The 140700-nt window shown below is 52.0% G+C and overlaps 1 protein-coding gene across 4 annotated transcripts; it reads right to left on the bottom strand.

The window, feature by feature from the left end:
* Nucleotides 1-77778: 77778 nt before the first annotated feature.
* mki67 (marker of proliferation Ki-67) lies at nt 77779-135741 on the bottom strand. 4 transcript variants are annotated; one of them, XM_070876762.1, is made up of 17 exons: nt 135353-135741; nt 133012-133132; nt 127577-127688; nt 127404-127485; nt 127197-127312; nt 124252-124336; nt 111477-111558; nt 107840-109960; nt 106300-106550; nt 104179-104806; nt 101815-101939; nt 101418-101592; nt 99389-99541; nt 97004-97791; nt 90282-90411; nt 84760-88713; nt 77779-78387 (listed from the first exon to the last, which is right to left on the bottom strand). In XM_070876762.1, the coding sequence occupies exons 3-17, from the start codon at nt 127666-127668 to the stop codon at nt 78251-78253; spliced, it is 8919 nt and encodes a 2972-aa protein (XP_070732863.1). In that variant the 5' UTR covers nt 127669-127688; nt 133012-133132; nt 135353-135741; the 3' UTR covers nt 77779-78250. The 4 variants fall into 4 exon arrangements, with proteins under 4 accessions (XP_070732863.1, XP_070732862.1, XP_070732865.1 ...); XM_070876761.1 differs by lacking the exon at nt 133012-133132; XM_070876764.1 differs by lacking the exon at nt 133012-133132 and having other exon boundaries at nt 111477-111540.
* Nucleotides 135742-140700: the final 4959 nt, after the last annotated feature.

The following is a 140700-nucleotide window of genomic DNA, read 5'->3' as shown; positions in this document are numbered from 1 at the left end:
TCGGGGTCTCTCGGGTCGGGGTCTCTCGGGTCGGGGTCTCTCGGGTCGGTGTCGGGGTCTCTCGGGTCTGGATCTCTCGGGTCGGGGTCTCTCGGCTCGGCGTCTCTCTGGTCGGGGTCTCTCGGGTCGGGGTCTCTCGGGTCGGGGTCTCTCGGGTCGGGGTCTCTCGAGTCCGGATCTCTCGGGTCCTCTCGGGTCGGGGTCTCTCGGGTCGGGATCTCAGGTCGGGGTCTCTCGTGTCGGGGTCTCTCGTGTCGGGTTCTCTCGGGTCGGGGTCTCTCGGGTCGGGATCTCTGGGGTCGGGGTCTCTCGGGTCAACGTCTCTCGGGTCAAGTCTCAGGTCGGGGTCTCACTGGTCACGGTCTCTCAGGTCGGGTCTCGGGTCGTGGTCTCTCGGGTCGAGATCTCTCGGGTCTGGGTCTCTCCGGTCGGGGTCTCAGGTCGGGGTCTCTCGGGTTGGGGTCTCAGGTCGGTGTCTCTCGGGTCGGGGTCTCTCGGGTCGGGGTCTCTCGGGTCGGGGTCTTGGGTCAGCTCTCTCGGGTCGGGGTCTCTCGGGTCGGGGCCTCTCGGGTCGGGGTCTCGGGTCGGGGCCTCTCGGGTCGGGGTCTCTCGGGTCGGAGTCTCGGGTCGGGGTCTCTCGGGTCGGTGTCTCTCGGGTCGGGGTCTCTCGGGTCGGTGTCTCTCGGGTCGGGGTCTCGGGTCGGGGTCTCTCGGGTTGGGGCTGCCCGGGTCGGGGTCTCTCGGGTCAGGGCTGCCCGGGTCGGGGTCTCTCGGGTCGGGGTCTGTCGGGTCGGTGTCTCTCGGGTCGGGGCTGCCCGTCTCGGGGCCTCTCGGGTCGGGGTCTCTCGGGTCGGGGTCTCTTGGGTCGGGGCCGCTCGGGTCGGGGTCTCTCGGGTCGGGGTCTCTCGGGTCCGGGTTCTCTCAGGATTGGGGTCTCTCGGGTCGGGGTCTCTCGGATCGGGGCCGCTCGGGTCGGGATCTCTCGGGTCGGGGTCTCTCGGGTCGGGGTCTCACGGGTCGGGGTCTCTCGGGTCGGGGTCTCTCGGGTCGGGGTCTCTCGGGTCGAGACCTCTCGGGTCCGGATCTCTCGGGTCTCTCGGGTCGGGGTCTCAGGTCGGGGTCTCTCGGGTCGGGGTCTCTCGGGTCGGGGTATCTCGGGTCGGGATCTCTCGGGTCGGGGTCACGGGTCGGGGTCTCTCGGGTCGGGTTCTCAGATCGGGTCTCTCGGGTCGGGGCCTCTCAGGTCGGGTTCTCCCGGGTCGGGGTCTCTCGGGTCGGGGCCGCTCGGGTCGGCGTCTCAGGTCGGGGTCTCTCGGGTCGGGGTCTCTCGGGTCGGGGTCTCTCGGGTTGGTGTCAGGGTCTCTCGGGTCTGGATCTCTCGGGTCGGGGTCTCTCGGCTCGGTGTCTCTCTGGTCGGGGTCTCTCGGGTCGGGGTCTCTCGGGTCGGGGTCTCTCGGGTCCTCTCGGGTCGGGGTCTCTTGGGTCGGGATCTCAGGTCGGGGTCTCTCGTGTCGGGGTCTCTCGTGTCGGGTTCTCTCGGGTCGGGGTCTCTCGGGTCGGGATCTCTGGGTTCAGGGTCTCTCGGGTCGGGATCGGGGTCTCTCGGATCTGGATCTCTCGGGTCAGCGTATCTCGGGTCGGCGTCTCTCGGGTCGGGGTCTCTTGGGTCGGGGTCTCTCAGGTCGGGGTCTCAGGTCGTGATCTCTCGGGTCGGGGTCTCTCGAGTCGGGATCACTCGAGTCGGGATCTCTCGGGTCGGGGTCTCTCGGGTCAGGGTCCCTCGGGTCGGGGTATCTCGGGTCGGGGTCTCTCGGGTCGGGGTCTCAGGTCGGGGTCTCTCGGGTCGGGGTCTCTCGGGTCGGGGTCGATCGGGTCGGGGTCGGGGTCTCTCGGGTCGGGATCTCTCGGGCCGGGGTCTCTCGGGTCGGCGTCTCATCCGGTCGGGGTCTGAGGTCGGGGTCTCTCGGGTCGGGGTCTCTCGGGTCGGGATCTCTCGGGTCGGGGTCTCAGTTCGGGGTCTCTCGGGTCGGGGTCGATCGGGTCGGCGTCGGGGTCTCTCGGGTCGGGATCTCTCGGGCCGGGGTCTCTCGGGTCGGCGTCTCATCCGGTCGGGGTCTCTCGGGTCGGGGTCTCTCGGGTCGGGATCTCTCGGGTCGGGGTCTCAGGTCGGGGTCTCTCGGGTCGGGGTCTCTCGGGTCGGGATCTCTCGGGTCGGGATCTCTCGGGTCGGAGCCTCTCGGGTCGGGGTTTATTGGGTCGGGGTCTCTCGGGTCGGGGTCTCTCGGGTCGGCGTCTCAGGTCGGGGTCCCTCAGGTCGGGGTCTCTCGGGTCGGGGTCTCTCGGGTCGGGGCCGGGGCCTCTCGGGTCGGGATCTCTCGGGTCGGGGTCTCTCGGGTCAACATCTCTCGGGTCAAGTCTCATGTCGGGGTCTCACTGGTCGCGGTCTCTTGGGTCGGGTCTCGGGTCGGCGTCTCTCGGGTCGGGATCTCTCGGGTCGGGATCTCTCGGGTCGGAGCCTCTCGGGTCGGGGTCTCTCGGGTCGGGGTCTCTCGGATCGAAGCCTCTCGGGTCGGGGTCTCCTGGGGCGGGATCTCTCGGGTCGGGGTCTCTCGGGTCAGGGTCTCAGTTCGGGGTCTCGGGTCGGGGTCTCTTGGGTCGGGGTCTCTCGGGTCGGGGTCTCAGGGCGGGGTCCCTCAGGTCGGAGCCTCTCGGGTCGGGGTCTCTCGGGTCGGGGTCTCTCGGATCGAAGCCTCTCGGGTCGGGGTCTCCTGGGGCGGGATCTCTCGGGTCGGGGTCTCTCGGGTCAGGGTCTCAGGTCGGGGTCTCGGGTCGGGGTCTCACGGGTCGGGGTCTCTCGGGTCGGGGTCTCAGGTCGGGGTCCCTCAGGTCGGGGTCTCTCGGGTCGGGGTCTCTCGGGTCGGGGCCGGGTCCTCTCGGGTCGGGATCTCTCGGGTCAGGGTCTCTCGGGTCAACGTCTCTCGGGTCAAGTCTCAGGTCGGGGTCTCACTGGTCGCGGTCTCTTGGGTCGGGTCTCGGGTCGGCGTCTCTCGGGTCGGGATCTCTCGGGTCGGGATCTCTCGGGTCGGAGCCTCTCGGGTCGGGGTCTCTCGGGTCGGGGTCTCTCGGATCGAAGCCTCTCGGGTCGGGGTCTCCTGGGGCGGGATCTCTCGGGTCGGGGTCTCTCGGGTCAGGGTCTCAGGTCGGGGTCTCGGGTCGGGGTCTCTTGGGTCGGGGTCTCTCGGGTCGGGGTCTCTCGGGTCGGGGTCTCAGGTCAGGGTCCCTCAGGTCGGGGTCTCTCGGGTCGGGGTCTCTCGGGTCGGGGCCGGGGCCTCTCGGGTCGGGATCTCTCGGGTCAGGGTCTCTCGGGTCAACGTCTCTCGGGTCAAGTCTCAGGTCGGGGTCTCACTGGTCGCGGTCTCTCGGGTCGGGTCTCGGGTCGTGGTCTCTCGGGTCGGGATCTCTCGGGTCTGGGTCTCTCCGGTCGGGGTCTCAGGTCGGGGTCTCTCGGGTTGGGGTCTCAGGTCGTGGTCTCTCGGGTCGGGGTCTCTCGGGTCGGGGTCTCTCGGGTCGGGATCTCTCGGGTCGGGGTCTCTCGGGTCGGGGTCTCTCGGGTCGGGGTCTTGGGTCAGCTCTCTCGGGTCGGGGTCTCTCGGGTCGGGTCTCTCGGGTCGGGGCCTCTCGGGTCGGGGTCTCGGGTCGGGGCCTCTCGGATCGGGGTCTCTCGGGTCGGGATCTCGGGTCGGGGTCTCTTGGGTCGGGGTCTCTCGGGTCGGTGTCTCTCGGGTCGGGGTCTCGGGTCGGGGTCTCTCGGGTTGGGGCTGCCCGGGTCGGGGTCTCTCGGGTCGGGGTCTCTCGGGTCAGGGCTGCACGGGTCGGGGTCTCTCGGGTCGGGGTCTGTCGGGTCGGTGTCTCTCGGGTCGGGGCTGCCCGTCTCGGGGTCTCTCGGGTCGGGGTCTGTCGGGTCGGTGTCTCTCGGGTCAGGGCTGCCCGGGTCGGGGTCTCTCGGGTCGGGGTCTCTCGGGTCCGGGTCTCTCGGGTCGGGTTCTCTCGGGATTGGGGTCTCACGGGTCGGGGTCTCTCGGGTTGGGGTCTCTCGGGTCGGGGTCTCTCAGTGCTCGGGTCGAGACCTCTCGGGTCCGGGTCTCTCGGGTCTCTCGGGTCGGGGTCTCAGGTCGGGGTCTCTCGGGTCGGGGTCTCTCGGGTCGGGGTATCTCGGGTCGGGATCTCTCGGGTCGGGTTCTCAGGTCGGGGTCTCTCAGGTCGGGTTCTCCCGGGTCGGGGTCTCTCGGGTCGGGGCCGCTCGGGTCGGCGTCTCAGGTCGGGGTCTCTCGGGTTGGGGTCTCTCGGGTCGGGGTCTCTCGGGTCGGTGTCGGGGTCTCTCGGGTCTGGATCTCTCGGGTCGGGGTCTCTCGGCTCGGGGTCTCTCGGGTCGGGGTCTCTCGGGTCGGTGTCGGGGTCTCTCGGGTCGGGGTCTCTCGGGTCGGAATCTCAGGTCGGGGTCTCTCGTGTCGGGGTCTCTCGTGTCGGGTTCTCTCGGGTCGGGGTCTCTCGGGTCGGGATCTCTGGGGTCAGGGTCTCTCGGGTCGGGATCGTGGTCTCTCGGATCTGGATCTCTCGGGTCAGCGTATCTCGGGTCGGCGTCTCTCGGGTCGGGGTCTCTTGGGTCGGGGTCTCTCGGGTCGGGGTCTCAGGTCGCGATCTCTCGGGTCGGGGTCTCTCGAGTCGGGATCTCTCGGGTCGGGGTCTCTCGGGTCAGGGTCCCTCGGGTCGGGGTATCTCGGGTCGGGGTCGATCGGGTCGGGGTCGGGGTCTCTCGGGTCGGGATCTCTCGGGCCGGGGTCTCTCGGGTCGGCGTCTCATCCGGTCGGGGTCTGAGGTCGGGGTCTCTCGGGTCGGGATCTCTCGGGTCGGGGTCTCATGTCGGGGTCTCTCGGGTTGGGGTCTCAGGTCGTGGTCTCTCGGGTCGGGGTCTCTCGGGTCGGGGTCTCTCGGGTCGGGATCTCTCGGGTCGGGGTCTCTGGGGTCGGGGTCTCTCGGGTCGGGGTCTTGGGTCAGCTCTCTCGGGTCGGTGTCTCTCGGGTCGGGTCTCTCGGGTCGGGGCCTCTCGGGTCGGGGTCTCGGGTCAGGGCCTCTCGGATCGGGGTCTCTCGGGTCGGGGTCTCTCGGGTCTGGGTCTCTCGGGTCGGGATCTCTCGGGTCGGGGTCTCTCGGGTCGGGATCTCTCGGGTCGGCGTCTCTCGGGTCGGGATCTCTCGGGTCGGGATCTCTCGGGTCGGAGCCTCTCGGGTCGGGGTTTATTAGGTCGGGGTCCCTCAGGTCGGGGTCTCTCGGGTCGGGGTCTCTCGGGTCGGGGCCGGGGCCTCTCGGGTCGGGATCTCTCGGGTCGGGGTCTCTCGGGTCAACGTCTCTCGGGTCAAGTCTCATGTCGGGGTCTCACTGGTCGCGGTCTCTTGGGTCGGGTCTCAGGTCGGCGTCTCTCGGGTCGGGATCTCTCGGGTCGGGATCTCTCGGGTCGGAGCCTCTCGGGTCGGGGTCTCTCGGGTCGGGGTCTCTCGGATCGAAGCCTCTCGGGTCGGGGTCTCCTGGGGCGGGATCTCTCGGGTCGGGGTCTCTCGGGTCAGGGTCTCAGTTCGGGGTCTCGGGTCGGGGTCTCTTGGGTCGGGGTCTCTCGGGTCGGGGTCTCAGGTCGGGGTCCCTCAGGTCGGAGCCTCTCGGGTCGGGGTCTCTCGGGTCGGGGTCTCTCGGATCGAAGCCTCTCGGGTCGGGGTCTCCTGGGGCGGGATCTCTCGGGTCGGGGTCTCTCGGGTCGGGGTCTCAGGTCGGGGTCCCTCAGGTCGGGGTCTCTCGGGTCGGGGTCTCTCGGGTCGGGGCCGGGTCCTCTCGGGTCGGGATCTCTCGGGTCAGGGTCTCTCGGGTCAACGTCTCTCGGGTCAAGTCTCAGGTCGGGGTCTCACTGGTCGCGGTCTCTTGCGTCGGGTCTCGGGTCGGCGTCTCTCGGGTCGGGATCTCTCGGGTCGGGATCTCTCGGGTCGGGGTCTCTCGGGTCGGGGTCTCTCGGGTCGGGGTCTCTCGGATCGAAGCCTCTCGGGTCGGGGTCTCTCGGGTCGGAGCCTCTCGGGTCGGGGTCTCTCGGGTCGGGGTCTCTCGGATCGAAGCCTCTCGGGTCGGGGTCTCCTGGGGCGGGATCTCTCGGGTCGGGGTCTCTCGGGTCAGGGTCTCAGGTCGGGGTCTCGGGTCGGGGTCTCTTGGGTCGGGGTCTCTCGGGTCGGGGTCTCTCGGGTCGGGGTCTCAGGTCAGGGTCCCTCAGGTCGTGGTCTCTCGGGTCGGGGTCTCTCGGGTCGGGGCCGGGTCCTCTCGGGTCGGGATCTCTCGGGTCAGGGTCTCTCGGGTCAACGTCTCTCGGGTCAAGTCTCAGGTCGGGGTCTCACTGGTCGCGGTCTCTCGGGTCGGGTCTCGGGTCGTGGTCTCTCGGGTCGGGATCTCTCGGGTCTGGGTCTCTCCGGTCGGGGTCTCAGGTCGGGGTCTCTCGGGTTGGGGTCTCAGGTCGTGGTCTCTCGGGTCGGGGTCTCTCGGGTCGGGGTCTCTCGGGTCGGGATCTCTCGGGTCGGGGTCTCTCGGGTCGGGGTCTCTCGGGTCGGGGTCTTGGGTCAGCTCTCTCGGGTCGGGGTCTCTCGGGTCGGGTCTCTCGGGTCGGGGCCTCTCGGGTCGGGGTCTCGGGTCGGGGCCTCTCGGATCGGGGTCTCTCGGGTCGGGATCTCGGGTCGGGGTCTCTTGGGTCGGGGTCTCTCGGGTCGGTGTCTCTCGGGTCGGGGTCTCGGGTCGGGGTCTCTCGGGTTGGGGCTGCCCGGGTCGGGGTCTCTCGAGTCGGGGTCTCTCGGGTCAGGGCTGCCCGGGTCGGGGTCTCTCGGGTCGGGGTCTGTCGGGTCGGTGTCTCTCGGGTCGGGGCTGCCCGTCTCGGGGTCTCTCGGGTCGGGGTCTGTCGGGTCGGTGTCTCTCGGGTCAGGGCTGCCCGGGTCGGGGTCTCTCGGGTCGGGGTCACTCGGGTCCGGGTCTCTCGGGTCGTGGTCTCTCGGATCGGGGCCGCTCGGGTCGGGATCTCTCGGGTCGGGGTCTCTCGGGTCGGGGTCTCACGGGTCGGGGTCTCTCGGGTCGGGGTCTCTCGGGTCGGTGTCTCTCAGTGCTCTGGTCGAGACCTCTCGGGTCCGGGTCTCTCGGGTCTCTCGGGTCGGGGTCTCAGGTCGGGGTCTCTCGGGTCGGGGTCTCTCGGGTCGGGGTATCTCGGGTCGGGATCTCTCGGGTCGGGTTCTCAGGTCGGGGTCTCTCAGGTCGGGTTCTCCCGGGTCGGGGTCTCTCGGGTCGGGGCCGCTCGGGTCGGCGTCTCAGGTCGGGGTCTCTCGGGTCGGGGTCTCTCGGGTCGGGGTCTCTCGGGTCGGTGTCGGGGTCTCTCGGGTCTGGATCTCTCGGGTCGGGGTCTCTCGGCTCGGGGTCTCTCGGGTCGTGGTCTCTCGGGTCGGTGTCGGGGTCTCTCGGGTCGGGGTCTCTCGGGTCGGAATCTCAGGTCGGGGTCTCTCGTGTCGGGGTCTCTCGTGTCGGGTTCTCTCGGGTCGGGGTCTCTCGGGTCGGGATCTCTGGGGTCAGGGTCTCTCGGGTCGGGATCGGGGTCTCTCGGATCTGGATCTCTCGGGTCAGCGTATCTCGGGTCGGCGTCTCTCGGGTCGGGGTCTCTTGGGTCGGGGTCTCTCGGGTCGGGGTCTCAGGTCGCGATCTCTCGGGTCGGGGTCTCTCGAGTCGGGATCTCTCGGGTCGGGGTCTCTCGGGTCAGGGACCCTCGGGTCGGGGTATCTCGGGTCGGGGTCGATCGGGTCGGGGTCGGGGTCTCTCGGGTCGGGATCTCTCGGGCCGGGGTCTCTCGGGTCGGCGTCTCATCCGGTCGGGGTCTGAGGTCGGGGTCTCTCGGGTCGGGATCTCTCGGGTCGGGGTCTCATGTCGGGGTCTCTCGGGTTGGGGTCTCAGGTCGTGGTCTCTCGGGTCGGGGTCTCTCGGGTCGGGGTCTCTCGGGTCGGGGTCTCTCGGGTCGGGATCTCTCGGGTCGGGGTCTCTCGGGTCGGGGTCTCTCGGGTCGGGGTCTTGGGTCAGCTCTCTCGGGTCGGGGTCTCTCGGGTCGGGTCTCTCGGGTCGGGGCCTCTCGGGTCGGGGTCTCGGGTCGGGGCCTCTCGGATCGGGGTCTCTCGGGTCGGGATCTCGGGTCGGGGTCTCTTGGGTCGGGGTCTCTCGGGTCGGTGTCTCTCGGGTCGGGGTCTCGGGTCGGGGTCTCTCGGGTTGGGGCTGCCCGGGTCGGGGTCTCTCGGGTCGGGGTCTCTCGGGTCAGGGCTGCCCGGGTCGGGGTCTCTCGGGTCGGGGTCTGTCGGGTCGGTATCTCTCGGGTCGGGGCTGCCCGTCTCGGGGTCTCTCAGGTCGGGGTCTGTCGGGTCGGTGTCTCTCGGGTCAGGGCTGCCCGGGTCGGGGTCTCTCGGGTCGGGTTCTCTCGGGTCCGGGTCTCTCGGGTCGGGTTCTCTCGGGATTGGGGTCTCTCGGGTCGTGGTCTCTCGGATCGGGGCCGCTCGGGTCGGGATCTCTCGGGTCGGGGTCTCTCGGGTCGGGGTCTCACGGGTCGGGGTCTCTCGGGTCGGGGTCTCTCGGGTCGGGGTCTCTCGGGTCGGGGTCTCATGGGTCGGGGTCTCTCGGGTCAGGGTCTCTCGGGTCGGGGCCTCTTGGGTAGGGGTCTCTCGGGTCGGTGTCTCCAGGTTCTGGATCTCTCGGGTCGGGGTCTCTCAGGTCGGGGTCTCACGGGTCGGGGTCACTCAGGTCGGGGTCTCTCGGTGCTCGGGTCGGAACCTCTCGGGTCGGGGTCTCTCAGGTCTCTCGGGTCGGGGTCTCTCGGGTCGGGATCTCTCAGATCGGGGTCTCTCGGGTTGGGGTCTCAGGTCGGGGTCTCTCGGGTCGGGTTCTCTCGGGTCGGAGTCTCTCTGGTCGGGGTCTCAGGTCGGGGTCTCTCGGGTCGGGATCTCTAAGGTCGTGGTCTCTCAGATCGGGGTCTGTCAGACCGGGGTCTCTCGGGTCGGGATCTCTCCGGTCGGGGTCTCAGGTCGGGGTCTCTCGGGTTGGGGTCTCAGGTCGTGGTCTCTCTGGTTGGTGTCTCTCGGGTCGGGGTCTCTCGGGTCGGGGTCTCTCGGGTCGGGATCTCTCGGGTCGGGGTCTCTCGGGTCGGGGTCTCTCGGGTCGGGGTCTCTCGGGTCGGGGTCTTGGGTCAGCTCTCTCGGGTCGGGGTCTCTCGGGTCGGGTCTCTCGGGTCGGGGCCTCTCGGGTCGGGGTCTCGGGTCGGGGCCTCTCGGGTCGGGGTCTCTCGGGTCGGGGTCTCTCGGGTCGGCCTCTCGGGTCGGGGTCTCGGGTCGGGGTCTCTCGGGTTGGGGCTGCCCGGATCGGGGTCTCTCGGGTCGGGGTCTCTCGGGTCAGGGCTGCCCGGGTCGGGGTTTCTCGGGTCGGGGTCTGTCGGGTCGGTGTCTCTCGGGTCGGGGCTGCCCGTCTCGGGGCCTCTCGGGTCGGGGTCTCTCGGGTCGGGGCCGCTCGGGTCGGGGTCTCTCGGGTCCGGGTCTCTCGGGTCCGGGTCTCTCGGGTCGGGTTCTCTCGGGATTGGGGTCTCTCGGGTCGGGGTCTCTCGGATCGGGGCCGCTCGGGGCGTGGTCTCTCGGGTCGGGGTCTCTCGGGTCGGGGTCTCACGGGTCGGGGTCTCTCAGTGCTCGGGTCAAGACCTCTCGGGTCCGGGTCTCTCGGGTCTCTCGGGTCGGGGTCTCAGGTCGGGGTCTCTCGGGTCGGGGTCTCTCGGGTCGGGGTATCTCGGGTCGGGATCTCTCGGGTCGGGGTCACGGTCGGGGTCTCTCGGGTCGGGTTCTCAGGTCGGGTCTCTCGGGTCGGGGCCTCTCAGGTCGGGTTCTCTCGGGTCGGGGTCTCTCGGGTCGGGGCCGCTCGGGTCGCCGTCTCAGGTCGGGGTCTCTCGGGTCGGGGTCTCTCGGGTCGGGGTCTCTCGGGTCGGTGTCGGGGTCTCTCGGGTCTGGATCTCTCGGGTCGGGGTCTCTCGGCTCGGCGTCTCTCTGGTCGGGGTCTCTCGGGTCGGGGTCTCTCGGGTCGGGGTCTCTCGGGTCGGGGTCTCTCGAGTCCGGATCTCTCGGGTCCTCTCGGCTCGGGGTCTCTCGGGTCGGGATCTCAGGTCGGGGTCTCTCGTGTCGGGGTCTCTCGTGTCGGGTTCTCTCGGGTCGGGGTCTCTCGGGTCGGGATCTCTGGGGTCGGGGTCTCTCGGGTCAACGTCTCTCGGGTCAAGTCTCAGGTCGGGGTCTCACTGGTCGCGGTCTCTCAGGTCGGGTCTCGGGTCGTGGTCTCTCGGGTCGAGATCTCTCGGGTCTGGGTCTCTCCGGTCGGGGTCTCAGGTCGGGGTCTCTCGGGTTGGGGTCTCAGGTCGCGGTCTCTCGGGTCGGGGTCTCTCGGGTCGGGGTCTCTCGGGTCGGGGTCTTGGGTCAGCTCTCTCGGGTCGGGGTCTCTCGGGTCGGGGTCTCACGGGTCGGGGTCTCTCAGTGCTCGGGTCAAGACCTCTCGGGTCCGGGTCTCTCGGGTCTCTCGGGTCGGGGTCTCAGGTCGGGGTCTCTCGGGTCGGGGTCTCTCGGGTCGGGGTATCTCGGGTCGGGATCTCTCGGGTCGGGGTCACGGTCGGGGTCTCTCGGGTCGGGTTCTCAGGTCGGGTCTCTCGGGTCGGGGCCTCTCAGGTCGGGTTCTCTCGGGTCGGGGTCTCTCGGGTCGGGGCCGCTCGGGTCGCCGTCTCAGGTCGGGGTCTCTCGGGTCGGGGTCTCTCGGGTCGGGGTCTCTCGGGTCGGTGTCGGGGTCTCTCGGGTCTGGATCTCTCGGGTCGGGGTCTCTCGGCTCGGCGTCTCTCTGGTCGGGGTCTCTCGGGTCGGGGTCTCTCGGGTCGGGGTCTCTCGGGTCGGGGTCTCTCGAGTCCGGATCTCTCGGGTCCTCTCGGCTCGGGGTCTCTCGGGTCGGGATCTCAGGTCGGGGTCTCTCGTGTCGGGGTCTCTCGTGTCGGGTTCTCTCGGGTCGGGGTCTCTCGGGTCGGGATCTCTGGGGTCGGGGTCTCTCGGGTCAACGTCTCTCGGGTCAAGTCTCAGGTCGGGGTCTCACTGGTCGCGGTCTCTCAGGTCGGGTCTCGGGTCGTGGTCTCTCGGGTCGAGATCTCTCGGGTCTGGGTCTCTCCGGTCGGGGTCTCAGGTCGGGGTCTCTCGGGTTGGGGTCTCAGGTCGCGGTCTCTCGGGTCGGGGTCTCTCGGGTCGGGGTCTCTCGGGTCGGGGTCTTGGGTCAGCTCTCTCGGGTCGGGGTCTCTCGGGTCGGGTCTCTCGGGTCGGGGCCTCTCGGGTCGGGGTCTCGGGTCGGGGCCTCTCGGGTCGGGGTCTCTCGGGTCGGAGTCTCGGGTCGGGGTCTCTCGGGTCGGGGTCTCTCGGGTCGGGGTCTCTCGGGTCGGTGTCTCTCGGGTCGGGGTCTCGGGTCGGGGTCTCTCGGGTTGGGGCTGCCCGGGTCGGGGTCACTCGGGTCAGGGCTGCCCGGGTCGGGGTCTCTCGGGTCGGGGTCTGTCGGGTCGGTGTCTCTCGGGTCGGGGCTGCCCGTCTCGGGGCCTCTCGGGTCGGGGTCTCTCGGGTCGGGGTCTCTTGGGTCGGGGCCGCTCGGGTCGGGGTCTCTCGGGTCGGGATCTCTCGGGTCCGGGTTCTCTCAGGATTGGGGTCTCTCGGGTCGGGGTCTCTCGGATCGGGGCCGCTCGGGTCGGGGTCTCTCGGGTCGGGGTCTCTCGGGTCGGGGTCTCTCAGTGCTCGGGTCGAGACCTCTCGGGTCCGGGTCTCTCGGGTCTCTCGGGTCGGGGTCTCAGGTCGGGGTCTCTCGGGTCGGGGTCTCTCGGGTCGGGGTCTCTCGGGTCGGGGTCTCTCGAGTCCGGATCTCTCGGGTCGGGGTCTCTCGGGTCCTCTCGGGTCGGGGTCTCTCGGGTCGGGATCTCAGGTCGGGGTCTCTCGTGTCGGGGTCTCTCGTGTCGGGTTCTCTCGGGTCGGGGTCTCTCGGGTCGGGATCTCTGGGGTCAGGGTCTCTCGGGTCGGGATCGGGGTCTCTCGGATCTGGATCTCTCGGGTCAGCGTATCTCGGGTCGGCGTCTCTCGGGTCGGGGTCTCTTGGGTCGGGGTCTCTCGGGTCGGGGTCTCAGGTCGCGATCTCTCGGTTCGGGGTCTCTCGAGTCGGGATCTCTCGGGTCGGGGTCTCTCGGGTCAGGGTCCCTCGGGTCGGGGTATCTCGGGTCGGGGTCGATCGGGTCGGGGTCGGGGTCTCTCGGGTCGGGATCTCTCGGGCCGGGGTCTCTCGGGTCGGCGTCTCATCCGGTCGGGGTCTGAGGTCGGGGTCTCTCGGGTCGGGATCTCTCGGGTCGGGGTCTCATGTCGGGGTCTCTCGGGTTGGGGTCTCAGGTCGGGGTCTCTCGGGTCGGGGTCTCTCGGGTCGGGGTCTCTCGGGTCGGGATCTCTCGGGTCGGGATCTCGGGTCGGGGTCTCTTGGGTCGGGGTCTCTCGGGTCGGTGTCTCTCGGGTCGGGGTCTCGGGTCGGGGTCTCTCGGGTTGGGGCTGCCCGGGTCGGGGTCTCTCGGGTCGGGGTCTCTCGGGTCAGGGCTGCCCGGGTCGGGGTCTCTCGGGTCGGGGTCTGTCGGGTCGGTATCTCTCGGGTCGGGGCTGCCCGTCTCGGGGTCTCTCGGGTCGGGGTCTGTCGGGTCGGTGTCTCTCGGGTCAGGGCTGCCCGGGTCGGGGTCTCTCGGGTCGGGTTCTCTCGGGTCCGGGTCTCTCGGGTCGGGTTCTCTCGGGATTGGGGTCTCTCGGGTCGTGGTCTCTCGGATCGGGGCCGCTCGGGTCGGGATCTCTCGGGTCGGGGTCTCTCGGGTCGGGGTCTCTCGGGTCGGGGTCTCTCGGGTCGGGGTCTCTCGGGTCGGGGTCTCTCGGGTCGGGGTCTCTCGGGTCGGGGCCTCTTGGGTAGGGGTCTCTCGGGTCGGTGTCTCCAGGTTCTGGATCTCTCGGGTCGGGGTCTCTCAGGTCGGGGTCTCACGGGTCGGGGTCACTCAGGTCGGGGTGTCTCGGTGCTCGGGTCGGAACCTCTCGGGTCGGGGTCTCTCAGGTCTCTCGGGTCGGGGTCTCTCGGGTCGGGATCTCTCAGATCGGGGTCTCTCGGGTTGGGGTCTCAGGTCGGGGTCTCTCGGGTCGGGTTCTCTCGGGTCGGAGTCTCTCTGGTCGGGGTCTCAGGTCGGGGTCTCTCGGGTCGGGATCTCTAAGGTCGTGGTCTCTCAGGTCGGGGTCTGTCAGACCGGGGTCTCTCGGGTCGGGATCTCTCCGGTCGGGGTCTCAGGTCGGGGTCTCTCGGGTTGGGGTCTCAGGTCGTGGTCTCTCTGGTTGGGGTCTCTCGGGTCGGGGTCTCTCGGGTCGGGGTCTCTCGGGTCGGGATCTCTCGGGTCGGGGTCTCTCGGGTCGGGGTCTCTCGGGTCGGGGTCTCTCGGGTCGGGGTCTTGGGTCAGCTCTCTCGGGTCGGGGTCTCTCGGGTCGGGTCTCTCGGGTCGGGGCCTCTCGGGTCGGGGTCTCGGGTCGGGGCCTCTCGGGTCGGGGTCTCTCGGGTCGGGGTCTCGGGTCGGGGTCTCTCGGGTCGGGGTCTCTCGGGTCGGCCTCTCGGGTCGGGGTCTCGGGTCGGGGTCTCTCGGGTTGGGGCTGCCCGGATCGGGGTCTCTCGGGTCGGGGTCTCTCGGGTCAGGGCTGCCCGGGTCGGGGTTTCTCGGGTCGGGGTCTGTCGGGTCGGTGTCTCTCGGGTCGGGGCTGCCCGTCTCGGGGCCTCTCGGGTCGGGGTCTCTCGGGTCGGGGCCGCTCGGGTCGGGGTCTCTCGGGTCCGGGTCTCTCGGGTCCGGGTCTCTCGGGTCGGGTTCTCTCGGGATTGGGGTCTCTCGGGTCGGGGTCTCTCGGATCGGGGCCGCTCGGGGCGTGGTCTCTCGGGTCGGGGTCTCTCGGGTCGGGGTCTCACGGGTCGGGGTCTCTCAGTGCTCGGGTCAAGACCTCTCGGGTCCGGGTCTCTCGGGTCTCTCGGGTCGGGGTCTCAGGTCGGGGTCTCTCGGGTCGGGGTCTCTCGGGTCGGGGTATCTCGGGTCGGGATCTCTCGGGTCGGGGTCACGGTCGGGGTCTCTCGGGTCGGGTTCTCAGGTCGGGTCTCTCGGGTCGGGGCCTCTCAGGTCGGGTTCTCTCGGGTCGGGGTCTCTCGGGTCGGGGCCGCTCGGGTCGCCGTCTCAGGTCGGGGTCTCTCGGGTCGGGGTCTCTCGGGTCGCGGTCTCTCGGGTCGGGGTCTCTCGGGTCGGTGTCGGGGTCTCTCGGGTCTGGATCTCTCGGGTCGGGGTCTCTCGGCTCGGCGTCTCTCTGGTCGGGGTCTCTCGGGTCGGGGTCTCGGGTCGGGGTCTCTCGGGTCGGGGTCTCTCGAGTCCGGATCTCTCGGGTCCTCTCGGGTCGGGGTCTCTCGGGTCGGGATCTCAGGTCGGGGTCTCTCGTGTCGGGGTCTCTCGTGTCGGGTTCTCTCGGGTCGGGGTCTCTCGGGTCGGGATCTCTGGGGTCGGGGTCTCTCGGGTCAACGTCTCTCGGGTCAAGTCTCAGGTCGGGGTCTCACTGGTCGCGGTCTCTCAGGTCGGGTCTCGGGTCGTGGTCTCTCGGGTCGAGATCTCTCGGGTCTGGGTCTCTCCGGTCGGGGTCTCAGGTCGGGGTCTCTCGGGTTGGGGTCTCAGGTCGCGGTCTCTCGGGTCGGGGTCTCTCGGGTCGGGGTCTCTCGGGTCGGGGTCTTGGGTCAGCTCTCTCGGGTCGGGGTCTCTCGGGTCGGGTCTCTCGGGTCGGGGCCACTCGGGTCGGGGTCTCGGGTCGGGGCCTCTCGGGTCGGGGTCTCTCGGGTCGGAGTCTCGGGTCGGGGTCTCTCGGGTCGGGGTCTCTCGGGTCGGGGTCTCTCGGGTCGGTGTCTCTCGGGTCGGGGTCTCGGGTCGGGGTCTCTCGGGTTGGGGCTGCCCGGGTCGGGGTCACTCGGGTCAGGGCTGCCCGGGTCGGGGTCTCTCGGGTCGGGGTCTGTCGGGTCGGTGTCTCTCGGGTCGGGGCTGCCCGTTCCGGGGCCTCTCGGGTCGGGGTCTCTCGGGTCGGGGTCTCTTGGGTCGGGGCCGCTCGGGTCGGGGTCTCTCGGGTCGGGGTCTCTCGGGTCCGGGTTCTCTCAGGATTGGGGTCTCTCGGGTCGGGGTCTCTCGGATCGGGGCCGCTTGGGTCGGGGTCTCTCGGGTCGGGGTCTCTCGGGTCGGGGTCTCTCAGTGCTCGGGTCGAGACCTCTCGGGTCCGGGTCTCTCGGGTTTCTCGGGTCGGGGTCTCAGGTCGGGGTCTCTCGGGTCGGGGTCTCTCGGGTCGGGGTATCTCGGGTCGGGATCTCTCGGGTCGGGGTCACGGGTCGGGGTCTCTCGGGTCGGGTTCTCAGGTCGGGTCTCTCGGGTCGGGGCCTCTCAGGTCGGGTTCTCCCGGGTCGGGGTCTCTCGGGTCGGGGCCGCTCGGGTCGGCGTCTCAGGTCGGGGTCTCTCGGGTCGGGGTCTCTCGGGTCGGGGTCTCTCGGGTTGGTGTCGGGGTCTCTCGGGTCTGGATCTCTCGGGTCGGGGTCTCTCGGCTCGGTGTCTCTCTGGTCGGGGTCTCTCGGGTCGGGGTCTCTCGGGTCGGGGTCTCTTGAGTCCGGATCTCTCGGGTCGGGGTCTCTCGGGTCCTCTCGGGTCGGGGTCTCTTGGGTCGGGATCTCAGGTCGGGGTCTCTCGTGTCGGGGTCTCTCGTGTCGGGTTCTCTCGGGTCGGGGTCTCTCGGGTCGGGATCTCTGGGTTCAGGGTCTCTCGGGTCGGGATCGGGGTCTCTCGGATCTGGATCTCTCGGGTCAGCGTATCTCGGGTCGGCGTCTCTCGGGTCGGGGTCTCTTGGGTCGGGGTCTCTCGGGTCGGGGTCTCAGGTCGTGATCTCTCGGGTCGGGGTCTCTCGAGTCGGGATCTCTCGAGTCGGGATCTCTCGGGTCGGGGTCTCTCGGGTCAGGGTACCTCGGGTCGGGGTATCTCGGGTCGGGGTCTCTCGGGTCGGGGTCTCAGGTCGGGGTCTCTCGGGTCGGGGTCTCTCGGGTCGGGGTCGATCGGGTCGGGGTCGGGGTCTCTCGGGTCGGGATCTCTCGGGCCGGGGTCTCTCGGGTCGGAGTCTCGGGTCGGGGTCTCTCGGGTCGGGGTCTCTCGGGTCGGGGTCTCTCGGGTCGGTGTCTCTCGGGTCGGGGTCTCGGGTCGGGGTCTCTCGGGTTGGGGCTGCCCGGGTCGGGGTCACTCGGGTCAGGGCTGCCCGGGTCGGGGTCTCTCGGGTCGGGGTCTGTCGGGTCGGTGTCTCTCGGGTCGGGGCTGCCCGTCTCGGGGCCTCTCGGGTCGGGGTCTCTCGGGTCGGGGTCTCTTGGGTCGGGGCCGCTCGGGTCGGGGTCTCTCGGGTCGGGGTCTCTCGGGTCCGGGTTCTCTCAGGATTGGGGTCTCTCGGGTCGGGGTCTCTCGGATCTGGGGCCGCTCGGGTCGGGGTCTCTCGGGTCGGGGTCTCTCGGGTCGGGCTCTCTCAGTGCTCGGGTCGAGACCTCTCGGGTCCGGGTCTCTCGGGTCTCTCGGGTCGGGGTCTCAGGTCGGGGTCTCTCGGGTCGGGGTCTCTCGGGTCGGGGTCTCTCGGGTCGGGGTCTCTCGAGTCCGGATCTCTCGGGTCGGGGTCTCTCGGGTCCTCTCGGGTCGGGGTCTCTCGGGTCGGGATCTCAGGTCGGGGTCTCTCGTGTCGGGGTCTCTCGTGTCGGGTTCTCTCGGGTCGGGGTCTCTCGGGTCGGGATCTCTGGGGTCAGGGTCTCTCGGGTCGGGATCGGGGTCTCTCGGATCTGGATCTCTCGGGTCAGCGTATCTCGGGTCGGCGTCTCTCGGGTCGGGGTCTCTTGGGTCGGGGTCTCTCGGGTCGGGGTCTCAGGTCGCGATCTCTCGGTTCGGGGTCTCTCGAGTCGGGATCTCTCGGGTCGGGGTCTCTCGGGTCAGGGTCCCTCGGGTCGGGGTATCTCGGGTCGGGGTCGATCGGGTCGGGGTCGGGGTCTCTCGGGTCGGGATCTCTCGGGCCGGGGTCTCTCGGGTCGGCGTCTCATCCGGTCGGGGTCTGAGGTCGGGGTCTCTCGGGTCGGGATCTCTCGGGTCGGGGTCTCATGTCGGGGTCTCTCGGGTTGGGGTCTCAGGTCGGGGTCTCTCGGGTCGGGGTCTCTCGGGTCGGGGTCTCTCGGGTCGGGATCTCTCGGGTCGGGATCTCGGGTCGGGGTCTCTTGGGTCGGGGTCTCTCGGGTCGGTGTCTCTCGGGTCGGGGTCTCGGGTCGGGGTCTCTCGGGTTGGGGCTGCCCGGGTCGGGGTCTCTCGGGTCGGGGTCTCTCGGGTCAGGGCTGCCCGGGTCGGGGTCTCTCGGGTCGGGGTCTGTCGGGTCGGTATCTCTCGGGTCGGGGCTGCCCGTCTCGGGGTCTCTCGGGTCGGGGTCTGTCGGGTCGGTGTCTCTCGGGTCAGGGCTGCCCGGGTCGGGGTCTCTCGGGTCGGGTTCTCTCGGGTCCGGGTCTCTCGGGTCGGGTTCTCTCGGGATTGGGGTCTCTCGGGTCGTGGTCTCTCGGATCGGGGCCGCTCGGGTCGGGATCTCTCGGGTCGGGGTCTCTCGGGTCGGGGTCTCTCGGGTCGGGGTCTCTCGGGTCGGGGTCTCTCGGGTCGGGGTCTCATGGGTCGGGGTCTCTCGGGTCGGGGTCTCTCGGGTCGGGGCCTCTTGGGTAGGGGTCTCTCGGGTCGGTGTCTCCAGGTTCTGGATCTCTCGGGTCGGGGTCTCTCAGGTCGGGGTCTCACGGGTCGGGGTCACTCAGGTCGGGGTCTCTCGGTGCTCGGGTCGGAACCTCTCGGGTCGGGGTCTCTCAGGTCTCTCGGGTCGGGGTCTCTCGGGTCGGGATCTCTCAGATCGGGGTCTCTCGGGTTGGGGTCTCAGGTCGGGGTCTCTCGGGTCGGGTTCTCTCGGGTCGGAGTCTCTCTGGTCGGGGTCTCAGGTCGGGGTCTCTCGGGTCGGGATCTCTAAGGTCGTGGTCTCTCAGGTCGGGGTCTGTCAGACCGGGGTCTCTCGGGTCGGGATCTCTCCGGTCGGGGTCTCAGGTCGGGGTCTCTCGGGTTGGGGTCTCAGGTCGTGGTCTCTCTGGTTGGGGTCTCTCGGGTCGGGGTCTCTCGGGTCGGGGTCTCTCGGGTCGGGATCTCTCGGGTCGGGGTCTCTCGGGTCGGGGTCTCTCGGGTCGGGGTCTCTCGGGTCGGGGTCTTGGGTCAGCTCTCTCGGGTCGGGGTCTCTCGGGTCGGGTCTCTCGGGTCGGGGCCTCTCGGGTCGGGGTCTCGGGTCGGGGCCTCTCGGGTCGGGGTCTCTCGGGTCGGGGTCTCGGGTCGGGGTCTCTCGGGTCGGGGTCTCTCGGGTCGGCCTCTCGGGTCGGGGTCTCGGGTCGGGGTCTCTCGGGTTGGGGCTGCCCGGATCGGGGTCTCTCGGGTCGGGGTCTCTCGGGTCAGGGCTGCCCGGGTCGGGGTTTCTCGGGTCGGGGTCTGTCGGGTCGGTGTCTCTCGGGTCGGGGCTGCCCGTCTCGGGGCCTCTCGGGTCGGGGTCTCTCGGGTCGGGGCCGCTCGGGTCGGGGTCTCTCGGGTCCGGGTCTCTCGGGTCCGGGTCTCTCGGGTCGGGTTCTCTCGGGATTGGGGTCTCTCGGGTCGGGGTCTCTCGGATCGGGGCCGCTCGGGGCGTGGTCTCTCGGGTCGGGGTCTCTCGGGTCGGGGTCTCACGGGTCGGGGTCTCTCAGTGCTCGGGTCAAGACCTCTCGGGTCCGGGTCTCTCGGGTCTCTCGGGTCGGGGTCTCAGGTCGGGGTCTCTCGGGTCGGGGTCTCTCGGGTCGGGGTATCTCGGGTCGGGATCTCTCGGGTCGGGGTCACGGTCGGGGTCTCTCGGGTCGGGTTCTCAGGTCGGGTCTCTCGGGTCGGGGCCTCTCAGGTCGGGTTCTCTCGGGTCGCGGTCTCTCAGGTCGGGTCTCGGGTCGTGGTCTCTCGGGTCGAGATCTCTCGGGTCTGGGTCTCTCCGGTCGGGGTCTCAGGTCGGGGTCTCTCGGGTTGGGGTCTCAGGTCGCGGTCTCTCGGGTCGGGGTCTCTCGGGTCGGGGTCTCTCGGGTCGGGGTCTTGGGTCAGCTCTCTCGGGTCGGGGTCTCTCGGGTCGGGTCTCTCGGGTCGGGGCCTCTCGGGTCGGGGTCTCGGGTCGGGGCCTCTCGGGTCGGGGTCTCTCGGGTCGGAGTCTCGGGTCGGGGTCTCTCGGGTCGGGGTCTCTCGGGTCGGGGTCTCTCGGGTCGGTGTCTCTCGGGTCGGGGTCTCGGGTCGGGGTCTCTCGGGTTGGGGCTGCCCGGGTCGGGGTCACTCGGGTCAGGGCTGCCCGGGTCGGGGTCTCTCGGGTCGGGGTCTGTCGGGTCGGTGTCTCTCGGGTCGGGGCTGCCCGTCTCGGGGCCTCTCGGGTCGGGGTCTCTCGGGTCGGGGTCTCTTGGGTCGGGGCCGCTCGGGTCGGGGTCTCTCGGGTCGGGGTCTCTCGGGTCCGGGTTCTCTCAGGATTGGGGTCTCTCGGGTCGGGGTCTCTCGGATCGGGGCCGCTCGGGTCGGGGTCTCTCGGGTCGGGGTCTCTCGGGTCGGGGTCTCTCAGTGCTCGGGTCGAGACCTCTCGGGTCCGGGTCTCTCGGGTCTCTCGGGTCGGGGTCTCAGGTCGGGGTCTCTCGGGTCGGGGTCTCTCGGGTCGGGGTCTCTCGGGTCGGGGTCTCTCGAGTCCGGATCTCTCGGGTCGGGGTCTCTCGGGTCCTCTCGGGTCGGGGTCTCTCGGGTCGGGATCTCAGGTCGGGGTCTCTCGTGTCGGGGTCTCTCGTGTCGGGTTCTCTCGGGTCGGGGTCTCTCGGGTCGGGATCTCTGGGGTCAGGGTCTCTCGGGTCGGGATCGGGGTCTCTCGGATCTGGATCTCTCGGGTCAGCGTATCTCGGGTCGGCGTCTCTCGGGTCGGGGTCTCTTGGGTCGGGGTCTCTCGGGTCGGGGTCTCAGGTCGCGATCTCTCGGTTCGGGGTCTCTCGAGTCGGGATCTCTCGGGTCGGGGTCTCTCGGGTCAGGGTCCCTCGGGTCGGGGTATCTCGGGTCGGGGTCGATCGGGTCGGGGTCGGGGTCTCTCGGGTCGGGATCTCTCGGGCCGGGGTCTCTCGGGTCGGCGTCTCATCCGGTCGGGGTCTGAGGTCGGGGTCTCTCGGGTCGGGATCTCTCGGGTCGGGGTCTCATGTCGGGGTCTCTCGGGTTGGGGTCTCAGGTCGGGGTCTCTCGGGTCGGGGTCTCTCGGGTCGGGGTCTCTCGGGTCGGGATCTCTCGGGTCGGGATCTCGGGTCGGGGTCTCTTGGGTCGGGGTCTCTCGGGTCGGTGTCTCTCGGGTCGGGGTCTCGGGTCGGGGTCTCTCGGGTTGGGGCTGCCCGGGTCGGGGTCTCTCGGGTCGGGGTCTCTCGGGTCAGGGCTGCCCGGGTCGGGGTCTCTCGGGTCGGGGTCTGTCGGGTCGGTATCTCTCGGGTCGGGGCTGCCCGTCTCGGGGTCTCTCGGGTCGGGGTCTGTCGGGTCGGTGTCTCTCGGGTCAGGGCTGCCCGGGTCGGGGTCTCTCGGGTCGGGTTCTCTCGGGTCCGGGTCTCTCGGGTCGGGTTCTCTCGGGATTGGGGTCTCTCGGGTCGTGGTCTCTCGGATCGGGGCCGCTCGGGTCGGGATCTCTCGGGTCGGGGTCTCTCGGGTCGGGGTCTCTCGGGTCGGGGTCTCTCGGGTCGGGGTCTCTCGGGTCGGGGTCTCTCGGGTCGGGGTCTCTCGGGTCGGGGTCTCTCGGGTCGGGGCCTCTTGGGTAGGGGTCTCTCGGGTCGGTGTCTCCAGGTTCTGGATCTCTCGGGTCGGGGTCTCTCAGGTCGGGGTCTCACGGGTCGGGGTCACTCAGGTCGGGGTCTCTCGGTGCTCGGGTCGGAACCTCTCGGGTCGGGGTCTCTCAGGTCTCTCGGGTCGGGGTCTCTCGGGTCGGGATCTCTCAGATCGGGGTCTCTCGGGTTGGGGTCTCAGGTCGGGGTCTCTCGGGTCGGGTTCTCTCGGGTCGGAGTCTCTCTGGTCGGGGTCTCAGGTCGGGGTCTCTCGGGTCGGGATCTCTAAGGTCGTGGTCTCTCAGGTCGGGGTCTGTCAGACCGGGGTCTCTCGGGTCGGGATCTCTCCGGTCGGGGTCTCAGGTCGGGGTCTCTCGGGTTGGGGTCTCAGGTCGTGGTCTCTCTGGTTGGGGTCTCTCGGGTCGGGGTCTCTCGGGTCGGGGTCTCTCGGGTCGGGATCTCTCGGGTCGGGGTCTCTCGGGTCGGGGTCTCTCGGGTCGGGGTCTCTCGGGTCGGGGTCTTGGGTCAGCTCTCTCGGGTCGGGGTCTCTCGGGTCGGGTCTCTCGGGTCGGGGCCTCTCGGGTCGGGGTCTCGGGTCGGGGCCTCTCGGGTCGGGGTCTCTCGGGTCGGGGTCTCGGGTCGGGGTCTCTCGGGTCGGGGTCTCTCGGGTCGGCCTCTCGGGTCGGGGTCTCGGGTCGGGGTCTCTCGGGTTGGGGCTGCCCGGATCGGGGTCTCTCGGGTCGGGGTCTCTCGGGTCAGGGCTGCCCGGGTCGGGGTTTCTCGGGTCGGGGTCTGTCGGGTCGGTGTCTCTCGGGTCGGGGCTGCCCGTCTCGGGGCCTCTCGGGTCGGGGTCTCTCGGGTCGGGGCCGCTCGGGTCGGGGTCTCTCGGGTCCGGGTCTCTCGGGTCCGGGTCTCTCGGGTCGGGTTCTCTCGGGATTGGGGTCTCTCGGGTCGGGGTCTCTCGGATCGGGGCCGCTCGGGGCGTGGTCTCTCGGGTCGGGGTCTCTCGGGTCGGGGTCTCACGGGTCGGGGTCTCTCAGTGCTCGGGTCAAGACCTCTCGGGTCCGGGTCTCTCGGGTCTCTCGGGTCGGGGTCTCAGGTCGGGGTCTCTCGGGTCGGGGTCTCTCGGGTCGGGGTATCTCGGGTCGGGATCTCTCGGGTCGGGGTCACGGTCGGGGTCTCTCGGGTCGGGTTCTCAGGTCGGGTCTCTCGGGTCGGGGCCTCTCAGGTCGGGTTCTCTCGGGTCGGGGTCTCTCGGGTCGGGGCCGCTCGGGTCGCCGTCTCAGGTCGGGGTCTCTCGGGTCGGGGTCTCTCGGGTCGCGGTCTCTCGGGTCGGGGTCTCTCGGGTCGGTGTCGGGGTCTCTCGGGTCTGGATCTCTCGGGTCGGGGTCTCTCGGCTCGGCGTCTCTCTGGTCGGGGTCTCTCGGGTCGGGGTCTCGGGTCGGGGTCTCTCGGGTCGGGGTCTCTCGAGTCCGGATCTCTCGGGTCCTCTCGGGTCGGGGTCTCTCGGGTCGGGATCTCAGGTCGGGGTCTCTCGTGTCGGGGTCTCTCGTGTCGGGTTCTCTCGGGTCGGGGTCTCTCGGGTCGGGATCTCTGGGGTCGGGGTCTCTCGGGTCAACGTCTCTCGGGTCAAGTCTCAGGTCGGGGTCTCACTGGTCGCGGTCTCTCAGGTCGGGTCTCGGGTCGTGGTCTCTCGGGTCGAGATCTCTCGGGTCTGGGTCTCTCCGGTCGGGGTCTCAGGTCGGGGTCTCTCGGGTTGGGGTCTCAGGTCGCGGTCTCTCGGGTCGGGGTCTCTCGGGTCGGGGTCTCTCGGGTCGGGGTCTTGGGTCAGCTCTCTCGGGTCGGGGTCTCTCGGGTCGGGTCTCTCGGGTCGGGGCCACTCGGGTCGGGGTCTCGGGTCGGGGCCTCTCGGGTCGGGGTCTCTCGGGTCGGAGTCTCGGGTCGGGGTCTCTCGGGTCGGGGTCTCTCGGGTCGGGGTCTCTCGGGTCGGTGTCTCTCGGGTCGGGGTCTCGGGTCGGGGTCTCTCGGGTTGGGGCTGCCCGGGTCGGGGTCACTCGGGTCAGGGCTGCCCGGGTCGGGGTCTCTCGGGTCGGGGTCTGTCGGGTCGGTGTCTCTCGGGTCGGGGCTGCCCGTTCCGGGGCCTCTCGGGTCGGGGTCTCTCGGGTCGGGGTCTCTTGGGTCGGGGCCGCTCGGGTCGGGGTCTCTCGGGTCGGGGTCTCTCGGGTCCGGGTTCTCTCAGGATTGGGGTCTCTCGGGTCGGGGTCTCTCGGATCGGGGCCGCTTGGGTCGGGGTCTCTCGGGTCGGGGTCTCTCGGGTCGGGGTCTCTCAGTGCTCGGGTCGAGACCTCTCGGGTCCGGGTCTCTCGGGTTTCTCGGGTCGGGGTCTCAGGTCGGGGTCTCTCGGGTCGGGGTCTCTCGGGTCGGGGTATCTCGGGTCGGGATCTCTCGGGTCGGGGTCACGGGTCGGGGTCTCTCGGGTCGGGTTCTCAGGTCGGGTCTCTCGGGTCGGGGCCTCTCAGGTCGGGTTCTCCCGGGTCGGGGTCTCTCGGGTCGGGGCCGCTCGGGTCGGCGTCTCAGGTCGGGGTCTCTCGGGTCGGGGTCTCTCGGGTCGGGGTCTCTCGGGTTGGTGTCGGGGTCTCTCGGGTCTGGATCTCTCGGGTCGGGGTCTCTCGGCTCGGTGTCTCTCTGGTCGGGGTCTCTCGGGTCGGGGTCTCTCGGGTCGGGGTCTCTTGAGTCCGGATCTCTCGGGTCGGGGTCTCTCGGGTCCTCTCGGGTCGGGGTCTCTTGGGTCGGGATCTCAGGTCGGGGTCTCTCGTGTCGGGGTCTCTCGTGTCGGGTTCTCTCGGGTCGGGGTCTCTCGGGTCGGGATCTCTGGGTTCAGGGTCTCTCGGGTCGGGATCGGGGTCTCTCGGATCTGGATCTCTCGGGTCAGCGTATCTCGGGTCGGCGTCTCTCGGGTCGGGGTCTCTTGGGTCGGGGTCTCTCGGGTCGGGGTCTCAGGTCGTGATCTCTCGGGTCGGGGTCTCTCGAGTCGGGATCTCTCGAGTCGGGATCTCTCGGGTCGGGGTCTCTCGGGTCAGGGTCCCTCGGGTCGGGGTATCTCGGGTCGGGGTCTCTCGGGTCGGGGTCTCAGGTCGGGGTCTCTCGGGTCGGGGTCTCTCGGGTCGGGGTCGATCGGGTCGGGGTCGGGGTCTCTCGGGTCGGGATCTCTCGGGCCGGGGTCTCTCGGGTCGGAGTCTCGGGTCGGGGTCTCTCGGGTCGGGGTCTCTCGGGTCGGGGTCTCTCGGGTCGGTGTCTCTCGGGTCGGGGTCTCGGGTCGGGGTCTCTCGGGTTGGGGCTGCCCGGGTCGGGGTCACTCGGGTCAGGGCTGCCCGGGTCGGGGTCTCTCGGGTCGGGGTCTGTCGGGTCGGTGTCTCTCGGGTCGGGGCTGCCCGTCTCGGGGCCTCTCGGGTCGGGGTCTCTCGGGTCGGGGTCTCTTGGGTCGGGGCCGCTCGGGTCGGGGTCTCTCGGGTCGGGGTCTCTCGGGTCCGGGTTCTCTCAGGATTGGGGTCTCTCGGGTCGGGGTCTCTCGGATCGGGGCCGCTCGGGTCGGGGTCTCTCGGGTCGGGGTCTCTCGGGTCGGGGTCTCTCAGTGCTCGGGTCGAGACCTCTCGGGTCCGGGTCTCTCGGGTCTCTCGGGTCGGGGTCTCAGGTCGGGGTCTCTCGGGTCGGGGTCTCTCGGGTCGGGGTCTCTCGGGTCGGGGTCTCTCGAGTCCGGATCTCTCGGGTCGGGGTCTCTCGGGTCCTCTCGGGTCGGGGTCTCTCGGGTCGGGATCTCAGGTCGGGGTCTCTCGTGTCGGGGTCTCTCGTGTCGGGTTCTCTCGGGTCGGGGTCTCTCGGGTCGGGATCTCTGGGGTCAGGGTCTCTCGGGTCGGGATCGGGGTCTCTCGGATCTGGATCTCTCGGGTCAGCGTATCTCGGGTCGGCGTCTCTCGGGTCGGGGTCTCTTGGGTCGGGGTCTCTCGGGTCGGGGTCTCAGGTCGCGATCTCTCGGTTCGGGGTCTCTCGAGTCGGGATCTCTCGGGTCGGGGTCTCTCGGGTCAGGGTCCCTCGGGTCGGGGTATCTCGGGTCGGGGTCGATCGGGTCGGGGTCGGGGTCTCTCGGGTCGGGATCTCTCGGGCCGGGGTCTCTCGGGTCGGCGTCTCATCCGGTCGGGGTCTGAGGTCGGGGTCTCTCGGGTCGGGATCTCTCGGGTCGGGGTCTCATGTCGGGGTCTCTCGGGTTGGGGTCTCAGGTCGGGGTCTCTCGGGTCGGGGTCTCTCGGGTCGGGGTCTCTCGGGTCGGGATCTCTCGGGTCGGGATCTCGGGTCGGGGTCTCTTGGGTCGGGGTCTCTCGGGTCGGTGTCTCTCGGGTCGGGGTCTCGGGTCGGGGTCTCTCGGGTTGGGGCTGCCCGGGTCGGGGTCTCTCGGGTCGGGGTCTCTCGGGTCAGGGCTGCCCGGGTCGGGGTCTCTCGGGTCGGGGTCTGTCGGGTCGGTATCTCTCGGGTCGGGGCTGCCCGTCTCGGGGTCTCTCGGGTCGGGGTCTGTCGGGTCGGTGTCTCTCGGGTCAGGGCTGCCCGGGTCGGGGTCTCTCGGGTCGGGTTCTCTCGGGTCCGGGTCTCTCGGGTCGGGTTCTCTCGGGATTGGGGTCTCTCGGGTCGTGGTCTCTCGGATCGGGGCCGCTCGGGTCGGGATCTCTCGGGTCGGGGTCTCTCGGGTCGGGGTCTCTCGGGTCGGGGTCTCTCGGGTCGGGGTCTCTCGGGTCGGGGTCTCATGGGTCGGGGTCTCTCGGGTCGGGGTCTCTCGGGTCGGGGCCTCTTGGGTAGGGGTCTCTCGGGTCGGTGTCTCCAGGTTCTGGATCTCTCGGGTCGGGGTCTCTCAGGTCGGGGTCTCACGGGTCGGGGTCACTCAGGTCGGGGTCTCTCGGTGCTCGGGTCGGAACCTCTCGGGTCGGGGTCTCTCAGGTCTCTCGGGTCGGGGTCTCTCGGGTCGGGATCTCTCAGATCGGGGTCTCTCGGGTTGGGGTCTCAGGTCGGGGTCTCTCGGGTCGGGTTCTCTCGGGTCGGAGTCTCTCTGGTCGGGGTCTCAGGTCGGGGTCTCTCGGGTCGGGATCTCTAAGGTCGTGGTCTCTCAGGTCGGGGTCTGTCAGACCGGGGTCTCTCGGGTCGGGATCTCTCCGGTCGGGGTCTCAGGTCGGGGTCTCTCGGGTTGGGGTCTCAGGTCGTGGTCTCTCTGGTTGGGGTCTCTCGGGTCGGGGTCTCTCGGGTCGGGGTCTCTCGGGTCGGGATCTCTCGGGTCGGGGTCTCTCGGGTCGGGGTCTCTCGGGTCGGGGTCTCTCGGGTCGGGGTCTTGGGTCAGCTCTCTCGGGTCGGGGTCTCTCGGGTCGGGTCTCTCGGGTCGGGGCCTCTCGGGTCGGGGTCTCGGGTCGGGGCCTCTCGGGTCGGGGTCTCTCGGGTCGGGGTCTCGGGTCGGGGTCTCTCGGGTCGGGGTCTCTCGGGTCGGCCTCTCGGGTCGGGGTCTCGGGTCGGGGTCTCTCGGGTTGGGGCTGCCCGGATCGGGGTCTCTCGGGTCGGGGTCTCTCGGGTCAGGGCTGCCCGGGTCGGGGTTTCTCGGGTCGGGGTCTGTCGGGTCGGTGTCTCTCGGGTCGGGGCTGCCCGTCTCGGGGCCTCTCGGGTCGGGGTCTCTCGGGTCGGGGCCGCTCGGGTCGGGGTCTCTCGGGTCCGGGTCTCTCGGGTCCGGGTCTCTCGGGTCGGGTTCTCTCGGGATTGGGGTCTCTCGGGTCGGGGTCTCTCGGATCGGGGCCGCTCGGGGCGTGGTCTCTCGGGTCGGGGTCTCTCGGGTCGGGGTCTCACGGGTCGGGGTCTCTCAGTGCTCGGGTCAAGACCTCTCGGGTCCGGGTCTCTCGGGTCTCTCGGGTCGGGGTCTCAGGTCGGGGTCTCTCGGGTCGGGGTCTCTCGGGTCGGGGTATCTCGGGTCGGGATCTCTCGGGTCGGGGTCACGGTCGGGGTCTCTCGGGTCGGGTTCTCAGGTCGGGTCTCTCGGGTCGGGGCCTCTCAGGTCGGGTTCTCTCGGGTCGGGGTCTCTCGGGTCGGGGCCGCTCGGGTCGCCGTCTCAGGTCGGGGTCTCTCGGGTCGGGGTCTCTCGGGTCGGGGTCTCTCGGGTCGGGGTCTCTCGGGTCGGTGTCGGGGTCTCTCGGGTCTGGATCTCTCGGGTCGGGGTCTCTCGGCTCGGCGTCTCTCTGGTCGGGGTCTCTCGGGTCGGGGTCTCGGGTCGGGGTCTCTCGGGTCGGGGTCTCTCGAGTCCGGATCTCTCGGGTCCTCTCGGGTCGGGGTCTCTCGGGTCGGGATCTCAGGTCGGGGTCTCTCGTGTCGGGGTCTCTCGTGTCGGGTTCTCTCGGGTCGGGGTCTCTCGGGTCGGGATCTCTGGGGTCGGGGTCTCTCGGGTCAACGTCTCTCGGGTCAAGTCTCAGGTCGGGGTCTCACTGGTCCCGGTCTCTCAGGTCGGGTCTCGGGTCGTGGTCTCTCGGGTCGAGATCTCTCGGGTCTGGGTCTCTCCGGTCGGGGTCTCAGGTCGGGGTCTCTCGGGTTGGGGTCTCAGGTCGCGGTCTCTCGGGTCGGGGTCTCTCGGGTCGGGGTCTCTCGGGTCGGGGTCTTGGGTCAGCTCTCTCGGGTCGGGGTCTCTCGGGTCGGGTCTCTCGGGTCGGGGCCACTCGGGTCGGGGTCTCGGGTCGGGGCCTCTCGGGTCGGGGTCTCTCGGGTCGGAGTCTCGGGTCGGGGTCTCTCGGGTCGGGGTCTCTCGGGTCGGGGTCTCTCGGGTCGGTGTCTCTCGGGTCGGGGTCTCGGGTCGGGGTCTCTCGGGTTGGGGCTGCCCGGGTCGGGGTCACTCGGGTCAGGGCTGCCCGGGTCGGGGTCTCTCGGGTCGGGGTCTGTCGGGTCGGTGTCTCTCGGGTCGGGGCTGCCCGTTCCGGGGCCTCTCGGGTCGGGGTCTCTCGGGTCGGGGTCTCTTGGGTCGGGGCCGCTCGGGTCGGGGTCTCTCGGGTCGGGGTCTCTCGGGTCCGGGTTCTCTCAGGATTGGGGTCTCTCGGGTCGGGGTCTCTCGGATCGGGGCCGCTTGGGTCGGGGTCTCTCGGGTCGGGGTCTCTCGGGTCGGGGTCTCTCAGTGCTCGGGTCGAGACCTCTCGGGTCCGGGTCTCTCGGGTTTCTCGGGTCGGGGTCTCAGGTCGGGGTCTCTCGGGTCGGGGTCTCTCGGGTCGGGGTATCTCGGGTCGGGATCTCTCGGGTCGGGGTCACGGGTCGGGGTCTCTCGGGTCGGGTTCTCAGGTCGGGTCTCTCGGGTCGGGGCCTCTCAGGTCGGGTTCTCCCGGGTCGGGGTCTCTCGGGTCGGGGCCGCTCGGGTCGGCGTCTCAGGTCGGGGTCTCTCGGGTCGGGGTCTCTCGGGTCGGGGTCTCTCGGGTTGGTGTCGGGGTCTCTCGGGTCTGGATCTCTCGGGTCGGGGTCTCTCGGCTCGGTGTCTCTCTGGTCGGGGTCTCTCGGGTCGGGGTCTCTCGGGTCGGGGTCTCTTGAGTCCGGATCTCTCGGGTCGGGGTCTCTCGGGTCCTCTCGGGTCGGGGTCTCTTGGGTCGGGATCTCAGGTCGGGGTCTCTCGTGTCGGGGTCTCTCGTGTCGGGTTCTCTCGGGTCGGGGTCTCTCGGGTCGGGATCTCTGGGTTCAGGGTCTCTCGGGTCGGGATCGGGGTCTCTCGGATCTGGATCTCTCGGGTCAGCGTATCTCGGGTCGGCGTCTCTCGGGTCGGGGTCTCTTGGGTCGGGGTCTCTCGGGTCGGGGTCTCAGGTCGTGATCTCTCGGGTCGGGGTCTCTCGAGTCGGGATCTCTCGAGTCGGGATCTCTCGGGTCGGGGTCTCTCGGGTCAGGGTCCCTCGGGTCGGGGTATCTCGGGTCGGGGTCTCTCGGGTCGGGGTCTCAGGTCGGGGTCTCTCGGGTCGGGGTCTCTCGGGTCGGGGTCGATCGGGTCGGGGTCGGGGTCTCTCGGGTCGGGATCTCTCGGGCCGGGGTCTCTCGGGTCGGCGTCTCATCCGGTCGGGGTCTGAGGTCGGGGTCTCTCGGGTCGGGGTCTCTCGGGTCGGGATCTCTCGGGTCGGGGTCTCAGGTCGGGGTCTGTCGGGTCGGGGTCGATCGGGTCGGCGTCGGGGTCTCTCGGGTCGGGATCTCTCGGGCCGGGGTCTCTCGGGTCGGCGTCTCATCCGGTCGGGGTCTCTCGGGTCGGGGTCTCTCGGGTCGGGATCTCTCGGGTCGGGGTCTCAGGTCGGGGTCTCTCGGGTCGGGGTCTCTCGGGTCGGGATCTCTCGGGTCGGCGTCTCTCGGGTCGGGATCTCTCGGGTCGGGATCTCTCGGGTCGGAGCCTCTCGGGTCGGGGTTTATTGGGTCGGGGTCTCTCGGGTCGGGGTCTCTCGGGTCGGGGCCGGGGCCTCTCGGGTCGGGATCTCTCGGGTCGGGGTCTCTCGGGTCAACGTCTCTCGGGTCAAGTCTCATGTCGGGGTCTCACTGGTCGCGGTCTCTTGGGTCGGGTCTCGGGTCGTCGTCTCTCGGGTCGGGATCTCTCGGGTCGGGATCTCTCGGGTCGGAGCCTCTCGGGTCGGGGTCTCTCGGGTCGGGGTCTCTCGGATCGAAGCCTCTCGGGTCGGGGTCTCCTGGGGCGGGATCTCTCGGGTCGGGGTCTCTCGGGTCAGGGTCTCAGTTCGGGGTCTCGGGTCGGGGTCTCTTGGGTCGGGGTCTCTCGGGTCGGGGTCTCAGGTCGGGGTCCCTCAGGTCGGAGCCTCTCGGGTCGGGGTCTCTCGGGTCGGAGTCTCTCGGATCGAAGCCTCTCGGGTCGGGGTCTCCTGGGGCGGGATCTCTCGGGTCGGGGTCTCTCGGGTCAGGGTCTCAGGTCGGGGTCTCGGGTCGGGGTCTCTTGGGTCGGGGTCTCTCGGGTCGGGGTCTCAGGTCGGGGTCCCTCAGGTCGGGGTCTCTCGGGTCGGGGTCTCTCGGGTCGGGGCCGGGTCCTCTCGGGTCGGGATCTCTCGGGTCAGGGTCTCTCGGGTCAACGTCTCTCGGGTCAAGTCTCAGGTCGGGGTCTCACTGGTCGCGGTCTCTTGGGTCGGGTCTCGGGTCGGCGTCTCTCGGGTCGGGATCTCTCGGGTCGGGATCTCTCGGGTCGGAGCCTCTCGGGTCGGGGTCTCTCGGGTCGGGGTCTCTCGGATCGAAGCCTCTCGGGTCGGGGTCTCCTGGGGCGGGATCTCTCGGGTCGGGGTCTCTCGGGTCAGGGTCTCAGGTCGGGGTCTCGGGTCGGGGTCTCTTGGGTCGGGGTCTCTCGGGTCGGGGTCTCTCGGGTCGGGGTCTCAGGTCAGGGTCCCTCAGGTCGGGGTCTCTCGGGTCGGGGTCTCTCGGGTCGGGTCCGGGGCCTCTCGGGTCGGGATCTCTCGGGTCAGGGTCTCTCGGGTCAACGTCTCTCAGGTCAAGTCTCAGGTCGGGGTCTCACTGGTCGCGGTCTCTCGGGTCGGGTCTCGGGTCGTGGTCTCTCGGGTCGGGATCTCTCGGGTCTGGGTCTCTCCGGTCGGGGTCTCAGGTCGGGGTCTCTCGGGTTGGGGTCTCAGGTCGTGGTCTCTCGGGTCGGGGTCTCTCGGGTCGGGGTCTCTCGGGTCGGGATCTCTCGGGTCGGGGTCTCTCGGGTCGGGGTCTCTCGGGTCGGGGTCTTGGGTCAGCTCTCTCGGGTCGGGGTCTCTCGGGTCGGGTCTCTCGGGTCGGGGCCTCTCGGGTCGGGGTCTCGGGTCGGGGCCTCTCGGATCGGGGTCTCTCGGGTCGGGATCTCGGGTCGGGGTCTCTTGGGTCGGGGTCTCTCGGGTCGGTGTCTCTCGGGTCGGGGTCTCGGGTCGGGGTCTCTCGGGTTGGGGCTGCCCGGGTCGGGGTCTCTCGGGTCGGGGTCTCTCGGGTCAGGGCTGCCCGGGTCGGGGTCTCTCGGGTCGGGGTCTGTCGGGTCGGTGTCTCTCGGGTCGGGGCTGCCCGTCTCGGGGTCTCTCGGGTCGGGGTCTGTCGGGTCGGGGTCTCTCGGGTCAGGGCTGCCCGGGTCGGGGTCTCTCGGGTCGGGGTCTCTCGGGTCCGGGTCTCTCGGGTCGGGTTCTCTCGGGATTGGGGTCTCTCGGGTCGTGGTCTCTCGGATCGGGGCCGCTCGGGTCGGGATCTCTCGGGTCGGGGTCTCTCGGGTCGGGGTCTCACGGGTCGGGGTCTCTCGGGTCGGGGTCTCTCGGGTCGGGGTCTCTCAGTGCTCGGGTCGAGACCTCTCGGGTCCGGGTCTCTCGGGTCTCTCGGGTCGGGGTCTCAGGTCGGGGTCTCTCGGGTCGGGGTCTCTCGGGTCGGGGTATCTCGGGTCGGGATCTCTCGGGTCGGGTTCTCAGGTCGGGGTCTCTCAGGTCGGGTTCTCCCGGATCGGGGTCTCTCGGGTCGGGGCCGCTCGGGTCGGCGTCTCAGGTCGGGGTCTCTCGGGTCGGGGTCTCTCGGGTCGGGGTCTCTCGGGTCGGTGTCGGGGTCTCTCGGGTCTGGATCTCTCGGGTCGGGGTCTCTCGGGTCGGGGTCTCTTGGGTCGGGGTCTCTCGGGTCGGGGTCTCAGGTCGCGATCTCTCGGGTCGGGGTCTCTCGAGTCGGGATCTCTCGGGTCGGGGTCTCTCGGGTCAGGGTCCCTCGGGTCGGGGTATCTCGGGTCGGGGTCGATCGGGTCGGGGTCGGGGTCTCTCGGGTCGGGATCTCTCGGGCCGGGGTCTCTCGGGTCGGCGTCTCATCCGGTCGGGGTCTGAGGTCGGGGTCTCTCGGGTCGGGATCTCTCGGGTCGGGGTCTCATGTCGGGGTCTCTCGGGTCGGGGTCTCTCGGGTCGGGGTCTCTCGGATCGAAGTCTCTCGGGTCGGGGTCTCCTGGGTCGGGGTCTCTCGGGTCGGGGTCTCTCGGGTCGGGGTCTCAGGTCGGGGTCCCTCAGATCGGGGTCTCTCGGGTCGGGGTCTCTCGGGTCGGGGCCGTGGCCTCTCGGGTCGGGATCTCTCGGGTCGGGGTCTCTCGGGTCAACGTCTCTCGGGTCAAGTCTCAGGTCGGGGTCTCACTGGTCGCGGTCTCTCGGGTCGGGTCTCGGGTCGGCGTCTCTCGGGTCGGGATCTCTCGGGTCGGGATCTCTCGGGTCGGAGCCTCTCGGGTCGGGGTCTCTCGGGTAGGAGCCTCTCGGGTCGGGGTCTGTCGGGTCGGGGTCTCTCGTGTCGGGGTCTCAGGACGGGGTCTCTCGGGTCGGGGTCTCTCGAGTCGGAGTCTCTCGGGTCGGGGTCTCTCGGGTCGGGTCTCTCGGATCGGAATATCTCGGGTCGGGATCTCTCAGGTCGGGGTCTCTCGGGTCGGGGTCTCATGGGTCGGGGTCTCTCGGGTCGGGGTCTCTCGGGTCGGGGCCTCTTGGGTAGGGGTCTCTCGGGTCGGTGTCTCCAGGTTCTGGATCTCTCGGGTCGGGGTCTCTCAGGTCGGGGTCTCACGGGTCGGGGTCACTCAGGTCGGGGTCTCTCGGTGCTCGGGTCGGAACCTCTCGGGTCGGGGTCTCTCAGGTCTCTCGGGTCGGGGTCTCTCGGGTCGGGATCTCTCAGATCGGGGTCTCTCGGGTTGGGGTCTCAGGTCGGGGTCTCTCAGGTCGGGTTCTCTCGGGTCGGAGTCTCTCTGGTCGGGGTCTCAGGTCGGGGTCTCTCGGGTCGGGATCTCTAAGGTCGTGGTCTCTCAGGTCGGGGTCTGTCAGACCGGGGTCTCTTGGGTCGGGATCTCTCCGGTCGGGGTCTCTCGGGTCGGGATCTCTAAGGTCGTGGTCTCTCAGGTCGGGGTCTGTCAGACCGGGGTCTCTCGGGTCGGGATCTCTCCGGTCGGGGTCTCAGGTCGGGGTCTCTCGGGTTGGGGTCTCAGGTCGTGGTCTCTCTGGTTGGGGTCTCTCGGGTCGGGGTCTCTCGGGTCGGGGTCTCTCGGGTCGGGATCTCTCGGGTCGGGGTCCCTCGGGTCGGGGTATCTCGGGTCGGGGTCGATCGGGTCGGGGTCGGGGTCTCTCGGGTCGGGATCTCTCGGACCGGGGTCTCTCGGGTCGGCGTCTCATCCGGTCGGGGTCTGAGGTCGGGGTCTCTCGGGTCGGGATCTCTCGGGTCGGGGTCTCATGTCGGGGTCTCTCGGGTCGGCGTCTCTCGGGTCGGGGTCTCTCGGATCGAAGTCTCTCGGGTCGGGGTCTCCTGGGTCGGGGTCTCTCGGGTCGGGGTCTCTCGGGTCGGGGTCTCAGGTCGGGGTCCCTCAGATCGGGGTCTCTCGGGTCGGGGTCTCTCGGGTCGGGGCCGTGGCCTCTCGGGTCGGGATCTCTCGGGTCGGGGTCTCTCGGGTCAACGTCTCTCGGGTCAAGTCTCAGGTCGGGGTCTCACTGGTCGCGGTCTCTCGGGTCGGGTCTCGGGTCGGCGTCTCTCGGGTCGGGATCTCTCGGGTCGGGATCTCTCGGGTCGGAGCCTCTCGGGTCGGGGTCTCTCGGGTAGGAGCCTCTCGGATCGAAGCCTCTCGGGTCGGGGTCTCCTGGGGCGGGATCTCTCGGGTCGGGGTCTCTCGGGTCAGGGTCTCAGTTCGGGGTCTCGGGTCGGGGTCTCTTGGGTCGGGGTCTCTCGGGTCGGGGTCTCAGGTCGGGGTCCCTCAGGTCGGAGCCTCTCGGGTCGGGGTCTCTCGGGTCGGAGTCTCTCGGATCGAAGCCTCTCGGGTCGGGGTCTCCTGGGGCGGGATCTCTCGGGTCGGGGTCTCTCGGGTCAGGGTCTCAGGTCGGGGTCTCGGGTCGGGGTCTCTTGGGTCGGGGTCTCTCGGGTCGGGGTCTCAGGTCGGGGTCCCTCAGGTCGGGGTCTCTCGGGTCGGGGTCTCTCGGGTCGGGGCCGGGGCCTCTCGGGTCGGGATCTCTCGGGTCGGGGTCTCTCGGGTCAACGTCTCTCGGGTCAAGTCTCAGGTCGGGGTCTCACTGGTCGCGGTCTCTTGGGTCGGGTCTCGGGTCGGCGTCTCTCGGGTCGGGATCTCTCGGGTCGGGATCTCTCGGGTCGGAGCCTCTCGGGTCGGGGTCTCTCGGGTCGGGGTCTCTTGGGTCGAAGCCTCTCGGGTCGGGGTCTCCTGGGGCGGGATCTCTCGGGTCGGGGTCTCTCGGGTCAGGGTCTCAGGTCGGGGTCTCGGGTCGGGGTCTCTTGGGTCGGGGTCTCTCGGGTCGGGGTCTCTCGGGTCGGGGTCTCAGGTCAGGGTCCCTCAGGTCGGGGTCTCTCGGGTCGGGGTCTCTCGGGTCGGGTCCGGGGCCTCTCGGGTCGGGATCTCTCGGGTCAGGGTCTCTCGGGTCAACGTCTCTCGGGTCAAGTCTCAGGTCGGGGTCTCACTGGTCGCGGTCTCTCGGGTCGGGTCTCGGGTCGTGGTCTCTCGGGTCGGGATCTCTCGGGTCTGGGTCTCTCCGGTCGGGGTCTCAGGTCGGGGTCTCTCGGGTTGGGGTCTCAGGTCGTGGTCTCTCGGGTCGGGGTCTCTCGGGTCGGGGTCTCTCGGGTCGGGATCTCTCGGGTCGGGGTCTCTCGGGTCGGGGTCTCTCGGGTCGGGGTCTTGGGTCAGCTCTCTCGGGTCGGGGTCTCTCGGGTCGGGTCTCTCGGGTCGGGGTCTCGGGTCGGGGCCTCTCGGATCGGGGTCTCTCGGGTCGGGATCTCGGGTCGGGGTCTCTTGGGTCGGGGTCTCTCGGGTCGGTGTCTCTCGGGTCGGGGTCTCGGGTCGGGGTCTCTCGGGTTGGGGCTGCCCGGGTCGGGGTCTCTCGGGTCGGGGTCTCTCGGGTCAGGGCTGCCCGGGTCGGGGTCTCTCGGGTCGGGGTCTGTCGGGTCGGTGTCTCTCGGGTCGGGGCTGCCCGTCTCGGGGTCTCTCGGGTCGGGGTCTGTCGGGTCGGGGTCTCTCGGGTCAGGGCTGCCCGGGTCGGGGTCTCTCGGGTCGGGGTCTCTCAGTGCTCGGGTCGAGACCTCTCGGGTCCGGGTCTCTCGGGTCGGGGTCTCAGGTCGGGGTCTCTCGGGTCGGGGTCTCTCGGGTCGGGGTATCTCGGGTCGGGATCTCTCGGGTCGGGTTCTCAGGTCGGGGTCTCTCAGGTCGGGTTCTCCCGGATCGGGGTCTCTCGGGTCGGGGCCGCTCGGGTCGGCGTCTCAGGTCGGGGTCTCTCGGGTCGGGGTCTCTCGGGTCGGGGTCTCTCGGGTCGGGGTCTCTTGGGTCGGGGTCTCTCGGGTCGGGGTCTCAGGTCGCGATCTCTCGGGTCGGGGTCTCTCGAGTCGGGATCTCTCGGGTCGGGGTCTCTCGGGTCAGGGTCCCTCGGGTCGGGGTATCTCGGGTCGGGGTCGATCGGGTCGGGGTCGGGGTCTCTCGGGTCGGGATCTCTCGGGCCGGGGTCTCTCGGGTCGGCGTCTCATCCGGTCGGGGTCTGAGGTCGGGGTCTCTCGGGTCGGGATCTCTCGGGTCGGGGTCTCATGTCGGGGTCTCTCGGGTCGGGGTCTCTCGGGTCGGGGTCTCTCGGATCGAAGTCTCTCGGGTCGGGGTCTCCTGGGTCGGGGTCTCTCGGGTCGGGGTCTCTCGGGTCGGGGTCTCAGGTCGGGGTCCCTCAGATCGGGGTCTCTCGGGTCGGGGTCTCTCGGGTCGGGGCCGTGGCCTCTCGGGTCGGGATCTCTCGGGTCGGGGTCTCTCGGGTCAAGTCTCAGGTCGGGGTCTCACTGGTCGCGGTCTCTCGGGTCGGGTCTCGGGTCGGCGTCTCTCGGGTCGGGATCTCTCGGGTCGGGATCTCTCGGGTCGGAGCCTCTCGGGTCGGGGTCTCTCGGGTAGGAGCCTCTCGGGTCGGGGTCTGTCGGGTCGGGGTCTCTCGTGTCGGGGTCTCTCGTGTCGGGGTCTCAGGACGGGGTCTCTCGGGTCGGGGTCTCTCGAGTCGGAGTCTCTCGGGTCGGGGTCTCTCGGGTCGGGTCTCTCGGATCGGAATATCTCGGGTCGGGATCTCTCGGGTCGGGGTCTCTCGGGTCGGGGTCTCATGGGTCGGGGTCTCTCGGGTCGGGGTCTCTCGGGTCGGGGCCTCTTGGGTAGGGGTCTCTCGGGTCGGTGTCTCCAGGTTCTGGATCTCTCGGGTCGGGGTCTCTCAGGTCGGGGTCTCACGGGTCGGGGTCACTCAGGTCGGGGTCTCTCGGTGCTCGGGTCGGAACCTCTCGGGTCGGGGTCTCTCAGGTCTCTCGGGTCGGGGTCTCTCGGGTCGGGATCTCTCAGATCGGGGTCTCTCGGGTTGGGGTCTCAGGTCGGGGTCTCTCAGGTCGGGTTCTCTCGGGTCGGAGTCTCTCTGGTCGGGGTCTCAGGTCGGGGTCTCTCGGGTCGGGATCTCTAAGGTCGTGGTCTCTCAGGTCGGGGTCTGTCAGACCGGGGTCTCTCGGGTCGGGATCTCTCCGGTCGGGGTCTCTCGGGTCGGGATCTCTAAGGTCGTGGTCTCTCAGGTCGGGGTCTGTCAGACCGGGGTCTCTCGGGTTGGGGTCTCAGGTCGTGGTCTCTCTGGTTGGGGTCTCTCGGGTCGGGGTCTCTCGGGTCGGGGTCTCTCGGGTCGGGATCTCTCGGGTCGGGGTCCCTCGGGTCGGGGTATCTCGGGTCGGGGTCGATCGGGTCGGGGTCGGGGTCTCTCGGGTCGGGATCTCTCGGGCCGGGGTCTCTCGGGTCGGCGTCTCATCCGGTCGGGGTCTGAGGTCGGGGTCTCTCGGGTCGGGATCTCTCGGGTCGGGGTCTCATGTCGGGGTCTCTCGGGTCGGGGTCTCTCGGGTCGGGGTCTCTCGGATCGAAGTCTCTCGGGTCGGGGTCTCCTGGGTCGGGGTCTCTCGGGTCGGGGTCTCTCGGGTCGGGGTCTCAGGTCGGGGTCCCTCAGATCGGGGTCTCTCGGGTCGGGGTCTCTCGGGTCGGGGCCGTGGCCTCTCGGGTCGGGATCTCTCGGGTCGGGGTCTCTCGGGTCAACGTCTCTCGGGTCAAGTCTCAGGTCGGGGTCTCACTGGTCGCGGTCTCTCGGGTCGGGTCTCGGGTCGGCGTCTCTCGGGTCGGGATCTCTCAGGTCGGGATCTCTCGGGTCGGAGCCTCTCGGGTCGGGGTCTCTCGGGTAGGAGCCTCTCGGGTCGGGGTCTGTCGGGTCGGGGTCTCTCGTGTCGGGGTCTCAGGACGGGGTCTCTCGGGTCGGGGTCTCTCGAGTCGGAGTCTCTCGGGTCGGGGTCTCTCGGGTCGGGTCTCTCGGATCGGAATATCTCGGGTCGGGATCTCTCGGGTCGGGGTCTCTCGGGTCGGGGTCTCATGGGTCGGGGTCTCTCGGGTCGGGGTCTCTCGGGTCGGGGCCTCTTGGGTAGGGGTCTCTCGGGTCGGTGTCTCCAGGTTCTGGATCTCTCGGGTCGGGGTCTCTCAGGTCGGGGTCTCACGGGTCGGGGTCACTCAGGTCGGGGCCTCTCGGGTCGGGACCTCTCGGATCGTGATCTCTCGGGTCGGGGTCTCGGGTCGGGGTCTCTCGAGTCAGGGTTTCTCAGGTCGGGGCTGCCCGGGTCGGGGTCTCTCGGATCGGGGCTGCCCGTGTCAGGGCCTCTCGGGTCGGGGCCTCTAGGGTCGGGATCTCTCGGGTCGGGGCTTCTCGGATCGCGGCTGCCCGGGTCGGGGCCGCTCGGGTCGGGGTCTCTCGGGTAGGGGTCTCTCGGGTCGGGATCTCAGGTCGGGATCTCTCCGGTAGGGGTCTCTCGAGTCCGGACCTCTCGGGTCGGGGTCTCTCTGGTCGGGGTCTCTCGGGTCGGGGTCTCAGGTTGGGGTCTTTCGTGGCGGGGTCTCTCGGGTCGGGGTCTGTCGGGTTGTGGTCTCCCGTGTCGGGATCTCTCGGGTCGGGGTCTCTCGGGTCGCGGTCTCTCGGGTCGGCGTCTCTCGGGTCGGGGTCTCTCGGGTCGGGGTATCTCGGGTCAGGGTATCTCGGGTCGGGGTCTCTCGGGTCGGGGTCTCTCGGGTCGGTGTCTCTCGGGTCGGGTTTCTATCGAGTCGGGGCCTCTCGGGTCGGGATCTCGGGTCGGGATCTCTCGGGTCGGGGCCTCTCAGTCGGGGCTGCCCGGGTCGGGGTCTCTCGGGTCGGGGTCTCTCGGGTCGGGGCCTCTCGGGTCGGGGTCTCTCGGGTCGCGGTCTCTCGGGTCGCGGTCTCTCGGTTCGGGTTCTCAGGTCCGGGTCTCTCAGGTCGGGGTCTCTCGGGTCGGGGTCTCTCGGGTCGGGGTCTCTCGGGTCGGGTTTCTATCGGGTCAGGGCCTTTCGGGTCGGGGTCTTTCGGGTCGGGGTCTCTCGGGTCGGGTTTCTATTGGGTCGGGGCCTCTCGGGTCGGGATCTCTCGGGTCGGGGTCTCTCGGGTCAGGGTTTCTCAGGTCGGGGCAGCCCGGGTCGGGGTCTCTTGTGTCGGGGCTGCCCTTGTCGGGGCCTCTCGGGTCGGGGCCTCTCGGGTCGGGATCTCTTGGGTCGGGGTCTCTCGGAACGCGGCTGCACGGGTCGGGGCCGCTCGGGTCGGGGTCTCTCGGGTCGGGGTCTCTTGGGTCGAGGTCTCTCGGGTCGGGGTCTCAGGTCGGGGTCTCTCGTGTCGGGGTCTCTCGGGTCGGGGTCTGTCGGGTCGTGGTCTCCCGTGTCGGGATCTCTCGGGTCGGGGTCTCTCGGGTCGGGGTCTCTCGGGTCGGGGCTGCCCGTGTCGGGGCCTCTCGGGTCGGGACCTCTCGGATCGTGATCTCTCGGGTCAGGGCCTCTCGGGTCGGGGTCTCTCGGGTCGCGGTCTCTCGGGTCGGGGTCTCTCGGTTCGGGTTCGCAGGTCGGGGTCTCTCGGGTCGGGGTCTCTCGGGTCGGGGTCTCTCGGGTCGGGTTTCTATCGGGTCAGGGCCTCTCGGGTCGGGGTCTCGGGTCGGGGTCTCTCGGGTCGGGTTTCTATCGGGTCGGGGCCTCTCAGGTCGGGGCTGCCCGGGTCGGCATCTCTCGGGTCGGGGACCTCTCGGGTCGGGGTCTCTCGGGTCGGGGTCTCTCGGGTCGGGGTCTCTAGGGTCGGGGTCTCTCGGGTCAGGGTATCTCGGGTCAGGGTATCTCGGGTCGGGGTCTCTCGGGTCGGGGTCTCTCGTGTCGGGTTTCTATCGAGTCGGGGTCTCTCGGGTCGGGGTCTCTCGGGTCGGGGCTGCCCGTGTCGGGGCCTCTCGGGTCGGGACCTCTCGGATCGTGATCTCTCGGGTCGGGGCCTCTCGGGTCGGGGTCTCTCGGGTCGCGGTCTCTCGGGTCGCGGTCTCTCGGGTCGCGGTCTCTCGGGTCGGGGTCTCTCGGGTCGGGGTCTCTCGGGTCGGGGTCTCTCCGGTAGGGGTCTCTCGAGTCGGGATCTCTCGGGTCGGGGTCTCTCGGGTCGGGGTCTCTCCGGTCGGGGTCTCAGGTCAGGGTCTCTCGTGTCGGGGTCTCAAGTCGGGGTCTCTCAGGTCGGGGTCTCTCGAGTCGGGATCTCTCGGGTCGGGGTCTCTCGGGTCGGGGTCTCTCGTGTCGGGGTCTCTCGGGTCGGGGTCTGTCGGGGCGTGGTCTCCCGTGTCGGGATCTCTCGGGTCGGGGTCTTTCGGGTCGGTGTCTCTCGGCTCAGGGTCTCAGGTCGGGGTCTCTCGGGACGAGGTCTCTCAGGTCAGGGTATCTTAGGTCGGGGTATCTCGGGTCGGGGTCTCTCGGGTCTGGGTCTCTCGGGTCGGGGTCTCTCGGGTCAGGGTATCTCGGGTCGGGGTCTCTCGGGTCGGGGTCTCTCGGGTCGGGTTTCTATCGGGTCGGGGCCTCTCGGGTGCGGGTCTCGGGTCGGGGTCTCTCGGGTCGGGGTCTCTCGGGTCGGACCTCTCAGGTCGGGGCTGCCCGGGTCGGGGTCTCTCGGGTCGGCGACTCTCGGGTCGGGGCTGCCCGTGTCGGGGCCTCTCGGGTCGAGACCTCTCGGATCGTGATCTCTCGTGTCGGGGCCTCTCGGGTCGGGGTCTCTCGAGTCGGGATCTCTCGGGTCGGGGTCTCTCGGGTCGGGCTCTCTCGGTTCGGGGTCTCAGGTCGGGGTCTCTCGTGTCGGGGTCTCTCGGGTCGGGGTCTCTCGTGTCGTGGTCTCAGGTCGGGGTCTCTCGTGTCGGCGTCTCTCGGGTCGGGGTCTCAGGTCGGGGTCTCTCGGATCAGGGTTTCTCAGGTCGGGGCTGCCCGGGTCGGGGTCTCTTGGGTCGGGGCTGCCCGTGTCGGGGCCTCTCGGGTCGGGGCCTCTAGGGTCAGGATCTCTCGGGTCGGGGTCTCTCGGGTAAGGGTCTCTCGGGTCGGTGTCTCTCGGGTCGGGGTCTCGGGCCGGGGTATCTCGGGTTGGGGCTGCCCGGGTCGGGGTCTCTCGGGTCGGGGTCTCTCGGGTCAGGGCTGCCCGGGTCGGGGTCTCTCGGGTCGGGGTCTGTCGGGTCGGTGTCTCTCGGGTCGGGGCTGCCCGTCTCGGGGCCTCTCGGGTCGGGGTCTCTCGGGTCGGGGTCTCTCGGGTTGGGGTCTCAGGTCGGGGTCTCTCGGGTCGGGGTGTCTCGGGTCGGGGTCTCTCAGTGCTCGGGTCGAGACCTCTCGGGTCGGTGTCTCTTGGGTTGGGTTTCTATCGGGTCGGGGCCTCTCGGGTCGGGGTCTCGGGTCGGGGTCACTCCGGTAGGGGTCTCTCGAGTCGGGATCTCTCGGGTCGGGGTCTCTCGGATCAGGGTTTCTCAGGTCGGGGCTGCCCGGGTCGGGGTCTCTTGGGTCGGGGTCTGTCGGGTCGGGGTCTCCCGTGTCGGGATCTCTTGGGTCGGGGTCTGTCGGGTTGGGGTCTCTCGGGTCGGGGTCTCAGGTCGGAGTCTCTCGGGTCGGGGTCTCTCGGGTCGGAGTCTCTCGGGTCGGGGTCTCAGGTCGGGGTCTCACGGGTCGGGGTCTCTCCGGTCGGGGTCTCTCGGGTCGGGGTCTCTCGGGTCGGGGTCTCCAGGTTCGGGATCTCTCGGGTCGGGGTCTCTCAGGTCGGGGTCTCACGGGTCGGGGTCACTCGGGTCGGGGTCTCTCGGTGCTCGGGTCGGAACCTCTCGGGTCGGGGTCTCTCAGGTCTCTCGGGTCGGGGTCTTTCGGGTCGGGATGTCTCGGGTCGGGGTCTCTCGGGTCGGGGTCTCAGGTCGGGGTCTCTCGGGTCGGGGTCTCTCGGGTCGGAGTCTCTCGGGTCGGGGTCTCAGGTCGGGGTCTCTCGTGTCGGGGCCTCTCGGGTCAACGTCTCTCGGGTCAAGTCTCAGGTCGGGGTCTCACTGGTCGCGGTCTCTCGGATCAGGTCTCGGGTCGGCGTCTCTCGGGTCGGGATCTCTCGGGTCGGGGTCTCTCAGGTAGGAGCCTCTCAGGTCGGGGTCTGTCGGGTCGGGGTCTCTCGGGTCGGGGTCTCAGGTCGGAGTCTCTCGGGTCGGGGTCTCTTGGGTCGGAGTCTCTCGGGTTGGGGTCTCAGGTCGGGGTCTCTCGGGTCGGGGTCTCTTGGATCGGGGTATCTCGGGTTGGGATCTCTCGGGTCGGGGTCTCACGGGTCGGGGTCTCTCGGGTCGGGGTCTCTCGCGTCGGGGTCTCTCGGGTCGGGGTCTCCAGGTTCGGGATCTCTCGGGTCGGGGTCTCTCAGGTCGGGGTCTCACGGGTCGGGGTCACTCGGGTCGGGGTCTCTCGGTGCTCGGGTCGGAACCTCTCGGGTCGGGGTCTCTCAGGTCTCTCGGGTCGGGGTCTCTCGGGTCGGGATCTCTCGGGTCGGGGTCTCTCGGGTTGGGGTCTCTCGGGTCGGAGTCTCTCTGGTCGGGGTCTCAGGTCGGGATCTCTCGGGTCGGGATCTCTCGGGTCGGGGTCTTTCGGGTCGGGGTCTCAGGTCAGGGTCTCTCGGGTCGGGGTCTCTCGGGTCGGGGTCTCTCGTGTCGGGATCTCTCGGGTCGGGGTCTGTCAGGTCGGGGTCTCTCGGGTCGGGATCTCTCGGGTCGGGGTCTCTCGGGTCGGGGTCTCTCGGGTCGGGCTCACAGGTCGGGGTCTCTCAGGTCGGGGTCTCTCCGGTCGGGGTATCTCGGGTCGTGGTCTCTCGGATCGGGGTCTCAGGTCGGGGTCTCTCGGGTCGGGGTCTCTCGGGTCGGGATCTCTCGGGTCGGGGTACCTCGGGTCGGGATCTCTCGGGTCGGGGTCTCACAGGTGGGGGTCTCTCGGGTCGGGGTCTCAGGTCGGGGTCATTCGGGTCGGGATCTCTCGGGTCGGGAGCTCTCGGGTCGGGGTCTCAGGTCGGGGTCTATCGTGTCGGGACCTATCGGGTCGGGGTCTGTCGGGTCGTGGTCTCCCGTGTCGGGATCTCTCGGGTCGGGGTCTCACGGGTCGGGGTCTCTCGGGTCAGGGTATCTCGGGTCGGGGTCTCTCGGGTCGGGGTCTCTCGGGTCGGGTTTCTATCGGGTCGGTGCCTCTCGGGTCAGGGTCTCGGGTCGGGGTCTCTCGGGTCGGGACCTCTCAGGTCGGGGCTGCCCGGGTCGGGGTCTCTCGGGTCGGGGTCTCTCGGGTCGGGGCTGCCCGTGTCGGGGCCTCTCGGGTCGGGACCTCTCGGATCGTGATCTCTCGGGTCGGGGCCCCTCGGGTCGGGGCCTCTCGGGTCGGGGTCTCTCAGGTCGCGGTCTCTCGGGTCGGGGTCTCTCGGGTCGGGGTCTCTCGGGTCGGGGTCTCTCAGTGCTCGGGTCGGGGTCTCTCGGGTCTCTCGGGTCGGAGCCTCTCGGGTCGGGGTCTCTCGGGTCGGCGTCTCTCGGGTCGAGGTCTCTCGGGTCGGGATCTCTCGGGTCGTGGCCTCTCGGGTCGGGGTCTCGCGTCGGGGTCTCTCGGGTCGGTGTCTCTCGGGATAGGGTCTCTCGGGTTGGGGTTCTCTCGGGTCGGGGCCTCTCGGGTCGGGGCCTCTCAGGTCGGGGCTGCCCGGGTCGGGGTCTCTCGGGTCGGGGTCTCTCGGGTCGGGTCCCTCGGGTCGGGGTCTCTCGGGTCGGGGTCTCAGGTCGGGGTCTCTCGGGTCGGTGTCTCTCGGGTCGGGGTCTCCCGGGTCGGGGTCTCTCGGGTCGGGGTCTCAGGTCGGGGTCTCAGGTCGGGTTCTCTCGGGTCCGTGTCTCTTGGGTCGGGATCTCTCGGGTCGGAGCCTCTCTGGTCGGGGTCTCGGGTCGGGGTCTCTCGGGTCGGGGTCTCTCGGGTCGGGATCTCTCGGGTCGGGGTCTCTCGGGTCGGGGTCTCTCGGGTCGGGGTCTCAGATCGGGGTCTCTCAGATCGGGGTCTCTCGGGTCGATGTCGGGGTCTCACAGGTCGGGATCTCTCGGGTCGGGGTCTCTCGGGTGGGCGCCTCTCGGGTCGGGGTCTCTCGGGTCGGGGTTTCTCGGGTCGTGGTCTCTCGGGTCGGGGTCTCTCGGGTCGGGGTCTCTCGGGTCGGGGTCTCTGGTCCGGGTCTCTCGGGTCAGGGTCTCTCGGATTGGGGTCTCTCGCGTCGGGGTCGGGGTCTCTCGGGTCGGGATCTCTCGGGTCGGGCTCTCTTGGGCCGGCGTCTCTCGGGTCGGGGTCTCAGGTCGGGGTCTCTCGGGTCGGGGTCTCTCGGGTCGGGGTCTCTCTGGTCGGGGTATCGCGGGTCAGGGTATCTCGGGTCGGGGTCTCTCGGGTCGGGGTCTGTCGGGTCGGGATCTCTCGGGTCGGGGTCTCTCAGGTCGGCGTCTCTCGGGTCGAGGTCTCTCGGGTCGGGATCTCTCGGGTCGTGGCCTCTCGGGTCGGGGTCTCTCGGGTCGGGGTCTCTTGGGTCGCGTCTATCTTGTCGGGGCCTCTTGGGTCGGGGTCCCTCGGGTCGGGGTCTCATGTCGGGGTCTCTCGGGTCGGGGTCTCGGGTCGGGGTCTCTCGGGTCGGCGTCTCTCGGGATGGGGTCTCTCGGGTTGGGGTTCTCTCGGGTCGGGGCCTCTCGGGTCGGGGCCTCTCAGGTCGGGGCTGCCCGGGTCGGGGTCTCTCGGGTCGGGTCCCTCGGGTCGGGGTCTCAGGTCGGGGTCTCTCGGGTCGGTGTCTCTCGGGTCGGGGTCTCCCGGGTCGGGGTCTCTCGGATCGGGGTCTCTCAGGTCGGGGTCTCAGGTCGGGTTCTCTAGGGTCCGTGTCTCTCGGGTCGGTGATCTCTCGGGTCGGGGTCTCTCGGGTCGGGGTCTCTCGGGTCGGGGTCTCTCGGATCGTGGTCTCTCGGGTCGCGGTCTCTCGTGTCGGGGTCTCTCGGTTCGGGTTCTCAGGTCGGGGTCTCTCGGGTCGGGGTCTCAGGTCGGGGACTCTCGGGTCGGGACCTCTCAGGTCGGGGCTACCCGGGTCACGGTCTCTCGGGAAGGGGTCTCTTGGGTCGGGGCTGCCCGTGTCGGGGCCTCTCAGGTCGGGACCTCTCGGATCGTGATCTCTCGGGTCGGTGCCTCTCGAGTCGGGGTCTCTCAGGTCGCGGTCTCTCAGGACGGGGTCTCTCGGTTCGGGTTCTCAGGTCGGGGTCTCTCGGGTTGGGGCCTCTCGGGTCGGGGTCTCAGGTCGGGGTCTCTTGGTTCGGGGTCTCTCGGGTCGGGGTCTCAGGTCGGGATCTCTCGGGTCGGGGTCTCTCGGGTCGGGGTCTCTCGTGTCGGGACCTCTCGGGTCGGGGTCTCTCGGGTCGGGGTCTCTCGGGTCGGGGTCTCTCGGATCGTGGTCTCTCGGGTCGGGGTCGTGGTCTCTCGGGTCGCGGTCGCTCGTGTCGGGGTCTCTCGGTTCGGGTTCTCAGGTCGGGGTCTCTCGGGTCGGGGTCTCAGGTCGGGGTCACTCGGGTCGGGGTCTCTCGTGTCGGGACCTCTCGGGTCGGGGTCTCTCGGGTCGGGGTATTGGGTCGGGTCACTCGGGTCGGGGTCTTGGGTCGGGTCTCTCGGGTCGGGGTCTCTCGGGTCGGGTCTCTCGGGTCGGGGCCTCTCGGGTCGGGGTCTCAGGTCGGGGTCTCTCGGGTCGGGGTCTCTCGGGTCAGGGGATCTCGGGTCGGGGTCTCTCGGGTCAGGGTCTCTCGGGTCGGGGTCGTGGTCTCTCGGGTCGCGGTCTCTCGTGTCGGGGTCTCTCGGTTCGGGTTCTCAGGTCGGGGTCTCTCGGGTCGGGGTCTCTCGGGTCGGGGTCTCTCGGGTCGGGGTCTCACGGGTCGGGTTTCTATCGGGTCAGGGCCTCTCGGGTCGGGGTCTCTCGGGTCGGGGTCTCAGGTCGGGGTCACTCGGGTCGGGGTCTCTCGGGTCGGGAGCTCTCGGGTCGGGGTCTCAGGTCGGGGTCTATCGTGTTGGGACCTCTCGGGTCGGCGTTTCTCGGGTCGGGTTCTCAGGTCGGGGTCTCTCGGCTCGGGGTATCTCGGGTCAGGGTCTCTCGGGTCGGGGTCTCTCGGTTCGGGGTCTCTCGGGTCGGCGTCTCTCGGGTCGGGGTCTGTCAGGTCGGGATCTCTCGGGTCGGGGTCTCTCGGTTCGGCGTCTCTCGGGTCGGGGTCTCTCAGGTCGGCGTCTCACGGATCGGCGTCTCTCGGGTCGGGGTTGGGGTCTCTCGGGTCGGGGTCTCTCAGTTCGGCATCTCTCGGGTCGGGGTCTCAGGTCGGGGTCTCTCGGGTCGGGGTATCTCGGATCTGGGTCTCTCGGGTCGGGATCTCTCGGGTCGGGATCTCTCGGGTCGGGGTCTCTCGGGTCGGTGTCTCTCGGGTCGGGGTCTCTCGGGTCGGGGTCTCTCAGGTCGGGGTCTCATGTCGGGATCTCTCGGGAACGGGGTCTCTCGGGTCGGGGTCTCTCGGTTCGGGATCTCTCGGGTCGGGGTGTCTCGGTTCGGGATCTCTCGGGTCGGGGTCTCTCGGGTCGGGGTCTCTCAGGTCGGTGTCACACGGATCGGGTTCTCTCGGGTCGGGGTCTCTCGGGTCGGGGTCTCTCGGGTCGGCGTCTCTCGGGTCGGGGTCTCTCGGGTCGGGGTCTCAGGTCCGGGTCTCAGGTCGGGGTCTCCCGGGTCGTGGTCTCTCGGGTCGGCGTCTCTCGGGTCGGGGGCTCAGGTCGGGGTCTCTCTGGTCGGGGTCTCTCAGGTCGGGATCTCTCGAGTCGGGGTCTCTCGGGTCGGGGTCTCTCGGGTCGGTGTCTCTCGGGTCGGGGTCTCAGGTCGGGATCTCTTGGGAACGGGGTTTCTCGGGTCGGGGTCTCTCGGGTCGGGATCTCTCGGTTCGGGGTCTCTTGGGTCGGGGTCTCTCAGGTCGGGGTCTCTCAAGTCGGCGTCTCTCGGGTCGTTGTCTCAGGACGGGGTCACTCGGGTCGGGGTCTCTCAGGTCGGGGTCTCTCGAGTCGGGGTCTCTCGGGTCGGGGTCTCTCGGGTCGGGGTCTCTCGGATCGGGGTCTCTCGGGTCGGGATCTCTCGGGTCGTGGTCTCTCGGGTCGGCGTCTCTCGGGTCGGGGTCTCTCGGGTCGTGGTCTCTCGGGTCGGCGTCTCTCGGGTCGGGGTCTCTCGGGTCGGGGTCTCTCGGATCGGGGTCTCTCGGGTCGGGATCTCTCGGGTCGTGGTCTCTCGGGTCGGCGTCTCTCGGGTCGGGATCTCTCGGGTCGTGGTCTCTCGGGTCGGCGTCTCTCGGGTCGGGGTCTCTGGTCGGGGACTCTAAGGTCGGGGTCTCTCGGGTCGGGGTCTCTCGGGTCGGGGTATCTCGGGTCAGGGTATCTCGGGTCGGGGTCTCTCGGTCGGGGTCTGTCGGGTCGGGATCTCTCGGGTCGGGGTCTCTCGGGTCGGCGTCTCTCGGGTCGAGGTCTCTCGGGTCGGGATCTCTCGGGTCGTGGCCTCTCGGGTCGGGGTCTCGGGTCGGGGTCTCTCGGGTCGGTGTCTCTCGGGATAGGGTCTCTCGGGTTGGGGTTCTCTCGGGTCGGGGCCTCTCGGGTCGGGGTCTCTCGGGTCGGGTCCCTCGGGTCGGGGTCTCTCGGGTCGGGGTCTCAGGTCGGGGTCTCTCGGGTCGGTGTCTCTCGGGTCGGGGTCTCCCGGGTCGGGGTCTCTCGGGTAGGGGTCTCAGGTCGGGGTCTCAGGTCGGGTTCTCTCGGGTCCGTGTCTCTTGGGTCGGGATCTCACGGGTCGGAGCCTCTCTGGTCGGGGTCTCGGGTCGGGGTCTCTCGGGTCGGGGTCTCTCGGGTCGGGATCTCTCGGGTCGGGGTCTCTCGGGTCGGGGTCTCTCGGGTCGGGGTCTCAGATTGGGGTCTCTCAGATCGGGGTCTCTCGGGTCGATGTCGGGGTCTCACGGGTCGGGATCTCTCGGGTCGGGGTCTCTCGGGTCGGGGTTTCTCGGGTCGGGGTCTCTCGGGTCGGGGTCTCTCGGGTCGGGGTCTCTCGGGTCGGGGTCTCTCGGGTCGGGGTCTCTGGTCCGGGTCTCTCGGGTCAGGGTCTCTCGGATTGGGGTCTCTCGCGTCGGGGTCGGGGTCTCTCGGGTCGGGATCTCTCGGGTCGGGCTCTCTTGGGCCGGCGTCTCTCGGGTCGGGGTCTCAGGTCGGGGTCTCTCGGGTCGGGGTCTCTCGGGTCGGGGTCTCTCTGGTCGGAGTATCTCGGGTCAGGGTATCTCGGGTCGGGGTCTCTCGGGTCGGGGTCTGTCGGGTCGGGATCTCTCGGGTCGGGGTCTCTCAGGTCGGCGTCTCTCGGGTCGAGGTCTCTCGGGTCGGGATCTCTCGGGTCGTGGCCTCTCGGGTCGGGGTCTCGGGTCGGGGTCTCTCGGGTCGGGCTCTCTCGGGTCACGTCTATCTTGTCGGGGCCTCTTGGGTCGGGGTCTCTCGGGTCGGGGTCTCATGTCGGGGTCTCTCGGGTCGGGGTCTCGGGTCGGGGTCTCTCGGGTCGGCGTCTCTCGGGATGGGGTCTCTCGGGTTGGGGTTCTCTCGGGTCGGGGCCTCTCGGGTCGGGGCCTCTCAGGTCGGGGTCTCTCGGGATGGGGTCTCTCAGGTCGGGGTCTCTCGGATCGGTGTCTCTCAGGTCGGGGTCTCAGGCCGGTTTTCTCGGGTCCGTGTCTCTCGGGTCGGGATCTCTCGGGTCGGAGCCTCTCTGGTCGGGGTCTCGGGTCGGGGTCTCTCGGGTCGGGGTCTCTCGGGTCAGGATCTCTCGGGTCGGGGTCTCTCGGGTCGGGGTCTCTCGGGTCGGGGTCTCAGATCGGGGTCTCTCGGATCGGGGTCTCTCGGGTCAGTGTCGGGGTCTCTCGGGTCGGCATCTCTCGGGTCGGGGTCTCTCGGGTCGGCGTCTCTCGGGTCGGGGTCTCTCGGGTCAGGGTTTCTCGGGTCGGTGTCTCTCGGGTCGGGATCTCTCGGGTCGGTGTCTCTCGGGTCGGGATCTCTCGGCTCGGGGTCTCTCGGGTCGGGGTCTCTGGTCCGGGTCTCTCGGGTCAGGGTCTCTCGGATTGGGGTCTCTCGGGTCGGGGTCGGGGTCTCTCGGGTCGGGATCTCTCGGGTCGGGCTCTCTTGGGCCGGCGTCTCTCGGGTCGGGGTCTCAGGTCGGGGACTCTAGGGTCGGGGTATCTCGGGGGGGTCTGTCGGGTCGGGATCTCTCGGGTCGGATTCTCTCGGGTCGGGGTCTCTCGGGTCGGCGTCTCTCGGGTCGGCGTCTCTCGGGTCGGGGTCTCTCGGGTCGGGGTCTCAGGTCGGGGTCTCTCGGGTCGGGGTCTCTCGGGTCAGGGTCTCTCGGGTCGGGGTCTCTCGGGTCGGGATCTCTCGGGTCGGGGTCTCTCGGGTCGGCGTCTCTCGGGTCGGGGTCTCTCGGGTCGGGATCGCTCGGGTCGGGGTCTCTCGAGTCAGAGCCTCTTGGGTCGGGGTCTTGGCTCGGGGTCTCTCGGCTCGGGGTCTCTCGGGTCGGGGTCTCTCGGTCGGGGTCTCTCGGGTCGGGGTCTCTCGGGTCGGGGTCTCAGGTCGGGGTCTCAGGTCGGGGTCACTCGGGTCGGGGTCTCTCGGGTCGGGGTCTCTCGGTTCAAGGTCTCTCGGGTCAAGGTCTCTCGGGTCGGGATCTCTCGGGTCGGGGTCTCTCGTGTCGGGGTCTCAGGTCGGGGTGTCTCGGTTCGGGGTCTCTTGGGTCGGGTCTCTCGGGTCGGTGTCTCTCGGGTCGGGATCTCTCGGGTTGGGGTCTCTCTGGTCGGGGCCGCTCGATGCTTTAATTTTAGTTCAGTCCAACTGGTAAGAAACTAAATTGTCAAAGGGAACAAAGGGATCTGGAAATTCAGATGCTTAAACGACTAAAATTACCAACACAAGTTGAAAGTAGAGTTAAGATTAACAATGAGCTCCAGTGCCCTCTCTGAGAGCACCTCATGCAGTGTCAGTTTCTAATGTGAAGGAAAGAAAGCCCACAGGGGCAGGACAAAGACGAGCCAGCTACCCCCTCCACTTTAGTCACTCCGATGGCACCTAGAAGAAATCCATGGTTTGCAATTGGTAATAAAACACACAGGGGCACAAATGGGGAGTACAATGGTAAAGATTGAGAAACACCTGTAGCATATGGCACATGTTGATGTAACAAAATTGTTTGGCGCTATTTTTCAGCTTCTAATCACTTGATAATACTGCATGTTACATTGTTTGCTGCGTCATTGGGAAATATCTCCAAAAAATAAAATTGTAAATAAAACACAACAGAACTTTCACTAAATGGCTGTTCCAAAGAGTCTAGGGTGTCATAGAGAGAACCGATGTAGGCATCAGGGCTTCTCTAATCAATCCCATGGCCGACATTAACCAAAACAGATCTGTTCAACTGTTTGGGCGGAGGTGGACCAGAGAAGTATAATTATGAATAGCGATTATCCAGGAAGCAGACATATCTTAATTATGCAGCAGTTAATGGTGCCTATCTTATTTAAAGGTTCATAAAGACTGGATAGAAGACTACTGGGAGACCAGGCCTGTCCTCTCCAGCTAACATTTTGCTGACCCCACTGAGAGTACTCAAACAGCAGTGAAACAAGAAAAACAATGATACACATATCTTAACTTGAATTACAGTAGAACACACAATAGGCAGACTAAAGCAATTCCTCTGTTTGGACTGCTCAGGCAGATTGCTTCTTTATAGCTCATCAGTCCCTAGATAATAACAGTCTTCTGCAGGTGTCATAACTTTGCAGTATGAAGAAGAATGACTATGCAGCAAGACAAATGGAGGTAGCAGAAGCAAAGGAGATGATGAGGTAGAGGAGGAGGAAACAGAAGAAGCAGGCGAGTTGCCTGGAGGATTAGTGTAGCAGTCACTGACTGATAACTACTTCCAATAATTTGCAGATCCAAATCCTGCACAATTATTGCAGAAGAGAGAAGCAGAACAGCATACTAACAAACAGCATCTTATCCATTTAAGATCATAAGTATTAGGAGCAGGAGTAGGCCATATGGCCCCTCCAGCCTGCTCCACCACAATAAAGAGAAATAAATTGTTCCAAATTTACGATATATTTATATGACAGAGTGTTTCTAAATATAGGCCTATAAATGGAAAAAAAAGCAAGAACAGCCAATGAAGTGCATTTGGCATGCAGTCACTGTTGTAATGTAACTAACTGAGTGTGCATGATGTTTGAATGCTGTGATGTCTGAAGTGCTGTAAGCTTGTAATGCTTGTAGCTCCATACTGTGGATGTGGACGTATTGTATACTGCAGCTGCAGAGTTATAATAAACAGACAGGCAGCTTCCGGTCGCTTCCGGACAGAGCAGCCTCCATGTTAAGAAGCTGTGTGTGTGCTCTGTGAAGATATGACAGTTGCCGACTGAGGATGGAGATTTTTCGGATGTTTAAAGCTTAATTTTGTTGGTGAAGGATTCAGCCAGCCGACAGAAGACTTTGGAAGTTTCTGTCTTTGAAAAAAAAGCTACAAAATCCGAGATAAACTACAGCACATGGTGAGAACAGCTAGAGTTTAAACATAGGTGTAATCGGATATTTGGGAGAATATAGACACGGCCAGGAATGTTTTAAAGCGTATGTGGATCGGCTAAAAATGTATTTCACTGCAAATAACATAATTGAAGTTCCAGACAATGCAATCCAAAATCAGGCTGTATTGGAATGGAAGAAAGCGATCTTCTTAACAGTGGCGGGTCCGGCATTATACGAAACCCTTGTAAATCTGCTTGTGCCTGACGAGCCAAAGGACACAATGCTTAAAGGGATTTTAATGAAGCTGGAGCAGCACTATAACCCCAAACCATTAGAAATTGCTGAAAGCTAGCGTTTCTGGATTCGGAATCAAAAGGCTGATGAAAGTATCAGTGATTATATCATAGCATTAAAAAAACTATTGATGCACTGTAATTTTGGAAACTTTCAAAACCGAGCATTACGGGATCGTTTTGTTTGTGGGGTGAAAAATGATGCAATCAGAAGGAAGTTATTGACGACAGATGACTTGACTTTTGAGATTGCTTGTCAGACAGCGAGGTCGATGGGCATGGCTGAACAATATTCTCAAGAATTAAATAATAATTACGGTCGTCAGTCAACCAAGGTAAATCACCTGCAGGTTCAAATTAAAAGACGGACATGGGCGAAAGTCTCAGAAACTGGAAATTCTACCAGAGCGTCGAAGTCATGCTATAGGTGCCTGGGACAACACATTGCTCAAAGTTGTCCATACATGAAGGCAGAGTGTTTCTTCTGCAGAAAGACTGGGCATCTTGTGAAGGCATGCTGACTGAAGGGTAAACCAGCTTTTAAAGCTATGAATCCAGCGTTCAAAGCTGTGAGTAGAAATCCAAAGAGACTGCATAGCATGGAAGAACAATAGGACGAGGAGATGTTAGAGTTACACGTCATCAGGAGCATGAGGTTAACGGACAGCAATTCAGAAAGCATCAAAATCCACATAGATGTTGCAGGATTCAAGATACCAATGGAGATTGACACGGGTGCATCTGTGAGTGTAGTACCGGAGTCACTGTACCGCGACAAATTGCGTGATTTCCAACTGGAGAAATCCAAGATAGAGCTGCGAGGCTACTCAGGAGAGAAAATTCCTGTCGTAGGCCGTATCACCGTACCGGTAAAATATAAATATCAATTTCAGAACTTGCCTCTAATAATAGTGAAAGGAGACAAGACTGCTTTACTAGGAATAAATTGGTTAAGCTCACTGAAGCTGGATTGGAGTAAAATCTTCTCTGTTGAAGCGAGATTTTCATCAAGGGATGAGGTTATCAAGTAGTATCCAAAGGTGTTCTGCAAAACGGGCAATTCGATCCAAGGCTTCAAGGCAACTGTCAGGGTACAGAAGGACGCTAGATCGGTTTACTACAAGCCACGTTCCGTACCATATGCACTCAAGGACAAAGTTGAGCAAGAACTAAAAAGACTAGAGACTGGGAACATTATTTGTAAGATAGATCGATGTAATTAGGCTACACCCATTGTGGTTGTACCTAAGTCTGATGGTAAAGTAAGATTGTGTGGTGATTATAAAGTAACCGTAAACCAGGTTCTAGAGGGTAATGTCCCCAATACATTGCCAAATATAGAAGATTTGTTCACAACACTGACAGGTGGTCAGATCTTCTCAAAACTGGATCTTACAAATGCCAACTTACAGTTTGAACTAGATGAGGAGTCCAAGTCATGTTTGACTATAAATACTCATCTAGGCCTATATCAATTTAATAGGCTACCGTTTGGAGTGTCTTCCGCCCCTGCCATATTCCAAGGGGTGATGAACCAGATTTTGCAAGGTATTGAAGGGGTAGTATGTTATTTGGATGACATACTAATTTCAGCACCAAATAGGCAAATTCATAATTAAATATTGAATGAAGTCCTCAAATGGCTAGAGAAGCACAGAGTACGAGTGTCTGCTCATAAGTGTGAGTTATTTAAAAACTCAGTGGAGTACTTCGGGTACAGAGTAGACAAAGATGGTTTACATCCGACCAAGGAAAAATTGGATGCAATTAGAAATGCACCCACTCCCAGGAATGTCACTGAACTTCGTTCATTCTTGGGTCTTGTGAACGATTATGGGAAGTTCCTACCAAATTTGGCTACAGTATTACATCCACTGAATGAACTTTTGAAAAAACAGGTCCAGTGGAAGTGGTCAAAAGAATGCGATACAGCATTCAAGGAGTGTAAAAATAAATTGGTAGAGAGCAGCATGTTAGTTCACTATGACATATCTAAGGAGATTAAGCTAGCATGTAATGCCTCTCCGTATGGAGTTGGGGCAGTAATCTCTCATGTATTAAGTAGTGGGGAGGAGAGACCAATGCTTCATGCACTCTCAGTGTCAGTGATAGAAATTATGCGCAAGTTGAAAGGGAAGCTTTGGCATTAACTTTTGGGGTCAAGAAGTTTCACAAATACTTGTATGGTCGTAAGTTTACCATCGTTACAGACCATAAGCCCCTAACAGCAATCCTCCATCCAAAGTCCCCAGTTCCAACATTAGCTGCAGCCCGAATGTAGAGATGAGCTTTGATTTTGTCAGCATATACATATGATATTGAATACAGACGATCAGCTGATCACAGTAATGCTGATGCAATGTCTAGATTGCCTTCCCCATCACAGGGTACACCCGATAGGGAAGAAGTGTTTTATTTTTCATACATTGATGAACTGCCAGTCACAGCTGGGGAGATTGGTAGAGCAACCAAACGTGACCCCGTGATGTCAAAGGTGTATGAGTATATTGCAAATGGATGGCCAAACCAGGTAACAGACAAAGATACACATCCATTCTTCATTCGTAGGAATGAATTATCAGTAGATAAAGATTGTATCATGTGGGCTGCAAGAGTGGTTATACCAAAGAAATTCAGATCCAAATTATTAGGAGACCTCCATGACCAGCACCTGGGAATGTGCTTGACCAAGAGTTTTGCACACAGTGGCCAGGTCTTGATAAAGATATAGAGTACATCGTGAGTCAGTGTACGACATGTCAATCGGTAAGCAAGCAACCACCACCAGTACCATTGCAGCCATGGAAATGGCCTCCCAGGGTGTGGCAAAGGCTACATATTGATTTTGCTGAGTTAGATGGACAACAATTGTTCATTGTAATTGATAGCCATTCAAAGTGGGTTGAGATGTTTCCAATTTGGAAAATAACAAGTAAAACATTGGACATTTTACGAAAATTATTTTCTGCATTTGGCCTCCCTGAAGAAATTGTTTCGGATAATGGACCACAATTTCGTTCAGAAGAATTTGCACAACTCACAAGCAAAAATGGTGTGAAACATACCAAGGTTCCACCATACTGCCCTGCTTCGAATGGTGCAGCAGAGCGCACTGTACAAATTGTCAAACATGCCCTCATAAAACAAATGTTAGATCCAAATCCAAGAAAACAATAGTTGTCATTGGACCACAAATTGGCTAATTTTTTGATTACGTATCGAAATACTCCTCATACAACTACTGGTAGAACGTCAGTGGAGTTGTTTCTCAAACGACAGCCACGAACCAGATTCTCATTGTTAAAGCCAAATTAGCACAGTCTGTAGAAGAGACACAAATTAGACAAAAATAGAATCATGATAAAGGGAGCCTAAAAGAGAGAAGAGTGAAATTAAACCAGAAGGTGAGAGTGAAGAACCATCACCATAAATGGTTAAAGTGGTTACCCAGAAGAGCGGTGAAGATATGTGGTTCTCGCACATATTTGGTCAAGATGTTTGATAACGGACAGGTTAGGTTTGTCCATATTGATCATATTTTACCTACAGACATGGAAGGAGTTGAAGGTGGGAATGATTCAATTATTTCTGACTCATCAGATAGTTTTGATATACCAATAGCAAATCCTAATCCAATGTACTGGAAACAAATCCAGGAGAGAATCAGAATGAAAGTCTGAGTCCAAGTCAGGGAAACAAAGAGCCTGAAGTTAGAGTGAGTGCAAATGAAAATCAAGGAAATTCCATGGAGGAAAATGTTCCTCAGGATGAGCCTCAAATGAATGTGATAGCAACACCATGTTTGGAAGGTTCTGTTCGAGAGTGAAGGTATCGTCTTCGAAACAGAAAACAAGTGGTAAAGTTAAATTTGGAAATATGTATAAAAATGAAGTTATTTATGATGTTTGTTATGATAGCTTTTTCATTAAGGAGGGAGAAGTGTGATGTCTGTAAGCTTGTAATGCTTGTAGCTCCATACTGTGGATGTGGACGTATTGTGTACTGCAGCTGCTGAGTTATAATAAACAGACAGGCAGCTTCCGGACAGAGCAGCCTCCATGTTAAGAAGCTGTGTGTGGGCTCTGTGGAGATATGACAAATGCGAAGAGCATTGGTGGCAGGCTGTTGTTGTTCTTTGCAGACATCAAAGGATAGAGGTAACATTGTATACCTGGGTACAGGGGCATGAGATGGCCCTACTACAGCTGGAGCCACACTTGAGAAAGAATTAGCTTCCAGTGTCTGCCCAACAACTGACACTGAATCCGTCCTTTGAGAAGGCAGCCTGACTTGGATGGATATTCAGTCGCCCTTTATCTGCCAAGTCCCAGGTGCTGCTCACTTGTGCAGGATGATTAGTGATCTGTATGAAAGCAGACTGAAGGGTGCCAGTGAGGGGTATGAAGCCTGCCCACATGAATTTCTCAAATTAATCCCTTAGTCTATCCAATCTACAACCATCAGACCTCTAATTTAGAGCCCATAGGCTCAAAACCCACGATTAGTGTTTGTGAGAAACCTTATGCCTGGGCTTGATCCTTCTATCCGCAGGGATCCTCTCTAGATGGCCATGAGGTTGCCATGTTTTCAGGGTGCACTGCAATTGTGAAAATTCATGATACATTCTTGCACAGAGGTTGGAGGTGCGCTGTTGTATATTCTCCAACAACCCTTGCAAGTTGCTCATCATAGTCTTAAAAGATGACATGATGGTCTTTTGGTTATTGATCAATTCCTTTCAGAAGGCAGGTTCAGTCGGGTGCGAATCCTTGGCCAGTACAGTTGAGGGATGACCCAGCTGTAAGCCCCGATAGCTGCATATTGTTCCCTGGCTGCCTCCACCACTTGCTCCTCCTCATTTGTGATAGGTTCTTCAGTCAGTTGTTATCTAAATGCTATGGAGTGTTTGGATCTATGATAGTGCTTGTATTAAGTGGAGTGGGTAAAGTGAACTGCAGTAATGGATTCAATTTCTGCCAGCCACTGTTTCATCTTCAGAAAATCCTATAGGATGAGAAAAAGATGCATTATCAGGGTTTCAAGTCTGAATGCTTTTCAAGAGACATGAAATACCAATGTAATAAGTGCCAAACTATTATCGTGCAATGCATGCCACAGTGTTACTGAGGGAAGCACATGAGTAAGGCTAATGATGAGACTAATAAAATAGAATACTTGCTGGCCATGGTAGCATGACTTTAAACTCTCTCTTCCCTATTCCCTCAATAAACTTTGGGATGAAAATACCTAGGGCCATCATAAACCTGGACAGTTCTTTGACTTAGAAGGTCTGTCACCATTGTGCATCTGCTCATGGTAGTCGTGAGCAGTCTTATCCTCGAACCACAGACAAAGCATCCAGATGTTGTAACTTGGCAGACCACCCAGACAACCAGCTCTGTGGCAAGTGCATATCTTTCCTTCTGTGAGTCATTCCAATGCAAAATGCATATTAGTTCTGGTAGCAGTGTTGGTCATCAGTGTTGTGTTCCGAACACAGATGAGGCTGCACACAGGGAGGTTAAAGTAACAGTGACCTCAGTCTTTATTAAGACACTCCAGAGTAACAGGTCTTCTGTTCCGGCTTATATACAGTGCTCCCAAGGGATGCTGGGATCCCTTGGGACTTCAGGGGATGCGCTCCCTGGTGGCGGAACTTGGGAGTGCATGCTTTACAGATACACAACAATCAGCACATCTTTTAGCACATGTATTTTAGTGCAAGAAGTGTGCCCTACAGCTTCTATGCAGCAAAAGATTTGTAAAAAAGGGAAAAAGGTTGTTTCCATGTTTTGCATGCTACTTCCCAGAGCTGCTGCAATTGACCAACTATGCCTCAATAATAAAATAATGTATGCAAAGGTGTGTTCCTTTACCTTGGCTTTCTTCCTGTTACCACAAAACTCCTTCCTCATTCGGAGGCAGGAACAGTGGGAATTCTGACACACAATGCCATGCTGCCAGTTCCATCTCCTTTTGAAATGTCAAGCTGCAAGAGGTAGACGACTGTCAGGCTGCAAGAGCAGCTACTGACGTCTCCATTTCCAGAGGAAATTCCCACGGAGCATGAAGCAAAACCCAGCATTACTGGATTCTGCCCAATCTACCCTCCCAACCTGTCCTTGCCCAACGCAATTGTAATCCAAGGAAATTTGGGACCTTACTCTCTGTTTACACGACAAATGACCTGAACTATTAGTTTTGAACTGCCACCAATGTTAATGTGATCCACTGAAGTGTTAGGTCCTTTTCAGAGGAGCTTTTAAGAGCAGCTGAAAGTCCAATAAAGTACTTCTTTTTCAAAGATCAGCCCTATTCACTTTCTCATCATGCACCTCAAGTCCTTCTCGCTCCAGAAACATATCTAGTTGTTTGTTGAACTCATTTATACTGTATGCTTCAATGGCTTCCCCTAATAACAAAGTCATACCTTGGATTGATTTGATGTTCTCTTAATGTTTTTGAAACCTTCCAATTTTTGTGTAATACGTTTTTCAAAGAGAAATTTCATCTTCAAAGGATCTGTAGCAGCTTTGCTTGTAGGTTAAAAGGGACACCTCGATTCTTAGCCAGACATGCTTACAAACCAAAATGCCAGGCTACAGGTTCCACCCCAAGAATTTAGCAATCTGTGTGTCAGCCATGCGAACGGGTTATCCTTCACTGAAGCATGCGTTATCAAAACACAACTGGATATCCATCCACTGTTCGACAAACTTAAAACAGACACTTTCAGCCCAAACCTTTCCCTTGCCCACCAGACTTCATTTTAATGCCAATATATAAAAATTGCAGCCTAGACATTCTGGCTCATTTCGGGTGCAAGATTAGCATTATCTAGGTGGTGGTGGGGGAAATAATTTAAGGAAGAACCTATTTCTGCAGGGTTTCCACTCCTTCCTGACCACCCTGACAAATTCCAAGAGGGGCCAAGCGTTTCTTCCATCCTCCATTAAGATGCCACTTTTAAAGACGGGACTGGTGGGAAGCTAGGTTCCTCTGTAACTCTCACCAGCCCTGTCCAGTGTACAGCTGCATCCTTGTCATATAACACATAAGACCTTAGAGTACTGTGTACGGTATTGGGCTCCATACTATAGGAAAGATATTGGGGTCTCAGAGATTGTACAATGCAGATGCACTAGGATGTTGCCTGGTACAAAGAAATACAAAGACTTGAAAAATTAGAGATTTCATTTGAACAACAGATTACAAGGCAATATGCTAGAAATGGCTAACATAATGAAAGGATAGTCGAGGGGTCTAGTAGTGCCCAATGGATCATGTAGTCAGAGGACAGAGAAAGGGTGCAAGCTCCGTCTTCAAAGCCCATGTGAAACACAGGAAAGTTCCTATAAAGTTGAGAGCTGTGGATTTTGCTGAATGGCATGACTACATCTAGAATATTGTTTATTATATAATTCATGACACTGGTCATAGTGCTCTTCTAGCAAAGGTGGTGTTCAGTGATTCTTATTGGCTCAAAAGAAGGACTGAGCTATGCCTTACAACTGAAGGTATTCACACTAGTCAGAACGGTGTTGTCCAATATGTTAACTACTACCCACAGCTTTTACCAAGATCTGAACTCGGATCGCTAGATTCAAAGTCCAGAGTGCTCACCATTACAACATTGAACCAACATGTGGATAATTGGGAAGCCAGATGTGACTAATTGCATTTCTAATCAGTAAATAAAAAAGAGTAATTTGTTGGGCATATGATTAATATTCCTAGTCCACAGCATATGCATGTGCACTTTTACATTTTTGTTCATTTGTTGGTAAAATAATAAAGAAAGACTTGCATTTATACAATGCCTTTCATGACCACCGGATGTCTCAAAGCGTTTTACAGCCAATGAGGTACTTTTGGAATGTAGTCACTGTTGTAATGTGGGAAACACGGCAGCCGGTTTTCACACAGCAAGCTCCCACAAACAGCAATGTGATAATGACCAGATAATCTGTTTTTGTTATGTTGATTGAGGGATGAATATTAGCCAGGACATTAGGGATAATTCCCCAGCTCTTCTTCGAAATAGTGCCATGGGATATTTTATGTCCACCTGAGAGGGCAGACGGGGCCTCGGTTTAATATCTCACTCGAAAGATGGTACCTCCGACAGTGCAGCGCTTCCTCAGCACTGGAGGGTCAACCTAGATTTATGTGCTCAAGTTCCTGGGGTGGGACTTGAACCCACAACATACTAACTCAGAGGCAAGTGTGCTACCCACTGAGCCACAGCTGACATCAGTAAGATGAAAAGCAGAGTGCTCAAGTAATTTTTGATTGTTGTGAGTCATTTACTACACAATGACTCACAACAATCATTGTTGAATAATGGTATTTGTTAAGTAAATATACACATGAAGAACATTTACCTCTGTTGTGTGAGTGTATATAAGACCTTTGCTATTAAAATTAGTGCATGCGGCTTGAACAGTGTTGTCATAATCACACCTGTGTCTAGTCAGCAATTTCAATTGGACAACACTGGCCTTGAGCATGGGGACCATAGATACATGATTAAATGGAAGGGTTTTAAAAACAGAGTACAAGAAACTACAGAGTTGTGAGTCTCTGGAATTTGCATCCAGGGTTACAGCAGAAACGATGGCCCTGAATTTTCTTAAGACTTCCTAAGGCTGCCCCGTAGTAACTTCATTGCAATTATAATAGAATACTGTTTACACGCATAACTGAAGTTTCCCCCGCATTTCCAGCAAAGCAGGAGCAGCTGAGAGAAAACTTGCGGCCTGCCAACATTCAAGATTAGATTGGATGAAGAAAAGGGGATGAAGTGATCTGAGAACAGGGTGGGTAAACGTCTGTGGGATTATTTGCGTATGTGGTGTCTAACTGCCGTTAAGGACTAGTTGTGTCGAATGTTTGTCTTGTAATTTCCATGTATAACTGGCATAGACAAGACCCAAACAGCAAACAATGTCAGAGAGATAGGGAGCAGCGTTAGATCAATAGAACTACTGGCACTTAAAATTTTGCATTTAGTAAAATGAAACCAGACCAACCTGTCTCCATTACAAGCATGCCACTCTGAAATGCCCATCCAAGGAAAGCGCCACAGTAGCAATATTAATGGCACAACACCTGACATTTCAATGACCCTGTCAAAGCCAGGGCAGGCGCATGGACAAAAGTCTTGTCCTGCCACACTTCTGGCAAGGTACCTGTAATTTCTAGGCTGAGCTTCATACTTCACATCCACACCATTGCCAACTCCAGTTACTGCCACTTCTGCAACATTGCCCATCTCTGTCACTACCTCAGCTCCCCATTGCCAAAACATATCCACATTTTTTTCACATAAAGAATCAATTAATCTAATGTTCTCCTCACTGGCCATCACTATCATCCACCCTCCACAAACCCCCAGCGTGTCTAAAATGTTGTAGTCTGCATCCTCTACGGCACTAAATCCCACTTACTCCATTATGCTTGTCCTCACTTACTACACCAGTACCATATGCAATTTAAAACCCTTGTCCTCGTTTGCAAATCTTTCCAGCCTTCCATCTCTCTCTCTGCAAAGTCCTCCAACGATGTATCCCTCCCTTACCCTTCAGTCCTCTGACTTTATCCTCCTGTCCAATCCCCCTTCCCCATTCGCAGCAGAGCTTTTACCCACTCAATTCTACTTGCTAGAACTCCAGTCCAATGTTCTTTTACCTCTCCTTTGTCCTCCTCAAAACCTACCTTTTTGAAGCAGCTACCTCTCCTAAGCTTTCTCACATGACTCAGCACCTGCTCTTCCCATTATCTCTTCATAAAGCAAAGTGGGATATCTCTATGTTAAATATCAGTTGTTGTACATTTCAAATGCAAACTTCAAATGGAGTTCCCAGCCTTGCTAGTAAAGCATAAAGGATCAAATGTTGACCCAGAATTTGCAGTCAGTGGTGAAATGACAGCGATCACCGTTGATCCCGAAGAAAGCTGACCACAAAGATCTGTGGGTGAAAACTTGAGCGTTAAATTGATTGTAGCGCTGTCAAAAGGGGCTCCCTAGCGTAGATCAGCAGTGATGTCATCAAGCTGTCTAAACAGCCAATCACATTGAACAATTCTCACAGACAGCAAACCAGGAAGTAAAACACACTGATTCAATTCACTTCTTAAACATTTTCCAGAGAGGAAAATAAAGATTGGGTCATACACATGGGGTTAAGGTGAAATATCATAACGAAAATTTCAAATAATATATATATATATATATATAATTTTAAAAATCTAGTAATTTTCTATCATTATGCAGCAATTTGACAGTCCACAGTTATAACATTTGATTTTCAGGACCAGAATTGTTGGTCAGCATTAAAACCCCAGTTACACCTATTCTAACAAGGCTTAACTTTAACGGCGATATTACAGTGAAAAGTTTACATTTTCTTCAGTTGAACTGATTTCACTGATTGCCAGTTCTGGAGAGTTCCACAGCGCAGTCTATTTCAGAGCAAGGAATGACTAACCGCCACTTATGGATTTCCACGTTTAGCTGCACATGCGCTAAATCCTGAAGTTACGGTCAGTTTCAGAGGGGTAATAATGGCAAACGCTGACAGTTTATCGTCATTACCACCGCAAAATCCGGGCCAGAATCTTTCTAGGATCACTTTTCAACATCTAAATGATTCCTCTGAGGGCCTGAAATAGGCCACGCACAAGAAATTATGCAATCTAAGGACACAAACGTCAACACCAAGAGGACTAGAGGGCGATGGTCCCAGGATAATTTAAGCGATAAAGAGCCTCCAATTTGGCCATCTGGGGTCTTAAGTTGTGTAACCCTTGTCCCGCACAGGGCGACATCTTGGTAAAGGAGTTGAAGTTTGTGCTAGGAATGACTGTCCAGAGAATCATTAAGTAGCTGATTGTCACTTAAATTGCCTGCTAGCGCTCACTAACGAGGCTGACTGGCATTTTGGTGGTTAGCAATTATCCTAATATCCTCTCCTAACTTAAAGATATATCACCTTTTACTGTTCATTTGCTGCTAGAAGTTTGAAGAGGACTTTGGAAACACATTGCAAGACTTTCTGGGACACCTTGTCAAAACTTCACCAACACTATCAAAATTTATTCTGGAAATTTTCTGAGGACTTTACCTCGTAAGAGTGAGTTCTATGCTACTCTACCTATTGGACACCTTATAGGAGTCAGCAGCAGAAAGGGAGTGCTTGGTTATCAGCATCTTGCTCGGGTTCTGCAGGAGGAATGGGAGGAGAATATGAGGCCAGGCAGAGCAGCATCAACTGCTGCAGGAGAGACAGGCAGGCGAAGAGGGTGAGGTGGCATCCTTCCCCTCTGTGGGTACAGGATATCCCTTCTCATCTGGACCTCCTCCACCAGGACCTCCACTGCTGCATCCGAGAACCTGTGCTCCCTCTCACTCGATCCCTGAGCCATCTTGAAACATGTCGTTGTGTGTCACTTAGCACACTCCACACCTTCAGTGGAAAAGGGTGTGTAAAACCCACATATTGTGTCCACGAAAATTGTGTCTAATCACCACTTGAGTGCTAAACCTACAGGTGTCTGATTTAGCACCTCCAGGCGGTTAAATTATGGCAATCAGCAATTAGGCCCAAAATTGCATGCTTAAACCAGACTTTCAAACAGGTGTCTCCTATTTTAATGCCTGTTTTCACCTTTACACCGAAATAACCCCCAGAATCTTTAAAATCTGTCTGCTGCCGATGACTGGTGCCAATGGCCCCAAGTTTCCACATGATTTGCTCCTGATTTTTAGGAGCAACTGGTGTAGAACGGAGTATCTTAGAAATCGAAATTCTCCACATTTAGTTTGCTCCAGTTCTAGTCAGGTAGAACAGTTTCACTTTGGAACAGAATTTTTTTTTTCAAAAGGGGGCGTGTGCGACCACTTACGCCTGATTTCAAAGTTTCGTGAGTGAAAACTTACTCCAAACTAACTTAGAATGGAGTAAGTGAAGATTTTTGTACGCTCGAAAAAACCTTGTCTACACTTTAGAAAATCAGGCGTAGGTTACAAATCAGGCATAGGGAATGGTGGGGGGGGGGGTGTTTAAAGGGAAGTACTCAATCATTTAATCACAGCATTTAAAGAAAGGATGCCTCTCAACACAGCCTGGGCTTGCTTCAAAAACTAAAAGTGCTCTTAAGTTAGAATATTGACACAAACTAAAACACTAAAGCAAAGCAACAAAATTTTGCAAGTATTTCTGAATTACCAATTGAGCTCAGTTCTGAACTGTTACTGGCTGCCCAAATAACACATTTAAACGATTTCCTAGTGAGGATCAAGTTTGATTAGCTTGTGCTGGGAGCCAAGTAGAATCAAGCCGGAGTACTGGGGGCAAATGCTGCGTCCATGGAGGGAGAGCACAAAGCAAAAGCCAACCATTTAAAAACTGGCAGAAGATAATCTACCTGGGCACACCACCTTGCTGCCAGTTCAGGAGCTACACTGGCACAGGTTACTTGCCTCTTCTTCTAAGGCAGCCCCTCGGAGTCAAGGAGGATACTTGCGATGACTTTCCCTGTGGCAGACAGCAGGGAAACTTCTCTGCAGTTACCGCAATCGGACTTGTCACCTTTCTTGAAGATGGTCATGATTACTGTGTCTCTGAGATTCCTTGGCATGCTCTCCTCCTTCCAAATAAGAGAAATGAGTTCATGTATTCACGCCAATAGTGCTTCTCCGTCATGTTTTAGTGCTTTGGTGGGGATTCCATCTGCTCCTGAAGCCTTGTTCTTCAGTTGTTGGATGGCCTTTTCAACCTCATGCTGGGCTGGGGTTGTGCTGAGGTGGTAGTGGGTAGCATGCTACGAGATGGAGTCGAGGACATTCATGTCGAAGACAGAGTCTCGGTTAAGGAGATCTTCGAAGTGCTCCTTTCAATGGGCACTGACTGCCTCACTGTCCTTGATGAGTACCTCTCCATCTTGGCCCGCAGTGGGGTAGGGCTTTGGTGCTTGGGCCATAGGTCGTCTTGACTGCGTTATAGAATCCATGCACATTGTGGTTGTCGGCTAGTTGCTGGATCTCTTGCGTTTCGCCACCCACCATCTGTTCTTTAGGTCGCGAGTTTTTTGTTGGACCTCGGCCTTCAGATATCTGTAGGGCTGCTTTCTTGTTCTCGCGTTGTGTTGCTGTTTCCTGTTCAAGAATGCCTTGCGCTTGCGGCTTATTAGCTCCTGGATCTCCTGGTTGTTCTCGTTGAACCAGTCTTGGTGTATCCTGGTCGTGTGACCGGCATCTCTTCGCAGGTGCTAATTATGGAGGCCTTGAGGGCAGACCAGGAACTATGGACACTCTGCATCTCTAGATCACTGGGAGTATTCAGGTCGGTAGTGAGGTGCTGGCTGAATAGGGCTTTCTTAGCAGAGTCTTTAAGTGCACCAACGTTGATTTTCCTGCGGCATTGTTTCTGTTGCTGCCGCTGCTTTGGGGCTACATTGATGGTGATGCCAGAGCGGATTAGGCGGTGGTCCGTCCAGCAGTCATCACCTCCTGTCATGGCGCGGGTGATGCGCACATCCTTGCGGTCCCTCATTCTGACGATGACGTAGTCTAGCAGATGCCAGTGCTTGGAGCGAGTGTGTTGCCATGAAGCCTTGTACTTGTCTACCCCTCACTGGGAAACAATGCATTCCCCCAGAGAAAAGATAGAATACATACATGCTAATTTACCAAATGGAGACACAAAATTAAACTCTTCCTATTCAGATATGCCAGGAACAAAGCAGTTAGTATCCCACATAATTTCAATTAGTCTCTTGCAATGGGCCCCACAGGAATCTTGAAATGAAAGCAAAAAATGTTGCAAGACGAATCCTACTTCAAGCAATCACATCAGGGCGATTTTATAGTTAAGTGGCTACTGTTTTAATGGCATTTCACCAGACGATTGCTAGAACAGCAACACTTCCCACGTGCTGTTTCTCAAAATAAATTAAATATGACTTTGCAGAATGTGACAAATTTTTACTTAACTGTATGAGTAATAGAAGGGACAATTTATACATTTGATACTTATGCAGTTTGCCAGTAATCTACTTATAAAAAGGAATATGCACAGTTCTGGTCTCCATATTGCAAAAAGGATGTAGAAGCACTGGAAAAAGTGCAAAAGATTTTACAAGGGTGATACCAGAGCTGAGAGGTTACAACTATCAGGAAAGACTGACAGGCTGGGGCTCTTTTCTCTATAAAAGAGAAGACTGAGAGGTAACGTGATGTAGGTCTTTAAATGTATGAAGAGGTTCTATAGGATAGACATGGAGAAGATGCTTCCAGTTGTGAGGGGAGGGGTGGGGTGGGGTGGGGGGGGGGGCGGAGGTGGTCCAGAACTAGAGGACATAAACATAAGATAGTCACTAATAAATCTAATAAGGAATTCAGGAGAAACTTGTTACTCAGAGAGTGATGAGAATATGGACCTCACTACCACATGGAGTGCTTGAGGTGATTAGCATTGATGTAATTCAGGGGAAACTAGCTAAGTAGACAAGGGAGAAAGGAATTGCAGAATATATTGATGGGGTGAGATGAAGTAAGGTTGGAGGAGGCTCGCGTGGAACATAAACACGGGCATAGACCTGTTGCGCCAAATGGCTTGTCTCTGTAAAATTAGATGTAAAAAGGAAAGACTAACATTTATATAGCGTGCACAAAATTTGGTTCCATAGCAACTGAGTGCCCATAACGGTTCAAAATGGCATCTGCACACTTCTGGGGCGAGTCGCGCTGGACGCCATATTGGTGAGGATGTTAGCGCGCGCAGTGAGCATCCGGCAAAAGTATGGAGAGTAGGCAGATGATGATGTCAATCAGTGTGCATCGCTGCTTTGATACCAGCACTGCCATTTTGTAACTCAACGCTTCAGGTAATGCCCTCTCTTAAGTTCGCACAGCTGAACACGCATTCAGCAGCAGGAAGGAACCCCACCCGCCCCCAGTGCTATTTAAAGGGATCATCACCTTTTACAGGATAGATGCCGATTGATTTTTACTGGCTGTTGCTATGATTCTACAATTATTTGGTGGTTTCAATAGTTGTTTAAAGTTGCTAAAGTCCACAGGGAGAGGTTTGGCACATGCGGAGGATGTTTTCCTGACTTCAAGGCTTCTGCATAAACCACTTGCTGACAGACATGGATGCACTAGTAGGAATTCCTCTTGGAATACAGCATGACTTGAAGAATGAATGAAGGGCATGCAGAGCAGGACAAGCTGCTCGAAGAGGGGGGAGCAGGACAAGGGGGAGAAGGGCTCTCAGCAGGTGGTCATATCCACCTAGGGTATTCAGGAAACAATTCTCCTACCTGAACCTCAGCGAGGAACAATGTGTGAGATGACTGCGTTACATGTAGGATGTCCCCACTGAAATCTGCCACCTGTTGCAGCCACAGCTGTAACTTCACACCAGGGCGAGGACCGCATCTATGCTATCCTCTAAGATACACACAGTGTCAGTATCTGAGATGGTGGCTGCGAGTGCGAAATCAAGTAATGGTCTTTCTTCATCGTCATTGTCTTGTTGCTCTTCCACCACTGCCTGGCCAGGTTTCATTTCTTGGGTATCTGAAAGGATAAAGGCATAAGGGTAAGGTTGTGGGGAGGGTATGGGGGAAATCAAAAGATGCATAATTACACCATCTGTAGCTTGAAAATCAGAAGAGATTGTGGGATGAGGGTGAAGTGGGATATGAAAAGGATAAGGTAGGAGGATACCATTATCTTCGATGGTTTCAGCCCCGCCACTGGCCATGGCCTCAGCCCCTATCCGCAGTGGGGCAGGAGGCCTTCAAGACATATGTTAAGGAGGTGGTAGGAGGAAATAGTGGCAGAGGTCAATGCCAAGAGTATAGCTCCAAGAACATGAATGCAATGCAGGAAGAGGTTTAATGACCTGACAAGAATTGTCAAGTTGAGTTCAATCTTCAAATGGCATATCCTATCACCTGCACCACTAGCCTCATCAAATGCTCAATTCACAACACCCACATCCCCCACCTACCAACCATCTCTATCAATCAATACTCAACACTTCAATTCATACGCTTCCCCTCATCCTCCCACAATTAGCACTTTTGCAAGCCTCACATCAACTCACACACACTGACAGTTTTTCAACCACACCATCTACATCAACTAAACATCACAGGACACTCACTAACACTTACCTCTTGCACGAGAAGTTGGTGTATAATAGGAGGCAGCAGCAAGAAAATAGAGGACAAGAGTGTCATATTTGACCCTGAAATGAGCTTCTGACCATATATCCTTGGCATATCTAAAACTGCCTATTTCCACCTCCATAACATTGCTTGTCTCCACCCCTGCCTCAGCTCACCTGCTGCTGAAACCCTCACCCATGCCTTTAGTACCTCTAGACTTGACAACTCCAACGCACTCCTGGCTGGCCTCCCACATTCTACCCTCCGTAAACTTGAGGTCATCCAAAACGCGGCAGCCCATGTCCTAACTCGCACCAAATCCTGCTCACCCATCACCCCTATGCTCGCTGACTTACTTTGGCTCCCGGTCAAGCAACGCCTTGATTTCAAAATTCTCACCCTTGTTTACAAATACCTCCATGGCCTCGCACCTCCCTATCTCTGTAATCACCGTTAGCCTCGTAACACCTCGAGATGTCTGTGATCCTCAAATTCTGCCCTCTTCAGCATCCCTGATAATAACTGCTCAACCATCAGTGGCCATGCCTTTCAGCTGCCTGGGTCCCAATCCCTGTAACTCTCTCCCCAAACCTCTCCGCCTCGCTACCTGTCTTTCCTCCTTTAAGACGCCCCTTAAAACCCACCTCTTTGACCAAGCTTTTGGTCATCTGCCGTAATTTCTTATGTGGCTTGGCTTCAAATTTATTTGTTTTGTCTCATAACACTCCTGCGAAGCGCCTTGGGATGTTTTACTGCGTTAAATGCGTTATATAAATACAAGTTGTCGTTGAAGTTGTTGTTGCATGATTTAACACATATGGAGAAGATAGTCTTAGCCATCATGACAAGGGTCAATGCTGAGGACATAGAAACATAGAAAATAGATGCAGAAGTAGGCTATTCGGCCCTTCGAGCCTGCACCAACATTCAATAACATCATGGCTGATCATTCCCTCAGTACCCCTTTCCTGCTTTCTCTCCATACCCCTTGATCCCTTTAGCCGTAAGGACCATATCTAACTCCCTTTTGAATATATCCAATGAACTGGCATCAACAACTCTCTGCGGCAGGGAATTCCACAGGTTAATAACTCTCTGACTGAAGAAGTTTCTCCTCATCTCAGTCCTAAATGGCCTACCCCTTATTCTGTGCCCCCTGGTTCTAGACTTCCCTAACATCGGGAACATTCTACCCGCATCTAACCTGTCCCGTCTCGTCAGAATCTTATATGTTTCTATGAGATCCCCTCTCATCCTTCTAAACTCCAGTGAATAAAGGCCCAGTTGATCCAGTCTTTCCTCATATGTCAGTCCTGCCATCCCAAAAATCAGTCTGGTGAACCTTCATGCACTCCCTCAACAGCATGAATGTCCTTCCTCAGATTAGGAGGCCAAAACTGAACATGATATTCCAGGTGAGGCCTCACCAAGGCCCTATACAACTGCAGTAAGACCTCCCTGCTCCTATACTCAAATCCCCTAGCTATGAAGGCCAACATGCCATTTGCCTTCTTCACCGCCTGCTGTACCTGTATGCCAATTTTCAAAGACCGATGAACCATGACACCCAGGTCTCGTTGCACCTCCCCTTTTCCTAATCTGCCGCCATTCAGATAATATTCTGTTCTCGTGTTTTTGGCCCCAAAGTGGATAACCTCACATTTATCCACATTATACCACATCTGCCATGCATTTGGCAACTCCCCTAATCTGTCCAAGTCACCCTACAGCCTCTTAGTGTCCCCCTCACAGCTCACACCGCCACCCAGTTTAGTGTCATCTGCAAACTTGGAGATATTACATTCAATTCCTTCATCCAAATCATTGCTGTATATTGTAAAGAGCTGGGGTCCCAGCACTGAGCCCTGCCCGCACTCCACTAGTCACTGCCTGCCATTCTGAAAAGGACCTGTTTATCCCGACTCTCTGCTTCTTGTCTGCCAACCAGTTCTCTATCCACATCAGTATATTACCCCCAATACCATGAGCTTTGATGTTGCACACCAATCTCTTGTGTGGGACCTTGTCAAAAGCCTTTTGAAAGTCTAAATATACCACATCTACTGGTTCTCCCTTGTCCACTCTATTAGTTACATCCTCAAAAAATTCCAGAAGATTTGTCAAGCATGATTTCCCCTTCATAAATCCATGCTGACTTGGACCGATCCTATCACTGCTTTCCAAATGCGCTGCTATTTCATCCTTAGTAATTGATTCCAAAATTTTCCCCACTACTGATGTCAGGCTAACCTGTCTATAATTACCCGCTTTCACTCTTCCTCCCTTTTTAAAAAGTGGTGTTACATTAGCTACCCTCCAGTCCATAGGAACTGATCCAGAGTTGATAGACTGTTGGAAAATGATCATTGACGGATCCACTATTTCTAGGGCCACTTCCTTAAGGAATCTGGGATGCAGACTATCCGGCCCCGGGGATTTATCGGCCTTCAATCCCATCAATATCACTATCACAATTTCCCGCCTAATAAGGATATCCTTCAGTTCCTCCTTCTCACTCGACCCTCGGTCCCCAACTACTTTCGGAAGATTATTTGTGTCTTCCGTCGTGAAGACAGAACCAAAGTATTTGTTCAATTGGTCTGCCATTTCTTTGTTCCCCATTATAAATTCACCTGAATCCGACTGCAAGGGACCTATGTTTGTCTTCACTAATCTTTTTCTCTTCACATATCTATAGAAGCTTTTGCAGTCAGTTTTTATGTTCCTGGCAAGCTTCTTCTCCTACTCTATTTTCCCCCTCTTTATTGAACCCTTTGTCCTCCTCTGCTGAATTCTAAATTTCTCCAAGTCCTCAGGTTTGTTGCTTTTTCTGGCCAATTTATATGCCTCTTCCTTGGATTTAACACTATCCTTAATTTCCCTTGTTAGCCATGGTTGAGCCACCTTCCCCATTTTATTTTTACTCCAGACAAGGATGTACAATTGCTGAAGTTCATCCACATGATCTTTAAATGTTTGCCATTGCCTATCCACCGTCAATCTTTTAAGTATCATTTGCCAGTCTATTCTAGCCAATTCACACCTCAAACCATCGAAGTTAGCTTTCCTTAAGTTCAGGACCCTAGTTTCTGAATTAACTGTGTCACTCTCCATCTTAATAAAGAATTCTACCATGTTATGGTCACTCTTCCCCAAGGGGCCTCGCACAAGATTGCTAATTAGTCCTTTCTCATTACACATTACCCAGTCTAGGATGGCCAGCTCCCAAGTTGGTTCCTCGACCTATTGGTCTAGAAAAGCAACCTTAAAGACTCCAGGAAATCCTCCTCCATCGCATTGCTACCAGTTTAGTTAGCCCAATCAATATGTAGATTGAAGTCACCCATGATAACTGCTGTATCTTTATTGCATATATCCCTAATTTCTTGTTTGATGCTGTCCCCAACATTACTACTACTGTTTGGTGGTCTGTACACAACTCCCACTGGCGTTTTCTGCCCCTTGGTATTCCGTAGCTCCACCCATACTGATTCCACATCATCCAAGCTAATGTCCTTTCTTACTATTACATTAATTTCCTCTTTAACCAGCAATGCCACCCCGGCTCCTTTACCTTTCTCTCTATCCTTCCTAAATGTTGAACACTCCTAGATGTTGAGTTCCCAACCTTGGTCACCCTGGAGTCATGTCTCCATGATGCCAATTACATCATACCCGTTAACTGCTATCTGCGCAGTTAATTCGTCCACCTTATTCCGAATACTCCTCGCATTGAGGCACAGAGCCTTCAGGCTTGTCTTTCTAACACACTTTGCCCCTTTAGAATTTTGGTGTAATGTGGCCCTTTTTGCTTTTTGCCCTCCACTTTTACTTTTCTTCTTTCTATCTTTTGCTTCTGCCCCCATTCTACTTCCCTCTGTTTCACTGCATAGGTTCCCATCCCCCTGCCATATTCATTTTACTCCTCCCCAACAGCACTAGCAAACACTCCCCCGAGGACATTGGTTCTGGTCCTGCCCAGATGCAGACCATCCGGTTTGTACTGGTCCCACTTCCCCAAAACCGGTTCCAATGTCCCAGGAATTTGAATCCCTCCCTTGTGCACCAATCCTCAAGCCACATATTCATTTGAGCTATCCTGCGATTCCTACTCTGACTAGCATGTGGCACTGGTAGCAATCCTGAGATTACTACTTTTGAGGTGCTACTTTTTAATTCAGCTCCTAGCTCCCTAAATTCAGCTTGGAGGACCTCATCCTGTTTTTTTACCTATATCGTTGGTACCTATATGCATCACAACAGCTGGCTGTTCACCCTCCCTTGTCAGAAAGTCCTGCACCCGCTCCGAGACATCCTTGACCCTTGCATCAGGGAGGCAACATACCATCCTGGAGTCTCAGTTGTGGCTGCAGAAACGTCTATCTAGTCCCCTTACAATTGAATCCCCTATCACTATTGCTCTCCCACTCTTTTTCCTGCCCTCCTGTGCAGCAGAGCCACCCACGGTGCCATGAACTTGGTTGCTGCTGCCCTCCCCTGATGAGTCAGCGCCGTCAACAGTACCCAAAGCGGTGTATCTGTTTTGCAGGGGGATGACCACAGGGGACCCCTGCACTACCTTCCTTGCACTGCTCTTCCTGTTGGTCATCCATCCTCTATCTGGCTGTGTACCCTTTACCTGCGGTAAGATCAACTCACTAAACGTGCTATTCATGTCATTCTCAGCATCGTGGATGCTCCAGAGTGAATCCACCCGCAGCTCCAGGGCCGCAACACGGTCCATCAGGAGTTGCAGCCGGATACACTTCCCGCACACGTACACGTCAGGGACACTGGAAGCGTCCCTGACTTCCCACATACTACAGGGGGAGCATAACACGTTTCTGAGCTATCCTGCCATGACTTAACCCTTAGATAAATTGGCAACAATGCTAAATGTTACTGATATAGGAAAGAAAAAGAAAAACTACTTACCAATCACCAGCCAATCACTTACCCCCTTGGCTGTGATGTCACCTTTCGATTTCATTCTACTTTTTTGCCTTCTCTCCCTGCTGCAGCTGCATCGGCCGGCCTCTTGGAGGCCTCTCCACGCTGCTCGATCTCCCACTGCCTCTCCGACTCACCATGCTAGCCCTTTTTATAGGCCTCCCCACACTGCCTCACCGATGCTGCTCGATCTCCCACTGCCACTGGTAGCATTAGAGGGGTCGATGATGAGGGTAACTCCTAATCCTCCTTGCATCTTTCCAATTCTCCCGCATCTCACAATCACTTCTGACTCACAAGCTACAGATGGTGTAAGCAAGCATTTCTCAGTCTGTCTTGTCCCCGCACCACAACCTAACCCTTGTCCCTTTTTTCATTTCGGATACCCAAGAACTGGAACCATTTCGGACAGAGAAGGAAGAGAAATAAGATAGTAATGATAAAGAGGCACCATCACTCAACCTTTTTATTCGTTTCTGAGATGTGGCATTCGCTGCCAAGGCCGGCATTTATTGCCCATCCCTAATTGCCCTTGAGAAGGTGGTGATGAGCCCCCTTCTTGGAACCGCTGCAGTCCTTGTGGTGAATGTACTCCCACAGTGCTGTTAGGGAGTTCCAGGATTTGGACCAAGCGACGATGAAGGAATAGCGATAAATTTCCAAGTCAGGATGGTGTGTAACTTGGAGGGGAACTTGCAGGTGATGGTTTTCCCATGTCCTTCTAGGTGGTAGAGGTCATGCGTTTGGGAGTTGCTGCAGTGCCTCTTGTAGATGGTACACACTGCAGGCGCATTGCACCTGTGGTGGAGGGAGTGAATGTTTAATGAGGTGGATGGGGTGCCAATCAAGTGGGCTGCTTTGTGCTGGATGGTATCGAGCTTCTTGAGTGCTGTTGAAGCTGCACTCATCCAAACACATGGAGAGTATTCCATCACACTCCTGTGATCAGCCTTTCTTTTGCACTCACTGCTGGGCTCCACCATCATTGAGAATGGGGATATTCATGGAGCTTCTCCCTCCCATTAGTTGTTTAATTGTCCACCACCATTCACAACTGGATGTGACAGGACTGCAGAGCTTTGAGCTGATCCGTTGATTGTGCGATCGTTTAGCTTAGCTCTGGCCAAAGTATGCGGCTTCCGTTGTTTAGCATGCATATAGTCCTCTGTTGCAGCTTCCTCAGGTTGGCACCTCATTTTTAGGTACGCCTGGTACTGCTCCTGGCATGGTCTTCTACACTCCTCATTGAGACAAGGAATGTCCCATGTCTTCATAGTAATGGTAGAGTAAAATATGCCAGGCCATGAGGTTAGATTGTGGTGGAATACAATTCTGCTCCTGCTGATGGCTCTCAGCGCCTCATAGATGCCCAGTTTTGAGCTGTTCTGAATCCATCCCATTTAGCACGGTGGCAGTGGCACACAACACAGGTATCCTCAGTATGAAGATGAGATTTTGTCTCCACAAGGACTGTGCGGTGGTCACTACTACCAATGCTGTCAAAACAGCTCAAAACCTTGCTACTCCCAGTGCTTCTTCCAAGTGGTGTTTGACATGGAGTACTGATTCATCAGCTGAGGAAGGGTGAAAGGTGGTAATCAGCCCTTGACCATACTTGACCTGAAGCCATAAGACTTCATGGGGTCCGGACTCAATGTTGAGGACTCCCAGGGCCACTGTCTCCCAACTGTATACCACTGAGCCACCACCTCTGTTGGGTCTGTCCTGCCAGTGGGATGGATGGGGATGGAGGAGTCTGGAACATTCTGTGTGTATGGCTAGATCAGGCTGTGCTTTGGACAGCTCTCCCAATTTTGGCACAAGTCCCCAAATGTGAGGAGGACTTTGCAGAGTCAATTGGGCTGGGTGTGCCATTGTTGTGTCCATAGCCAGTGTCAAATGGACCGTCCAATTTTATACTTAACAGTTGTGTACAACTGAGTGACTTGCTTGACTAATTCAAAGGGCAGGGCAGTTAATAGTCAACCACATTGCTGTGAGTCTGGAATCATATATAGGCAGTAGCTTTTTATTCCAAATGTATTTAATTAACTGAATTTAAATTCCCCAGCTGCCATGGTGGGATTTGAACTCACATCACTGGATCATTAGCCCAGGCCTCTGGATTACTAGTCCAGTAACAACCACTATGCTACCAGCTCCGATATTGACATAGCACCTACCTTAGAGCAGGGGTTCTCAACCTTTTTGCTTCCGAGGCCCCCCTCCTTCAGTGTTACAAAAATTCCAATGACCCCCTGTAACACGAGCATTTTTTTTGTATAAGTGATACAATCAAGCATATATATTGGCCCTTAAATTGCGGCCTGTCTGGGTGCATATGATGTGCACACAACCGAAGAGGCCCCACAGGTTCTGGGTTTAAGCACGTGAAGTGCCTGAAACTTGCGATCTGTCAAAATGTCTTGCGACAGATTGCATGCATCTCTAGAAGACACTTGGGGGGCGGGGGGAAAGAGATTTTGGATATTTGCTCAACTCTTGCCCTGCAAATGTCCTTCAAACTCTTACGCCTGGTAAAAGCAGGCATAAGACATGCATTTACCAGTGTAAGAATTTCAATAGATAGAAAAATAAATGTTACTTATTTTTAAGATTACAAACCCGGTCTATGAAGGCAAGTTTATTTAACACTTAAAACATTTCAATTTTTTTTTCTGTAAACATTTAATTTAATGCAATTTCTATTAATTTTTTTAAATTTTTTTTAAAGTGTTTTAAATTTATGTTTGTTTTATTTGATTTTAGAGGTATTCTCATCGGAACTCCCACTACTATGAATGAGAATACTACATTGTGATTGGTGGTCCACGCTCACGTGATCCTAGGATGCGTTTACGCTCCTGGGATGCATGGGCCTCTGAGCTGGGCTATGCATCTGGGCTTCGGAGCGCAAGTGCTCGTTTCTCTGGGACAACCAGGTACTTTCATTATCAAAAAAATTCAGTCGGAGGCAACTGCCCGTGGGAAGCCTCCAATCGCAATTTTTGGCCCATTATTTACGTTGTAGACAATTAATGTTAAAACTTGTTGCTGAGCAACAATACTGTCGATGAGAGGTTATCGACCCGAAACTTTAATTCGGTTTCTGTCTACACAGAATCTGCCTGACCTGCTGAGTATTTCCAACAATTTCTGTTTTTATCCTAATTTTACATTCTGTGCCCATTTGCTGCTCAAGGTCTGCTCCACCCCATCAACCATTTGCTTAACAGGAAATGACCCAGGAGCAACAAGCAATGCTCACTGGACTTGTCTCTGTGCAGTCGGTTGGACTGGACTAAAACTCCAGGTCCACATCCTCCATTTCGGAAACAGAATGTCCCTTATTTCAAAACCAAACCCCAACACGGGGGTGAAAACCAGCAACTTGAATTAACAGCACCAGCACCCGCGTATGCCACGAGAGAAATGGGGAAATAAGCAGGGCCTTGAGCAACTTTACAAATCAACCTTGCCATAAATCCTTTAGTGACAAAGGCAGTGCCCCTTTCCTCCTCCGCAACACATTCACAAATAGCCGTCAGTAACTCAAAAGGACATGAGCGCTTGGACTAGGGTTATTCGTCCGTCAAAGCACATGGCCATTAATATAAAGCTACAGGTCTGAGGTACAAGGAAAATCATAATGCTTTCAGCTATTTTATTAACTCAGACTGAAGACATTGAAGGAGTCACACCGGATCCCAATTATTACAGCCTTTCCACAGGCCGAGACTGAGAAGTCTTTCTTTCCGACCCTCTTTCCCCCCACTACAAGGTCACGTGCACGCACACTGTCCATTGATGGCACCCACTCCCCGTCTTAAACACCAGTTTACTCAGGGGGGAAAAAAAGTATCTTTTCAAACGCGCAAGCAACTATTCAAGACACTGGGTAACTGCACAAGAGGGTTAAAAGGAAGGCTCACTCTACCTCAGCCCACGCAATGCCGGATTAACTCGTGGGTTTCCCCACCCCTAACTCAAGTTTTAATCCCCCAGAAGAGAAGTTAGAACTCCCACTATTTAATTCATCTGTGGTCGCAGACAAGCTGCACATTCAGGGAGTGGAATGGAATCCCTTACTGTTGATAAAAGTTGCAGAGTTCAGATGAAGAGCACACAAGAAAATGTCCACGCAGTCAATGGCACCCTGGGAAAGCCTGCAATGAGTGTTGTCGCTGGCAAAAGGGAATGAGGTACTTGTTTCTCATTAGTGAGCCTGTCACCTGTTTTACAGTAGTACATTGCAAACTGAGATGCTGCTTACATCTATCTCCAGTAGTAGCCTGAAAGGAGCCAGTGGAATAAAAAAATCAAATCTTCAGCACCAACAGCCACAGGAAATGCTGTCCTTGCCCTGCTGAGGCTACAGCAGTTCAGTGATTACCTTTTTCCAATGGTCCTTGCTGAAGTTGAGGTAAGAGAATAGCTCCTTGAAGACACTTCACAGATATGGCCTCCTGCTGAGTGCCCTGCTCCCACTTCTAGCAGCTTATCGTACTCTGTGTAACCTCTTCATTCTCCCAATGATGTTCAATTTCCAGAGTAAACCCTACCAGGCCTCCCATATCTGGAAGCAACTTTTCACCAGAACCAGAATATTTTAAACATAACTGCATGTCCAGCCTGACCACTCTCTAAGGTATTGAAACTTTAGCCATCTAGAAAAGCTCCAAAAGCACCTACAAGTTGACCAGCAACCAGAAGAAATAATTCAGTAACAAACCTACAAGTACTGCATGATTCTTTTAAATAGTGCTAGATCCTCCATGCCATATAATGTCACATTTAGCTGAGCGAGACAAGGACAGGGTGTTGGCTAGTGTGGAGTCCAAAATGACAGCATGTGCTTAAATCAGCATAGTCATGATCTGGCTGCTGCTGGCAGTCGTTACACACGTGCAAACCCATTTTACAAGATGGTGTGCTGCGCACATTGCATCTTGTACTTGGGTGACCGTGTAGCAACTAAACAGTCGCTACTTGGACTAATTTAACCCGTTCTTAGATTGTATGATAACTTTAGACCCAAATTCACATTAACAGAGAACAGCAGTACAAGATCCAAATCATAAGATAGTAATTAAGCATCACTTTCTGTGCAGACATACTGTGCTGTTTTGCAGATTCAATGCAAAATTGTGTCATAGACCGTGTAATCTCTAATTCTGCACATTTCTTCAAATTCTACTTTAGAACAGATATTTAATTAGAAATTAACCAATGTGAAGTGTTTAATAGCTTTAACAAAGGACAATTTAAATCTATTGAGAAGTCTTCCTTTTTAAAAAAAAGCGTGGATGTAGTGCAGCAATACAAGACAAGGAACAATTAAATGTACAAAATTTATTGCTAAAATTAAACTTTGTGGAACAATTTTTTAAAGCAGAATATAAAAAGCAATCTTTTTTATATCAATGTACAATTCCAATCCTTGATGTAAATACTTAAACGCAAGAAAATAAAAGCCTTTGTAGTTGGAGTTTACATCTTCACAATTAATACTTTGCTCATCAATTGATAGTTGCTTCATATTTACCCCCTCCCTACAAGCTGTAAACTTCAAAATCATAAAGACATTGGTCCTTCTACCAAAATTCCAATACAACATTAATATATTCTTTTTCCATTGACTGCCACAAGCAACGTACCGAACACAATGTGCAGTACATCATAAAGCTCACCTATACCTACAAGTGCACAAAAGGACGGAAAATTAAACGGTTGATAAATGCATCTATGGTACAATTTCTGCAATCTACATGCAGATGAGATACAAGAATACAACTGGATGTTGGGTTTTCTATTTTCGCGATCTGGTAGTACGCCCAGTTGGCTTGGCTGGTTCTGGTGCGACAGAAATGCTCTTTTTTGTGCTCACAGCTGCTGCTTTACCCGTTTTTCTGCCTTCAGTCGTTACCTTTCCAGTCACTTTTTCACCTATATAAGTCATAGAAAAACAGAAATAATTAACTTAAAGCCAAATTTTTAAAACGCCAGTGGTATAGATCAACCAGTACAGAACTAGATCGACTATAGGGATCAAGGGGTATGGAGAGAAAGCAGGAATGGGGTACTGAAGTTGCATGATCAGCCATGATCATATTGAATGGTGGTGCAGGCTCGAAGGCCAAATAGAACCATAGAAAATAGGTGCAGGAGTAGGCCGTTCGGCCCTTCGAGCCTGCACCACCATTCAATAAGATCATGGCTGATCATTCACCTCAGTACCCCTTTCCTGCTTTCTCTCCATACCCCTTGATCCCTTTAGCCATAAGAGCCATAACTAACTCCCTCTTGAATATATCCAATGAACTGGCATCAACAACTCTCTGCGGCAGGGAATTCCACAGGTTAACAACTCTCTGAGTGAAGAAGTTTCTCCTCATCTCAGTCCTAAATGGCCTACCCCTTATCCTAAGATTGTGTCCACTGGTTCTGGACTTCCCCAACATTGGGAACATTCTTCCTGTATCTAACCTGTCCCGTCCCGTCAGAATCTTATACGTTTCTGTGAGATCCCCTCTCATCCTTCTAAACTCCAATGTATAAAGGCCCAGTTGATCCAGTCTCTCCTCATATGTCAGTCCAGCCATCCCTGGAATCAGTCTGGTGAACCTTCACTGCACACCCTTCAATAGCAAGATCGTCCTTCCTCAGATTAGGAGACCAAAACTGAACACAATATTCCAGGTGAGGCCTCACCAAGGCCCTGTACAACTGCAGTAAGACCTCCCTGCTCCTATACTCAAATCCCCTAGCTATGAAGGCCAACATGCCATTTGCCTTCTTCACCGCCTGCTGTATCTGCATGTCAACCTTCAATGACTGATGAACCATGACACCCAGGTCTCGTTGCACCTCCCCTTTTCCTAATCTGCTGCCATTCAGATAATATTCTGTCCTCACGTTTTTGCCTCTCATTTACCCACATTATACTGCATCTGCCATGCATTTGCCCACTCACCTAACCTGTCCAAATCACCCTGCAGCCTCTTAGCATCCTCCTCACAGTTCACACCGCCACCCAGTTTAGTGTCATCTGCAGACTTGGAGATATTACATTCAATTCCTTCATCCAAATCATTAATGTATTTTGTAAAGAGCTGGGGTCCCAGCACTGACCCCTGCAGCACTCCATGAGTCACTGCCTCCCATTCCGAAAAGGGCCCGTTTATCCCGACCTCTGCTTCCTGTCTGCCAATCAATTCTCTATCCACGCCAGTACATTACCCCCAATACAATGCGCTTTGATTTTGCACACCAATCTCTTATGTGGGACCTTGTCAAAGGCCTTTTGAAAGTCCAAATACACCACATCCACTGGTTCTCCCATGTCCACTCTACTAGTTACATCCTCAAAAAATTCCAGAAGATTTGTCAAGCATGATTTCCCCTTCATAAATCCATGCTGACTTGCACCGATCCTGTTACTGCTTTCCAAATGCGCTGCTTTTTCATCCTTAATAATTGATTCCAACATTTTCCCCACTACTGATGTCAGGCTAACCGGTCTATAATTACCAGTTTTCTCTCTCCTTCCTTTCTTAAAAAGTGGTGTTACATTAGTTACCCTCCAGTCCATAGGAACTGATCCCGAGTTGATAGACTGTTGGAAAATGATCACCAATGCATCCACTATTTCTAGGGCCACTTCCTTAAGTACTCTGCAGACAATCAGGCCCCGGGGATTTATTGGCCTTCAATCCCATCAATTTCCCGCCTAATAAGGATATCCTTCAGTTCCTCCTTCTCTCTCGACCCTCGGTCCCCTAGTACATCCGGAAGGTTATTTGTGTCTTTCTTCGTGAAGACAGAACCAAAGTATTTGTTCAACTGTTTTGCCATTTCTTTGTTCCCCATTATAAATTCACTTGAGCCCGACTGCAAGGGACCTACGTTTGTTTTCACTAATCTTTTTCTCTTCACATATCTATAGAAGCTTTTGCAGTCAGTTTTTACGTTCCTGGCAAGCTTCTTCTCCTACCATATTTTCCCCCTCTTAATCAAACCTTTGTCCTCCTCTGCTGAATTCTAAATTTCTCCCAGTCCTCAGGTTTGCTGGATTTTTTGGCCAATTGATATGCCTCTTCCTTGGATCTAACACTATCCTTAATTTCCCTTGTTAGCCACGGTTGAGCCGCCTTCCCTGTTTTATTTTTACTCCAGACAGGGATGTACACTTGTTGAAGTTCATCCATGTGATCTATAAATGTTTGCCACTGCCTTTCCACCGTCAACCCTTTAAGTATCATTTGCCAGTCTATTCTAGCCAATTCACGCCTCATGCCGTCGAAGTTAGTTTTCCCTAAGTTCAGGACCCTAGTTTCTGAATTAACTGTGTCACTCTCCATCTTAATAAAGAATTCTACCATGTTATGGTCACTCTTCCCCAAGGGGCCTCGCACAACAAGATTACTAATTAGTCTTTTCTCATTACACATCGATTCCACATCATCCAAGCCAATGTCCTTTCTTACTATTGCATTAATTTCCTCTTTAACCAGCAACGCCCCCCCCCCCCCCCCCGCCTCATTTTCCTTTCTGTCTATCCTTCCTAAATGTTGAATAACCCTGGATGTTGAGTTCCCAGCCTTGGTCATCCTGGAGCCATGTCTCTGTCATACCAATTACATCATATCCATTAACTGCTATCTGTGCAGTTAATTCGTCCACCTTATTCCGAATGGCCTATTCCTGCACCTACTTTCTATGTTTCTATTAAGACAGGCTTGATTAGTAATGGGGAAGAGTGATCACAATGATAGAATTTCAGATTAAATTTGAGTGATGTGGTTAAGTACAAAACTTTAAACAAAGCCAATTACAGATGTATGAGGGGCGAGTTGGCAGAGGTAGATTGGTAAATTAGGAACATAGGAACAGGAGCAGGCCATTTAGCCCCTTGAGCTTGTTCCACCATTCAATGAGATCATGGCTAATCTGCAACCTACCTCCATATACCCACTTTTGCTCCATATCCCTTTGGTTAACAAATATCTATCAATTAGAGAATTAGTAATGGGGAACAGAGAGATGGCAGAAACTCTGAACAAATATTTTGTATCAGTCTTTACAGTAGAGGACACTAACAATATCCCAACAGTGGATACTCAAGGGATTATGGGGAGGAGGAACTCAACACAATCACAATCACTAAGGAGGGGGTACTCAGTAAGATAATGGAACGAAAGGCAGATAAATCTCCTGAACCTGATGGCTTGCATCCTAGGATCTCAAGGCAAGTGGCAGCAGGGATAGTGGATGCATTGATTGTAATTTACCAAAATTCCCTGGATTCTGGCGAGGTCTCAGCAGATTAGAAAACTGCAAATATAACGCCCCTATTTAAAAAAGGAGGCAGACAAAAAGCAGAAAACTATAGACCAGTTAGCCTAACATCTGTGGTTGGGAAAATGTTGGAGTCCATTATTAAAGCAGTAGCAGGACATTTGGAAAAACATAATTCAATCAGGCAGAGTCGGCATGGATTTATGAAAACGAAGTCATGTTTGACAAATTTGCTGGAATTCATTTGCGGATGTAACGAACAGGATGGATAAAGGGGAACCAGTGAATGTGGTGTATTTAGACTTTCAGAAGGCATTTGACAAGGTGCCACATAAAAGGTTACTGCATAAGATAAAAGTTCACGGGGTCGGGGGTAATATATTAGCATGGAGAGAGGATTGGCTAACTAACAGAAAACAGAGAATCGGGATAAATGGTTAATTTTCGAGTTGGAAATTAGTAACTAGTGGGGTGCCGCAGGGATCAGTGCTGGGACCCCAACTATTTACAATCTATATTAATAACTTAGAAGAAGGGACCGAATGTAATGTAGCCAAGTTTGCTGACTATACAAAGATGGGAGGAAAATCAATGTGTGAGGAGGACACAAAAAATCTGCAAAAGGACATAGACAAGCTAAGTGAGTGGACAAAAATTTGGCAGATGGAGTATAATGTTGGAAAGTGTGAAGTTGTGGACTTTGGCAGAAAAAAAAAATCAAAGAGCAAGTTATTATTTAAATGGAGAAAAACTGCAAAGTGCTGCAGTACAGCGGGACCTGGGGGTCCTTGTGCATGAAACACAAAAGGTTAGTATGCAGGTAGAGCAAGTGATCAGGAAGGCCATTGGAATCTTGGCCTTTATTGCAAAGGGGATGGAGTATAAAAGCAGGGAAGTTTTGCTACAGTTATACAAAGTATTGGTGAGGCCACACCTGGAATACTGCGTGCAGTTTTGGATTCCATATTTACGAAAGGATATACTTGCTTTGGAGGCAGTTCAGAGAAGATTCGCTATATGATTCCGGAGATGAGGTGGTTTACTTGAGGAAAGGTTGATTAAGTTGGGCCTCTACTCATTGGAATTCAGAAGAATGAGAGGTGATCTTATCGAAACGTATAAGATTGTGTATGAGGGGGCTTGACAAGGTGAATGTAGAGAGGACATTTCCACTGATAGGGGAGGCTAGAACTAGGGGCACATGATCTTAGAATAAGGGGCCACCCATTTAAATCTGAGATGAGGAGGAATTTCTTCTCAGAGGGTTGTAAATCTGTGGAATTCACTACCTCAGAGAGCTGTGGAAGTTGGGTCATTGAATAAATTTAAGACAGAGATAGACAGTTTCTTAACCGATAAGGGAATAAGGGGAGCGGTCAGGGAAGTGGACCAGAGTCCATGATCGGATCAGCCATGATCGTATTAAATGGCGGAGCAGGCTCGAGGGGTCGTATGGCCTACTCCTATTTCTTATATTCTAATCTCAGATTGGTGTACCTGGACACCAAGTCTCTTTAGACCTCCACTGTTTTTATTGGTCCAAAGTGAACAACCTCATATTTGCCTATTAATTTGCCTTCAATTCTATGGGGTTCAACCTTAGTTAATGGTCTAATTTGAGGGATTTTATCAAGGACACGTTTATTTGTACTGCTCATTGTCTGATTGGTCCCCTTAGAGGATAAGCCACACCCTGAAGTTTCTCTGGAATGTGTAGCTGGAACCGCCCAGTCCGAGTTCTCACTGACTTTACAAATCGTAACTCAATCCACTTTGACTTCCAGGAGCCAGAGGATAGATCACCCCAGAAGCCACCAAGTGCCAGCCGAAGTCCCTGCCCCCAGCCAAAGTCCTTTGTCCCCCTCCCCACCCCCAGCTGAAGTCCCTTACCCCAGTGCAAGTGCATCCCTCCCCCATCTAAGTCCCATACCCAAGCCCAAGCGCACCCCCGACCCCCCCCCCCCATAGATGGGGCATTGTGTGCGGATTGTTAACAGATTTATTGGGCATGAAGTGTCAGTGCCGAAACTTCTGGATTTCATCCACTCCAATGATGTCGGTGTGAGTGTAAAGGGGGTTGGAAGAACGTGATTTGTCTTTCCAGAATTCCCTCTCTTCCCCCCGCACCCCCCCCAAAACCAGGCTCTCACTCTCCCCTCAAACCAGGCTATCTCTCTCTTTTCTCCCCCCCCCCCTCTCACACAAGGGTTATGAATCTTTGGAATTCTCTACCCCAGATGGCTATGGATGCTCAGTATAATCAAGACTGAGATTGATAGATTTTTGTGTACTAAAGGAATCAAGGGTTGAGGATAGGGGTTGGAAAGCAGAGTTGATTTAGAAATTCAGCCATGATCTTATTGAATGGCAGAGCAGGCTTGAGGGGCAGTATGGCCTACTCCTGCTTCTATTCCTTAGGTTCTTATAACATGGATGAGTAAGCCAGAGAATGAGAATTTCTAATTAAAAACAGTAAGATGCATCAGTCTGTAATGTGAACCAATGAAGACAAAAGGCAATTGTGTGACACAGTAGATGTATTAGAATCCAGTGTAGACCAAAATGGAACTCAGCCAGTATCAAGCCTAAATAGGCTTTCATCTTTTTGCCTCTCAAGAGTCAGCATTACTAGCGAATGGGGAGAGGCAGTGCATAAGGTCGCATTCTGTTGGATAAGGATGAGCAGTGAATCTTCTCACCCATATCTAATATCCTTCTTGTAGTTCTCTGGTTAGTCATTGTCAAAATACTCGCAACCTCTCTGTCTGTCTTTATATAATCTTACAATGTTAGTTGATTGGCTTGAATTTGCTTTACATGCTTGTTATTGTTTCAATGCCAGTTTACGTCAAATGTTGCTGACTTTTTTTTTTAAATTACTGTTTGTTTGTGGTTTCTCATACAGCTATTGACATGCAATTCATTTTTTAAGAAATGTTTTAATATCTCAAATAATTTACTACTGGTTTTATTTTGAATTTCTTACTGAACATTCTATAGGCAAGTAAAATAAGTTCTTACCCATTTTTGATTTTTTAGGAGAGACATCAGTTGTGGTTTCTGCAACAGCACGTTTTCCTCTGGAGGTTCTTTTTGAGGGACACAAGGATGCTGTTGTAAGTGATGCACTAGCCTGTGGCTGAACTAAAATCGGTTCTATTTCTGCAGCTTCACAAAATTTGTTAGCCCTTGTAGCCCTCTTAGCTGGTTTTGATGATTCCACTGACAGAAAGCCAGTCTCTTGTTCTTTGCCTTTATCTTCTACCTCATCTTTCCTGGATTGTACATTTTCATCACTATTTGTTCGCACTTCAAGAATAGCTCTTCTCCCCCTTTTATTTATCAATTCATCTTTCTCTATTTGAGCAACTGAAAGAATAGCAGTTCCCTTGTCATAGCAGTTTTGTCTTCTTCTGGTTCTCTTGTTGTTTTCAGCTTTGTTTGCTGAACTTTCTATTACCTGTTTATTTTCAGTCATACCTATGCTTAACTCTTGAGTGATTACAGCTGGCAAGTTTCTTTTAACCATTCCATGGTCACCCTTTCTGGGGGCCTTAACAGGATCAACCACTTCATCCTTGATTTGCAGCTCTTCCTCAAAGATTTCTTGCACAACTGATGAAGCATCTTTCTTTGCAATTTTTCTCTTACTGCACTTAATAGCTGGCACAGGCAGTTTTTTGCTTTCAGATTTTGGTTTCTGAGCATCTTCTTCCTCAGTTTGAATAGATTCTTTTGAAGCCCTCTTGGTCAAATTGCATCTTTCTGCAATTTCCATTGCAGTATCAGGAACTAAACTTTTCACTTCAGATTTTGTTGCAATCTCTTTTGCAGATCGTCCTTTTCTAACACTTCTCTTAGGCCGAGTGTTCTCTTTGATTTCATACCCGTGTGACGATACCACATCCATTTTCTTAGTATCGTTTGTCACATCAGATGCTCTTGCCTTAGTAACTTTACCTTTAGTTTGTTTAGTAGCTTCAGTTTTGTGTGTGATATCTGAATTAACCACTTCACTGCCACCAACAGGAACATTCAAATGGGTTCTCTTTTCTCGCATAGCCATTTCTCCAAAAGCAACACCTTCAACATTTGACAGGCAAGCAAGAGTTCTTTTAGCTGAAGCCTTTGCCCGTTGACCAACTTTTCTTTTGACTTTTTGAGGAGTTGGTTCATTTTTTTGCAGCACCCGTTCACTTGATGTATCCAATTGCACATCAACCGTAGCCACATTCAGCGGCTGTTCAGTTTGTTCTGGTACAGCTTCACTTTCAACCAGTGATTCCTTTGCTTGCTTGCCTTTCTTTCCTTTCGTCTTTGTCCTTGATGAAGGCATGTATTCCTCTTCAGTCATTTTACGTTTTTCTTCTTTGCTTGAAGGCATCTTTACTGGAATATGTAGTTCTTCATCTCTAGCTGCCATTAATTTCTGCTCTGTTGTGTTTCTTTTTGATTTTCTAGAAGACAATTCTCTCACATTATCTTTATTTTGAGATACTTTCTGTCCAACCTTTCCTCTCAGCAATCTTTTTATTGGTGTAGGTGATAGTTTTATGACAGATTCAGCACTTTGATTGGTCTCCTTTTTATGCATTTTCATTACAGGTGTTCCTTCATTGACATTTTCAGTATCTTCGCAATAATCCTTTTTAGTAAACTCCTGTGATTCACAAGGTACATCAGTTTCTTTCCTTTTTGGCCTTTCTTTCTGCTGTTTAGCCGATTCAAGGAATTTGTTTGCATCAGAAATTACTTTGCTGTTTGCATGCTTAGAAACTTTACTTGATGTTTGTACTGACCCCAGTGGATTTACTTCCTCTTTTGCAGCTTTTCCTCTTCTTGACCTTCTTTCAGGTACAGGCAACTCTGTTCCATTAAACATCTCTTGTAATGTCTCTACTGCAGTGTATGCTAATTTCAAGTTAGAATCCCAGTGTACAGTTTTCTTTGACAGGGCTTCATCCAGCTCTTCCTCTTTTCTCAATCTCTTTGCTGGAACCGAATCCGGTTTAAATTCTTCCAAAGGCAAATCTTTAATTGCTCTCTTTCCTCGTGTGGATCTATATTTCGAGCTAGCCAATTCTTTCTTTTCAAGTATTTTTATATTTTCAGTCTTTACTCCCTCTTTCTCAGATCCCTCTGGACCAGAATTTACTTCTGCTTTAACAACCTCTTCCTGATCTTTTAAACTACTTTGTAAGCAAATTGATTCTTTTACATTCTCAACTCGTGCACAGCGAGCACCTCTCTTCCTTGTAGATCCACTTGTTGTTCCAGGGTTTTTCTGTGCTTCTGTTTCAACATTTATATTCTTTCTTCTCTGTGGTCTTCCTGTCGTAATGGATGTTTTTACATCATCTTCAACTGGAAGATCTTTAACCTTTTCTGTATCTTTTATCGAGGTCTTTGGTGGTGCAAGTCCATTTTTCATTATCCCAGATTCAACATTTTCAATTTCATTCTTTTTTGGTGACATCTTTCTCAAAGAAGAATTGTCTAGCTCCTCAATTTGTGCATGTTGAGTTTCTCTCTTACATCGTGAGATCTTTGCTACAGCAGGTGATTCTTTCACTTCAGTAACGTGGCTACTTTCAGTTTCCTTCTTCCTTCTTTGTGGTTTCTTTCCAGAAGTTAAATGTACCAACTCTTCAATTTGTGCTGCTGTACTTTTTTGTTTTTTATCTTGCGTCTTTGCTGACGTAGGTGGACTTATCACTTCAACTTCTTGAACATTTTGGGTTTCCTTCTTGCCTTCTAATGATTTTCTTACCGGTGAAGTAATTACTTCGCCAATCTGCTCATCTTGAGACCCTTTCTTGTCTAGTGTAGCTTTGTGGAATGTGAATAACTCTTTCATTTCGGCACTGTGAACATTTTGAACTTTCTTCCCCCTTAATGATTTAATTATTGGTGAAACCAGCTTGTTGACTTCCTCAATTTTTTTACCTGGAGTTTCATTCTTGCTTGATGTGGATCTCTCTGAGCCAGACAATCCTTCCAATTCAACATCTTGAATGCTCTGATTTTCACCCATATCTTTCAATGATCTCCTTGTCTGTGGCTTCAATGCAATTATTTCCTCAGTCTGTACATGGGGAGATTCTTTCTTGCCTGGTGTGGTTTTGTTTGCTGTAAGTAATGTTTTCACATCAGCATCTTGGATTTTATTCCTTTTTATTGAGGCAGGCAATTTTTCCAATTCATCTTGAATGCTCTGAATTTCATCCTTCTCTTTCAATGATCTCCTTGTCTGTGATTTCAATGCAATTATCTCCTCAGTCTGTACATGGGGAGATTCTTTCTTGCCTGGTGTAGTTTTACTTGGCGTAAGTAATGTTTTCACATCAGCATCTGGAACATCTTGGATTTGCTTCCCTTTTATTGAGGCAGGCAATTCTTGCAATTCATCTTGAATGCTCTGAATTTCATCATTCTCTTTCAATGATCTCCTTGTCTGTGGTTTCAATGCAATTATCTCCTCAGTCTGTACACTGGGATATTCTTTCTTGCCTGGTGTAGTTTTGTTTGGTGTAAGTAACACTTTCACATCAGCATCTGGAACATCTTGGATTTGCTTCCCTTTTATTGAGGCAGGCAATTCTTGCAATTCAACATCCTGAATTTCATGCATCTCTTTCAATGATCTCCTTGTCTGTGGCTTCAATGCAATTATCTCCTCAGTCTGTAAATGGAGAGATTCTTTCCTGCCTGGTGTAGTTTTGTTTGGCGTATGTAACGTTTTCACAAAAGCACCTTGAACATCTTGAATTTTTTCCCCTTTTAATGATTTCCTTGTTGAAACCATTTTGCTGACTTCGATATGTTCATCGGGACATCTATTCTTGCCTGATGTAGTACTCTTTTTTGTTGTTGGGGATTCTTCTGTATCAGTGGTTTGTATTTCCTTCTTTTCTTTTAATGATTTCCTCGTTGGTGAAACCAGTTTGTTTACTATAGCTTGTCCATCTTTAGATTCTAAAAAGAAAAGAAGTTGCATTTACATAGCACCTTTCACAGCCTCAGAACATCCCAAAGAGCTTTACAACAAATTAAGTACAATTTTTGAAGTGTAGCCACTTTGTAATGTAGGAAATGTGGCAGTCGATTTGCACACATCAAGAACCCACAAACAGCAATGTGATAATGACCAGATAATCTACTTTAACGATGCTAGTTGGGGATAAATATTGCCCAAGAAAACTCGCCTCATCTTCAAAATAGTGCCATGGGACCTCTATGTCCAGCTGAGAGGAAAGACAGAGCTTCTGGTTAACGTTTCATTTGAAATATGGCACGTCCCTCAGTGCGGCACTGAAGTGTCAGTCTAGATTCTGTGCTCAAGTCTCTACAGTGGGACATTAACTTATACCCTTCTGACTCAGATTCGAGAGTGCTACCATTGAGCCACAGCGGATACCTACTTTATCTTTAATCTTATTCTTCCTGAAGATCCTTTTTATTTTTGAATATATTGTTCAACTCTCTCTACTTCAGTATATTTTAGGATGTCCTCCCATTGCAGAAATCTAGTGCATGGCTGCTATTTACTTTTATAGAATTGGTGGAATCCATAACCCCATCTAAAATATTTAATGTTTATCTAAAATCAGCTGTGGTCACTAGCACATTATTGCTCAACAACTTTTGAACTATGCATTAGATTCCAATGGGGAACAAAACGACACTCAAGAAAAAGTTCAGTAACTTCATGTATAGTAATTTCTTTTAAACAAAATTATATTCCATACACATAGATAAAGACAGGTTTCGTGTTCAATCGGCGTTATTCGTTTAAACCCAACACATGCGTAGAACCATAGTTAAGATCCCAAACTAGTGGGAGAATTAAATTCAGCGTCAGACTCTCTTCCTAATTAGTCACATTAAGTAAGTAAAACAAAAATAATATGTTTCATTATATAATTAATCTTTATACAGGGGGCCAGTGGAATTTTTTATAGCGCAGGAGAGGGGCCTCAGAAGCAAAAAGGTCGATAACTCCTGGTCTAGATGGTTAAGAGGCAGTTACTATTCTAAGAAGCCTGTTCAGATGTTTTAGATCAATTAGCCTATAATTCACAATTGATCTTGAGGTACAATTGCCTTTCTTCATCTATCAGCACTGTACTCAGACTGGTACTTTGATCACAGCATGCTGTTCCCCTGAGCTTGTGTAACTTAGACAAAGTCATATGGGTGGTGGGGCATCATAACTAATGGGCTCTTGCAGCTAGACACTGGATAGTTAGAAAAAAATGGAGATAAAATTGGCAATACGGAGATAAATGAGCTCAGGAAAATCTGCTGGGTAGAAGATTTGTGGACTCCCTGCTGGCTACTACATTAACCATGAGAACAGTCTTCACCCCTAAAGGACTTTCTCTTTATCCATTGGATTTAGGAAGATTATTTGAAAAAAGCCCAAAATCTGATTTAATTCCCTAGAAATTCATTAAAACCATTCCAACTGAATGAGATGCTTGGGGAAATGGTAAACTTAGCCCAATTCATAATTGTTTAATAATTCAGTTCTAAAAACATACCAGCTATTTCTCTCTCTGTAAAATCATCATGGCCATCCTTGGGAAATATTTGTGAACTTTCAGGCTGATCGGGTTGTTGCGTGCACTCTTCTTTGGAAGATTTGGTTTGAACTCGTTTTGTCCTAGTCACCTGAAGCAACAAAAATCCTTACTCACAAAATAGATAAATTGTACAGAATAATAGAGCTCGTCAAGATTCCTATACAGAATGATAGAGAGCTTGCAAAGATTTTGGTTTCACTCACCCAGCTCCACTCAATTTTAACCTAACTAAAAAGAATCACTAGCTAAATTAAGTACTTCATCATAGTTAGATGACCACGGAGCACCAAGACAAGCCCAACTGTATACCAGTACCTTGCTTGTTGGCCATACTTTAAGATCACTTACAATTCCTTAATGACCTTGAAATTTAGTTTGGTAGCCACACAAATTAGAGCAATTTCAAGCACGGGAACATACCTGAACAGAAGATTTTCTTCCTGGGACAAAAAAAGTAAATTGGGGCTAAATTCTCACCCATCTTAATCATCACGAAGCAAAGCAGACTCACAGGCTAAACTAGATAAAGGGTAGCATTTTAAGCAGATGCCCGTGTGTTGGGGAGACACCCATCTCCCTTTCTAGTGTGCAAGGTCTACTGCGGCAGACCACTTGGATCCAATAGCTATGCTAATTTTCTCAATTAAGAGAGCACAGTAAGCAAAGCTATGTGGAGAGCCAAAGCCTTTGGTATGGGTGCAACAGGCCATCTACTAAAGTGGACTTCACCTTCAGCCATCTCTATCTTGCCACGGGATCTAGATGAAGGAAGCAGAGAGTGAGGCAGACTCTGCTCAAATCTTCCGCATTTGAATCCGATTTACACGCTGGTGCCATTTTCATTAACACCACCTCTCAAAATCCTGTGAGGATGGCTCAGCAGCGAAGTAGCAGGTTCGGATTCACTGGAAGTTGGAGTTGCGAGCCTGCAGATGGGCAGCTCCCCACTAACTCGAAGCAGCAGTGGAGTTCAGCAGCTCAAAATGATTGAGCAGACCTATTTAGGATCTCGCTGCTCACCTCCGTAGTATGAGGAAGGGTTTAGAAAAGGTGCCCTAAACACTGCATACTTCACTAACTCCTCGTCAGTTTACCACAGCCGATAGAAATCTCATACAAGTGGTCGAAACAAAAAAAGAGTGCTAAATACTTAAAATATAGCTGCTTGGAATGTGAAAACACTCCAGGACAGTCAACAAGAAGACCTGAAAGGAGAAGTGCACTAATCAGTAGGGAAGCAAGATGGTATAATGCCAACATTGTTGCTCTTAGTTAAGTAGAATCTGACCATCACTCCTGGAAAGTAGCCATTGGTAGACATAGCATGGGGAAATGCAACAGTAATGGAACATTGCTCCTTAAAATGTGTATGAATCATCTGACTATCACCAACACATTAACTTCCAAGCAAATACAAAACTACAGGGATTTCAAACATTTGACTACATATCTGGTCCGCCAGAGGGATGTCAAAAATGTCAAGATAATTAGTCATGAGGTGAGCAGAGTGTTGGACAAGCCAGAGACTCAGTCTTACAGCACAGAAGGATGTCATTCGGCCTGCCGTGCCTGTGCTGGCTCTTTGAAAGAGCTGTTCAATTTAGTCCTAAGCCCCAGCTTCTTTCCCCCATAACTCTGCAAATTAGTCTTCAAGAACAGCTCCAATTGCCTTTTGAAAGTTACTATGGAATTGGATTCCATCACTTTCAGGTAGTGCGTTCCAGATCTTAACAGTCTACGAAAAGAAATAACTCCTCATTTACCCTACACAGGTACAACCTCCGAAATCCATAAACCTCAGGATGGAGGCCATTCGGTTTTTGGGTTTTTCCGGATTTCGTAGACGAAATCCGACGTCCCGAATCAGGAAACCCGTGGGTCGAGTTTTGGGGATTTCTGGATTTTCTGTAGTAAAGAAGAAAAGAAAAAGCTTCACCGAAATCCAAGATAATGCAAGATTGAGCCGATAGAAATACGCAGAATTTAAAAGTGAAGCCATTGCGATGTCCTTTGTCGTTCGACTTTAACCCGAACATTCCTCAAGTTTTGGCGATCTGCAAGGATGCGTTATTCAAAATGTCGGTGATCGACGCTCTGGCTTCTTACGACAGCAAAAGTGAGAACAACAACTCGGATGGGGAATGTGGAGGGGTTCCCAGCGAGGACACCGTGACTCATCTACACCCTCTTCATCTTGGAAAATTACCTTCACGAGTTGCCTGCCTCAAATTCCTCACCCGAGGTTGCTGTGAAGGTGCTTGGAATGTGTATCTCGGACGGCTCCTTGCTTCACTACTCTAAAATTTGAAGCTTTGTAGCGCTGATATTCTTCATTTGATATCCTCCTCATACCATGGATAAGTCTACCAATCTTAATAAAATCCCATGGGTTGTCCTACCCTTAACCAGATTTTTAATCTGTACCATGACTTTTCCTCCTGTTTTCTCAAGTACTTCATGCGCTGTTTAAAAAAAAAAGTTCGGTTTTCGGAACGTATTTCCGGATTTATAGACGTCGACTCCTGCGATCTGCAATGTCCGGTTTTCGGAAAATTCCTGTTTTCGGACGTTCTACCTGTACTTCTTTTGGCAATTATTTTAAATCTACGATCTCTGGTTACTGACCTACTTGCCAGAGGAAACAGTTTCTTCCTATTTGCTCGATCAAAACTCCTCAATTTTGAATGACTCTATTAGGTCTGCCATTAAGCTTTTCTGCTCTAAAGGAGAACAATCCTAGCTTCTCAAATCTCTCCACATAACTGAAATCAGTCATTCCTGGTACCATCTTGGCAAATCGCCTCTGTATCCTCTGCAGGACCATGATATCCTTCCTAAAGTGGGGTGCCCAGAATTGTACACAATACTCCAGCTGAACCCTAACCAGTGATTTGTAAAGCTTTAGCATGACTTCATTGTCTTTGTATTCAATGTCCCTGTTTACATCCCATACTAACTTGCCCTGCTACCTTCACGGATTTGTGAACATTCATCCCCAGGTCCCTCTGCTCTTGCAGCCCCTCAAAATAGAATCATTTAGATTATACTAACTCTCCATGTTGTTTCTCCCAAAGTGCATAATTTCACACTTATCTGCATTAAATTGCATTTGCCATGTGTCTTCCCATTTCACCTGACGTTGACTACTATCCTATTTATTACGCTGCAAGTTTTGTATCGTCCGCAAACTTCAAAATTGTACTCGCTATACCAAAGCCCAGGTCATTTATATATAAGAAAAGTAATGATCCTAATACCAATCCTTTGGGACCCCACTGCATACTTCTGCGTCAGAAAAACATCCGTTCACCACTAATCTGTGCCTTCTATCCCTTCGTCAATTACATACCCAAATTACCACCAGCCCTTTGATCCCCTGTACTTCTATGTTCCGAATAAGTCCGTTAGGTGGTACATACCCTCAAATGCCCTCTGAAAGTCTGTATATAACATCTACTGCACTACCTTCATTAACCCACTGTACTTCAAAGAACTCAACATCAGGTTAGTCAGACACCATCAAATAACTCAACATCAGGATAGCCAGACACTATTTGCCTTTAACAAATCCGTGCTGACTATCCCTCATTAACTTGCATTTCTCCAGGGATCCTGCAGACGGCTTTTCAATGCAAAAACCGCACATGCGCTGTATTTTGAATGGCCTTCGTGGCACCAAATCAAATTAGAGGGAACAATGGCCTCTAGTATTTTCTCCACCACTGCGGTTAGGCTGACTTGTCCTACAGTTACCAGGTTTATCCCTCTTCCCTTTTTTGTTGAACAGGACAGTCCTCTAGCACCACTCCCATATACAAGGAGGATTGAAAGATTGTGGTCAGATTATCTCCAAACTAGCTTCCCTAAGCAACCTAGGATGCATCCCATCTGGACTGGGTGACTTAACTATTTGGTAACTCCTTTCTATCTATTTTATCCTATCCAATCTCTCTACTCACCGCTCCTCTATGGCAACATTAACTTCATCCTCTTCTTTTGTGAAGATAGATGCAAAGTATTCATTCAGTACCTCAGTCATGCAGGGATAGTGGATGCATTGGTTGTAATTTACCAAAATTCCCTGGATTCTGGCGAGGTCTCAGCAGATTGAAAAACTGCAAATGTAACGCCCCTATTTAAAAAAGGAAGCACACAAAAAGCAGGGAGCTATAGACCAGTTAGCCTAACATCTGTGGTTGGGAAAATGTTGGAGTCCATTATTAAAGAAGCAGTAGCAGGACATTTGGAAAAGCAAAATTCGGTCAGGCAGAGTCAACATGGATTTATGAAGGGGAAGTCATGTTTGACAAATTTGCTGGAGTTCTTTGAGGATGTAACGAACAGGGTGGATAAAGGGGAATCAGTGGATGTGGTATATTTGGACTTTCAGAAGGCATTTTGACAAGGTGCCACATAAAAGGTTACTGCAAAAGATAAAAGTTCATGGGGTTGGGGGCAATATGGAGAGAGGATTGGCTAACTGAGAACAGAGAGTCGGGATAAATGGTTCATTCTCTGGTTGGCAACCAGTGGGGTGCCGCAGGGATGAGTGCTGGGACCCCAACTATTTACAATCTATATTAACGGCTTGGAGGAAGGGACAGTGTAATGTAGACAAGTTTGCCGACAATACAAAGATGGGAGGAAAAGCAACGCATGAGGAGAATACAAAAAATCTGCAAAAGGACAGAGACAAGTGAGTGGGCAAAAATTTGGCAGATAGAGTATAATGTTGCAAAGTGTGAGGTCATGCAAAGGATGGTACAGCAAGTGATCAGGAAAGCCAATGGAATCTTGGCCTTTTTTGCAAAGGGGATGGAGTATAATAGCAGGGAAGTCTTGCTACAGTTATACAGGGTAGGGGCGAGGCCACACCTGGAATACTGCGTGCAGTTTTGATTTCCATATTTACGAAAGGATATACTTGCTTTGGAGGCAGTTCAGAAAAGGTTCACAAGGTTGATTCCAGAGATGAGGGGATTGACTGAGGAAAGGTTGTGTAGTTTGGGCCTCTACTCATTGGAATTCAGAAGAATGAGAGGTGATCTTATCGAAACGTGTAAGATTATGAGGGGGCTTGACAAGGTGGCTGCAGAGAGGATGTTTCCACTGATAGGGGAGACGAGAACTAGGGGACATAATTTTAGAATAAGGGGCCACCCACTTAAAACTGAGATGAGGAGAAATTTCTTCTCAGAGGATTGTGGATCTGTGGAATTCGCTACCTCACAGAGCTGTGGAAGCTGGAACATTGAATAAATTTAAGACAGAGATAGACAGTTTCTTAAATGATAAGGGAATAAGGGGTTATGGAGAGCGGGCAGGGAAGTGGACTCGAGTCCATGATCAGATCAGCCATGATCGTATTTAATGGCAGAGCAGGCTCGAGGGGCCTTATAGTCTACTCCTGTTCCTATTTCTTATGTTTTGTTCTGCCAGCATAAGATTTCCTTTTTTGTTCCTAATTGGCCCAATATCCTTTAATTTTTCATATGTTAATCAAAGATTTTTCAGCTCCTTTTTAGGTTACCTGCTAATCTTCTCATATTCTCTTTGCCCTTGTATCTTTTTTCAATTCCCCTCTGCACTTGACATTTGCCATAAACCTCCTTTTTCTATTTCATTGTATTTCCTTTGTCATCCAGGGAGCTCTAGCTTTGGATGTCCCATCTTTCCTCCTCATGGGAATATCCAAATAGTTCCATTATGAAGACCACAAGATGAAAACTCCCTACAAAATTAAATGGCATCAAACTTGAAGCAGCAGGAGTAGAAGATCAGCTCAGTTAAGCTGTGCAATACAATCTCAACAGTCATTTCATGAATGCTTATAAGAAATTTGGAATTAATGTGTCTGAAGAAGAAATGTGTACCAGCCTACCCTGGAAAACTACATGTGCCACATAAAAGTAACAAAGGACACATGCAGTGAATAAGTTCACCTACCTAGGAAGCACCAAGTCATTCGATGCATTCCTACATGATGAGGTGAACCACAGGTTGTTTAAAGCCAGTAGTTCTATTGGAAGGCTCGGAGGTTATGGGAGAAAAGGGCATTAAACAGACAACAAAACTTATGGTCTATATGGCAATGATTATATCATTACTGTAAGTGTGAGATCTCTGGATCAATTGGTCAACGCATCAGAAAATGGAAAGATAATGAAAATTCAATGGTGGCAAAGACACTGGCGCCCTCAGAAGAGAAAATATGGCAGGCATAGAGACAGATAGCAAAGTTGCAGTGAAGGTGGCCTGATACTAAACTATCCAAAGAAGGTATTCTGCAGTGAACTGAAGTTTTGTAAACGCTTGTGTGGTCAGTCCAAAATATAAGGATTGCCTAAAGACCAATCTGAAAAAAATGTAAATGACATAGGAACATGATGCTCGTGCCAGGACGTGGCAAAAGATGATACACAATACACAATGACATGACAAAGCTTGAAGTACCTCATGTTCAACTAGTCAAAGCAAACAGAACCCAAAGGAAATCAAGGAAAGATCAGCCCCCAGGTCAATCTCACATCCTCACAAAAATCGGACTTTACAGTTATGAGAACCCACAACCTGTATTAAATTGGAGATGAATCATAGGCTGTCATTATCAATTAAGATGGACAAAATCATCAACTGAGTAATGCTTTCACAAGTATCATGCCATTTAAGATTTTATTTACCTCCGCTTCTGGTGCCAGACTTGCACTGCAACCAGTTCCTCTGGGAGGTGTTTTTGTTGTAGATGGTTGCCCAACATGCTGTTCTACAATCTGGATCAATTTATTTTCGGATGTTTCAGTTGTCAGTCCATCACCATACATCATCTCGAGTGGTGTAGATGGTTTATTTGTTGCTCTTTTGCTTGCACTTCTTTTTGAACTTTGCTGCTGCTCAGAATCTGAATTCCTTTCAGTTCTTATAGGAGTTGAAAACATTTCACCCAAACCACTATAGTCACAGCTTTCCCTCTCTTTTTCTGTTTGAAACATTTTTTTAATTCCAACATAGCTAATCTCAGGACTCTCTGCGTTTTGTTTAGGTTCAGCCATGAGCTTGTGCAGCCCAGCAAAATTTTTCACTGGCTTCCCTTTTACTCTGGGTGTCTTCATGATTCTTTGCACACCAACCATGTCAACTATTGGCTTCCCTTTTACCCTGGGTGTCTTCATGATTCTTTGTACACCAACCATGTCTTCTACTGGCTTCCCTTTTACTCTCGGCGTCTTCATGATTCTTTGTATACCAACCATGTCAACTACTGGCTTCTCTTTTACTCTAGGCGTCTTCATGATTCTTTGTACACCAACCATGTCATCTACTGGCTTTCCTTTTACTTTTGGTATGCTTTCACAAATATCATTTGAACTAGAAGAGAAGTCAGCTCTGCATTTCAGTAAACGTGAAACTGAATTGTTGTATCCTCTACTTCTTGTAGCAGAGATAGTTAATGGCGAGACAGCCATTACACCTAAAGAAAAATCAACAGACATCTTAAAGTGTGAAATATTTCAACATTGGCAAAAACTTTTACAACATTGCTTTTGATGCAACTGGTCATCACTTCTTACTGGATATATCAATCTGTAATTGTATTAAATAAATTATCTGTGCACATTTCCCTGCCAAATTTTTCCATTATCAATGCATTGTCCACATTTACAATGAAAACTGTCTATGCTCTCCTGGCCAACCTCCCATCTTCCACCCTACATAAATTTTAGCTCATCCCAAACTTGCCCCCGAGACCCGTTCACCCATCACCCTGGTCCGGCACCATCTAGTTTAAAAAATTTTCATCCTTGTTTTCAAATCTCTTTATGGCCTCGCCCATCCCATCTCAAACCTCTTCCAGCCCTACAACCAGCCAGGATCTCTGTGCTCCTCTAACGCATCCACAATTTTCATCGTTCCACCATTGGCAACTGTGCCCTCACCTGCCTGGGCCTTCAGCTCTGGAATTCTCTACTGAAATTTCTACAACTCTCTCCCTCGCCTCCTTTAATATGTTCCTTAAACCACATCTCGTCAACCAAGCTTTTGGTCACCTATCCTCATACCTCATGTGGCTCAATGTCAAACTTTGTTTAACACTTCTGTGAAGCACCTTGGGATTTTTACATTAAAAGATACTATGTAAATGCAAGTTGTTGTTTGTAAATTACACCACCGCCCCCACCCCCAACCGTGGAGGATTGTTGCACTACAGCACCATCTCTAGCAGGCAGGTGTAATTAGTTATATTATAAATGTACTTTAAAATCAAGACAGAATTATAATTGGAGCACCATTTTATACCCCACTTTAAAGACTACACTTGGTCTTGTCTCCCTTTGTGCAATGCCATGAGATTACTAATCTTGTATAAACAAGCATTATCTGTATAAACATTTGTTTGTCATTACTAGTTATCTTGATAGTATCTTTGCATAGCTTTCTATACTTGCCATAACATTTACATTTTATTCCTCCAGAAGCTGGGTGGCGCTGTGATCCACAACACCAACAGCTTTTATTTATCACACTTTACAGCCAACCAGTACCCTCTCCCATACCCACAAGCCTTGTAGCCGTCTGCCTGCATATTCTCCTTTGGTCATTATGCTTCAGGTTGGCCACCCACACCCCTACTCAACTAACTATCTGCTTGTTTTACCCAGTTTTGGGCTTCGAGCTGATCCCTTATCCACTCTCTACCTCATTGCCCATTCATGACTCAGTTACAATCCAGGTAGTCCCTTTCTTTGTCCTGCTCAGTACCCTTCTTATTCTTCGTTGGTTTCCCAGTACTAAGGTGCGACACCAGGAATTTGTTCTCGAAAGCATTTACTGCATTATTAAAAAAAAACACAGCGATTTCCAAGTTTAATGCTGGAAAATCAATTAAGTGGGGTAAAGATAGTGGTAAAGGGAAGGAGTGGGAGAGGCAATGAAAGCAAGCAGGTGTGGCAAATGCAGGAATGATGGGGGTGATGTGAAGAGATAAGGGATGAGATGGCATATAATGCTGAGGCAATGAGGGTTGAGAACTATCCTCTGAACATGGTAGCAAGTGGTATTACACTAACCAGTTTCTGCAGGTGTTTTGATAACAGAGTCTTCAAATGACTTCTGAGATATTGGAATGGCCAGAGCAGTCTGAGCATCATCAACAATGTTCGATGTACATAGTACTGGATTTGCTCTCTCATTCGTGGGAGTACTGAACATGTCAGTTATACCTGTTGAATATTATTAAAAGTTTATATCAATGTACACGTTACATAAATACAATACTCTGTCAAATCTAGTCACAACTTTAAAAGGGACCAATAGGATAGTCCCTTATGGAAAGGCTTGTCTCCTAATTTAAATTCCTCTTCTAGAATATATAATAGTTTTCAATACGAAGGAACAATTTGGTTGTAAAAAGTCAAATTTCTGCTAAGTTTCATTACACATGCAAGTTATAATTTGTTTTAGAATCTTACTGTTCCAGATAATGTGTATAGCTGCATCATTCTACTGTTTTGGTGGCTCATTTTTAGAAACCATATGGTTTTTTGCCAAGAAATGGAGCCATAAAAAAACCCTGGATCCAAAATTACACTGTAGGATGTCGGTGCACTAAATGCTCACACATCTGAAATTCCCTTCTCTTAGTGGAGGAGTTAGCCATAAATTGGATCTTGCCTCAGATAAAACATCAGGAAGAATTTCAAACAAATACATTAAGATTCATATGATGTACCATGCTGTCCTTTCTAATGCTTCTATATCCCTTGAAGTATGGTGAACAAATCTATACACCATACTCCTGAACTGGTATCACCACTAATCTGTGCAAAGTCCCTAAAACCTGTAGTTCATTACCTTCCAGACACATCCCAGTACTAGATTTGCCTTAATAGCTGCCTCACATTAACCAGATGCTTGCCAAGTATGAGCAATGATTACTCCTAAATCCTTTGCAGTCTCTGCCAACAGAAATCTTTCATCTCTTTTCCCCGATTCTACTATTTTCATCCCAATTGTGTTATTTTTGTTAGCCACTGTTTGAGTGATCACACCCTTGCCTGAAATTTTAATTATGTCACTTGTATCTGGACAGCCCCATCCCTATTTATCTTATGACCATATTTTACATGTTTACTGTTATGCTTTACCCAGTTATCTACACTGAAATCCACCCATGTATCATTCCATCATAATTTGTCAAAGCCCCACAAGTAAAAGTAAATTTCCTTTCTAGTCATTACATGGTCAAAGAACTTTGAATGAATGATCAGCAAATTTAAACACACCGCCTGCTACATATCATTCACATACTGTAAAGATGACTGTACGTAACAGCAATAGGAGATTGTGCCACCACTCACATTGCCCCGCTTAAATACCAATGCAGAGATATCCACCTGTGGGGTGATTAAGAGACACAGGCAGAGGGGAGTGCTTTGTGCAAAACACAGAGTGAGAAAGAGCAACAGCAGCAGCAGAAAGTTAGGGAGATGCTGGCTCTTAACTAAAGTGTCTTAACACACAGATCACTCAGGTCTTTCTTCTGAAACAATAAGGCAGAGAGAGAAAACATGCAGACACGGAGAACCTAATTGCTCATCCTGCTGTTCATGTGGAAACTCTAGGCGCATCTGCAGCAGAGACCGTAGCAAAAGCTGCTGCTACACTGGCTGTATTGTGAAGAATAGGAGCCAGGCAGTACAATTGTAACGATTTATGGTGAAGCAGTCAGCACAAGGGAAACAAAAAGTGAACAAATTGTAACAAAATAAGCTTTCTGTAACTGTTTAAAGTACCTGCTGGGTCCTTTAAATTTCTTCACCACTGGATGCGTACTTTATCTGGGCGCAACTGACATCCACCGCAACTGAGTTTGTAATTGAATGTACATCACCACCTCATTAAAACATCAGGCCAGAATACTGCCGAAAAATTGGGTGCTATGAACTGAAAAATTCAGCCCATCGCATTGGATGAAACTACTTTAATGGCCTCACTTCCACAGGAAGTTTAACTTGATCAACAGTAAAGCAGTTTCAAAAGAATACCTCAATACAAAATATAAAACTAATAAGTAGTCCCTCAAGCAGTTTGGTTTACCTGTAAAGCTTTCATCCATGTCATAGTCTTTACGTCTCAGTGAAACAGTTCTTACTATCCGTGGGGCCTGTCCATTTGGCTTAATAGTAGCAGCTTGTGACTTGCCAATGACTATTGTTGCTGGGGAAGCAGCATGGCCAGTACTAAAGTGACCTTTCACTAAACGAATAGGTGTCTGTTGAAACAAAATGTTACATTTTTTCCCTGACAATGGTTTTTTAGGACATTAATAATGTCATTAGAACAAAAGCAGAAATCAATGAATTAAAGTTTATACTCCTATATCCAGACCAGTTATTTTACAATCAAGACCATATGTTTGCAGTTAGCTTGAAATATACAATAATTCTATGAAAAGATTATTTAATCATCATTTCCCATTGCATACTAGACAAACCTTTGCCACTTTCGAAGAGACAATATTCTTGGTCCGTTTTTGTGTCACAGCAGATTTCTTTCCAGCACATCGCAACTGAGGTCTTGCCACTCCTTCCTTCACTACCTGTGCCCATGACTTGCTCACTAAAATAAAATTGCATATATACAAATCAAGAAACATCAAAGAATCAAGTAAACTCTTCTGCTGATTTATCTACCTTAGGTCAAACACATTTAATTCTGTGAAATAGGCTCAATCTCCAGATACAAATAAGATATTACCCAAATCACATGGAAACTATGCCTTTAGGAAAATTCATGCTGAGCACTAGGTGGTTATTCCGTTGTATATAATATACTTGTGTCTCTGGGCCATGTGAAAGCAAGCTATACAATAAAAACAATCATACTGGGTTGGAAAGGAAAACAAGAGAGGATGAGAAAATAGCTTTTCATGCAAATACCATACTTCTTTCATGTAAACATACTGCCCCAAACCGATTTTTCAGATGAACTGAAGACCACCGGGTAGTCACAGCAGGAATAAAGTGACCTCTAACATTTCCTGGTGGTTTCCACAAACAAGGTCAGTGCCTCGTGTGCATCACCTAAGAGATAGTTTATTCTCAGGAGGTAGAAGCACACTGACATAAAAATTTCTAAATACAATAACGAGATGAATGAAAAAAAAGATAGCGCTTCAAACAATCTTACCTAAATGCCAAGCAAACATTACCAGCATGTAGGTTATTCATAGATTTGTTTGCTCAGTATCATGTAGGGACAACCGGAAGAATAATTTTTTTCAATTTTTAAAATGCTTTGCATAAACCAAGACACCAGTAAGAATAGTAACCCCACTACCATCTTCAGTAGGAAGAAAGAGCTGCATCATGGAATCTCAAATTGATGTGTCACCAATTAATCAGCACCTGAAGATACAGGTTAATCCAGTGGACTGATATCATGCTCATGAAACTAATGGACAAAATACTCCCATTAAAAGCCTTCATGGCAGGCTTTCCCGGTCATCCAGCTGTACCAATTAGTCTTGGAATTCTTGATTCAAGGCCAACCCATACAACACGAGGTCACTGATTGGAAGCTGTGGGTAACCATGCCAAACCTGACCATTTATCCAAGTCAAGCAGTCTCTCCCTACAAATGAATCTTAATGTACTGGCTGACCAAGTTCAAGCAACACTCAACCAGATCTTCCTTGGCTAAGAGAGAAACACTAGAGTGAGTCAATATCCGATCCAAAACTTAAACAATCTGTGCTTTGAAGGGTAATTGGTAAAGATCAACAAACTACTATCCTCCAACAAATGGAGAACACCCAGGGCTACTGCCTGCGTAAATGAGTTTCGAGCAAGAATTCTGAGTTTCATGTATTGGAAAGTGGCCACGAGTAATTACGTACAACCCAGCTATCAAAAAGCAAAGTGATCACTCCTAAATGAAGAGTGCATTCATGTGGGCTGCTTTCAGCTGCTAATCTCTACATCTAAACTGAAGTCCCATGCTAATCTGGCACAACACTCAGCTCCAGTTTACAACATACTGATTTTAGTTTTTTTTAAAAATCAACTAAAATGACATTACCATTTATAAACTGTAAACATATGAAGCAGAAGCACTCATACAGTGTAGCATAGTTGGGAGCCAAAATAAAGGAATTCAGCAAAAATGTTCATTCTTTTTTTTAAATCAGTGTTATCACTAGGCTTAGTGTATTGATATCAATACACTTTTTTTTTTGGGGGGGGGGGGGGGGGGGAGGGGGAAGCCATGCAATGTTTTGCAAATATGTTGGTGATATAATTCTTCAAAACAATTGCTCCCAGTATTGCCACAAGCTCAAAATACTCTCCATACAGAACCCAAGTTTAGATAGGCAAAATCTGCAATCTAATTGCATTACTGAATTCTCTACCCCAGAGAGCTGTGGATGCTTAGTCGTTGAGTATATTCAAGACAGAGGTCGATAAATTTTTTGGAATTAAAGGAATTAAGGGGATAGTGCAGTAAGGTAGGGTTGAGGTAGAAGATCAGCCATGATCTTGTTGAATGCCAAATAGCTCGACGGGCCAAATGGCCTACTCCAGCACCAATTTCTTATGTTTTAATAAGTATTTTTCATAGTTCAAGTGAAAGTATTTCAAAAATTTCTCTCACTATGCTTTACTGAAATCTGCTTAGTTACATTCCACATCATGTAATCAATGGCAGGTAAAGTTTTAGTCCTGTCGAGCTGTAATTTCCCCCCCTCTCCCACCAAAAAGACTATAAAAGCAGTTATCAACTTTTGAGGTTCTTCATCATTGAAAATGGTACAACTCTAGTTAGCTCCAATAAAATATAAATTTAAGAAAAGCCATACCCAATAGGTTAGCAGCTGAAGCTCCACTCTGCCTCCTGGAGCGTATTGCTGAAAGTAATGAAGCACTTTTTCTAGTGCTTTTTCTGGAAGGTTTTTTCCCGGAAGTTGCCACCAAACTTGCTTTCTGCTGGGAAGACATAGACTGGGGCAAGATGGGAGGAGTAGCAACATGAGAGATGGAGAAACGCCCACGTACATGTGGCAAACAATCAAAGGATCCTGCAGCAATTGGACTGGACATTTTATTGGTTACCAATTTTCTGGGCGACAAGGTAGGTGACTTCTTGGCAACAGATAATTTCTTGTTAGTTGATGAGGACATCTCGCTTTGTGAAGGCGTTCTTGCAGCAGGTGACCGCTTGATGGAAGGCAAGGAGGGTGTTTTTGCTGCAGGTGACTGCTTATTAACTAAGGAGGGTGCCTTGGTTGATGCTAGCGCCTTGTCCGAAGGTGACTTCTTTGCTGGGGACTTCTTTGCTGGTGACTTTACGTCGGTTGTTAACGAAGACCTCTTGCCTGGTGAAGGAATTTTGGCAGGTGACTTCTTAGTTTGCCTCGGAGAAGCACCTGCAGAAGGGACATTTGACCTTCCAGAACGCGGGTATTTTTCATTTAGCTCACTGAATTCCTGGGAAATAAAATGGCATAAACTGTATTAATTTAGGCAAGATTTGATTATAAAAAAAAGCTACTTGATGCTTGCAGCTTAATGGGAATTATACTATCCAAAATGCCATCTGATTTAAATATCAAATATTGAAAAGGATGATAAATTGCCTTCCAAGATGAATATATGCAAGGACCCTACAATTCTGGGGATCTTAAAAAAACAATTTCTGTAGCGAGCCCAACTAAATTCTGCAACATAAAAATGTAGTTTCTATTGTAGTTCTGTACAGGGGAGTATCTCAATCTAACATTTAAAAAAAACATCTCAGTATAAAAAACATTTTTATACTACTGTATAAAAACTGCTAAATTGTTTTTATTTTGAACGATCAGACATTTGAATCTATTTCAAAGCAGTTTATTGTACGCGGTCTCTGTTTTCCATGTGTTCATTAGCAATAGCTTAACATTCAGAAGTCTTATTGACTTTTTCTTTGGCCAAGCGAGACAAGTAAATATTAAATGGCAGTTAGAAAAATTGGCAGCTCCTTTGTTTTATGTGCAGATATCTACAACACATTTTCTAGTATGATAGCCCAAGTCCAAGCAATTTTCAACTATTCCCAACCATTTTCTGGCCCACAGACATTAGCAATGGCAGTTCCCATTCAGGCCAGTAAACAATAAATAACATTGCTCTCCCTGTAAACACAAACTGAACTGCTCAGCCTACTTGCAGCCAACTTCTTTCAGGTGAAAAAAGTTATTTGATACTCCGCGTCCACTGGTGTCAAAAGCACTGTGAAGCCCATCTCTTGCCTATTTTAGTACTTCATAACAGAGCAGCAGCATTACCCAATTCAACTTGCCCTTAAAATGAGTGAGAAGAAGTGGTTGTCTGATTCCACGGGTCAACCAGCTTTATAAGTTTTCAGCTCGCGTACGGATTTTCTAAAGCAGAAATTTTAAAGCACCTCTTTTAGCAATTTTGTTTTCTATTGTTTATTTCTTTAAATTTCAACTCCCGTTCAAAAATACTTTCACACAATAATTGGGTCATGCCAAATTCTTGCCACAAGGTGGTACTGTCACCAAGCTTCTACATTAAAATGTTTATTTTTAGAATACCCAATTGAAGGCACTGGATGGTGCTGTGGGGAAACAGGAACATTGCAGTTGTACGCAGAAGTGCCACGGTGAAGTTTTACATTATACATCAATAGATTGCCCAATAATCAACTACCAACTGAAAAGGATGTAACCTGAATTCCCATATTGCTAATGTTTATTACTATTCCATGTAAATAGTGTGGCTTTACTGTACTTATGATTTTTCTTTTACAAAACAGTCAGGCCAGAACAAGTTATACGATAACAACTAGAAATTCCAAGGGTTTATCCAGAAGAAAAGAAATCTGTCCTGATCCAAATCATAACTTAGCTAGAATGCTCGCATGCATAAAGTATTAAGCAGAGGTTCAAACGTTTACCCATAAATGCACATTAAGTTACCTGAATTGTACAAGTGTGTATTCCTATACTGGAACCACGTTTCAGCAGTACACGTGAAGTACATCGAAATGGCGTGCTCACTCTGGTTGGAGTGCCTCCTTTTCGCAGAGGAGAGCTTGCTGGCATGCGTTTGTCAAATACTTCTGGACTTAGGTTTGCACCAAAAGAGACTCTCTTTCGCTTAAAACTTGGTCCATAAAAATGTTCCACACTTTCACTTCTGCGCTTTTTGGATAAGTATGGAACAGCAGCTAATGGGAAATAATTAAAATGGGACAATGTAGTTAGCAAGATTAATCTTAAAAATTGCAGACCCCATAATTTGTGTGTTCAACTAAAATGTCATCTTTTAGGAATGTATGTTAAACTTTTATTCTTATAAAGTTCCAACAGGCCTCCATTATCCAAACTACATAACAGCAGCGCAGTATGCTGCTGCTGCAGTAGAGTACATCAAGCCGGAAGCAAAATCCTGATCGCAAATCATTAAAATGAGATGCCAAATGGTATTCAGGTGTTTCATTGGGCCCAAGTTTCCACAAGAAAAAAAACGGGCGCCCCTCCGAGCTGGGCGCCCGTTTTTTGTGCCTAAAACGGCGCCTAAAAAAAAAAAATCGCGATTCTCGAGCGTTCTGCAGCTCCTTGTCTGCCTGGCACGGCGTGCAGGGGGGCGGAGCCGACACTCACGCCGATTTTGTAAGTGGGAGGGGGCGGGTACTATTTAAATTAGTTGGTTTCCCTGCCGGCAACGCTGCGCGTGCGCGTTGGAGCCTGCCCCTCCCTCCCTCCTCTCCCCCCCTCCCGTTCGCGGGAACATCGCTGAGTTGACTAAGGCTTCCACCTGAAGTGGAAAGCTGTTTGCTGCCTCGTTACTGCCTGCCTGCCCCTCCCCCCCCCCCCCCCCCCCCGTTCGCGGGAACATCGCTGAGCTCACTAAGGCTTCCACCTCAAGTGGAAAGCTGTTTGCTGCCTCGTTACTGCCTGCACCTCCCTCCCTCCCCGTTCGCGGGAACATCGCTGAGCTGCCTGAAGCACTTTCACACAGGTAGGAAGATGGTTTATTTAATCTTTTCTTGGTTTATAAATGTTTATTCAGGTTGGATTTATTTGTATAATATTTGTAGAAGTATAAATAAGGATTTATTGTCGAATTTAATGAGTTCCCTTCCCCCCCGCCCCCTCCCCCCCACCTCGTTCTGGACGCCTAATTTGTAACCTGCGCCTGATTTTTTAATATGTAGAACAGGTTTTTTCAGTTCTACAAAAATCTTCACTGGCTCCATTCTACTTTAGTTTGGAGTACATTTTCACTGTGGAAACTTTCAAATCAGGCGTCAGTGGCCGGACACGCCCCCTTTTGAAGAAAAAATTCTGTTCTAAACTAGAACTGTTCTACCTGACTAGAACTGCAGAAAAAAAAATGTGGAGAATTGCGATTTCTAAAATAGTCCGTTCTCCACCAGTTGCTCCTAAAAATCAGGCGCGAATCATGTGGAAACTTGGGCCCATAATCTCCAGCTCCCACAGAGCTAGATTTTACCTGGAGTTGAAGGGGATTCTTTGCCGCTGGTGTAAAGATCAAGTTCAACATCTGCAAGCGAAGACTTTTCCAATTGTTCAGCGGCAGTATTCATAGGACCTATATGATCTTCCCCAGCAAGGGATGTCACACTTAGCCGTTGCGAGTGTCGTCTTGGTAAAATGGTTGAGGTAAACATTTCTTGCACCAACTCTGTTTTCTCAATTTGTTCATTGGTCAAGTCTTGTTGTGGACTTTTAGATGACAGACTCTTTTTCTCCAAGCTCTGCGCTTTGGTCAGATATTCAGGCGCATCACTTTCCCTCCTTTTGCTCAGCAGGTGGAGTGAAGAGGGAGAGGTACCACTTTTTTGTTTAATCAGGGCAGGTGACTTTGTAGCTGCTGAAGGCTCCAAAACCTTTGCAGAATCAGCCTGTTCTGCCTGAATATCTGTGGTTTGCACATTTTTGATACGTAATGACGGTCTGCCACGCTTTTTGGGGGTGTCACGATGCTGCATTTCCACAGATTTATCTTCCACTTCTGATTTTACAGCTGCTGAAGACGGCAAAACCTCGGCAGATTCAGACCTCTCGGCCTGAACATCTGCAGTTTCTATATTTTTGTTACGCAATGACGGTCTGCCATGCTTTTTGGGGGTTTTAGTCTTTTTCTCATCGATGACAACTGGTGCATGTACCATTCCAACTGATTTATCTGCCACTTCTGAGTTTTCAGCTGTAGGTTCCGAAACATTTGTGGATTCAGCCTGTTCTGCCTGAACATCTGCAGCTTCTACATTTTTGTTACATAATGACGGTCTGCCACGCTTTTTGGGGGTTTTAGCCTTTTCCTCATCAATGACAACTGGTGCATGTACCATTTCAACTTCTGGGTTTGCAGCTGTAGGTTCCGAAACATTTGTGGATTCAGTCTGCTCTGCCTGAACGTCTGCAGCTTCTACATTTTTGTTACATAATGACGTTCTGCCACGCTTTTTGGGGGTGTCACGATGCTGCATTTCCACAGATTTATCTTCCACTTCTGATTTTACAGCTGCTGAAGACGGCAAAACCTTGGCAGATTCAGACTTCTCGGCCTGAACATCTGCAGTTTCTATATTTTTGTTAAGCAATGACGGTCTGCCATGCTTTTTGGGGGTTTTAGTCTTTTTCTCATCGATGACAACTGGTGCATGTACCATTCCAACTGATTTATCTTCCACTTGTGAGTTTGCAGCTGTAGGTTCCGAAACATTTGTGGATTCAGTCTGCTCTGCCTGAACATCTGCAGCTTCTACATTTTTGTTACATAATGACGTTCTGCCACGCTTTTTGGGGGTTTGAGTCTTTTCCTTGCCCACATTAACCGGTGTATGTTCCATTTCAACGGTTTTACTTTTCACAACCATACTTTGTTCTTTTTCCACTGACGGTTCAAAACTTTCTTGAAGTTTCTTTAGAGCTTCATCTGCAGTTAAGGATCTGCGAGTGGTAAAATGCTGACTCTTTGGTTTTGCTTTTGGTGTCCCTTTAATGGACAGGTGATTATTTTGCTCTTTCCCTTTAACACCTACATCAGAAAATGCAAGTGATGTAACATTTGCCTCAGAACAAAGATTTTCTGTAAATTTGTTTAATTCCACTGAAACACTCTTTTTCTTGGGAGTGTGTGGGTCAGCAGGTTTTGCATGGTCTGCAGTTGCAATATCCTCAACTAACCGAGTCTCCGGGTTGCTCATTTCTTCATCGTTTGCCATCTTTCCCTCTTCTGGTCTAATCTTGCTCATCCTCCCAGACGTTCGTCTTGCACTATGTGATGCTCGGGAATTCTCACCGTATTGAGAAACCATGACATCGGATTCTTTTGCTGGAACACTAGTTTGTTCAGTACTGCTCTCTTTAACTGATACGTGCATATTAATTTCTTCTACTTTATTGTGAATTGGTTTTGTGGCCTGCTGCTTAAACATTTCATAAAGTTTGGAGAAAGGCGATAAATATCCCTGATCTGCAGGTTGCTCATCATTAAGGATCTTTGTGGAACTCCTCCTACGCAGGCTCTTTGGAGCTGGATCTTCCCTTCCATTTGGTATAGACTTTGCAGATTTAGTTGGTGCTTCGAAGATGTTATCCACATTTGCTATATCGGTCAAGAAACCGCAAAATTCAAAAGGACAAAAAAAAGGTTTATTACACATTGAAGTTCAAATTAAAAGAAAACAAGTTAACAAGCAAGGTTTAAGTTACATGATTAAACCACAAGTGAATTGTATTTTCTGAACGCAAACAGGAGAATCAACTAATGCCAGGCATGTATTGCACATTTACCACTGAGGATTTAGAGAGTTATTTTCTGGATTGTGTGTTCCCAGCTGGGAAGTTCACTTGCAAACACACAGAGCACATGATTTTCTGATACGCACTAGTGTTAGGCAAGGGCTCCCACCTGCAACGCAAAGTCTGAAAAGTAATCCAACTTAACATGAATGGATTAGTTATCAGGAATTATGATAGGCTAAAAGATGCTTGGAAAGTTGGGGCACTTTTCACCACAAGAACCAATAGAGTATTCAAGATTACAAACAGTTTAGAGAGAGGGAAAAGTGAAAAACCGTTTCCACTGTGGGGGGAGGAACGAGTCTCATCAGGAGAAAAATGGTTAAGTTAGAAGAAAAAAAATGGAGGGCTTTTGAACATGAACTGCTTTAACACAAGTGACATTAAGGCAAGGACTGCAACACTTCAAATTGAACTGGAATTCCAATTTGCATTTGAAATGGGATACAACAGGGCATGGGGAAAGAGGACAGGAATGGAATTAAGAGTACAAAACTAGCACCAGTTGCCGGTGCAGTAGGCTAAATGGCCTTCTATGTTGTTATTTAAAATTTTCCAGAAATGAGGTTGTGATTAAAATGGAGACTTACTGTACATTGCAAATTATATTCCAAAAAATAACTAACTAAGAGGTGCAAGCCTACTTTAAAGCAAAAATGGCAGCAATAATCATGCTACTTATAATAGGGTACAGAACAGGTAACTTTGCAGGGAAATTGCCTTCATGACAGAAAGGGTGAGGGGACATCCAATAATAGTATTCAAACTATTGCCTATACAGCGTTCTATTGGGTAACAAAGATACCTTCATGGACAATGTTCCCCCTAATTTTTTTTTAGGTGCGCAGCCCATTCAAAGTTTTGCGCGTGTGCAGAATTTCAAATGGGAAAAGCTGGTCCCGAGTTGTGTGGGTCTGGCAGAAAGCTGTGCGAGGGAAAGTCCCGGGGGGGGGGGTTAACTTGGAGAAGTGTTTCTCGTAACCAAGTCTAAACTAATAGGTTTGTTACCAACACACTTTTGGATGGTTCAGTTCTGTTCTTCACCCCTCAGTAATTTTGTGTAACCATCACCAAACAAAAACTACTATGGGAGCACCTTCACCAGTTACTACAGCAGTTCAATAAGGCTCACCACCAGCCCCTCAAGGGCAATTATGGATGGGCAATAAAAGTTGACCTTGCTAGTGATGCCAACATCCAGAGAATGAATAATACCGTTATTTGTATCCAAGTTAGAGATCAAAATGTGTACACCCAAAGCACACAATTAGAATTCATGAATCACCTTTTAAATTACATACAGTACAAGAAATACCAACCTGATTTATGTCCACTTGTAGACCGACGACCCTTACCAGAAGGTTGTGAACCATCATCTACTTCCTGTTGAACATGAAGAACCTGTTAATTCAAATATTATCACATTAAGAAAGGAATAGATAAGAGTGCATAGGGAGAATTGTGAGGCATTACCAATTATGAGGGTCATTTTCGAGGTACTAGAGCATTGGAAATAGGCTAATATGGCACTGACATTCAATGGGTGACAAACTTCAATTCCACATAAAATAATGGAATCAATCATCAAGAGTAAACCTGATTTTCTATACATTAATCTAGTAAATGACAGTCACCATGGCTCCAGAAGGGGAAGATTCCGTTTAAACAATCATAACTTCTTTGAAGAATAGACAAGCAGGGTGTGCGAAAACCCAGAGGGCTAGAACTTCGGTATCGCCCTGGTTGGGGTGCTAACTTGAAGTTGGAAGTTTAGTGCCAGGCACTAATCAATCCTGCTGTCCGCTAAATTCACTCTAGCACCAAAGAATGCAGGGGAGCACTAGATCAGGCGCTAATGGTGTAGGTGAGTGGCGTTAGGCTTCAAGCGATAATGAATTGAAGGTTTTGTGTAGTCGGGAGTGAGCATTGGTGAAGGTGCCTTCCAGTCATTAAACTGGAGTCTGCACACCAGTTCGGGGAGTGCAGACGGCAATATGCTGCGGGATGAAGTGCAAAGTCCTTTGACAGCATGCAGCACTCCAGGGACTAAGCAGCCTTTATTTGGCTGCAGATACATCGTGCGCTCTCACTCATAACTGACCGTTGAAACGGATGTTCCTCGACAGCTGGGGCGCATCCCTTTAAGTAGGTAGCGCCCCGCCAGCCAGCTGGTTCACGCCTCCGCTCCCTGGTGTTGCCGGCACAAGGCACTACTGATGTTTGCAGATCAGTCACCGAGCGCTGACATCATGATCTGCATGGCGAAAGGTGCCGAGGTACTAACTGATATCGCCGGCACTATGGGATTCGCCCCACCACAGCGCTGTTACCCGAGCGCCCTGTTAGGGCACCCGCCAGGCACTAACTGGGGTCGCTAACATGCCAATTTCTCCCCCTGAATGTCTGCCCATATTTCCAAAAGGCATGACAAATTTTCAAATGAAAGGCTATTAAGTAAGCTCAAAGCTGTTGTGGATTCATGTTAAATCTTGAGAATGAAAAGAAATTGATGAAAAAACCAACAGGTATTTGTGAGAGAAGTAATCTCAGGATGGGGAGGAAGCATTGATTGGGGTTTCAGAGCTTAGTTTTTAGACAGCTGCTTTTTCTAATTTATATTAAGGATAAAGAACATAAGAAATAGGAGCAAGAGTAGGCCATTCGGCACATCCAGCCTAGTCCACCATTTAAAATAGCGGATCTTTTATCTGAACTCCACCTTCGCACACTATCCCCATAGCAATGTTCCCTTTAAACTGCGCGGCCGCACTGCGTTCTGGAGGTCCTGCGCTGCTGGCTTACTGGCTTACTGGCTTTTGAATGAAAAAAATCGCGCAAGCTTAGAAATTTGATTGGGCCAACCACATCCAAAAAATTTACAGGAATATTGCTCCATATACTTCGATTCCCTTCGTATCCAAGAATCTATCAATTTCTGTCTTGAATAAGTGGCTGGCTTGAATAAATAACTGAACATCCACAGCTCTCTGGGGTAGAGAATTCCAAAGATTCACAATCCTTTGGAGTGAGAAATTTCTCCTCAGAAATTTACAGCACAGAAAGAGGCCATTTCAATCCATCGTGTCTGTGCCGGCCAAAAAGAGTCATCTAGCCTAATCCCACTTTTCAGCTCTTGGTCCATAGCCCTGTAGGTTACGGCACTTCAAGTGCATATCCAAGCACTTTTTAGATGCAATGAGTGTTTCTGCCTCTACCACCCATTCAGGTAGTGAGTTCCAGACTCCCACCACCCTCTGGGTGAAAAAAGTTCTCAATTCCCCTCTAATCCTTCTACGAATGACTTTAAATCGATGCCCTCTAATTATTGACCTCTCCGCTAGGGGAAATAGGTCCTTCCTATCCACTATCTAGGCCCCTCAATGTTATACACCCCAATCAAGTCTCCCCTCAGCCTCCTCTGTTCCAAAGAAAACAAACACAGCTTATCCAATCTTTCCTGATAGCTAAAATCCCCCAGACCTGGTAACATCCTCGCAAATCTCCTTTGTATCCTCACTAGTGCAATCACATCTTTCCTGTAATGTGGTGACCAGAACTGTACACAGTACTTGAGCTGTGGCCTACCTAGTGTTTTATATTGTTCAAGCATAATCTCCCTGCTCTTGTATTCTACGCCTCGGCTAACAAAGGAAAGTATCCTGTATGCCTTCGTAGCCACCTTATCTATCTGGCCTGCTCCTTCAGGAATCTGTGGGCATGCACTCCAAGGTCCCTCTGTTCCTCTACACTTCTCAGTATTCTACCATTTATTGTGTATTCCCTTGCCTTGTTAGTCCTCCTCAAATGCATTCCCTCACTTCTCCGGTTTGAATTCCATTTGCCACTTTTCTACCCATCTGACCCGTCCATTGATATCTTCCAGCAGTCTACAGCTTTCTTCCTCACTATCAACCACACGGCCAATTTATGCATCATCTGCAAACTTCGTAATCATGCCCCCTACATTGAAGTCTAAATCATTGATGTATACCACAAAAAGCAAAGGACCTAGTACTGAGCCCTGAGGAACACCACTAGAAACAGCTTTCCAGTCCAAAAAAAAACCCATCCGTCGACCATTACCCTTTGCTTCCTGCCACTGAGCCAATTTTGGATCCAACTTGCCACTTTCCCTTGGATCCCATAAGTTTGTAATTTTCTGACCAGTCTGCCATGTGGGACCTTGTCAAAAGCTTTGCTAAAATTCAGGTAAACTACATCAAACACACCACCTTCATAAACCCTCCTTTATTACCTCTTCAAAAATTTCAATCAAGTTAGTCAGACAGAAACTTACCACAACAAATCCATGCTGATTGGCCTTGATTAATCCATGCCTTTCTAAATGACAATTAATACCGTTTCTCAAAATTTTTTCCAACAATTTTCACACCACCAAGGTTAGGCAGGCTGGCCTGTAACTACTCGGTCTATCCGCTTCTCTCTTTTTTAACAACGGTACATTAGCAGTCCTCCAGCACCACATCTCCAGCCAGAAAGGATTGAAAAATGATGGTCAGGGCCTCTGCGCTTTCCTCCCTTGCTTCTCTCAACTTCCTCCCTTGCTTCTCCTGGGATAAATTACTTCGCGACCTGGCGATATATTTACTTTCAAAGATGCTAAACCCCTTAATACTTCCCCTCTCACTTATCTAATCTAATATTTCACAGTCCTCTTTCTTAACTACAATGTCTGCATCGTCCCTGTAAACACAGATGCAAGTAATCATTAACAACCATACCTACATCTTCTGCCACCACACTCAAGCTTCCCTTTTGGTCTCTAATAGGCCCTACTCTTTCTTCAGTTATCCTCTTGCTCTGTATCTTTATAAAACATTTTTGGGGTTTCCTTGATTTTACTTGCCAATAGTTTTTCATGTCATTTCTTTGCTTTCCTAATTTCCTTTATAATTTCACCCCTGCACTTTCTATACTCCTCTCGGCTTGCTGCAGTATTTAGCTCTCATTATCTAACATAAGCTTCCTTTTTTCCCCCTTATCCTACCTTGTATGTCCCTTGAAATTCAGGGGCTTTAGATTTGAGTCCCACCTTTTTTTCTTTGTGGGAACATATTTGCTCTGAACCCTCACTATTGCCCCCTCAAATGCCTTCCACTGCTCGGACACTGATTTACCTTCAAGTAGCTGTTTCCAGTCCACTTTTGCCAAATCACATCTCAGCTTAGCAAAATTGGCCTTTCCCCAATCGAGAACTTTTACTCCTGATCTACCTGTCCTTTTGCATAACTACATTAAATCTAACTGAATTATGATCACTACCACCAAAATGCTCTCCCACGGATACCCCTTCCACCTGCCCCGCTTCTTTGAGACCTCCTCACAGCTTACTTTCCACCTAACTTTGTATAGTCCGCAAACCTGGATACATTACACTCGATCACCTCATCTAAGTCATTGATATAGATTGTAAATAGTTGAGACCTAAGCACTGATCCTCCACTAGTTACAGCCTGCCGACCTGAAAATGACCCGCTAATTCATATTCTGTTTTCTGTCCGTTAACCAATCCTCAATCCATGCCAATATATTACACAAAATTAGGGCTCATGAGAATGGGGGTAACAACCTCTTGTGTGGCACCTTATCGAATGCTTTTTGAAAATCCAAATACACTGGCTCCTCCTTATATACCCTGATAGTTACAAGCACAAAAACATGATTTGCCTTTCAAAATCCGTGCTGACGCTGCACAATCATATGATGATTAAAGTGCCCGGTTATCATGCCCTTAATAGATTATTCCATTTTCTCTACTACTGAAGTCAGGCTAACTGGACAATAGTTCAGTTTTCTCTCTCTCTCCTTTCTTGAAGGCGGGGTTACGTTTGCTACCTTCCAATCAACAGGGACCGTTCTAGAATCTAGGGAAATGCTGAAAGTTAAAAACCAATGCATCCACTATCTCTGCAGCTACCTCCAGGATGTCGGCCACCGTGTCCAGGGGATTTGTCGACTTTTAATCCCATTAATTTCTCCAGTACTATTTCTTTACCAATACTAATTTATTCAAGTTCCTCATTCTCGCTAGACCCTTGGTTACCCACTATTTCCGGAATACTATTTGTATCTTCTACCATGAAGACAGATAAGATATTCGTTTAATGTATCTGCCATTATTATTCCCCATTATATTTTCTCATGTTTCTGCCTCCAAGGGACCCACGTTTACTTTCACTAATTTCCTTTTATATATCTATAGAAGCTTTCACAGGTTATTTTTATATCTGTTGCTAGTTTACTTTCATTCTCTATCAAATTCTTGGTTATCCTTTGCTGAATTCTATAATCCTCCCAATCCTCATGCTTATTACTCTTTTTGGCAATATTATAAGCCTCGTCCTTTAATTTAATACGATCTTTAACTTCTCACGAGCCATTGTTGAATTACTAATCCCGTGGGGTTTTTTATTCCTTAAGGGAATGCATATTTGTTGCGATTATGAATTAATTCTTCAAATGTTTGCCATTGCTCATCTACCATCATATCTTTTAATCTAGTTTCCCAATCTACCAGCCAACTCACCCCACATACCTACATATAGTTTGCTTTGCTCAGATTTAAGACCCTGGTTTCTCAAACTCATAACATTTATCATACAGGAAGTAAAAATGGAAAACACACATTACATGCATTAATAAAGTTGACGGAGACCTACAAATTTTAGTAGACTCTATATATCAATGTAGAGCAGCAATCAAAGTTAGAAGAATGTTGAGCTACCCAGCTAAATCAGTAGAAAATAAGTCAAATGACATTCCGATTAATATCAATAAGATAATTAAGAGTATGCAAACGGTAATATTTATAGTCATATCATGTTAAGCAGCAACAAGACTACAGCAGTATGGGTACACATGGAATCGTAGCAATGTTATGAACCAAAACATCCACCAACACATGGTGACCTTGACAATTAGCAACAGAAAGCCAAAGTGAACAAGCCTTATATTAACTGGATTATTTTCAGATTAGTTAGGTAGAGATTAAAATTTGAAAAATCTATTTATATATTGCCCAAATGGCAAACTCCCATTCTGAGCAGCCATAGCATATGGGGAAATGGCAAACAAAACAATTTGTATTTATATAGCACCTTTAATGTAGTGAAACATCCCAAGGAACTTCACAGGAGTATTGAGAGACAAAGGATTTGACACTAAGCTACATAAGGAGAAACTAGCACAGAGGTAGGTTTCAAGGAGCATCTTGGAGAAAAGAGAGGTGGAGAGGTTTAGGCAGGGAATTCCAGAGCTTAGGGCTGAGGCAATAGAAGGCATGTCCACCAATGGTTCAGTGATTATAATCAGGGATGCTCAAGAAGACAGAATTAGAGGGGCTCAGACATCTCAGGGGCGATGAGAGATATGGAGGGATTTAAAAAGGATGAGAATTTTGAAATCGAGGCGTTGCTCAACCGGGAGCCAATGTAGGTCAGCGAGCACAGGGGTGATGGGGGAGCAGGACTTGGTGCGAGTTAGGACACGGTCAGCCGAGTTTTGGATGACCTCTAGTTTACATAGGGTAGAATGTGGGAGGCCAGTCAGGAGTGCGTTGGAACAGTCAAGTCTAGAGGTAACAAAGGCATGGATGAAGGCTTCAGGAGCGGATGAGCGGAGGCATGGGTGAGACAGGCGATGTTACGGAGGTGGAAATAGGCCGTTTTAGTTACGCAGCGGATGCGGTCAAAAGTTCACTTCGGGGTCAAATATGACACCAAGCTAACAGTCTGGTTCAGCCTCAGGCAGAAGTTGGGAGAGGGATGGAGTTTGTGGCAGGGACTGAAACCAATGGCTTCGGTCTTCCCAATATTCAATTGGAGAGCATTTCTACTCATCCATATCTGGATGTTGGACAAACAGGATGACAACTTAGAGACTGAGGAGGGGTCGAGAGAAGTGGCAGTGAGGTACAGCTGGGCGTCATCAGCGTACATGTGGAAACTGACACTGCGTTTTCGGATGATGTCGCCAAGTGGCAACATGTAGATAAGAAATAGGAGGGGGCCAAGGATAGATCCTGGGGGGCACCACATGTAATGATGCGGGGGGCGTTGCAGGTGATTCTCTGGCTACGATATCACCTTAACACAGCACAAAGATAATGTGCAACAAAGGAGAGTTGGAAGGGGTGGGAGAAAGAGGGAGAGGTAAGGCAAAATAACATATGTTGCGTATCCAAATTAGGGCGAAAAATTATTTCCAGCATCCACATCATCTCATAAGCACAGAATTGCCCTGAAAGAATCTTAGTATTTGGGCCGAGACCAAAAGGCAACTTGCAAAATATTTCCCAAATTTACCCTATTTAGATTAAATTGGACTTCAAGCTGCAACTCATTCAATTAAATAAGCCGACATATATTAGAACCTCCTGAAGCTAAATCACAATAATTACACTATTAGAAAATCCAAGGCGAGCAAAATCCAAGTTTCATATAAAATGCCAAGACATTTCCAGGACTGACTCTACAAATTTAATTATAGCTATATGGAACATTCAAGTTTTGTTTTAAAATTTGTTCTCAGGATTTTCCAGAGAAGGTGGTGGGTCTTCTGGAACTGCAGTTCTGGTATTGATAGCGCTCCCATGATGATGAATTTCTAGGATTTTGCCCCAGCAACATTGCAGATGCCCTAGTTATGATCTCCCAAGTTCTCTCAATTCAGGAACTTTCCCTTTAGATTGGAAAATTGTACATGCCGTGCTATTATTTAAGAAAGATGAGAGGGAAACCATGGAATTATAGACCGGTTAGCCAACATCTGTTGTCGGGAAATTACTGGAGTCTATAAGGATGGAGTGACCGACGCCTCGAACATTTTCAGCTGATCAGAGGCAGCACGGATTTGTAATGGGGAGGTAATGCCTGATAAACCGGATTGAATTTTTTTTGAGGTGGTGAGTAAAGTAGTGGGGACAGGGAGTGTCTATGGATGTTATTTATATGGACTTCCAGAAAGCATTCGATAAAGTACCTCATTGGAGACTCATAGCTAAAGTTGCACCCCATGGAATTGAAGGCAAACGATTGACCTGGTAAGGAGATTGGTTGAGCAGGAGACAGAGAGTAGGGATAATGGTCAGGTACTCTAATTGGCAGGATGCGACAAGTAGCATCCCACAGGGGTCTGTGTTGGGGCCCCAACTAGTCACTATATTTATTGATGACTTAGATGATGGGACAGAAAGCCACATATTCAAGATTGCCAATGATAAAGATAAGCCACATAGATGCAAGCATAACATTACAAAGAGTTATTAGATTAAGTAAACGGGCAATAATGTGGCAAATGGATTTCAATATAGACAAGTGTGAGGTTATCCACTCTGGACCTAAAAAGTATAGATCAAGGTACTTTCTAAATGGTGAAAAGCTAGAAGCAGTGGAGGTCCAACGAGATTATGGGGTCCATGTACATAGATCAAAATATCATGGACAGGTACATAAAAAAAATCAAAACGGTTAATGGAATGCCGGCCGTTGCATCTAGAGGACTAGAATACAAGGGGTTAGAAGTCATGTTGCAACTACACAAAGCCCTGGTTAGACCACACCAGGAGTATCGTGTTCAGTTCTGGGCAACACACCGTCGGAATGAAACACTGACCTTGGAGGGAGTGCAACGTAGATTTACTAGAATGATAACTGGACTCCATGGGTTAAATTACAAGGAGAGATTACACAAGTAGGGTTGTATTCCCTGGAATTTAGATGGTTCAATACTCCAGTTGAGGTCAAACCAGTGTTTTATAAAGGTTAATCAGAACTTCCTTGCTTTTGTACTTTATGCCTTCGGGAAGCATCCCGAATGTTTTTTTTTTTAAACCACTTTCTCAGCCTGCCCTGCCCATAGCCCCAGGTATCTTTGTTCATACACTCGATTAGGATTGTACCCTTTAGTTTATATTGCCTCTCCTCGTTCTTCCTACTAAAATGTATCACTTCACACCTTTTTGCATTAAATTTCATCTGCCCCGTGTCCACCCATTCCACCAGCCTGTCTATGTCTTCTTGAAATCTATCACTATCCTCCTCACTGTTCATACTTCCGAGTTTTCTATCTGTAAATTTTAAAATTGTGCATGCTACACAAGTCATTAATATACATTAAAAAAAAAGCAGTGGTCCTGGAACAGACTCCTGTAAATCACCATTGTATACCATCCTCCACTCAGAAAAACAACCATTCACCACGACAGGTTGAACCTCCCTTATTTGGAACCCTCAGGGCCTGGCCAGTTCTGGATAAGGGATTTTTTTCTGTACGATGGGTGGTCACGTTAAATTGGATGGTACAGGTACTGAGCAAGGGGATATCGGGGCTGGCTGGCTTGGGAATGTGACGATCATTTGGGGGGGTGGGGGGTGTTGGGTGGATCGCGGGGTCAGGCCAACGATTGCGGGAGTCGACAGCGAGGAAGGATTTCAATTTGTTTAAGTCAGAGCTCTGCGTCTGTACCACCCGGTGGCCTGGAATGGTTCCGGACGAGGGGAGGTTCCAGATAAGGGAGTTCTGGACAAGGGAGGTTCAACCTGTATTGTTTCCTGTCACTTGGCAATTTCATATCTATGCTGCCACTGTCGCTTTTATTCCATGGGCTTCAACTTTGCTGGCAAGCCTATTATGTGGCACTTTATTAAACACCTTTTGGAAGTCCATGTACACCACATCAACCGCAGTTCCCTCATCAAGCCTCTCTGTTACCTCATCAAAAAACTCCATCAAGTTAGTTAAACACGATTTGCCTTCAACAAATCCGTGCTGGCTTTCCGTAATTAATCCATTCTTGTCCAAGTGACTTAATTTTGTCCGGATTATAGTTTCCAAAAACTTCCCCACTACCGAGGTTAAACTGACTGGCCTATAGTTGCTGGGTTTATCCTTGCACTCTTTTTTAAACAAGGGTGTAACATTTACAATTCTTCAGTCCTCTGGCACCAGCCCCGTATCCAAGGAAATTGGAAGATTATGCCCAGTACCTCCGCAATTTCCACCTTTACTTCCCTCATTATCCTATCAAGGTCCGGTCCTGGTGACTTATCTACTTTTAAGTAGTCAGCCTTTTTAGTACCTCCTCCTATCAATTTTGAACCCATCCAATATCTCAACTATGTCCTCTTTCACTACTATTTTGGCAGCATCTTAAGGCAGGTATAGAGAGTTAGGTCACAGATCAGCCAGCAAAAGGGCAGAACAGGCTCAAGGGGCTGAATGGCTTACTCCTGTTCCTATGCAAGAACCCTCCAAGTCAGCATGGTATATGACCAGGTCCTGGTGCAGACCAGCATGGGATGCTTAACTTTTGGAAGAGTTGTAAACAGAGATGAACACTGGAGTAGTCAGGAAACAACCCTATTCCTGATCTTGGCAGAAGGAAGAACAATGAAAAAGCAGCCATTGATACTGCCCCAAGGAGCTCCAGCAGCAACATCCAGGACTGCAATGATTGCCTCACCATCCAGTGAGTCAGGTATGATTGCAGCTACAGGGAGGTTTTCCCTATTCACCTCAGACTTTCTTCTTAGTGCCACATTGGGTCAAATGTTGGATAATCCAGGCCGACGCTTCAGTGCAATGCAGAAGGAATAAGTTGTTTAAATGGCCAACTGGATATGATGCACAGATTTTGAATAATACCGCTGGGATATTGTTGCAACCTATAGCCTTTGATATTTCCACTGTACTCAGCTGCTTCTTAACATCACATGGAACAAACAAAATTAGCTGGCCACTGGAATGTCTGCTCCCATCTGCTGGTTATGGGACCATTTAGCTCTGACTACAAACTGCTGCTTAGCATACATGTAGCTCTGGGCTTTAGCTTCACTGGGCTGGTGCTTCATTCTAAGATATGCCTGGTGCAGTCCCTGGTATACCCTTCTTCATCCTTCATTAGCCAGGGTTGATCGTTCGGGTTAATGGAGGAATGAGATGCACCAGGCCTCGAGTTTAGTTTGTGGTCGTATACAATTTTACTGCTACAGGTCAATAGCACCTTATGGACATCGAGATTTTATTACAATATGCAGTGGTAGTCTTCCCCACTGTGAAGACGAGATCTTTTGTATGAGGGTCTCTTCCACCAATGCTATCATGGACAGGCATGCCTTTCAGATTGACGACAACATGGTCAAGCAGGTAATTACCCGTGTGATTCCCTTGCACAGGCCTCGGCTGGCAGCTATGTCCTCCATGACTCAACCAGCAGTTGTACTACCTTGCTGGTAGACACTTAAGTCCCCACCCAGAGTATAGTTTGTGCACTTGCTTCCTTCAGTTCTTCCCCTACTCATGTTCAATATAGAGTGGTATCAATCTATCAAATAAGGGGGCAGGAGATAGCATTCAGTAGGTTTCCTTGGTCTTGTTTAACCTGAAACCATGAGACTTCATGGGTTAATGTTGAGGAATCCCATGGCCAACTCCACCCGAAGGTATATCACTGTGTTCCCACCTCTAGTGCATCTATGCTGCCAGTGCAACAGGATATACCATGAGAACGTGATGCAGAATTCTGGGATGTGGACTGAAAGATATTGTCATGAGTCAAGCTGACAGTCAACTAATTCATGGGATCAACTTGGGCATCAGTCACCACATATCACTCAGGATTTTTTGCAGGGCCAACGACTGGGCCGGGATTGCCAAAATCTTGACTTGATGTCATGTCTGAGTTGCTACTGCTAGGCTTGCTAAGCCACTTCAGAGGACATCAAGTGTCAGCTGGGTAGGGGTGGCAGGTTACCTTCCTTAAAGATTAACAAACCAGTTGGCCGTTTATAATAACGCTGCAGCTTCCACAGTCATTTTCTGGTGTTGCAGCATAAAGTATCAGATTTATCTTATTCAATTTCACAACTTGCAATGGTGGAAATTGAACTCCCCCTCTGGGTTGCTAGTCCAGTACCATAACCATTAAGCTACTGTATTTTAAAGTTAGGCTCGTTCAGTTTCTGCCATAGCAAAAAAAAATACTTAGTAGATAAAATGTCATTCAATGTGATACTAATTTAATGTAGGGCAATGGGACTTCAAGATTTTTCTTTTAACGACCCAGTGTAACTACTATAAATGTGTTATATTACTCATTCATTCGCATGGTCATCTTTCTTTCAATAATTTGCTTGATAGTTTCAAAGTAAAAGGAGGTCTGATGTGATTATCGCTTACCAAAGAGACGATTTCTGCTGATGAATAGATTTATTCCATTAGTTAAAATATCAAAAGGTTTTGTTGTTCATTATCCTGGACATGCTGCTGAAAACCTATCTATACATCAAAGATACACAGAGTGCCAAGGGCTCCGTTACAAGACTGATCTAAAATAGAGTAGTAAAACCTAGCCAAAGAGTAGAAGCAACAGGTCAGAAGATAATTAGAGTTGTGATCTGCAGGCAGCCATTTGCTGCAGAGATTGCGCCTGCCTGCGAAAAGGAACTTCAGCAATCTTGACCAGAGTTGACAACTAATCTCAGGGACAGTTGATAAGTTCCTTGAAATTTCTCACTTGCATCACCTCCAATCATCAAGCAGCATACCCTTTACCTATAAATTCATGCGAGCTCTGAGGTTGATCTGTTGTTGTAGCCCCACATTAATGAATGGATCCACTCCAAGATAATCTCTCGGAGATCACAGAGCAGTCCTGTGCAAAGAGACCCAACTCTTTGGCTGGTGATATGGAGGGTTTTTCTTTCCATATAAAGACAAGCAATGCTTTTATGCATCATTTTTATTCTCCAATTCACAATTTTGCTTATACAATGGGGAAGTGCAAACAAAAAAATACTCCCAAGTTTCCTTTCCTTCTTAAGGGATAGGCAAAGTAGAGTTCACTCCACTTTTGTAAAATTTGAATCATTAATGCTTATGCACACCAACATTTTAATATTTCATGTGTAGAGAAAAAAGCAGTATTTTGAAGATCACTATACCAGCAGGATATTAAAAGGATCTGATATTAGAAGGATCTGATATTAGAGTCAACCATCTCCCTCTCTTCTCTCCCTCCTCCTCCTCCGCCGCCACCCCCCGCAACCCCCATCTCACAAAAATGCATGCACATACTTGTAGAGTTTCATTCTTCAGGTTTGACAAACTCCGTTTCTTTCTTGGGCTAGTGTTGTACACTGAATCCAAAGGGTACTCAAATCTAATATCAAAAGAAAAATAAAAGATTAATTTCCAGGACTTTTGCCACATTAGTGAGCAACTGCTCCTAAATGCATTTATACAAGCTTCACATAGTCTACCCAAGCATCTATTCCACTGATCCAAGTTCTGACCTTAGATCAAAGAATCCAGTTAATATAAACTTTGTCAATCTGTATACTATATTTTTAAGCAATCAAGTTATCCACTTTGGCAGGGAAAAAAAATTATTTAAATGGAGAGATTACAAAATGCTGCAGTAGAGGGACCTGGGGGTCCTTGTGCATGAAATACAAAAAGTTAGTATGCAGGTACAGCAAGTAATCAGGAAGGCAAATGGAATGTTGGCTTTTATTGCAAGGGGGGTAGAGTATAAAAGCAGGGAAGTCCTGCTACAACTTTTCAGGGTATTGGTGAGGCCACACCTGGAGTACTGCGTATAGTTTTGGTCTCTTTATTTAAGGAGGGATATACTTGCGTTGGAGACGGTTCAGAGAAAGCTCACTAGGTTGATTCCTGAGATGAAGAGGTTGACTTATGAAGAAAGGTTGAGCAGGTTGGGCCTATACTCATTGGAGCTTAGAAGAATGAGAGGTGATCTTATTGAAACATACAAGATACTGGGGGGTCGACAAGGTAGATGCAGAGGATGTTTCCACTCGTGAGGGAATTTAGAATTGGGGGCATAGTTTAAGAATAAGGGGTTGCCCATTTAGAACTGAGACGAGGAGGAATTTCTTCTCAGAGGGTTATAAATCTGTGGAATTCTCTGTCCAGAGAGCTGTGGAGGCTTGGTCATTGAATATATTTAAGGCGGAGATAGACAGATTTTTGAACGAAAAGGGAGTGAAAGGTTATGGGGAACAGGCAGGGAAGTGGAGCTGAGCCCAAGATCAGATCAGCCATGATCTTATTAAATTGCAGAGCAGGCTTGAGCCAAATGACCTACTCCTGCTCAGATTTCTTATGTTAACAATTTTCACTTCATATAGTGCCTTTAATATAGTGAACATTTCACAGCACTTGAGACTTGGGGAAGTAACTGAAGGAATAGTCAGAGGCATGATTTGAGAAACTTTTATGATGGAGAAAGGTAGTAAAGTGTAGTAATTGAGGAGAACCAAGACAGATTAAGGGCTTGTTGTTGATGCAGCAGAGGTGGGAAACGTACACAAAAGAACAGTATCAGAAAGACAAGAGGAGATTGCAGATGTAGGGTGGCATAAAGACATGGATTAATTGTCATATGAGGATGAGGATTTTGAATTCTTTAAATGGTGGGTGAACAGGCCAAGATTCTGGAGGAGCAATTTTGACAAGTTGGGAGTTTATGAAAAGTGAGATATGAGCCACCAGAAAATAGTCCACTGGAAAAAAGATAGTAAAAAAAACATGGATAAGCGTTTCAACGGCAGCAGGGATGAGGCAAGGAGAAATTGAGGATGATACTGGAGCCTGAAGCAATTCAATAATTCAAAGAGAGATCTAATGGGTAGAAAAAGACTGATGGAAGATGGAGACCCTAAGGAAGTGAAAAGAGTTTATGCAAGTCATCTAAGTCACTACCTCTGCAGCCCAGTTGTGCCTGGTAGAGATAACTGTGGAATCAAGTATGCTACACAAGGAGCCAGAAAAATACTTCAAAAAAGGGTAAACTAGTCTAGGATTTCTTCTCTTCCAAAATACTGTCCATAATAGATCAAATTAAATTAATGTATTCAATTTTTGACATTTGACAATATTCTCAGTTGCTGGGTGAGTCTCCTTAAACTACACCTTATGTAGTGCCTTTAATACTGTCCACATCCAACAGCACGTCAAAGGAGAAATGGACACTAATCAGGAGAGTAAGGCGCTTAACCAAAAGGGTAGTCAAAGTAATAGGTTGTGAAGAAGCTTTGGAAGGTGGGGAGACATCAAGGTGCCTTAAGTTTACTTTCTGGAACTCACTCCCATTCTACTGAAGGGAGAGCGCGTCTGCAGTCAGTAATGTGATTTATTATCTGAAGTAATGGCCCCTACTGTTTGCAATGGCTCTGCTCCGAGACACTTTCCCTCAGGGATCTCTGGTAGAGAGACCCGACCTCATGTACCTCCATAAATGAGACCCAACCTCACCTATCTCATAAGCGTTTAAAATAATTTTTGGTGAATACATTATTCTTGTTTTGTACAAACAGTACTTGTCCTAGGATTGCCTTTGCCCTTTAGAAGTTTATTCGCGAAGCACATTACATTTTCCAAATAAAACCATTGTTCTTATACCAGAGTTCTCCTCATTTGTACAATATTTTCAGCTTCAGTGACTTGATATTTTTGCAATTCCACACCCCTCTAGTGTCATTGATTATCAGCCAAGATATTTTCACATATGAAGTTCCCCCACCCCCTTCCCAGTTTTATTGAATTTATACCTTACTTCCCATTGACATCCTATCCTGCATTTTTTTTTACATGTATAAGCTAAAAGTATTCTACTTCCTTTTTTTTGTCTTCTTAGCATTAATTTTGGAGCTAGAATCAACAATGGAAAAATTGGTCAATAGGTGTGCCAAAATGAATGTCAATTAAGTGGTGGAAAAGAGTTGACATGGTCATGTGTTCTGTGACCAGATCAATCTTTAAAGAAACATTTACATATGAAACATGGAAGATCTGCTGCAGGATGAGCTAGCCCATGCTCAGAACTGGGTAATTATTAATAATGTTTAAATATTTCATTATTGATTACCCAATTATAATTTTACAAAATAAACTTGGAAGTCCAATGTTATATTCATGTTTCCTTCCCATCGATAATATAAAACTGTCAATTAGAGCAAGTTAAGCTATATGTAGTTTTATTTGGATCCTACACTTACCTGAAAGAACGATCAATAACGGTGAATACGTCACGATGTTTCAGACGTTCAGAATAAAGAACAACTTTACCATTCAAACATGTTCGATTCACTTCACTCAAGTTAGTTAGAATAACCTGTAAAACAAAAATAACATTTCCAAAAAAAGTAGTAATACCTGCAGTGCAGAATTCTGTAAAGTCAAATAACTAAAATAATAAAAATTACCTCATTATTTTCATTCACTTCAAGTTTACAATGTTCTTTTGAAACATGAGGCAACTGGATACGGATGTCACAGTCCGTTTTCCTACAGAAAGAAATGCCAAATTAAATTAAATCGATGATTTATTTGTAGGACAGTTATAGTTGGAAACATAAATGCAACACAGCAGCCTTACCTTCCAAACAAACACGAAGATGATGTCAAAGGAAAATTATATCCATCTGTTCCAGTACGCTTGATAACTATAATTTTTCCATAGAGCGGCATTTTCTAAGATATTTTCTTACCTGAAAACAAACAGGATTTCAATGGTTAAAAGTTGCATGGAGATATTTTGTTATTCTAACTCGTTATTCTAAGTAACAACTTTCCCCAAACCATTTAAACAGAATTTTACCACATTTCTACTCTGAAGATACCCTACAACTAGAAATTAACACCAAGCCTTTTGGCTAAGGGCAAGTATATTTTAACTACTCAGTGATATTGGCAATTCTTTCAAATGAGTGTGTTCATATACAGCAGTATCTTGTACTTATCACTAGGTCAAACAGTAAACTATATATTTTTATTAGAACTATCAGTGAAATACAAAAACGAAATCTCCCAATTCTACCAAGTGTCACACCCACAGAGCACTCACTTTAGGCAGTTTATCCTTAGATACAAAATTGTATAGGCAGATGTCAACATCAAGGCCAGGACAAAGACGGACCCGAGCGGGACTGGCATAAAGGAGAGCCGAGAGAAGGCCAAGACACAGGTGGGTCCGGCGGCATAAAGGAGAGCTGAACAGAGTCAATAAAAACAGAAAACAATGAGTGACATCACAGGACGATAAGGGAGTTAAGGGTCATGGGGAGAGGGCAGGGAAGTGAAGTTGAGGCCAAGATCAGATCAGCTATGATCTTACTGAATGGCGGAGCAGGCTCGAGAGGCCAAATGGCCTGCTCCTTCTTCTTATGTTCGTATGTAGGACAGCAGGTAGGTGATTGGTTGGTGTGTATTACAGCTCCTTTGCTCTCTAGGTTAGATAAGTGGATTAAATTCAGAACTGGGAGAGTATTAATTATTATAACTTTATTGAATTAACAAACTAAATTAACTAAGTAAATCTACAAATTAAAAGTAAAAATAATTGTTTGAATAAATACTGCAATTAATTATATAAATAAAATAAAATTGATAGATATAACAGGACAGGTGGTGTGTCGTAACTGCAGCATTTGGGAGTTGGTGGAGACCAATGAGATCCCGAGCAACCACATCTGTGGTAAGTGCCTACAGCTCGAGGAACTTTGGCTCAGAGTTGTGAGCTGGAGTCCAAGCTGCAGACATTGCGATGCATCAGGGAGGGGGGCAGTTACCTGGACACTCTGCTTCAGGAAGCAGTCTTTTAGAGTTTGTCAATTGTCAGGGACAGGAGGGTGTGACTATGAGTCAGGAAGGTATAGAGACCCAGGATATAGTGATGCAGGAGCCTCAGCCTTGACCTTGTCCAAAAGGTACAAGGTATTTGCTGCCTATATGGATGAGAACAAGGTCTGCACTATCACTAGATGTGAATGCGCAAAGCAGTCGTAACAAAATAGAATTAACAGCGCAGATAGAAATTAATAGATTTGATAGAGTAGCCATTACGGAGACGTGGTTGCAAAGCGGCCAAGGTTGAGAACTAAATATTCCAGGATACTTAACTTTTAGAAGAGATAGGCAAAATGGAAAAGGAGGAGTAGCCCTGATAATAAAGGATGGGATAAAGATAGCAGAGAAAGGATCCTAGCTCGGAAAATCAAGAACTAGGATCAGTTTCGGTGGAGCTAAGAAACAACAAGGAGCAGAAAAGATTGGTGGGAGTTGTTTATAGGCCCCCAACAGTAGTTGTAATGTGGGCAGAGTATAAATCAGGAAATTAAAAACGCATGTAATAAGGGTAATACAGTAACCTAATATAGACTGGGCAACCCAAATTTGCAGTAATAGTGTTGAAGACAAATTCATGGAATGTATACAAGGTAGTTTTCTAGAATAGTATGTTGAGGAACCAGGCTATTTGGATCTAGTATTGTGCAATGAGAACCGGTTAATTGATAAGCTTGTAGTAAAGGGGCCTTTGGGAAGAGTGACCATAATATGATAGAATTTTATATTGAGTTTGAAAATGATTTAGTTGAATCCGAAACTAAGGTCTTAAATTTAAACAAAACAAACTATGTAGGTGTGGGGGGGGGGGGGGGGGGGGAAAAGAGAGGGCTAAGGTAGATTGGAAAACTACATTAAAAAGGTACGACGGTAGACAAGCAATAAATAGCATTTAAAGAATACATAATTTACAACAAATACACATTCCTTTAAGGCACAAAAACCCCACAGGAAAGTGATCCAACCGTGGCTAACAAGAGAAATTAAAAATTAGATCAAAGGAAGAGGCTTGTACTGTTGCTAAAAATAGAAAACATAGAAAATAGGTGGAGTAGGCCATTCGGCCCTTCGAACCTGCACCGCCATTCAATGAGTTCATGGCTGAACATGCAACTTCAGTACCCCATTCCTGCTTTCTCACCATACCCCTTGATCCCCCTAGTAGTAAGGACTATATCTAACTCCTTTTTGAATACATGAATAGATGAATATAATCTCGAACTTGTCTACTGTGCAGGACTGATATGTAAAGAATGATTTCTGTTATACATTGAAACATTATCCCACATTTTAACACAATTCAAATAGCTCAGTGCTGAAAGAGACTATCTCAAATGTCAGATCCTCGTCAACCCAGTGAGGTCACCAAAGTCAACACTGGACAGCCAATCAGAAAAACAATTCACACTGCTCCTTTATCCAAAACCCAAATGCTGTAATATTCGTGCGCTCAACACCCAATCAGGAAATACAGATAAGCACAAGCTACATGGGAGTGAAAGTGGTGTTTGCTGCCCGCTGGTCGATAGCCCGTTTCACAGCCCACCCGCCCGATGTCCGTTACCACTGACTTCAATGGAAAAGAATGTTAGGCAACACGTTAGGCAGGCTCCTGATTCGCTATCGGCCATTTTACCCGACCAGCCCAGGCCAATTTACACCCCCGATCTTTGATGGGTTGAACATTTGCCGAGAGAACGCACTTAGTAAGCCTAAGGATTGGGAGGATTTTGGAATCCAGCAAAGGAGACCAAGAAATTGATAAAGAAACGGAAAAAATTAGATATAACTAGCGAGAGACATAAAAACAGACTTTAAAAGCTTCTATATGCATGTAAAAAGGAAAAGATTAGCAAAAGTAAATGTAGGTCCCTTACAGGCTCAGGAGAAATTATAATGGGGAATTAGGAAATGGCAGAGAAATTAAACAAATACTGTGTGTCTGTCTTCACAGAAGACACAAAAAACTTGCTGGAAATAGTGGAGAACTAAGGGTCAAGTGAGAATGAGAAACTGAAAGAAATCAGCATTAGTAGAAAAATGGTACTGGGAAAAATTAATGGAACTGAAAGCCTATAACTCCCCTGGACTTGATGGCCTACATCCTCGGGTTCTGAAAGAGGAGGCTATAGAGATAGTGGATGCATTGATTGTCATCTTCCAAAATTCCAGATTCTAGAATGGTTCCCATGGATTGGAAGGTAGCAAATGTAACCCCACTATTTAAGAAAGGAGGGAAGAGAGAAAACAGAGACCAGTTAGCCTGACATCAGTCGCAGGGAAAATGCTAGAATCTATTATTAAGGACGTGGTAACAGGGCACTTAGAAAATAATGGCACAGAAATTACAGTCGGAGGCTTATGAAAATAATAAGATTGGGCAGTCTTATACAGATTTATGAAAGGGAAATCATGTTTGACAAATCTGTTGAGTTTTTTGAGATTATAACAAGCAGAATAGATAAGGGGAACCAGTGGATGTGGTGTATTTGGATTTTCAGATTTGAGGTGAATGATCAGCCACGATCTTATTGAATGGTGGTGCAGACTCGAAGGGCCGAATGGCCTACTCCTGCACCTATTTTCTATGTTTCTATAAGATGCCACAAAAAATATTATTAAACAAAATAAGGGCTCCTGGGATTGGGGGTAATATACAAGCATGGATTCAGGATTCATGAACAGACAGAAAACAGAGTAGGAATAAATGGGTCATTTTCAGGTTGGCAAGCTGTAACTAGTGTAGCAAGGATCAGTGCTTGGGCCTCAGTTATTCACAATATATATCAATGATTTGTATGAGGGAACCAAACGTAATATATCCAAGTTTGCTGATGATGCATGTCCAGGTGGCAATGTAAGTAGTGAGGAGGATGCAAAGAGGATACAGACAGTGCAAGAGTGAATGGACAAGAACATAACAAATGGAATATAATGTGGAGAAGTGTGAAGTTATCCACTTTGGTCGGAGAAATAGAAAAGCATGGTATTTTTTAAATTGGCAAGATTGGGAAATATTGGTGTTCAAAGGGACCTGGGTGTCCTTGTACACAAATCACAAAGTTAACATGCAGGTACAGCAAGCAATTAAGAAAGCAAATGGCATGCTGGCCTTGATTACAAGAGGATTTGAGTAGAAGAATAAAAACATCTTACTGCAATTATATAGGGCCCTAGTGAGACCACACCTGGAGTATTGTGTCTGTTTACCCAAGATAAGATATACTTGCCTTCGAGGGAGTACAACGAAAGTTCACCAGACTGATTCCCAGGATGGGGGGGGGGGGGGGGGGGGGAATGATCTTATAAGGAAATTGAGCAGACTAAACCTGTATTCACTAGAGTTTAGAAGAATGAGAGGTGATCTCATTGAAACATACAAAATTCTTACAGGGCTTGACAGGGCAGGTGCAGGGAGGATGTTTCCTCTGGCTGGGGAGTCTAGAACGAGGGGGTCACAGTCTCAGAATAAGGGGTCGGCCATTTAGAACCGACGAGGAGAAATGTGTTCACTAGAGGGTTGTGAATCTTTAGAATTCTCTACTCGAGGGCTGTGGACATTCAGTCGTTGACTGAGGACAGAGATCAACAGATTTTTGGATATTAAGGGAATCAAGGGATATGGGGATAGTGCAGGCAAGCGGAGCTCAGGTAGAAGATCAACCATGATCTTATTGAATGGCAGAGCAGGCTCGAGGGGCTGAATAGCCTATTTCTGCTCCCATTTCTTACTTAGCATTTTAACTGACACACACTCTGCCATATGCACTGCCATCCAAATTGTCACCATAATGCATGAATTTCAAAATTTCAGATACTGTTCTCAATCCTGAAAAAAAGAAACTGCTGGTAGGTTTAATTTTAACAGCTAATTTATTTTAAAGATGCTCTGAAATTATAATCTGTCTCAAAAATGTTAAATATAAACTAGATGGTGATTGATGGCGCAGTAGATTAAGTACCAGCCTGAAATACACCTGGGCAGTGTTAATGTATGGTGTAGGCGTACAGCATAAAACTGCTATAATTAAACACAAATTTTTATTCCCCTCAAAGGCCATAGGATAGCAGGTGTGGCAATGGGAAAATATTATACATGCGATTGGAGGTTGAAGCAGCATAGAGGTAACTTTAAGCAGTTCGTACACTGGAACACCAGAGACGGAGGGTTGACCACCAAACACTCACCTAAATTCTGCTTCTTCATTCCAATGACATAACAGTAGATCCATTTTTTGTAGGTCTACAATTCTGGCATCAGGGTAGGCACGGCAGATTTAGCATAAAAGCAAGACACTGAGACAGGTCTCTAAAACCAAATCAAATAAGTGGCGATGTAAAAGTAGCTTTACTTTGCATTTAACCATGTTGTACCTGAACTGGGAGAGTTTGATGACAATCGGTATACAAATTGCCCAGTATTAACAACCCTCATCTTGAGAATAAATCTAAATAATGGAGGTATAAAATAATTCTTCGCTAGTTGTTTGCCAATGAACAAATTGGCAAAATACACCTGTCATGTTCAGCCCACATCAGTAATTTGAACTTTTCCATTGGCTTTAGTCAAAACATCTGGCTCCTTTGCTCTGGTCAAGTCACCAAAAACTAGCATTTTTTTCCAACATACCTTTGCTCATCTCGCTATGTGATTATAAAGGTTTTCCTGGTGGGAGGGGACACATTAAATTGACAAAAGATACATGACAAAACTGCAAAAATTACATAGCATAAAAGTTTAATCAGAAAAGCGTGGATTAACTGTACTGTTCATGAAGGTGAAGAGTGTCAGCACTACTAAATTGAACATTTTTACACAGCACATTTATATAGCACCTTTAACATAGTAAAAGGTCCCACGGCTCTTAAGAGTGCTGTTAAACAAAATTTGACACCACACAAAGACATTAGGACAGGTGATCAAAAGCTTCCTCAGAGTTAGGTTAAGGAGTGTCTTAAAAAGGAGCAAATAGGTAGCGACGGATTAGTTTAGGGAGGGAATTTCAGAATTTGGGGCATGGGCAGCTGAAGGCATGGCCGCCAATGGTAGAGCAAAAAAAATCCGGATGCACAAGAGGGCAGGAGCGCTAAGATCTGAGAGGGTTGTAGGTTAAAGATAGGGAGGGGCAAGGCTATGGAGGGATTTGAAAATATGGATGAGATTTTTGATTGAAAAATCAAGGCATCGCCAGACCAGAAGCCGATGTGAAGCACAGGGGTGATGGGTGAACAGGACTTGATGAGAGATAGATTTTCAAGTTTACGGTGGGTGCAAGGTGGAATGCTGACTAGGAGAGCATTGGAAGAGTCACGTCTAGTGCTATAGACACGATGAAGTTTTCAGCGGTATATGGGTCGAGGCAGAGATTGGTTAACAAACATCTTGAGACTAACCCTTCGCGTGATATTTTCTATACCTGCCATTCCTTATGGCATCTGTTCTGCGATATGTCTGCAGCTCAAGCTATCAACTTCGATTGATTTACATTATCAATCCAAAAGTTGTCCTGGCTTTGCATGGTTAAAAAAATAGTAATGTAACAGCACTATTATTAAGTTAGCATTCACAAAACAGAGAAAATAAAACTCTCATTTTGAAGAGACGGTAAAGGGTACAGGGCTGTGGGAGGAACTGCTGTCAAGTTATTTCCCCACAACCTTCAAACGACATCATTCTTCGTTCCTCCACAGTCCCCTAGAGGGCAGTGGGTCTTTTTAAAAACTTTTACTGAGCTGGAAACTTAAACATGAGGAATTGCCACACAACAGGGTCCACCTAACAGCGAATGAACTGCAGTGAAAACATTCCAAAAAAAATGTATAGGTAATGGGTGGTGGTCGTATTCCTTAAATATTCTCGCACTGGGACAAGCTCTGGGATAGGCAATAGCGCAAGCACTCAACTTACATTAACACTTCAGAAAGCGCGGGTTCCCGCCCTGGCTCCGCGACCAAGAGATTAAAAAACAAAAATCAAATCCTGAAAATCTGGAAGCAGGTCCTGGAGTGCGCGCAGACTGGACATGTTCACCTGCCCCTTTCTCTGGGTCTTTTATATTTTACAAATATTTGAAGGAAAACGTTTTGACAGATCATTTTTTTTTAAATTCCAGCTTGAAATGGGTGGAGATTTTTTTTTGAAAAAGGGACAATAACCGGAACGAGTGTTGTAACGAGAGGCGAATTCGAGCCACAAGCCCCGTGTCAGCAAGTTTATTCACAGCTTCAGCATCAACACCAAACCCCGAGAGACAAAAACACGGTTTCAACTTCTTCTTTCATTATAACACCAGTAGACAATTAAAACATTTCAGCTACAACTGCACCAAAAATTGCTGCAAATAAGGCGAGATTTTGCAGAAATTAAGCATTTAAAAAAATATATAAAAAGGTGAACGATGTCATTCTATGGAACCCATCAGCCTTGCAAGCTACAATGTCTGCGGCGCGCCGTTCACTTTCCAGCGCACACTTTCAGGCACCATTTACCGCTGGCTGCAAATTGTGCAGCGCCTTCTGTGGCACTCACCTGCCGGTAACTTTTTAAATGTCCTAGTCCATTCAATTCTGAAGGGGTTCGTGTTTTTTTTTTTGAATTCGCCCTTTGCTGGCTGGACGAACCAGAATAGAAAGAGACCTCCTGACCCGCGCCTCCTGGCTCCAGGCTTTGGCTCGACGACTGCTGCAACCGTCCGCGCCGCCCGCTCAAAAAAAAACCCGCCCAACCGTCACAGCCCGAGGGGAGCCGCGCTCCTTCACCCGCCCGCACTCAACGTCGCAACGCCGCGGCCCCGACACCAGAAACATACACACCTTTTAACCTATTTATTTTTGGTTTAAAAAAAAATTATAGAAAACCACGCGCGCCCCTTTGAAACAGCTTTTAAAATTGGTCAACCGCCCGCCCGCGCGCGCGCGCGCATCGACTCGACTTTTTAAATCGGTTCGAATTCTGGCGCCAAGCGCAGCCATTGGCTGATTGCTCGTCGATTTTAAAATTGCGGACCAATCAAAATTGAAGCGTGGGCTGGTCCGCTTCGCTCGCTGTCTCTGCTCGGCTCAGTGCGCGTGCGCATGTTTCCGGCTTGTTCCCGTTGTTCAGTCCGCCTGTGGAAGGTTTTGGTGCTGAAATTTACTTTGGGTCCTTTACAAAATCGGTTGGCTGACGATGTTCACAGTCCTCCAAATTGCTAACACCGGCGTTTCGTTTTGACCCAAGGCCTAGACCCGGATACTAACCTGCCCTTTCAGAGTGAAAAGCCAGAAGCTGCGCAGTTGAAATAGAATCAGAAAGTGCTGGAAGCACACATTTCAGCCGAGGCTCCTTCAGAAGGCAAGAGATGGCCGGTCATACTAATACCGTCTGAAAAAGGGTAGGGAGAAGGTGCATACAAAAAAAGAGACACATCCAGGGTGAAATGACAGAAAAAGTCTTCTTAGTCAAATAATGGTCAAACCTTTTTTGCGTTGGAAGTGCCCTAAAATCAAAAATCCTGTATATGGGAGGAACATTGAAAGGAATTCAAACAGGAAATTCCAGCACTGAGCACACAAGCGTCAAAATTCCATGGACCCTTTTAAGGATTTCTGTCTGCTGCTGAACCCATACCAAGTTGTGGCGATGAGGGTCTTTAAAATAAGCATCCAAGTGCGGGCACCAGATGCCCAAATGAGACCAAAGCTAAATAAATATTTGAAAAGTGCTAACAAATCAAGTAACAACTTGTGAAGACATGATCCAAGCCAACTTGTGCCTGCTCTCAGCAGGTGCAGTTAGGGTTGGGCCCATTCGGAGTGAGAGACCTGTCGAGGCACATATCGTTGCCTTTGGAGCAACTGCCCCATTCTCACCAACCTTCCCACCCAACTGCCTTTGGCGGCTCATCTTGCCAACCTCCTTCCCATCCTGTACACCAGTGACTCCGAGGCCTGCGGATCAACAATCACTGCCCCTCTGCATCTCCCTCTAGAATGCGATCCATGACCTTATTGTGGATGATTGCATTGACATTGTGGCGTTGATGAAAACTTGGCTTACAGGCAACAACAACTTTCCCCTTACTGAAAACCCTCCCACCGGGCTATACCTTCCATCACCTGCCCTGCCCAAACCACCGTCGTGGTCGTGTGCCCCTTATTACCCAACACCACATTTGTCTGTCCCCTGCCACTCTGGCACCTTCTCCTCCTTTGAGCCACCCCTTCCCCCTACATCCATTAAAATCCTCATTCTCTACTGTTCACCCAAATTACTAACTGAAATATCCTCACTCCTTACTTCTCAGCCTCTGCACTGAGTGACGTCTCATCTTGTCCCTCCTATCCTCCCTTAACCTATCCCTCCAAGTAAATTGTCCTACCCATATTCACGGCCACCCCATTTAGTGTGAGCTCTCTAGTCCCATTGTCTCAATCATACAAGGCCATCTCTGATCACTTCCTTGTATTCCTCACCACTTGCATCTGCCTTCCCCTTTCCAACCCCACTTCTACACAGCCATTGCATAAAATCTCTCCAAGAAGTCATTTACAACGGCATTTTCAAACTCCCAACTGTCATGCATTTAGCCTTCTGTTCACCACAACACTTGCAGTTGTCGATCTGCCCAATCACTCCCTCATCTCTGTCTTTGATGCCCTTGTCCCCACCAAAACCATTACTCTTTCCCACTCTTGTCATTCCCCTGGTACAGCCCCCATCTTCGCGGTCTTAAATCAGTGCAGCAAATAAGTGCAGACTTGAACATATATGGTGCACAATTGGTTTAGCTATTCATCACCATATCTGGCTAGACCTCATCAAGGACTATTGGGCCTTGCTCTCCTCTACCAAAATTAGTCACTGCTCCAGGATCATCCTGAAATGCAAAGCTAACCCCCGGTTTCTTCACTGCCAACCAGCTCCTTAAAAGCCCCTCCCCATCTCCTCCACTCTCAACTCCCAACAAGTGCGAGGAGCTTATGATCCTTTTTGTCATTAACATTGAGACCATCTGTTCAGCTGTCTCTGCCACATCCCTCCCATTCCCTTGCCCACCAAGCCAAACTTTCCTGAAGGTTCCCCCGCCCTAGCTCTGAACCCACTTTTTCTAATTTCACTCCTATCTCCCCTCATGGCCTCTTCGAGCTCATCCTATCCATGAATTACACCTACTCTCTCGATTCTATATATGCTGAACTGCTGACCACTAATTTCCCTTTTTGGTCCCCATGCTATCCAATGTTGTAAACGGTTTCCTCAACTCAGGTACTGTCCCTTTTCCTTTCAAATCTGCCGTCATCATCTCTATCCTCAAAAAAAGCACCCTTGCCCCTCTTTCCTTGCAAACTACCTCTCCATCTCCAACATCCTATTCCTCTCCAAAGTCCTTCAATGTGTTATCTTTCAAATCTGTGCCCATGTTTCCCACGACTCGATGTTTGAATCTCTCCAATCAGATTTCCATCTCTGCCACAGCACTGAAACAGCCCTAATCAAAATAACAAATGTCATCCTCTGACAGTGACCATGTGAACTATCCCTCCTCGTCCTTCCCGATCGCTCTGCTGCCTTTCCCACAGTTAGCAACACCATCAATCCCTTCAATGCCTCTCCATTGTCCAGCTGAGTGGCATGGTCCTCTGGTTCCACTCTTGCATATCTTGTTGTAGCCAGAGAAACTCCTGCAATGGCTCCTCTTCCTGTCCCCACACCCATTATCTCGAATCCCACAAGGATCTATACCTGGACTCCTTCTCATCTGCATGCTGCTCCTTGGCAACGTCATCCGAAGACACGATGTCAGGTTCCACATGTAGACGAACGACACCTCACCACTCTCTTGATCCCTCCACTGCGTGTTGTAGTTTCGGGAGCATAATGTAAATGTAGCCTATATCGGAATCAGGGTCCAATGTCACACCAGAGCGAAGTGAAGTGAGACTCCCTGAAGTTGACAGTCTAATTCCACTTCATGTTTCGCATCAGTGTGAGCAGGAACCATTTCATACTGACACGAAACTTGAAGTTTTATGTTTTGATTGAAGTGTAATGAAACACGAGAAGATTGTTTTTTGTTGTCATTGCTGTTGGTTTATCAAGAAATAATCTGCTGTTCAGGAAATGTGTCCTGTATGTCTTACATAGAAAATAATTGATACCTGGCAGTACAGTTTAGTTGACTTTCTAAAACATTAGAGTGATGGTTCATAATTGTATTCTATGATATATATTATTGTCTCGATATAAGTCGAGTATATTTTCTACATAACCAGAACTTCTAAGATTTTGCTGACAGTGAGTCAAAAAATATGCTGTTTTATAATGTGCTAACCATTCCTTCCAGTGCCAGCAGAGCCAAGATTCTTCTGTCCCTGCAACAGGGTCTCTACCTCTTCCTCTTTTCCTATTCAGCAGGTTTTCTCTCTCTGCATCAGAAAGGTTTTACCTCTTGTTCTCTTCCCCTTATTCAGAAATCTGTCTCTGTCTTTCTGCCACCAATAAGGATGTTGCTCTCTTTCTCTTGTTTCCCCAATTCTGTCGGCTTACCAAGATGGGTTTTCACCCATTCTCTTCTCCCATCTTAAAAGAGTCTCTACCTTCACCCCCAATCCACCAACACTTGTGTCTCTGCCTCTCCCTTTTCTCCTTGTTTACTGTGTACTACTGCTGCTAAAATAAAGTCAGAAGTTTATTCATCAAAGATGGACGCGCAAATACCGGGGTCTTCAGTTCTTTAATGGGGCCAAAGATTGCGGTCGGCGGCGTACCTCCGGAGTATGCTGCCGCCCACCGACCTGCGAAAAGAATACGCACCTACGTGATGGTGGCCCTCCTGCAAAAACTTGCACTCTGACGCTATGAGTAGGAGGGCAGCATAATGGCCCATGGATCCCAGCCTGGGATCACATGGGCCTCCAACCAGGAAACAAAATTAGATTTTACATCATTTCAGAAGGGAATCCCATAATCAAATTTAATTACAATTTACAGGATTGGAATTTAATTACGAATTAGCTTCATTTCACCAACTTTACTAAAAATGTAATTTTGCTGAAATAATTAGCGACATCATTGAAACTCCAATCTTTGCAGAAACAAGAAAAACCCATTTGATACAATTAAACTATCCGATTTCTGAGATGAAAATGATTAAAACATGCCTGAGGTATGCTCTTATGCTGATGGAATCCCAGCCTGCGCCTCTGCATCAACCCTAAAATTTCCGTATGCAATTGTTGGCCAGTCGGTGGGCAAATAGCCCAACTCTGCGGCAGCAATTGGTTTTTCTTTGGCCGTGTGGATGACCTGTCAACTGTTGATGGACCGCACGTTCCAGATTTCACGCATGTGCAAGCACTTGCGGAAATCCCTACCTTGCGGTGGATTTCAAAGGAGGTATGACAACATACTCTGAGAGTACACCGCCATATCCAGTGCAAAATCTGGGCCATTATGTTTATGATTGTCAAATGATTTTGGACTGGACCTAACCAAAACCTTTTACAGTTACAATGTCCTGAATCAGGAATTCCGAAAACCGGATTTGTCCAAAAACCGGATAATTTTGAGGGAGCCAAGATGGCGACATCGGGCGACGAGGGATGTGAAAACCGGTAAAAAACGCAGCGCTGGGGGTCCGTGGGCAACGAGAATCGGCGGGCAGCGAGGCGCGGCGGGTGGCGAGGAGCACCAACAGTGAGGTCAGAAATCTAGCAAAACCCGAAAACCGACATAGCTTCGGTCCTGAGGTTGCCGGCTTTTAGACTTGATTTCCTTGTCCGAAATCCGTCAAAACCCAAAAATCGGCATGGACTCGGTCCCGAAGATGCCGGATTTCAGACTTGATTTTCTTGTCCGAAATCCGGCAAAACCCAAAATCCGGCACGGACTCAGTC

This window comes from Pristiophorus japonicus, chromosome 3 (assembly GCF_044704955.1).
Source record: "Pristiophorus japonicus isolate sPriJap1 chromosome 3, sPriJap1.hap1, whole genome shotgun sequence".
NCBI classification, from domain to species: domain Eukaryota; kingdom Metazoa; phylum Chordata; class Chondrichthyes; family Pristiophoridae; genus Pristiophorus; species Pristiophorus japonicus.
The sequence above is the reverse complement of the archived record's forward strand: the minus strand, read 5'-3'. Positions and strand labels throughout refer to the sequence as shown.

Bases quoted from the DNA above. Each gene is read 5' to 3' on its own strand.
- mki67 (XM_070876762.1), bottom strand. From the start codon at position 127,668: ATGCCGCTCTATGGAAAAATTATAGTTATCAAGCGTACTGGAACAGAT. The intron at 127,486-127,576 runs GTAAGGCTGCTG...TTCTTTCTGTAG, and splicing joins TCTTCGTGTTTGTTTGGAAG to GAAAACGGACTGTGACATCC. The intron at 78,388-84,759 runs GTAAGAACTTAT...TGACTTATATAG, and splicing joins TCCTAAAAAATCAAAAATGG to GTGAAAAAGTGACTGGAAAG.